This window comes from Pyrus communis, chromosome 10 (genome assembly GCF_963583255.1).
Source record: "Pyrus communis chromosome 10, drPyrComm1.1, whole genome shotgun sequence".
In the NCBI taxonomy this organism is placed as follows: Eukaryota; Viridiplantae; Streptophyta; class Magnoliopsida; order Rosales; family Rosaceae; genus Pyrus; species Pyrus communis.
In genome coordinates, this window is record NC_084812.1 from 4,048,060 (window position 1) to 4,159,210 (window position 111,151).

At 38.4% G+C, this 111,151-nt stretch overlaps 15 protein-coding genes, 3 long non-coding RNA genes, 2 other non-coding genes and 1 pseudogene across 29 annotated transcripts; 7 read left to right on the forward strand and 14 right to left on the reverse strand.

Annotated features, from left to right (window-relative positions):
- Window positions 1-282: 282 nt before the first annotated feature.
- Window positions 283-4,736, reverse strand: LOC137747339 (uncharacterized). Of its 7 annotated transcripts, XR_011069943.1 has the most exons (12): window positions 4,561-4,736; window positions 3,896-4,379; window positions 3,563-3,593; window positions 3,272-3,449; window positions 2,745-3,168; window positions 2,229-2,355; window positions 2,022-2,144; window positions 1,677-1,913; window positions 1,468-1,599; window positions 1,322-1,381; window positions 1,044-1,229; window positions 283-946 (listed from the first exon to the last, which is right to left on the reverse strand). It is a non-coding gene; the product is annotated as an uncharacterized lncRNA (long non-coding RNA). The 7 variants fall into 7 exon arrangements; XR_011069947.1 differs by having other exon boundaries at window positions 1,468-1,913; window positions 2,745-3,138; window positions 3,360-3,449; XR_011069945.1 differs by having other exon boundaries at window positions 1,468-1,913; window positions 2,745-3,138.
- A 92-nt stretch (window positions 4,737-4,828) lies between these two features.
- On the reverse strand, window positions 4,829-10,856 carry LOC137746980 (putative disease resistance protein RGA3). The gene is made up of 4 exons (XM_068486983.1): window positions 9,528-10,856; window positions 5,871-7,609; window positions 5,450-5,660; window positions 4,829-5,167 (listed from the first exon to the last, which is right to left on the reverse strand). Exons 1-4 carry the CDS (start codon window positions 10,662-10,664, stop codon window positions 4,829-4,831), a joined length of 3,426 nt encoding a protein of 1,141 aa, XP_068343084.1. The 5' UTR covers window positions 10,665-10,856.
- Window positions 10,857-23,266: 12,410 nt separating this feature from the next.
- Window positions 23,267-24,497, reverse strand: LOC137746609 (uncharacterized). The gene is made up of 3 exons (XR_011069882.1): window positions 24,283-24,497; window positions 23,801-24,014; window positions 23,267-23,714 (listed from the first exon to the last, which is right to left on the reverse strand). It is a non-coding gene; the product is annotated as an uncharacterized lncRNA (long non-coding RNA).
- A 5,840-nt stretch (window positions 24,498-30,337) lies between these two features.
- LOC137748137 (probable LRR receptor-like serine/threonine-protein kinase At4g29180) lies at window positions 30,338-34,729 on the reverse strand. The gene is made up of 12 exons (XM_068488225.1): window positions 34,563-34,729; window positions 33,357-34,388; window positions 32,959-33,094; window positions 32,800-32,871; window positions 32,627-32,698; window positions 32,473-32,553; window positions 32,237-32,382; window positions 31,884-32,101; window positions 31,666-31,792; window positions 31,509-31,574; window positions 31,228-31,417; window positions 30,338-31,058 (listed from the first exon to the last, which is right to left on the reverse strand). Exons 1-12 carry the CDS (start codon window positions 34,639-34,641, stop codon window positions 30,599-30,601), a joined length of 2,679 nt encoding a protein of 892 aa, XP_068344326.1. The 5' UTR covers window positions 34,642-34,729; the 3' UTR covers window positions 30,338-30,598.
- Window positions 34,730-37,894: 3,165 nt separating this feature from the next.
- On the reverse strand, window positions 37,895-41,150 carry LOC137748199 (uncharacterized). Of its 3 annotated transcripts, none has more exons than XM_068488309.1 (7): window positions 40,250-41,150; window positions 40,000-40,071; window positions 39,459-39,601; window positions 39,280-39,352; window positions 38,771-38,890; window positions 38,565-38,684; window positions 37,895-38,211 (listed from the first exon to the last, which is right to left on the reverse strand). In XM_068488309.1, the coding sequence occupies exons 3-7, from the start codon at window positions 39,548-39,550 to the stop codon at window positions 38,044-38,046; spliced, it is 573 nt and encodes a 190-aa protein (XP_068344410.1). In that variant the 5' UTR covers window positions 39,551-39,601; window positions 40,000-40,071; window positions 40,250-41,150; the 3' UTR covers window positions 37,895-38,043. The 3 variants fall into 3 exon arrangements, with proteins under 3 accessions (XP_068344410.1, XP_068344409.1, XP_068344411.1); XM_068488308.1 differs by having other exon boundaries at window positions 39,459-39,646; window positions 40,250-41,149; XM_068488310.1 differs by lacking the exon at window positions 37,895-38,211 and having other exon boundaries at window positions 38,406-38,684; window positions 39,459-39,646; window positions 40,250-41,142.
- Window positions 41,151-42,835: 1,685 nt separating this feature from the next.
- On the forward strand, window positions 42,836-49,756 carry LOC137747601 (putative disease resistance protein RGA3). The gene is made up of 7 exons (XM_068487737.1): window positions 42,836-44,012; window positions 44,377-47,335; window positions 47,445-47,642; window positions 47,746-47,808; window positions 47,957-48,105; window positions 48,227-48,572; window positions 48,898-49,756. The coding sequence occupies exons 1-3, from the start codon at window positions 42,873-42,875 to the stop codon at window positions 47,498-47,500; spliced, it is 4,155 nt and encodes a 1,384-aa protein (XP_068343838.1). The 5' UTR covers window positions 42,836-42,872; the 3' UTR covers window positions 47,501-47,642; window positions 47,746-47,808; window positions 47,957-48,105; window positions 48,227-48,572; window positions 48,898-49,756.
- Window positions 49,757-53,135: 3,379 nt separating this feature from the next.
- LOC137748840 (uncharacterized) lies at window positions 53,136-53,945 on the forward strand. The gene is made up of 2 exons (XR_011070122.1): window positions 53,136-53,417; window positions 53,673-53,945. It is a non-coding gene; the product is annotated as an uncharacterized lncRNA (long non-coding RNA).
- Window positions 53,946-55,231: 1,286 nt separating this feature from the next.
- Window positions 55,232-58,093, reverse strand: LOC137747121 (vacuolar protein sorting-associated protein 32 homolog 2-like). The gene is made up of 7 exons (XM_068487135.1): window positions 57,920-58,093; window positions 57,644-57,754; window positions 57,229-57,328; window positions 56,649-56,734; window positions 56,406-56,497; window positions 55,882-55,996; window positions 55,232-55,733 (listed from the first exon to the last, which is right to left on the reverse strand). The coding sequence occupies exons 2-7, from the start codon at window positions 57,713-57,715 to the stop codon at window positions 55,542-55,544; spliced, it is 657 nt and encodes a 218-aa protein (XP_068343236.1). The 5' UTR covers window positions 57,716-57,754; window positions 57,920-58,093; the 3' UTR covers window positions 55,232-55,541.
- Window positions 58,094-59,298: 1,205 nt separating this feature from the next.
- LOC137747147 (IAA-amino acid hydrolase ILR1-like 4) lies at window positions 59,299-62,344 on the forward strand. The gene is made up of 5 exons (XM_068487176.1): window positions 59,299-59,756; window positions 60,121-60,246; window positions 60,902-61,216; window positions 61,511-61,639; window positions 61,776-62,344. The coding sequence occupies exons 1-5, from the start codon at window positions 59,397-59,399 to the stop codon at window positions 62,181-62,183; spliced, it is 1,338 nt and encodes a 445-aa protein (XP_068343277.1). The 5' UTR covers window positions 59,299-59,396; the 3' UTR covers window positions 62,184-62,344.
- Window positions 62,345-63,181: 837 nt separating this feature from the next.
- LOC137748603 (uncharacterized) lies at window positions 63,182-66,496 on the forward strand. Its single transcript, XM_068488770.1, has 9 exons — window positions 63,182-63,519; window positions 63,614-63,675; window positions 63,770-63,853; window positions 64,422-64,476; window positions 64,734-64,869; window positions 65,273-65,323; window positions 65,405-65,482; window positions 65,585-65,655; window positions 66,308-66,496. The coding sequence occupies exons 1-8, from the start codon at window positions 63,414-63,416 to the stop codon at window positions 65,613-65,615; spliced, it is 603 nt and encodes a 200-aa protein (XP_068344871.1). The 5' UTR covers window positions 63,182-63,413; the 3' UTR covers window positions 65,616-65,655; window positions 66,308-66,496.
- Window positions 66,497-68,948: 2,452 nt separating this feature from the next.
- On the forward strand, window positions 68,949-72,342 carry LOC137746981 (pre-mRNA-splicing factor ATP-dependent RNA helicase DEAH1-like). The gene has a single exon (XM_068486984.1). It carries the CDS (start codon window positions 68,949-68,951, stop codon window positions 72,105-72,107), a length of 3,159 nt encoding a protein of 1,052 aa, XP_068343085.1. The 3' UTR covers window positions 72,108-72,342.
- A 92-nt stretch (window positions 72,343-72,434) lies between these two features.
- LOC137746814 (large ribosomal subunit protein eL31) lies at window positions 72,435-74,266 on the reverse strand. Its single transcript, XM_068486825.1, has 3 exons — window positions 74,174-74,266; window positions 73,820-73,930; window positions 72,435-72,914 (listed from the first exon to the last, which is right to left on the reverse strand). Exons 2-3 carry the CDS (start codon window positions 73,900-73,902, stop codon window positions 72,635-72,637), a joined length of 363 nt encoding a protein of 120 aa, XP_068342926.1. The 5' UTR covers window positions 73,903-73,930; window positions 74,174-74,266; the 3' UTR covers window positions 72,435-72,634.
- Window positions 74,267-75,388: 1,122 nt separating this feature from the next.
- LOC137746984 (zinc protease PQQL-like) lies at window positions 75,389-76,567 on the reverse strand. The gene is made up of 6 exons (XM_068486985.1): window positions 76,505-76,567; window positions 76,327-76,410; window positions 76,127-76,243; window positions 75,928-76,038; window positions 75,690-75,770; window positions 75,389-75,466 (listed from the first exon to the last, which is right to left on the reverse strand). Exons 1-6 carry the CDS (start codon window positions 76,565-76,567, stop codon window positions 75,389-75,391), a joined length of 534 nt encoding a protein of 177 aa, XP_068343086.1.
- A 6,794-nt stretch (window positions 76,568-83,361) lies between these two features.
- Window positions 83,362-86,678, reverse strand: LOC137747055 (histone acetyltransferase type B catalytic subunit-like). The gene is made up of 10 exons (XM_068487058.1): window positions 86,549-86,678; window positions 86,342-86,383; window positions 85,661-85,770; window positions 85,457-85,525; window positions 85,264-85,302; window positions 85,107-85,183; window positions 84,892-84,991; window positions 84,705-84,786; window positions 84,418-84,578; window positions 83,362-84,314 (listed from the first exon to the last, which is right to left on the reverse strand). The coding sequence occupies exons 1-10, from the start codon at window positions 86,628-86,630 to the stop codon at window positions 83,652-83,654; spliced, it is 1,425 nt and encodes a 474-aa protein (XP_068343159.1). The 5' UTR covers window positions 86,631-86,678; the 3' UTR covers window positions 83,362-83,651.
- A 1,669-nt stretch (window positions 86,679-88,347) lies between these two features.
- On the reverse strand, window positions 88,348-90,364 carry LOC137747056 (large ribosomal subunit protein eL28z-like). 2 transcript variants are annotated; one of them, XM_068487059.1, is made up of 4 exons: window positions 90,228-90,364; window positions 89,924-90,089; window positions 89,644-89,807; window positions 88,348-88,743 (listed from the first exon to the last, which is right to left on the reverse strand). In XM_068487059.1, exons 2-4 carry the CDS (start codon window positions 90,069-90,071, stop codon window positions 88,603-88,605), a joined length of 453 nt encoding a protein of 150 aa, XP_068343160.1. In that variant the 5' UTR covers window positions 90,072-90,089; window positions 90,228-90,364; the 3' UTR covers window positions 88,348-88,602. The 2 variants fall into 2 exon arrangements, with proteins under 2 accessions (XP_068343160.1, XP_068343161.1); XM_068487060.1 differs by having other exon boundaries at window positions 89,924-90,086; window positions 90,228-90,355.
- Window positions 89,386-89,477, reverse strand: LOC137749107 (small nucleolar RNA R24). Its single transcript, XR_011070177.1, has one exon. It is a non-coding gene; the product is annotated as a small nucleolar RNA R24 (small nucleolar RNA).
- Window positions 90,365-90,432: 68 nt separating the features above from the next.
- Window positions 90,433-90,504, forward strand: TRNAP-UGG (transfer RNA proline (anticodon UGG)). Its single transcript has one exon. It is a non-coding gene; the product is annotated as a tRNA-Pro (tRNA).
- Window positions 90,505-90,612: 108 nt separating this feature from the next.
- On the forward strand, window positions 90,613-93,413 carry LOC137748474 (deoxyhypusine synthase-like). The gene is made up of 7 exons (XM_068488631.1): window positions 90,613-90,676; window positions 91,175-91,478; window positions 91,552-91,938; window positions 92,038-92,124; window positions 92,367-92,472; window positions 92,553-92,788; window positions 92,998-93,413. The coding sequence occupies exons 2-7, from the start codon at window positions 91,284-91,286 to the stop codon at window positions 93,076-93,078; spliced, it is 1,092 nt and encodes a 363-aa protein (XP_068344732.1). The 5' UTR covers window positions 90,613-90,676; window positions 91,175-91,283; the 3' UTR covers window positions 93,079-93,413.
- Window positions 93,414-93,479: 66 nt separating this feature from the next.
- Window positions 93,480-94,964, reverse strand: LOC137748572 (probable caffeoyl-CoA O-methyltransferase At4g26220). Its single transcript, XM_068488741.1, has 5 exons — window positions 94,733-94,964; window positions 94,568-94,647; window positions 94,244-94,388; window positions 94,036-94,170; window positions 93,480-93,942 (listed from the first exon to the last, which is right to left on the reverse strand). Exons 1-5 carry the CDS (start codon window positions 94,802-94,804, stop codon window positions 93,652-93,654), a joined length of 723 nt encoding a protein of 240 aa, XP_068344842.1. The 5' UTR covers window positions 94,805-94,964; the 3' UTR covers window positions 93,480-93,651.
- A 9,638-nt stretch (window positions 94,965-104,602) lies between these two features.
- Window positions 104,603-106,674, reverse strand: LOC137747324 (probable caffeoyl-CoA O-methyltransferase At4g26220; annotated as a pseudogene).
- Window positions 106,675-109,329: 2,655 nt separating this feature from the next.
- Window positions 109,330-110,235, reverse strand: LOC137746988 (uncharacterized). Its single transcript, XM_068486991.1, has one exon. It carries the CDS (start codon window positions 110,233-110,235, stop codon window positions 109,330-109,332), a length of 906 nt encoding a protein of 301 aa, XP_068343092.1.
- Window positions 110,236-111,151: the final 916 nt, after the last annotated feature.

Sequence of the window (111,151 nt, forward strand, 5' to 3'; positions counted from 1 at the left end):
CCTCCATGTTTCAGACGAAAGAATTTCTAGGTTCTTGTGTCTGAAACCCCAGAGCTACGTTTAATAGAGGAGGGGTGGGACCATAATTTGGTGTATCGTAGGCCTCACAATCAGGAAGATATAGGGATCAGGTGGTCCGGTTGCTTTAAACTAGAATTTTATCCTCAATTTGACAAATTAACAATGGCTAATTGGCTATGCCTCTCCCTCCGTATGTTGTTAATAGTGTCGATATTGTCCCATTACATGGATTGAAGAAAACCCCACATCAGGAATAATATGTATTAACAAAATATGATTCTTTATTTGAGAATTTATTTGAGAATCATAGCCGTTGGATGAGTTTACGATAGATAAATACCACAAAGTATAGATGGTCAAAAGTTCAAACATTATTGACGGATGGCGAATGTGAATGATAATTCAAGAGTAGTGAGAAAGATGATTGGTATTAAGCCTTTGGTCACTATTATCTTGAAAGTTGATGACCAAAATGACAACTGCCTCCCCTTCTTTTGGCTGCAACAGCAGAAATAGGATGCTTACATGGAACCTGCATTTGTGGAATATGAACATCTGGAAATTACTCCAGGTGAACTCTGGTATGGTGAACTCGTAACACGAGCTTCTTCATTTGAGCATGGAGCTCTTTCTCGATGCCTAGATGTACACCTCCATTTCCAAACACTCTGTTAACGCACAGCACAGAACTCTCTGCTGCAAGGTGGAAGTTGTGCATGCAATTGCTGTCTCTAATGGTTTCCAGAACGAATTCACGTCAAACTCTCCTCAAATCCTTCGATCTCAAATCCCCATTCTGGAACTCAGGAATCAGGATTCACCAACTCCACTATGTAGAGAAGATCATCATTTTCTATGATTGCAGGTTGGCCAGTAAAACTCTAAACATCAATTTTTTTCATTCAACCTTTGATAATTATAGTACCTGCAGACCAAATAAAGTAATCATAGATCACTCACTGCTCATAGATTTGTTTGTTTTTCTTAAATCAAAATTCTAAGAACACGAAATCTGAACATACTCAAGATCAAGATACCCCGCTGTACTCTTGGCTGATGTCACCACGAGTCTCACTGTCACTGGGAAAAGCCATGGACAGACCGAAATCTGCTATTTTTGCGTCCAAGTTTTCACTTAAGAGACTGTTGGCAGTATTTACATCTCTACGCACAATACGTGGATTGCACCTTTATGCAAGTAAACAGTCCTGTGAGCCAAATTTCACAATATACATAAGTTGAATTAGGCATATGAACTTGTGCAGATACATTAGCGTATGAAATAACACGAAGCACTAACCTAACGCAATATCTAGTGTTATCCGAAGTCTCATTTCCCAAGTCATATGTGAGCTTCTATCTGCATTTGCAGCCATTGACGTGACACTCCAATATTTTGAAACCCTCTGATGGAGGACAATGCTTATAAAATGTAGAACTACATACCTGAGAGAGATTCTTTTAGGTTTCCCTTAGGCATGTACTCGTATATAATATAAGTACCAAGTAGTCGGTTTCATCACAGTATCCAATAAATGAGGCCAAGTTTCTATGATGGATTCTCATCAGGAGCTCAACCTGCAGCGACAAGGAACCCATCAATCTCTAACCAACGAGACAAGGCACTTGCAATTCCAAGGAATTAAAATCCTAACTGTCAAAACTCTGTTTGGAACTCCCTAGCTCCTTCAGTTGACGATGGAGAAAGTATTTTAACCGCAACTTGAGTGCCATCTTCCAAGTAGCCATGGTATACAATCCCAAATCCTCCTTTCCCAATTTCAGTTTGAAAGTTTTCGGTGATTTCTAAAACCTCGTCACAAGTACACTGGGATTTCATTGATGCTACAGGTGTGCTACAGGTGTTTTGTTATGTTTTTCTCCATCTGCAGCTTAAGTACAAAAAGTTATGAGTTCAGACTAACTGGATAGGAATACCACTACACCATAGTAGCAGCGCCGTTTCTAACTAAATAAGTATCAAGGGTATAAAATGGTACCTGGTTTTCTTATTCTTCTCAGCTTCCAGACCAGTAAGAGCACTATAACTTGAAGGAGGGCCATTGTTAAAAGTAATGATCCAAGTATTGGAGCAACAATGTTCTTCTTGCACTTGCTTGAATCTGAGCTAAAAAGAACTTATCAGCAGATAGAAAATATAAATCTAAAGGATGCAATACCATTCGCTTTCGTTAAAGAATGCTAACCTATTCAGCACTCTCCATGAACGAAACTTGCACAGAGCAGTAGGACGAGGAAACCAGTTGAGATCTTCATCTCACTGTCTCATTGCAGCCCGTGAACTACCTGGTATTTAAAATGTGTGACAATGTCCTGACAAAAAAAACAGAAAAACGTATGACAGTGTGGATTTGTAACCTCATGCTGCACAACTTGCAGAGTACATACATGATCCTTATTACATGGGGATGCTTAGTCTACATCAATCAATGGATCATGCAATGTTCATACTAAGAGAGCAATTTGGTCAAGCCAACGTATTTTTTAGTCAAAGCATGTAAAACATTGTTCCTATTAGGGTTATGTGGTGTGATACAAGTCAGGGAGACAACCTGAAGTATTAAACAAAAGTGATTAAGTCGATGACAATATAGATGCATACTTGTATTTAGCCTACACTGATTCACTGCACAACAGATCCCAACCCCATTTTTAACCCACCAAGTTTTGAACATGGGATGAATGAGAGAGTTTGTAGCTACCTAGCATGCTGCTGTCATGGAAACTGCATTTGTGGAATCTGAACATCTGGAAATCACTCTAGGTGAACTCTGGTATGGTGAGATCATAACAAGAGTTTCTTCATTTGAGCCTGGAGTTCTTTCTCGATGCTTAGACACCTCCATTCCATACATTTTGTTAGTTGGCACAGCACAAAACCAACCATGGTGGCTCTAAGTTGGGAGGTGGAAGTTGTGCATGCCATTGGTGTCTTTATTGATTTCCCAACCGAATTCACATCGAACTCTCCTTGAATCCTTCGATCCAAATTAGTTGTTAAATCACCATTCTGGAACTCAGGATTCACCCACTCCACGATGTGGACAAGATCATCACTTTCTATGATTGCAGCCTTGCAGGTTGGCCAGTAAAACTCTACAATTCAACCTTTGATAATTATAGTACCTGCAGACAATAAAAAGTAATCATAAATAAACCACTCACTGTTCATACATTTGTATTTATAACATGATAAAAAATCTAATAGAACACGGAAATTTGAACATACTCGTGATCAAGATAACCTGCTCTGCCCATGACCGATGTCACTACACAAGTCCCATTATCACTGGAAAAAACCACGGATAGACCAAAACCTGCTATTTTCGAGTCCAAGTTTTCGTTGTACTATGCTTGCTCTCCTCTCTTAATGCAATTCTCCTATTGGATTCCCTTCTTAAGTGTAGCTGAAATACAAATCCAATTTATCTGTGATTACCGTATTCTAGATAACTCGACATGATTTTATTCAAGGATGAAAGATTGAAGAAAGAAGGTGCACAATGACTAAACAGATTACCTTACACAAAATTGGTCTCATAAAAATGTATCTGCACCATAACACCATGTGGAACATGTCTTAGAACATATTCGAATGCACATTGGACGTTATAACATATACAGAATGACCACGGATTCGTAAACAGTTGCAAATGTACTTCTATTCACTCATATTTAAGGACTAAAAAGCTTAATTTCCACAAAAGTCTAAAGTGCTGTTCCAAAAAGATTGTGAAAGCAAAGAAATTAATGTTCTTCCACGAGGCTAGAAAGTGTGATTTTGCAAACTAAATGCAACTAAGACAAGAGAACAGAACCAATCACGAATTACTGTTTCGGGAAAGAAACCTACACTTGACTGTCAGAAATTGGGCCAGTCGAGCAGATTGCTTCTTTTAATTTAGAACACAACAGTAAAATTTGGACTGGCTTTCCTACTGTCGACAGATACTTCAGGTTCCCACAACAGTGCGTAGATAGATCGTTGACACATGAAAGGTTCCGTCATCACTCTGGTAAGACCCTTCTGAATCATCCAGTGCCATTGTTGATGGTAATGATCCAAGTATTGGACCAACAATATTCTTCTTGAGCTATTTTTTGCATCTAAGTTTCCGTTGTTCTGCACTTGCTCTCCTTTCATAAAATCCAATTTATCTGTGATTAATGTATTCTAGATAACTTGACATGGTTTTATTTAAGGATGAAAGCTTTGAACAAAGAAGTTACATATTGACTAAACAGATTACCTTCCATAAAATTGGTCTAATAAAACTGTGTAAGTTGAGAGGACGTGCACACAGTGAGAAGAAACACAACCTTGTACAAAAGTATATCTGCACCATAACAAGTAACAACCATGCGCAACATGCCTTAGAACATATTTGAACATTATAACATATACAGAATAACCGCACACTCGTAAACAGTTGCAAAAAAAATTAATGTTCTTCCACGAGCCTAAAAGACAAGAGAAGAGAACAAATCATGAATTGCTGTTTCGGGAAAGAAACCTACACTTGACTCTGGGAAATGCCAGAAATTTTACGCAACAGTAAAATTTGGATTGGCTTCCCCAGTGCCGATAGATACTTGAGATTCCCACAACGGTGAATAGATAGATGGTCGATTCATGACAGGTTCCGTCATCACTCTGGTAAGAGCCTTTTGATTCATCAAGTGACCATCATATAATTCTGCAGAAAACAAGAGTGAATGAAGAATTTTGAACAAAATATACATGCATAATTGATTGGAGATAAAAATAAGGGCTCCAAAAATAAAATTACCTCCGAAATGGAATGTGAGAAATCTTATACCATTCTGGGCCGCTGTCCTCGGCGCATCTTTCTTTGAGATGGGGACACATGAAGATCTCTAGCTTATGTAATTTGGTTAGGCGTTGCATAGCTTCGACCGTAGGCAGATGCATCAGGTTCTCACATTGCCCAATTTCCAACTGTGTAAGAGATGTGAGGTTGCCCAACCACTCTGGAAGAGCCTCCAGACCATCGAATTTCCAAATTTCCAACATAGTTAGAGAAGCAGAGTGTTGAATTTGCTGAGGCAGAGACTTGAGCTTAGGCCACCCCTTCAATTCTAATACTTTCAGTTTCGATGGGACCTGAAAATCCGGGAAAGAATCGAGCTCTTGGCAGAAGGCACCGAGAGACAACACTTCCAAACGAGACAGAGAGTGCAGCCCCTTGGGCAAATACATCAGGTTCTTACATGCACAAATTCTCAACACAGCAAGAGATGTGAGGTTGCCCAACCACTCTGGAAGAGCCTCCAGACCATCGAAACCATCAATGCACAAATATGTTAGAGAAGCAGAGTGTTGAATTTGCTGAGGCAGAGACTTGAGCTTAGGCCACCCGTACAATTCTAATTTATTCGATGGGACCTGAAAATCCGGAAAAGAATCGAGCTCCTCGCAGAAGGCACCGATTTCCAACTTTTCCAAACGAGATAGAGAGTGCAGCCCCTTGGGCAAATATTGTAATTTCCCACATTTATATAATTCCAAACGAGATAGAGATTGTAAGCTGGACACGTTGTGATCCGCCAGAGATATCAAATTGTCGCAGCACCAGACACTTAATTCAGTGAGGGACGTGAGGTTGTCTAAACTGGGAATAGCCTCTAGATTAGGACACTCCCGGACACGCAAATGGGTAAGAGATGTGCAGTATGCAAGCCCACTCGGTAGCCTTATTAATCCACCACATTCCCAAATCACCAACTCAGTGAGGGACGTGAGGTTGTCTAAACTGGGAATAGCCTCTAGATTAGGGCAACTGCTGACACGCAAATGGGTAAGAGATGTGCAGGATGCAAGCCCACTCGGTATACTTGTTAATCGACCGCATCTGCTAATATCCAGCTCAGTGAGGGACGTGAGGTTGTCTAAACTGGGTATAGCCTCTAGATTAGGACAATCCCATATTTGCATATACTCAAGAGAGACGGGGGTTTGTAGCCCATGACCCGACAAAGTCCTCAAATTTCGACAATCCATGATACACAGTGTGCGAAGACTAGTACAAGAATGGAGCCCACTCAGTATACTTGTGAATCCATCACAGTCTTCAATTCTCAATTCACGGAGGGATGTGCAACCGTTTAAAGACAAGTCCCCCTCGAGAGTAGTGCATCTCTCAATAACCAAATCACGGAGTGAGGGCAGACTCTGAATTGAAGTGCATCTGAGCTTTGGGCAACCAACTATTTTCAACTTCTGAAGAGACTGGGATGGTGAAATTTGGAAGGATTCTAAATTGCCGCAATCCTCAATTTTCACCGTCTCAAGTGAGGGGCAATATTCTAACCCACAACACAAGCTCAACAATTTCTCACAGCTCCTAATTCTCAAATGACGGAGATTGGTTACTCGACAATTTCTCATCATCCAAGATGCAAATTTAGTACCCTTGAATTTCTCAATCGTCAAGGTTTCTAAGTTGGGGTGCGGTTGGAGTCCTTCAAGAATATCCTCGTCAAGAAAGTCAAGAAAATTGCCATATCTTTCTTCCCCCCATTTTAATATCAATTTTCGTATGTTTGCCTTTTCCACTAATTTTGATTTCATTGCTTCTTCCTTGTCCCTCACAAATTCCAATGATCCAATAACTAGTTCCCCTTTCAGTTCATTTAACCCACCTAGCTCATCAAGTCTATGACGTCTTGCTCTATCCAATTTAAAACAAGGTAGCGTTTGCAGATGAGTCAATCTTGTCATCCCAAATGGAACTTCCACATCCTCGTCGAAATAAACATGTCTCAAGTTGATCAAATTTTCCAATTCCCTAGGAAACGTTTTAATGTCTATATATGACATTCTTAACGTCTCAAGATTATAGAGCTTGCCAATAGATTTGGGGAGTTCTTTTATTCTTGTACAGGAAATGTTAAGATACCTCAAGCGTTTCAACTTTCCAATTGAGATGGGCAACTCCTCAATTTCAGCATAGAATAAATTCAACGTCCGTAAATCTCTGAACCTTTGAAAGGTGTTACTAGGGACCTTGCAATCAACAAACAACGACCGCAATCTCTCAACACTCCCTTTTGGAATTCTTTCAATTGTAGTGGAAGAAATATGCGCAACATGCTGAATCTCAATTTCATCATCATCCATCTGATCCAAGTCTCGCATCAAGCTTTCAGATTTGAATGCTTTTTCTGCAAGATCATGCACCAGATCGTGCATCTTGCAAATGGTAGTGCCGTACTCTTCTCTAGCATCTTGAAATAAAGAGTTTTGCAATAGAATATTAAAATATTCATTACCTATATCCTCCATACTTATGTTGGGAGAAGAATGGAGATATCCTTGAGCCATCCAGAGCTGGACCAACTCATCTTTTTCAATTTCAGAATCTTTCACAAACATTGAGCAATATGCAAAACATTGCTTCAATGATGACGGTGTTAAATTATCAAAACTCAACTTCAAGACCGACATGATTTTCTGATCTTCATTTGGTAATTCCCATATTTTACTTTCTAGAATTGACGACCATTCACGCCTACTATTTTTAGAACGCATTAGGCTTCCTAAAACCTGTTGATACATAAGTTAGTTAGTTTCTATATATTTTATAATATAAAAAGGTGATTAGCAAAATAACAATCCCAAATTATAGCTTCATTGAATTTTGAATAGAGTGATGAGAAAAACAAAGATGCATTAAACTCAACTTCGTTTTGTATCGATCAAAATTACAAGATTGCTCTCCAATATTTTTGCTTGTTAGAAGAGAAATACCAAGGAGACTTGCGAGCCAAGTAAGAATTAGTCTTGGAATTAAACTCAAAGATACTTGGTTAGATCATTTAAATATAAGTGTTAATTTAGTACTTATGATAACCGAGTAATTGGACAATTTGTAACAATGCACTAGGAAGGTAGTATTTTGAAGGAGCGTTTTGATCCACATTTTTTTATAGCAAACTATAAAGAAACATTAAATTTACACAGCCGCGCGGTGAGCATAGAGCAAACTATTCTTTCGCCTTTTACTAAAGAAACACTAAATTTGATCCAACGGTTATACGACTTCGGATTTGGGTGATCTTTTATAAAGATGATATTTGAGAAAAAACATAAAAATAGACGGTTAAATCGTTGAAATATACAAACATATATATACATATATATATATATTATAAACAAATTGATCCTTTAAAAGCTCATTATTATGTTTTTCATGCAATTTTCTTTTTAAAATGTTCGGACAAAATTAAATATACCAAGTTAAGGTTTTTTATAATGGCGATTCTTTTGATTATTCAATTGTACTTATATTAGCAAACTAAAATATTTTAAGTTCAACTCATATGAATGAGGATAACGTTTTGAATTTGTATGAGTTCGAAATCATACTCAAACATGACCTAGCGCAATTCCCGTTAACAGTAGAATAGTAAAAATCAGTCATACATTACCCTAATTCTGCAAACTAATCCTTTATGGAGAAAGCCACCAATCTATGTCTTCGACTGGCGACCCATTTTTGTGTGTAATTAATGTCTCATATTACAAACTTATTTCTGAACTACTCTTTAATCGTTTAATACCTATTTTAGGTAAACGTATTTGACAAAACCAAGATGTTTTTTTTCCCATTCGATTGATTAATTCAATATGGGATATCAGAGTAATGCTAGAGAGACCAACTACTTCAATCATATTCATAGACCACATGATGTGTTAGTTGATGGTTGGACTCATTATTCAAATCATTAAAGAAATATTCCAACTATCAATCGCTACATCATGTGGTCTACAAAATATGGTTTCCCTACTCCCTAGCATAAAATTGCAAAGAGAAACTTGATATGAAAAACAATTTGGGTCATAATCGTTATCAATTAGCATCATCTTTCTCTATGATTAAAACAATTAGGCTTTAATGACACTTGGATTAAATCTTATTGGGTTTGAGAGTCCTGTTTTCCTAGACTTCAATGACTAAGAAAATGATTGTCACTCACCATTAGATCTTTAATCCAATAGTACAGGAAAAATACAACAAAAAATTTAAATGAGCACCAACCATTAGATTAAGATCGAATGGTGGGTTACCATCATTTTCTTGGTAATTGTATTATAGGAGAACAATTCTGTTGGGTTTGATAGGGTTTCTTCTGTTTGTGTAGTTAATTTGCTATTCAATCGTATTGACCTCAAACCTCTGTGGCTAAAAGAAATAGAGGATTCAAAGCCGAGTCTATGTTTTCTCCTTTAAGAAAATTTAGAGTAATACTGTTGATGTAATCAAATTTACTCCCTTATTTGTATAGTTTATACTTTAACATTAGTTTATACGACTTTATGCATAACATTTGTTTATATATAACATTTTTTTATATAGCATTCTTTTATTCGTCGTCTTAATCCATTTTTTTTATATATTTATGTTACTAAAATAAAAAAACCAAATAAAAGATAGCAAGGGGGAATATGACAATAGACATACCTTTGCCACCAATGGTACACCAGCACACTTTTCAGCTATCGCCCTTCCAATGCCCTCTTGATCTGAATCTAGAGAACGAGCATTACCGTTTGGTAATGCTTCACCCTTTAATATGGACCAGCAATCCTCCTTTGACAGGAGCTCCAAATCACACTTCGGCATTGTCCCCATGATTGATGCAACCTTTTCACTGCGGGTAGTAACAATGGTAATGCTTCCGGGAGCAGAATTGAGCATCGACAAACAATCCGTAAAACTGCTCCATAAATCCTCAGCTTCATTCCAAACATCATCGAGTATCAGCATATATCTCTTCCCTTTCAACCTTTCTTTGAGGTTATTCAGCAATGCTTCCTGACTTGTAAATCCTGTCCTGTTCGAGTTAAGGGATTCTAACATCCGATTTAGAATCGAATTAACGTCAAAAGGGTTGGATACACACACCCACATTTTTTCCTGGAAATGTCCACCAATGGCATCATCGTTGAATATTGATTTTGCCAAAGTCGTCTTTCCGAGTCCTCCCATTCCCACAATGGCCTTAACTGAGAGGTACTCTTCCTGATTCTTGGACTCGATCAAGGTTGCAATGATATTCGACACAGTCTTCTCCCTTCCAATGATCTTCTCATCCTGACGGAAGCTTGAGACGGTTTCTCTGTTCCTCATAATTGGTGGAGGGTTTTGATCTACTCTCCTTGCAACCAAGTGAATCCGAGATGCATCACCCTTGAGAACCGCCAGTGACGCGTTGATGTTCTTAATCTTGTGTGCCATCTTTTGACGAAATAAAATGGGATTGGAGAGCGAAAAGAAGTTAAGTACCTTCTTCTTCATGTGGTTTTGAATTTCTGCTTTACGACGGAGAACTTCGTAGTTGAAGTCCGCCAAGACGTCATCGGCATCATGAGCTACGTCTTTCAGTTTCTTGACCCAGTTTCTGACTGCCACGCCCCGATCATGTGGTTGGTGGGCAACATCGCCTAAGTACTCTTCAATTTCCTCTAACGATACAGCAAGCTCAGTTGCTTCTTTTTTGAATCCTCGGAAAAGACCGATTTCTTGAGCAGCAAGTGAAGCGACCGACTTCAGTATTCCCTCCACCGGATAAGTGATGAGACCTTCGAGCACATCCATACTCGCGCGACAAAGGGAGATTAGAGAGTAGAAAGCAGAGAACTGGGAGAAAGCCAAGGAAGGACACAAGAAGAGCGAATAAGATGAATGAAAGGCTTAACAATAATTCAAGAAAATGCGGTATAAGAAGAAAGGACCCCTTATATTGACGCCACTTTACACCTGTGAGCGTCAACATAATGTTCAGGAGCAATATTAACCCTTCTTATCAGCAAAGATTCTTTCTAAACAACTTTAGTCAATAGTGGAGGCCGACTTTAATAAAGTAATGATGATTGAATTGAAAAGATAAAAAAGAATATCATATTATTTAATAGTATGATCTAGTGGTTTATTTATTTATTTGTAAATGAAAGATATTAGATTTGATTTTTATTAAAGAAAAAGTTGAACAACATTATTGTTAAACTCTCACATTTTCTCTTAATAGAGGTAATATTGTTTGTAGAAAAAAAAAAAAGATAAAAATATAAACCCATTTTATTAGCAAATGTGCTCTAAAAATTAATTATCTGGAATTATTCATATAAAAGATAAAAAGATAGAAGATGTGGATAAGAAGATGAGAGAAACATATCGAGATGACAGGACCCCTATAATTGATGCCACTTTACACCTGTGAAGTTGGCCTGGTGTGTCTGAACACTTTTCACGCGGCGACTCATTTATTGGATTAAATTATTTTGATTAGTCAACATTTATTGGTCTTCCATGGATTTTTGTCAGGACTTGGTGCTGATGACTATTCAACCCTACCCGGTCCTGTCACTTCATCTTCAACATGATTTCGCATAGGCAGTGGTATTTACATATTTAACTTTATTTTTCATTCTCAATTTTACTGAATGAATTGAAAAAAAATAATTATACAAAATTAACAAAAATGTATCAGAAATAAAAACAGTTGTGTAAAAAGATTTTCACATAAAATGTGTTTTCTTTTACACAATCGAGCTAGAAACTTATCTCTTGTACATCGAATTGACTAGTAATTTACACTCATATTTCTACATATTTCATTGACTATGGTAAACCTAAACCTAACAAGAAAATGTGGTAGCTATTACAATCGAATGCTAGGAATTCGTCTCCAACACTACACATAAGCGTTTAAATCGGTCTTGATTTTAGCAGTTTATAAATACATCAAATCCAACGAAATCAAACCAAACTAATTATAGTTTGATTTAGTTCAACCTAAAATTGCATTTTTTTCATTATAAAAGTCATACCAAACTTCTTAGATTGATTTTTATACATCGATATATGTACATAGCTAAAAGTTAAATCAAAACTTTTTGGATTGGGGTGTAGTATAAATTTGTATCGAACTCGTTATTCATGAAATTCAAACTTAAGACCTATTATTTATAAGTAAAAAAAAATACCGTTAAATCATAATATTAAATGATAACCTCTTGTTTGGTTTAGTTTGAACAATATTTTCATACAACAATATATTTACATTAAATTGAGATAAAATGGACAAGAATGCTCTCTGGATCCCTATTTAGGAACTTCCACACCTATCTCTGAGAGCTTATTTAAAGATTTTAAAGAAATATCCGGATCTTTGAAAGAATTTTTTTTTTTATGAAAAGTTCTTATAGTGTAATTTTCAGATTAATATAAAAACAAAAATATTGAAAATTTATTATTCATGTATGGAAAAACTAAAAAAGTTATCTCTACTCTTAACTTTTCAACAATTAAAAAACAAATACGTGAAAAACCAAAATGAAAATTTCACGTGGGTGGGATCAACAAACAAGGTAAAGGACAAAAAACCAGCTGGTGTGGGCCACTTTTCTGCACAAAATCAACAGAGGCGCACTATACAATTTTCACATTTGAGATTTTTTTTTTGAAGTATTTAGCGAGATTTTATATATTGAAATACCTTTCGACAAAAAAAAAAATATTAGAATATTTTAAAGACTTTAATTTCGACTCTTAAAAAACTTTTTGCCTTCATATTTAGAGATTGCCCTGTTATAAATACTTTGTTTAGGTTCTCTATTGGAGAGAGTCTAACATGACAAAAAAGTGAAAACAAAGCAAGACCACATAAATATAAATTCCTTTTATCTGTAATTTTTTCGACAACTTTAGATGATAGTGTAGACCCAACTATAACAAAGTAAATTAAAGATATTTATAAAAAAAATAATAATAATAACAACTTCATTAGTATATTCAAAAGTGTATGTTCGATAAGGAGATTCAAATTAAATACGTATTCGCTCTTCAGTGCTAATGAAAGTTATCAGATAAAAAAACCTCCAAGTAATTGTAGACGATTAGAATTCATGGAACGACTATACAAATTCTGCATATGTCATTTGGTATACAAGTTGATCACTACGTCTATTTTCAGTAATATCTTGTTTACAATTTGTTTGGATTTGCAGATCCTCCATCTTCTAAGATAGAGGAAAATTTTCCAACACTGCCTTCCTTGTAATTGCTGTAATGAGATGAGTTGTTGTTTTCATGGGGCAGGTGCTAATGAATCCTATAGCTATTGGACCCCATCCCACTGGTGTTTGGCATCGGTGGCACCATTGTGTTTGGCAATCAATGCAAAAAAGTACAATAATTTAAGTATCAAACAAAATGTAAATTTCGTTTTAGAATCAGCTATGATGAATGAAATAATTACATAAAAGTAAATAAAAAAATAGCTTGACCTAATATAGATATTTCATATCCAAAATGTCCTTACGATTAAAACTAAGTTGTAGCAATGAGCTTTTCATTAAACCCCTCCAAAATTTATTGATTGAATAATATATAAGCTCACAACTCTAACACTTAGACTTAATACAAAATTACTGAAAATAATACCCTAAAAAGAGAGATTTCGACTTAAAAAGTTCAGACATCACAGCAAAGCATTGGGTTGAATTTGTGACATTGTTCTTTTTGAAACGCCAGTTCTACAAATAAATATCATCATGAATTAATGATAACAACTAAAATTCTCCTTTAAAGCAACATGGGCAAGTTCATGAGCAGCATGGTACTTGGTTACATGAGAGTATTTCCTTTTTAAACTGTGACATATCACGATTGTCCGTACTTAAGAATTTCTTACGTACCAAACAATTTATGTTTGAGTATGAGAATTTTTAGATGTTCTTAGGTATTAGATTTTGTTATCACACATTCAACTGTATCACAATATTAGATTTTCGTGATTGCACGTTCAACTATACCACATAACTCAACTGAACCAAAGAAGTATAGTAGACTTTTGGGAATTTCTTTATTATTTATTTTAAACAAAGATCTAACTGTACCAACTTGACACACCCCGACCGAGATCGGAGCGTGCTGGCCGTCACACAAAGGTGACGTAGCCATGTGCACGTGCGGAAGCTAATAAAATAATATAAAAATACGAATAATTCAGAACTAGCATACAAGGTACTAATATAAGTGCTAGTAAGTGATATACAAAATCAGAGCAGGTCTAAAGCAGTCCAAACAAAAGACGATAACAATAGTACGCCCGAAGGCGGCCCTACAAAAGGGAGTGTCTGTCAGAACGCCGAAGAGCCCTCAAAGGAAACCACCGCAACGGCTAAGCAACTAGAACCTGGAGGGGCGCAAAACAAAAGCGTGAGTGGGCAAAAACAAAGCTCTTTGAAAACCATTTAGCAAAATACAATCTAACCCCTCGCCGTAAAACCTGTATACTTCCCAGAAAATAAACATATGTACGTATGTATAAACATGCACAACATGCTCAAGGGTATGCCAATCATGCTCAAGATATGCCATGCCAAAGCCTCAATATGAATGTAAGTGCCCGGGGATAAATCATATCAACATCATAACATCTGGCAGCCGGAGTCACCTAACGTGACCTGTACGGCTGCATCTAGAGCTCAAATCTCAACTCGAAAACTGAACCTGCCCACGAGTTGGAACCACTCAAGGTGGTCTGTACGACAGGCCTGGGTGTAACATATATGTATACGCTCTAGTGCTACGATCACGTGAAGACTGTGCGACTAATCGCGGGTCACCTACGAGTCGGAACCACCTAATGTGGCCTGTACGACGGGCCTATGCACCTAACTTGGATCCAAGCTGAGCGTGTGGTGCGGGAGGTGAACATCACGTGAAGGACTGTGCCCTACTCTGGGCGGGAGCACTAACACCGGGGGTGCAGGTTATGAGCTCTCTAGGCACCTCAACCACTACTGAAACATAAACGTGAATGTCACTTACCTGGCACTTACCTTTGCGTCCACAGCACCCAATATGCATATGTATATGTATGCCACTAATAATGCATGCAATGATGCGTAAACGATAATAATATAGTGCATGGCATAATGTAAATAACCCTTTTTAATCAATTTCTGGGAATATAATTGTATATAGGTATATACGGAAAACAAAAGCGCACTCACTGATACGTGGAAGGGTCGTAGCCCCCTTGCCTCGCGTGACCACGCTCGTCCTCGGGGTACGTGTCACCTAAATGCGAAACAACTATAAAAACGTTAACTTTAAAGCACATAACCCGTTTCTCGTAATAACTTCTCATACATTGCTCAAAATGGACAAATGAATATACCAACGTGCTCTACACAACCTCAGGATCACAACCATATTTTTAAAATAATTTTTGGACCCCGCACGCGCCCCCACGCGCCAAGACAGGCACGGACCCACGCGCCCCCACGCGCGGCCACGTGCCAGGCACACTGACGGTGTCAACAGACGCCGTCAGGAATATTCCGTCAAACTGACGGAATATTCCGTTAAACTTAACCCCTGCCGTCAGGAATATTCCGTTAAACTTAACGGAATATTCCTGCTTCTTCTCCGGCCAGTCCCCGACGCCGGGGCCGTCGCCGTCGCCAGCACCGTCGCCGGAAAACCTGCAAATCGCTATAACTCTCTCGTTTTTCCACCTTTTTCCACGTTTCTTGCACCAAATTAAAGCCCTAAACTAGTAGAACACAACTATACACATTTTAAGGTCTAAAACTCACTAGATTATACCTGTGCAAGCTTCCCAAAACCGGCCAACTCCACAACCAAGGATCCTGACGTCCAAAATCGTCCAACGAGCTACTCCGACGCTCCTGGGAACCTCACAAACACAACTACGAGCTCAGAAAACCCAAAAACTTAATGTACAACTTTTGCATGAACAGTACTCGAATCGGCCATCGTCGAAACGACGTGAAAACGAAGGATTTCTCACCTGAAAATGGTATGGCTGAGCTCGCCTCGACCTCACGAGTCGAATGGTGTAGTTGGTTCCTTCGATCTGTGATGGTTTGAGTGTTTTTGATGTTTGTCCGTACGTCGAAGGAAGAAGAAGAAGAAGAAGAAAGGGAGAGAGAGAGAGTCACGGGACAGAGACAGAGAGAGGGTGAAGAGAGACAGTGTCTGTGCAGGTGTGTGTGTGTGGCCCAACACATGCCACCACACACAAAACAACCCCACAACGTGACGAAAAACACACTAGGGGCAAAATTGTAATTTCATACGTACGTTTCGATATTTCCGGGACAGGATGTCACAAACTACTCCAGACGTGACATCTTTGAAATTGTGGTACCTGAATTGGAATTCAAGATAAAGGGGAAGTATCTATGAAATCCTAATCTGGCCTTGTTTCCACCTTTGGATTTCTGTTTTCCTGACATGTGAGTGATAAGCTTTGTGATCCGACGATGGAAGATTTGTCAACAACATGATAGGGTTTTAAGTCATTGATTTGGACTTGGATAATTGTTATGATTAGTTTGAATGCATGAAGTAGGGTTTGTTGGAAGTATTATTAGAGATGGAATAATGACATGAAACTAATAATAATTTCTGATGTAATTTGTTAATTTTCTGCCACCGATTTTTTGGAAGGTAGCAGCGTTTGCCTTTTTATTACTTGTTGAATCTACCCGCTTCTGCTGATTGAATTCACGAAAAATAAATTTAATTACAGAGAAACTATGCACCAAATCATAAAACTTAAATGGATAAAAAAGCTTAACAACGCACTAAACAAAGAATTTCAAACAATAGTGTAGGAGCCAGCAAAGTTAAAGCCTAAATAGCTGCCGAGCAAATGGAGCTGTCATGGAACCTGCATTTGTGGAATATGAACATATGGAAATCACTCCAGGTGAACTATGGTATTGTGAAATCGTAACACGAGTTTCTTCATTTTAGCCTGGAGTTCTTTCTCGATGCCTAGACACCTCCATTTCCAAACATTGTGTTGATTGGCACAGCACAAAAACCATGCTGGCTTTATGTTGGGAGGTGAAAGTTGTGCATGCCATTGCTGTCTCTAATGCTTTCCAGACCGAATTCACATCGAACTCTCCTCGAATCCTTCGATCCAAAATAGTTGTTAAATCCCCATTCTGGAACTCAGGACTCACCCACTCCATATGTGGTCAAGATCATCACTTTCTATGATTGCAAGTTGGCCAGTAATTAGCTCTAATAGAACTACCCCATAACTATAAACATCAATTTTTTATTCAACCTTCCATTATGAAACCTGGCGGCTCCGCTGTCTGTTGCAGCTGCTCTTATGGTTTTCGATGTGTGGATGACAGTACCCCCACTGTCCGGTGAATCTGTAGGTGGCATGGACCTAAGTGCCTCGTCCCCTACTGTGATGAGCTGACCAGCGGATCCCTTCTCGGTGTAGTCTAGTTGTGTTCCACTCGCCTTACGTGCACCGTGGTGGTGCTGTTGTTTTGGCTAGATTGGTCTTCGCCTTTGTGCGATGTGTGATGTAGTCTCATCTGACTTGATGTGATTTCGCTCTAACGCGATGACTTTATATGACCTCGTTATTCAGCGATGACTATTGTGGCTGCTTGTATTTCTTTATTGCGGCTATCGTTTATTGTGACATATCTGTATTGGTAGCACTTATGCGCTTGGCTATTGTATGTTTACTCTTATTTATCTGTTTGTGCAAATTCATTCCAGATCAATTTATTGGTTACTGGAGCAATGTACCCAATGACACCCTTGTAATTGTTTGTGTTGATTAATGAAATACTACACTATCGTTTCTTGTCAAAAAAAGAAAAGAAAAAAAAAGTAATCATAAATCGCTCATAGCTTTGTTTTGTTTTTTTTTTATATGACCAAAATTCTAAGAACATGAAATCCAAACATATTCGGGATCAATATACCCCACTGTACCCATAACCGATGCCACAACATGAATCTTATTATCATTGGGAAAAACCATGGACAGACTGAAATTTGCTATTTTTGCATCCAAGTTTTCGCTTAAGAGAATGTTGGCAGTGTTTACATCTCTGCGCACAATACGTGGATTGCATTATTTATGCAAGTAATGCAGCCCTGTGAGCCAAATTTCACAATATACATGGGTTGAATTAGGCACATGAACTTACGCAAATATATTGGCGATCAAAATAACACGAAGCACCAACCTAACGCAATATCTAATGCTATCCGATGTCTCAGTTCCCAAGTCATATGTGAGCTTTCTATCTGCATCTACAGCCATTAACATGACACTTCAATATTTTGAAACCCTTTGCTGGATGACAATGCTTCTAAAATATAGAACTACATACAGGAGAGAGATTCTTTTAAGTTTCCGTTAGGCATGTACCCGTATTTAAGTGCCAAGTTGTTGGTATCATCACAATATCCAAGAAGTGAGGTTAAGTTTCTATGATGAATTCTCGGCAAAAGCTCAACCTGCAGCAACAAGGAGCTCATCAATCTCTAAAACCATCTCCAATTTAAGGGCTAAAATCTCATAAGATAGCCTCATATTTTCAACTAGTCATCTATACGTTTGAGAGTAGTCAGTTTTTTTTACTCCAACGTGTAAAAGATCTATAATTCCCACCCTCAACTTTATAATTTGTTAAACTTTGTATTTCGTTGTTCTTCTTTTTTTTTTGGCTAATAATTTTGGAATTAGTTGTTGTATAATCAATCTTGTTTTAGCTTTACAAAAATTTTGATGTAAAAAGATTCAAATTCTGAAGAAGAAAAAAGAAGAAATTTTGATAGCGAAATATGTGAAAATTGAATTTTTTATGGATTAGCAAACAAATGGATGGAACTTTAAAGAGTTTTGAAGTAATTTTGGTGTTGGACCTGAATGAGATTAATTAATCATATTATTTTGACCGTTTTTGAGCTGTTGAATTATTTTATTACCGTTAAAATTGATTAAATTGAATTTGAATCGTTGGATTTAAAAATAGAAGTAGCTGGGCTCACCACATTGGATCAAAACCCAAGAGAAGTGTCAGCTGGATTTTGAAAAGAGATCTTCTCCGGATCTCTCCCACCAAAGCCTAAGAATCCAGAGATCTAGGACATTGAAATTTAATCCAACAGTTACAAATAGAATGCTCTTTTAAAAGCTATAATAATTGCAACCGTTGTATCAAATTTCAATAGTTCAGATCTTCGAATTCCTATGATTTGTGGGTGAGATTCGGAGTAGATCTCTGTCCCTAAATTTTAATGGCGCGCCAATCTAGGTCTGGGACCATTGCTTTCCATGTGCTCGCCTGCAAGGAATTCCTCCACCCTATGCTGCTGACTCGCGTGAGGCCCGCGTGGGCTTGTTTCACGTGCTGGCGCATAAAATCTGGGGGCCTTGGCCCACTTGAAAACTTATCCCCCCGGGGGGGACCCGCAAACCCAAAATCCCCTTTTTCCCACCCTCAAACTACATTCCTCAGAGCTGTTTTGGGCCGAAATTTTTGATTTTTTTTTTGGTTCCCCTTTGAAACAACCTAACCAACAAGACAAGGCATTTAACTTGCATTCCGAGGAATTAAACTTTAACTGTCAAACCTCTGTAGATGACAATGGAGAAAGTATTTTAACCGCAACTTGAGTGCCATCTTTCAAGTAGCCATTGTACACAATCCCAAATCCTCCTTTCCCTATGCCAATTTGAAAGTTTTCGGTGATTTCTAAAACCTCGTCATAAGTAAACTGGGACTTCTTTGATGCTAAAGGTATTTTGTTACGTTTTTCTCCATCTGCAGCTTAAGTAGACAAAAAGACATGAGTTCAGACTAACTGGATAGGAATGTCATTACACCATAATAGCAGCATCCGTTCTAACTGAATAAGTATCAATGGTATAAAATGGTACCTGGTTTTCTTAGTCTTATAAGCTTCCATGCCAGTATGAGCACTATAACTAGAAGGAGGGCCACTGCTGATAGTAATGATCCAAATATTGGAACAATGTTCTTCTTGCACTTGCATGAATCTGAGCTAAAAAAAAACTTACAAGCAGATAAAAAATATAAATTTGAAGGATGCAATACCATTTGCTTTCGTTAAAGAAAATGCTAACCTATTCGGCACTCTCCATGAACGACTCTTGCACAGAGCGGTAAGACGAGGAAACTAGTTGAGATCTTCATCTCTATTTGTCTCATTGCAGCCCAAGGACTACCTGGTATTTAAAACCTGCGACAATGTAGCTTTGTAACCTAATGCTGCACAACTAGCACGGCACATACATAATCCTTATTTCACGGAGATGCTTTAGTCTGCATCAATCATTCGATCATGCAATGTTCAAACTAAGAGCTATTTGGTCAAGCCATCGTACGTATTTTCTAGAGTAAGCATTTCAAACATTGTTCCTGTTAGGGCTAGTGTGGTACAACCGTACAAGTCAGGGACACAACCCAAAGTACTTTTTATTTTATTTTAAATTTGGCCGCAAAGTCCATCCCACTCTAGGATTGCTATCATGGAAGTGACTTTGAGGAGAATTTATTGATAAACAAGAAAAATACAATATGTCAAGGGGGATATGGGGCCAAACTTAGACCATTAAAGAATTCATAACAACAATTCAAAACCTCTTTCAGCAAAACCTATAACAAGGAAGGTTAGAAAGGTGAGAAATAAGTAGCTGCAGCACAAGGAGGGCATGAATCCCACTAATGGACACCGGGGTGATCAACACCATGATTGGCCAAACAATCAGCAACTTGATTACCCTCACTAAAAATATGAGAAATCTGAACCTGCATGGAGGATAGTAAAACTCGACAGTTATGCTAACTGACCAAAAGTCTCCAAGGGATAATGTCAAAGAAGGTGAAGATGATGAAAGAAGATATGAACAACTAGTGAGGAGTCACATTCAATCCATAAGGAATGCCAACCTTTATACCAAGCTAAAGATACAACATGAATAACAACGCGTAATTCGGCATCCAAAGAAGAGGCCAAGCTTATTGAACCCGTAAAACAACCAAGAGAATGACCCGTAAAATCCCAAAAGATACCACCAAATGTAGCCACACCAGGGGAACCTCTTGCAGCACCATCAATATTTATTTTGATCCAAGATTGAGAAGGCGAGCGCCACAACAACTCAATAATTTTTGGAGCCTTAGTAGGACGTCCACAAACACCAATAGAATGAAGAATGCAAAGCTCTTTCACAAAATTCTTCATATAGCAGGAATTGAGAGAATCAATTTCAAGGAGTTGAAATTTAATCGCCCTTACAACATAATTGATGGAAACAACCTCCTCATGAAAACGAACAGCGTTGCAAGCATGCCAACTAGAATAAAAACTCAAAGTATTTGATCAAAATGACTAAGTCGAGGAAAATATCAATATAAACTAGTATTCGTCATACACTAATTCACTGCACAAGAGATCCCACATCCATTTTTAACCCACCAAGTTTTGAACATGGGATGATTGAGAGTCGCCAGATGCATTAGCCATGTGTTTTATTCTTAGATTTTTTTTAAGGGTAATGTTAGGAAGATCAAATTTCTAAACCAAATTTTGTTAACCAAATGATGTGGATGTTGATAATTAGATTGTTATTTAAATGTTGATTAATGTGTTTATTTTTTATTGGTGACATATCATTTGATTTACAAATTTAGTTTAAAATTTTGACCTCCCTAGTTTTTTTAAATTTTTTTTTTTTTTTTTTTAAGTTTTGATGATCGGAAACTACAAATCTATTCTATAAAGCTTATAACTTTATATATATTTTCCTACTTGCATATATAATTAAATATTGAATTAACTAACATTACTGTGTCAGGCTGCATAAAATATATTAGACAACTAGAGGGACACATTGAAGCCGCTAGCCCCATGTGTCCCTTCGTTTGCTCTGTGGACACCATTTTATTCCTTCGTTGGTGTTTTGTTGGGAAGAAGTTTAAGATTATTAAGAAACTTCAGTACAATAATAGAATTTAAAAAAAAAAAAAAAAAACAATACTTAGGTTTTTATGAGTGAGTATTTTGTTTATTCACTTTTTAATTTGGTCTAATAAAAAAATATTACGTGTTCTTTGTCTTTTAAAGTAGAATTTGGTTGCTACTTGAAATACTACTACAACCTTGATCAAATATGAATTCACGATCTGCGGACAAGCCACTATATATTGAGAACCATCAGACTTACATCAAAAGGGAAGTAACATCTTTATATGTTCTTGGTATATATGCTAACTATTGCATTTGATCATTTTGAGAACTCGCATCCTGATTTCATTGTTGGAGGACACTACGAAAGTCAGTCTAATTTGTTGATTGGCTCTGATTGCGTGATGATTATGATTAAATTGATTACAATATATAATAATTTTATATCATATAATTCTATCATTGACTTTGTTTTATTTATATTATATTTTATATTTTATATTTATATCATTGACTTTGTTTTATTTCTGTTAATATTTGAGTCTTACATAGAATTCACCGATAATTATCACTTTTAAACAAATCTCATTCGTCGAATTATTATCTATTTTTTTTATCCTTTTGCGATAAAACTGAGGTCCTATCTCTTTTACATTCATCATATTTTCTAAAGACATCTTCCAAACCCTCTAATCTCAAATTACCCTTCCCAGTTCCCTTTTAGTGGAGCGCCCTTCTTTTTCTCACTCCCTTCAAAGTGCTTCCTTTCTTTCAACTTTCATTCCCTTCATAATCTTATAAAAAGTTGCTAGACACACTTTTCCACCCTTTAGCCAAGTACATTTTGTTAATTCTTTCCTCCCCTCTTTCTCGTGAGAAATTTTTATTACGATCGGAATAATGGTACACCACATATTTTTATGTAAGTGATGGAAAATTTTAATATTTAAATTATTAACTTTTGAGTAAATTGTAGCAATGATCCTTTAACTAAAAATCCATTACCATTGATCCCTCAACTTATCAAAATGTGTAGCTATAGTCATTTTTCATCAATTTCATCAAACTTTTGTTAAAATAAGTTATGTTAGAATGACCATTTATATAATTAGAGTCTCTCAACTGATCAAAGTGTGTAATTACACTTAAGGGACCATTGCCCTAATTGAGTTAAAGTTAAGGGACCATACACACACATTCTACTATTTGTATAGTAACACATTACGTATCATCCCGTCTTCCGATCACATTGAAAAATCTCTCATTTATCGTCTCTTTTTCTGTAACGCAGAAGCCTTCCTCTTTCAGCTGCCAACATGGCCACCACCACTGAAAAATGACGACGAAGGCGATGACAAAGACACGGAGAGGCGAACATTTTCAATAGTCAATTGGTGTTTTAGGGAAAAGAATCAAAAGCTAAAACTCGTATGCTTTTATTTCTTACATTAATAAGTTTGGTTGATGCGAAATTTGGTGGAAAATATTATACCTTCGTCCTATACAAGGAATCAAATGACGTTTTGGAGATGTGTGGTTAAACTTCGACAAAGAAAAACATACCATCTCACCGGAAGTTGGAGATTCGAGATATGAGTTCGGAATTGCATTGCAGGCAGAGAGCATTCTTGCAGAAGATATAAGTTTGGGCCGTTTCTGTACTCAATTGGAGGATTTATTGTCAATCAGCGTTGAGAGCGGGTTTTCGTTTCTCCGCAGGCATCGACTGCTGGTTGTTTTGATGGTGATCCGAACTCATTTGCAAAGACTGTTAATATACTAAACTAGCTGATTTCGAATGATCCTCTCTTCATTTCGTATGAATTTCACTTGGTATTTTGTATGTGCCTAAAGCAGCAGTGATCAAAACCAAATCTAAATGAGTATGATTGTAAATATACCGGCAATATGAAAACTCAGAGTTCGCTGGTAACCTGAGGAGGAAAAACGAGCCGAAGCGCAGAAAATTATCCTAGTTGTTAAGATAATGGTCTAAAAGACAAGCTCATGAGGCTTCATGCCAGCCCTGAGAGAGAATCTCGCCGCCAAGTACGTCTTTAAGTCTGGGACAGCCTCAATGGACTTTATCAATGAAGCATCCACGCTCTTCTGATCGTCTTTCTTTCCTTGTGGGAGCACATTCTTCTCCTACAATTTGTTGGTCGGGAAAATATTAATTAATACAGAGACAACAAAAGATTTCCACTCATTCACATACTTCACATTAACCTGTAGAAGAAGCGATCAAGATAGTAGAAAAGAGATGGATTGATACAATTAAAAGGGAAACATAAAAGGATCGGAGAATCTGTACAAGAAAAATATCACGCAAAATCGGAAGACGATCATCACATTGCTACATTTAACTTTAAACTTCATGCAGACAGTACCAACAATGAAAAGCAATAATTCTAACCTCTTTCTCAGCCTCAAAAAATTCTCCCTCTCCCTTCTTCTTCTTCTTTTCAACTTCCCTAGCAAAATATTTGTCATCAAAATTTTCGACATTCAACCTAGAAATGTCAACCTTGGTAGAAGTGGCAATCACATAAGACTGATTTACACGTCTCAAAGGAACACCATTAATTTTAAGAAGCAGGCAATGGCATCATACCAGTGCTCAAGTTAGAATGGCACTCAACAAGTTTTTTTCAAGAAGCAGGCAAGTGCCCTAAACTAGAAACCCATTACCCCCACCTACTGTGGGATTGAAAAAAGAGAGCAAATACACAGATAAATGTAAACAAAATAAGAACAAATATTTTAATCAGAAGCAAGAAAGAATCATTCGAAAAACCTATGAAAGCTGAAGGCGTAAAAGGTAATTCTATAAGAAATGACTCTTGAATTTCTCATTTCTTAATGAATAAGGAATTACAACCAGTTTATATATACATGTGAAAAATAGCTTAGTAACTAATTACACCTGATTAATAGACTGATCTAGGAATTAGTTACATGGACAGCTATAACAGATTTGTAATCAAAATACAACAAAATATATATGTGCTATATGTGCCTCTTTACACCCCCTCAAGTTGAACGGAGGAGGGCCGAGGCAAAGCTTGGAATGAAGATATTGAAACCGAGCTTTAGAAAGAGATTTGGTGTGGATATCAGCAATTTGGTACTGAGTATTGAGATATTGCACTTGAAGCAGCTTGGCAAGAACAAGTTCACGAATGTAATGATAATCAATTTCCACATGTTTTGTACGAGCATGAAATACTGGATTTGAGGCCAGAGAAATAGCAGAAACATTGTCACACCAAAGAGTAGGAATGGTAGTGAGGTGAAGAGCAACATCTCGGAAAATCTTACATATCCAGGTGAGTTCAGCTGTTGTGTGGGCAAGGGATCGATATTCAGCCTTTGTAGAAGAGCGAGCAATAGTAGGTTGCTTTTTGGCACTCCAACTAATCAAGTTGCTGCCCAAATATATACAATATCCACTGGTGGACCTGCGATCAAACACACAACCTGCCCAATCGGCATCAGAGTAAGCAGTAAGATGCAAGGGACTCTTCTTAAACCACATTCCTTGATCAAAGGTTCCTTTTAAGAACCGTAAGATTCTTTTAACTGCTTGAAAGTGGGAATCCCGTGGATAGTGGAGGAATTGACAGACTTGATTCACGGCAAAGGAAAGATCATGTCTTGTCCAAGTTAGATACTGTAATGCCCCGACGATAGACCTGTAGTCTTTAGGATCAGCCAAAAGATCTCCAACATGATCAAGCTTCTGAGGTACGAGAGGAGTAGAACAGGGCTTATAACCTGCCATGTTTGTCTTGACTAAGAGATCTAAAGCATATTTTCTTTGAGACAGGAAAATACCCTCATCGGATCTGTGAACTTCTAGGCCAAGAAAATAGTGTAATGGACCCAAATCCTTAACAGGAAATAAGGAATGAAGTTGCTGAATAAACTGTTGACACAGAGAGGTATTGGGACCAGTCACCAAGATATCATCCACATAAACAAGAACTAGGACATGGAAAGGTTGAAGTTTCACAAACAAAGAGCAATCAGAGTTGGAGTTTGTGAAACCAAGAGATACCAAAGCTTGAAACAGCTGGTCATACCATGCCCGAAGGGCTTGCTTCAAGCCATAGAGGGATTTTTGAAGTTTACAAACATAGGAGGGTTGGAAGGGATCAATGAAACGTGGGGGTTGTTGCATAAACACATTTTCTTGAAGATTGCCATGGAGAAAAGCATTACTGATATCAAGTTGGTGTAAAAACCAATCATATTGCACTACCAGTGTAAGAAGAATATGAATAGTAACAGGTTTAGCAACCAGACTGAAAGTTTCCTTGAAATCAATACCCTCTTGCTGATGGAAGCCCTTAGCAACAAGACGAGCTTTGTACCGATTAATAGAACCATCAGGTTTCCGTTTGATCCGGAAAACCCATTTGCAGCCTACCAAGTTTTGATCGGGAGAGGAAGAGACAAGAGTCCAAGTGCCTGTGGATTTGAGAGCTTGAAATTCTTCAAGCATGGCTTTATGCCAGTGATCAAACTTGGAGGCTTGCAAATAAGTAGTAGGCACAAAGGAACTGGAATCAATAGGGTGTTTTGTGGCTGCTAGCACTCGAGGCTTGAAAATGCCTGCTTTAGATCTGGTAAGCATGGGATGAGTGTTTACTGGAACTGAAACTGTTGGAGATGGAGCAGGAGAGTGCTTAGGAGATGAAGAAGAATTGGGAGGTGGCTGTGGAGATAGAGATGGAGAGACAGAAGATGGGGATGAAGTGTTTGGAGGTCCTGAAGAGAACATTGAAGAAGATGGTGTGGCAGGGATACTTGACTGAGGAAATGGCAGGGAGAACTTAGGTGACGGAGATGAGGGGACAGAAGAAGAACACTTTGAAGAACTATGGTGAAGAAAAGAAAGATCATGAAATGGAAAATGATCTTCATTAAAGAGAACATGCCGTGAAATATAGACTCGGTTAGAAGACACATTTAAACACCAATAACCTTTGTGTTGCAGGCTATAACTAAGAAACACACAAGATTTGCTTTTACCATCCAATTTGGATTGCAGATATGGCTTGAGCCAAGGGTAGCAGCAGCAACCAAAGACTTTTAACTTGGAATAATCAGGAGGCTTGTTGAAAAGAAGTTCTCATGGAGACTGAGAAGATCCAGAAATAGACATGCGATTTATAAGATACATTGCAGTAGAAAAGGCTTCTACCCAAAACTTGTGAGGAACTTTGGAAGCAACAAGAAGTGTCCGTGCAGTCTCAGTAAGATGTCGATGCTTACGTTCCACACACCCATTTTGCTCAGGTGTGTGTGGACAACTATACTGATGAGAAATACCATGTTGAAGCAAGAAAGAGGTGAAAGCAGAACCAGTGAACTCACCCCTGAGTCTGTTCGAAAAATCTTGATTTTATTGCCAAGTAAGTTTTCAACATATGCTTTGAAATTTACAAAAGTAGAGAAGACTTCGGACTTGTGTTGTAAAGGAAACATCCAACTGTATTTACTATACTCATCCACAAAGAGTACATAGTACTTATAGCCACTAACAGATGAAACTGGACAGGGACCCCAGACATCATCATGAATTAAGTCCAACCTATCTGAGACAGTAGTAGTACTAGAAGAAAATGGGAGCTTGTGATTTTTACCAATTGCATAGTCTGCACAAAAAAACTGAACAGAAGGTGAAGTATGAGGAACAAGCTTATTTGTATGTAAAATCCTTTTGAAAATAGCTGTGGAAGGATGATCGAGGCGTTTATGCCATTGTTGTAACGAAGCTTGAGTGCTAACAAGGGCAGAATATGAAGCTCGGAAAGGCTGACCTTGCAGAGGATAGAAACCATCCCTAACTGGGCTGCGAAAAAGCATATTCCCAGTGGAACGGTCCTTGATGACAGAACCATCAGAATCAAGAGTTAAAGAGCAATAATTGTCTCTTAGAAATTGATATGCATAGAGCAAATTGAACTTCATCAGTGGCACATGAAGAACATTAGGTAACCTAAAAACAACATGTGGTGTTTGAAGAATAGAAGAACCTGTATGGTGAATTGGCATACCTTGGCCATCACCAGCATAAACCTTGTCTTCACCAGAATACGGAATAGGAGAAGATATTGCGGAGATATCATTGGTGACATGCGCAGTAGCACCGGAGTCCAGAAGCCAGGTAGGCTGAGAAGAAGAAGCAGTAGTGGCACACATAGTAGCAAGCTTGGCAGGTGGAATCTTTCCAGCAAAAGCATGGTTCATTCGAGCATAGCAATCAAGAGCCTCATGATCAAAGGAATTGCATATTTGACAGGGAGATCGATGGCCAGAAGGATGATTAAATCCACCAGAATTGCGATTGAAAGTACCAGGATTATGATGAAAAGAACCATTTCCAGGGCCAGAGTTGGTATAATTTCCATGATAGTTGCCACGGCCTCGATTGTGTTTCTGAAAATTGCTTCGACCATGATTATTGCGCTGGAAATTGTTGCGATTGTTGTAGGTAGAATGTTGAAGAACATATGCCTGTGAGGGAGGAGGCGTAGGCAAGAGACCTTGCTGGAGAGGGGAAGCTTGAGCAGCAAATGCTTGAAATGGTTCAGTGAGAGACGATGACGGAGCTTTCTTCTTTCGATGCATGAAAAGCTCTTTGTTCATGAGTAATCCATGAAGTTCATCTAAGGAGGTAGATGAAATTCGAAGCATTATAGAATCAATGAAAGATTCGTAACCATCAGAGAGGCCATTTAAGGTAACAACAATGAGATCGGGTTCCGACACCGGTGCACCGGCAGCCATAAGAGCATCAGAGATGCCTTTGATACGCTACAGATAATCAGAAATTGACAAATCTCCTTTCTGAATCGCATGAAGACGCGATTGGAGCTGGTGAATGTGCGCCGCCGAGACTCCGCCAAAACGTTGTTCCAGAATCTGCCATAATTCTCGAGACAAGGTGACGCCGATGGTGAATGGAATAAGATCTTCAGAGAGAGTGGAATTCAACCAGATGAGGATATTTTGATCCTTTTCAAACCAGATCTCGAAATCAGGGTTAGGAACTGCAGTACTTGTGCTGGATTGATTGAGAAGAAAAGGCGGTGGACATGTCTCCGATCCATCGATGATACCTGTAAGTTTGTAATGCCGGAAGATTGGAGCAAAAAGAGCCTTCCAGACGAGATAATTGTCCCTCTTAAGCTTTGTAGGAACCATACAACTGATGTTTTGGATGGAAATTGAAGAAATCGAAGAATTAGGGTTTATCGGAGTGGGATTTGATGAAAGAGGAGAGGGATTCTGAGCAAAAACTTCTGGATTTGCAGGCGAAGAAGTAGAAGATGCCATTGTCGATCAAGGTTTTGCAAAGAGAAACTAGATTTGGGAGGAGAAATCAAAGATTGCAGAGGAAGCTAGGATCGGTGCGTGAGCAGAGAGGCGAGTGATACCGTATAAGAAATGACTCTTGGATTTCTCATTTCTTAATGAATAAGGAATTACAACCAGTTTATATATACATGTGAAAAATAGCTTAGTAACTAATTACACCTGATTAATAGACTGATCTAGGAATTAGTTACATGGACAGCTGTAACAGACTTGTAATCAAAATACAACAAACTATATATGTGCTATATGTGCCTCTTTAAATTCATCTATCTATGCGGTTACAGAAGCGAGTGTTACTCCTTCATGTCATCGTTTCACAGAGTTTCGGAAGAAAACAGATTAGCAACACATCACTTCGAGCACTCTCACTAACCCTATTTGAATATCCCCACTCAAAGAAAACCCCAGCCTGCAAAATATCCCATTCAACCGGAGGAAAGCAATCCCCCAAGCACAATTCATACGAAACGGTGATGTATTTGCAAATAACTTGAAACAAAAGAAACCTCCTTTTTTGCACCAAATTCTAATTGTGTCGCCACAAAACAACGTTATCGTCATTGGGTGGAATTCATGACCAAGGAACCTCCCAGTAACATAAAACTTTTTAACATTCATTCGAAATGTCCTGTATTATTGAAAAACATTTGAAATCGGTTGTAAAAGTAAAACGATTGAGGTCTTGTTTGTCATGCTGTACATAGCATCGGATAAAACCAATAATATGGAATCAATTGTTGAGCACTTATGTATCAAGTAGGCATTTGACTAATTATTCTATTCTGGTTTCACTTATTTTATACGCTATACACGTGCTAATTTGTACACTCCAAAAGATATGTATAGTGGTTGAAAAAATGTATTTTAAAGTCACTTAGTACTAATCTAGTGATATTCATTTTCACTTATAACTGCATGATCTTATATTCAAATCTCGTTGATGACAAATTTAATACCAATTTATTCTCCCACTCTACTTAGTTTAAAGTCTCAAACCATGCATGATAACCTCCAAGAAAAGTAGATAAGATACAACATCTAGGAACATAATTTGGATTGATTTACTTCATTGAACAAAAAAATGAAGTGAAAACTTGTATACCAAATAAAAAACTCAAAATGAATTACAAACCATTTAGAAATGCTTCTTTAAAAAACACTTATGCTCATAAGTGTTTTTAATAAAGTGCTTCTATTTTTTATTTTAAAAGCACTCCCAAACACATATAATATATACAGAAAGAAATCCAAAGTAATATACAAAAGGATCAAAGAAAGAAAAGAACTTTATGGATATTGTAGTATGTATATCTTCTTCGTCAACTAGCCGGAAAAGTCACCAGTTACCTAGCAAACGGTCCGGTCATAGAATCAACATTTGTGGAATCTGTATACACGGAGAGAACTTCAGGTGAACTATGATTATACGGCCCAAACGCAGCGCGAAGTTCTTCTGTTGATCTTGGAGTTCTTTCTCGATGCCTAGACAACTCCATTTCCAAGCAATATTTGAGCTCAGACAATACAACATCCATTGCGACTCTGTGTTGGGAGGTAGAGGTTGTGCACGCCATTGCTATCTCTAAGGCTTTCCAGACCGAATGCTCATCGAACTCTCCTTGCATCCTTTGATCTACAATACATTTAAGTTCCCCTTTTTCGAGCTCAGAACTCACCCACGTTGCTATGTGGATTACTTCATCACTTTTTATCACTGCAGGTTGGCCGGTGATTAGCTCTAATAGAACTACCCCAAAACTATACACATCACTCTTTTCATTCAGCCTTTGGCAATTGTAGTATCTGTAAACAAAAACTAATATTCATTAATCACAACGTCGTGGTTTGTATGCAGCTTATTGTTGGTTTAGTGCCCCTTCAATTTTATTTTTGATTAAGAGTTTGTTCCTTGTTTTTGCATCGTATTTTCGCATGATTATAATGGTAATAGAATGAGAAAATCTAAACATACTCTGGATCAAGATATCCGGCTGTTCCCATGACTGTGCTGACCACTTGAGTCTCAATGTCACTAGCAAAAACCTTGGAAAGACCAAAATCCGCTATTTTAGCTTCCAAGTTTTCGCTTAAGAGAATGTTGGCTGTCTTCACGTCTCTGTGGACAATAGGCGGCTTGCATCCGTGATGCAAGTACTCGAGACCTGCGAACCAAATTTTGCATTCCGTTAGTAGAACAATAATTTGTGTAAACATCATCACATCTATTTCACTGAAATAACAGGAAGCACGAACCTTGTGCAGCATCGATTGCTATATGAAGTCTCATTTCCCATGTCATCTGCGAACTCCTTTCTGCATCTGCAACCAATAATGTGTGTTGTGTTCACTAGATTTAAGATGGACCAACATAAACTGGCGAAATTTCTCTATCTTGATAACAAGATTATACCTGAGAGAGAGTTTTTTAGGTTGCCATTAGCCATGTACTCGTATATAAGTGCCAAGTTGTTCGCATCATCGCAGTATCCAATAAACGAGGCCAAGTTTCTATGATGGATTCTCATCAGGAGCTCAGCCTGCAGTCAAGAACAAACTCATCACAACGTGCATCAAACGAGACTAGGCTTGGCATTTACCTTGCATTCCAAGAAATTCTAAATGACAAACCTCTGTTTGGAACTCCCTAGGTCCTTGAGTTGATGATGCAGAAAGCATTTTTACCGCAACTTGGGTTCCGTCTTTCATGCAACCATGGTACACAGTCCCAAATCCTCCTTTCCCGATTGAGGTTTGTAAGTTTTTGGTGATATCTAAAACCTCCTCATGAGTAAACTGGCACTTCTTTGATGCTATAGCTGTTTTGTTAAAGGGTTCTGCTTCTGTACCTTTAAGTACACAAAAAATTATCTGTACGCATTGTATAAATTTTCATTCGATCTAGACAACCTGTTTCGAGAGTTCTTCTTTGTTCAAAGTAATACTGTTACAATTTGGGGAGCTACTGAGATCTGTAAAGGTACCTGATTCTCTTTTTCTTCTCAATTTCCATGCTAGCATCAGCACTATAACGACTGCTAGTGCTGATACTAACGACGCAACTATTGGAGCAACAATTTTCTTCTTCTTTTTGCATGAACCCGAGCCACAAAGATTTTCGGTATCCACGCTGAAATGAACACAAAAATTCTTCTTATTTCCGTTATTTTTTAAACCAAAGGCATGTTTCCAAACCAGATACACAAGAAGCGATTTTTACCTCAGTACAAGTAATCCAGCTTCTGATCTCTCGCGAAGAGCGTTTGGAACCGAACCAGACAATTGATTGCCTTTCAAATTCCTGCAGATCAATTCTTAATAATATGGAATTCTAGTATCAAATGAGTCTATGATCATGTAGAGATTGCACTTACAAGAGAGTGAGCGACTTTAGTTCTTCCAAGAACTGAGGCACTGGCCCGGTTAGGTTATTGTTCGACAAATCTCTGGGAAGAAAAGCATTATAGTTAGTAGGTTCTGCAAGATAGTAAGGTGGATAAATTCGGCAAGATGAGTCTTCAAGGAAGCAACAGTGAAGAACAATTACAAGGACTCCAGTGATGAGAGATTGGCAATGGAAGCAGCTATTATCCCATTCAAATTGCTTGAACTCAAGTTTCTAATCACAATAAAAGACAAATCGGCTTAGAATTAGATTGAAAAGACAAAGAAATTGTAAGAAGACTAGTTCCTTAGAAGGACTCACAGGGAAATAATCCGAGGAATCAAAACGCTGTAGTTGCATTCTAGTCCTTCCCAAGAGAAATTCCTAGGTCCACAAGGATCACCAGCCCAGATTTTTTTTATTTGATATGTAGTTTTGACGTTCGTTATGGCATCATCTGCAGTCATTAACAAAACTAGATCAAACAGGACAGATAAAGCTAAAAATTGGTCAAATTTAAGAGAGAACAACCAGCGGTCACCAACATTGTTTCCAACTTAATCATACGCACAGTTCGCTACTATATGTTGTATTTTATATTGTCAGGATTCCAAGGTGGGATTTTTATATTTTTCAACAAGCATTTCTTTTCCAGAGGAAATAAGCATATATCAATACTTGTAAGAATGTTCTTGTTGATTTAACAAAGGAAGACATACCATCTTCACCATAAGTAGGTGATTCAACCAGCTGCATAACTTGGAAAACTTCAACAGCATTCAGAATCGGCGGAAGGGAAGAGTCCTCTGTCTTGTGTAAAGAAATTTCGTGATCCTTTCCCACCAGAGCTCTTGAATTAGATATCACGTCTGCCTGTAAGTAACGGGGAGTGAATGGTCCGAACAATGGAGATCCATTCCATGATATTTTGAATTTTCTTGACTGATTCTTCTCAAGTTTCTCCACTTCAGCAAAGTACATAAAAACATAAAACCGAGCATTCATGTCAGTTGTGTTCCAGTACAAATTTAAGGGTTCACTTGCATTCTGAGGTGTAGCTGCAGTCCGGATTACTTCCAATGGCACTCTATAACCGTTCTCATAGGTAGTAATCGACGAAGAAGTACTAATTGGATCCCAAGAAGGTGAAATGTGACGTGACCAAATGCGATCATAAACATCATCTCCATATCGACCTGTTCCATTGCCTTGTCCAATGTCCAGTCTTTCAATGAGTACTAATGATGCAGAAGTCCCAAATTCAGTACCATAAGTTGAGCTATTAAGCGGTCTAAATTCCAACGCTGAAATGAAAGGAGTTCCCAACCCTTTATTTATTAGACAAATGTCCACGGTATTTGATTCTGCAAAACCTATAATCTCCTTAGTAACAATATCTGAAGCATTTTCAAACCTCACTGTCGACCAAAAGTTGACGCCGAGATAGAGATCAAATTCGGGCAGCTTGTTTTCTCCATCGTAGTTTCCATACAAGAAGGTAGCTCTAATCAAATTCAAACTGCCATTTCCTGCTTCGGGTTTCAACACGTAGCAATTTTTGTTTCCTTGAGGAAAACTCCTGAGGTCTGAGAGAGGGAAAGGGAGGTTGGGATTGTTTGGATACATAAATTCAGAAGAGATGTTCTGGTTTATCCCTGTGTCTATGTAATCTCCATCCGGTGAGTATGTTATGTTCGTATCCGTGTCTTCGTAGAGCTTCGAGGGAGAACCACAATCAATGCTTATGAAGTCTACTCCAAAACAAATAAATGAAATAAGTCTTAGAACTCAAGCAACAAATCGAAAGGAACAGATTCTTTTTCTACAAGTACATTTAGATCTAAACAAGAAGTTACAAGCAGATGCATAAAGAAAATGATCAGACAAGACAACATATCATTTGGCTTCGAAAAAAAAACGCTAACCTATCCGGCGCTGCGCACGAACTGAACTTGCACAGAGCATCAAAAGGAGGAGGACGAAGAACCCAGTTGACATTTTCATCTCTCTCTCTCTCTCTCTTGGAGCCAAATAATATGATACTGAAAATGTATGAAACTGTGGAATATTAAAACTAATGCTGCAAAACCTGCTACAAATCCCAAGAGAACTACAACTTGGTGTTTTAGGTCAGCATTTTTCCGGGTCAAAGCATTTCGGATATATTTGATTTCACATGTGAAATACTACTGTGCTTGTCATAGCCTCGGCCAATCAATTAGTCAGACTAATTTTTTATTTTTTATTTTCGAATTTTACTGATACGTGCATAATATTTAATTGATAACGTCATCAATATTTGATTGAAATGTTGTTATTTTTTTATTTATTATTATTTTAGCAATTGAGATTTGTAAAATTCTCATTTCAGGCAAATTCCCTTCATTTTATAACTTTAACTGTGATTATGACATAACACAATTACATTGACTAGAATAAATATGCTGCCACATGTGCTCCCGAGGTCGAGTTTTGGACCTGCAATATAGATTAATTTAGGATTGTGTTCTTTACAAATTTATTTTTATTTCTTACACAAATTTTTTAATTTTCGATCATTAAATCGCATGAATTAAAGAAGATCGATGGTAAAAATTAATAAAAATGTGCGAGAAGTAAAAAATGATTGTGAATAACACACTTTTAATTTAAACCAGTGTGCGACTGACATAAATAGACAAACAAAAGAAAACTTAAGATGTAGCAATTAGTGATTAATTTAAGAACAATACCTGGGTACTCAGATATGAGTAGGAACTTCTACTCAAAATTTCTCAAAATTGTTCGTTATCAATTTATAGAACTTTATGTTTATAATCAGAACCGTTCATATTATAAATCATCCTATAAAGATCATCTCTGCAAAAAATCAATTAAAACTTAGGTTGTTTAGTCATCAAAGTGTTTAAAAACAAATGAACGGTATTTGTAAAAGCATTACGATCCGTCTATGTATTTGCTACAATAGATTGACTAAACGACCTTAGTTTTAGTTTGTTTTTTGCATAAATGATCTTTACAATGTAATTCATAGTATGAATGGTTCTGATTATAAATACAAAGTTCTTTGATTAAAATACTAAGAATTTTAAATAGGAGTTCTTACTTATTTTTAAGTGAGCAATTATTGTTATTAATTTAATAGATAAATAGCACATGAAAGCCAAAACCTTCATGCCGACAAGCAGAAAGATGGTAAGAAACGCAACTACAAATCCAAAGTCTAAAAGGCAGAAAAGGTGGAACCTAAAAGGCTGCATCTTTATAATTTCCCACAGCTTTGCTTATAATATTCTAAACGCAAATTGTGTTTATGGTAAGGTCAAATTAGTCGGTATAAGGTTAAAAAATATAGAAGAAAGAATGAAGATTATAATCATATGGACACACTGGTATCCATGCCATAAAGTATAGGTGTTCTAAAATAAATCAAATCTCATCAAAATTTTCACTTTTTTAATTAAGTTGAAAATCGTTAAGTTTCTTAATCATGATTGAAAGACTTCATAGCTATTAGTTACGTTTTTATATCAAAAATATTATCTAGAAACATCCAATATAATGACATCTCTAATGAACTTGTGATGTCTATTGAATGGGTAACGAATATTTTGAATACGTGACAAATATATATTAAAAAGAGCAATACACTTTTAAACACTTGCCGGGTGGCGCCCCTTGGATTATGCCTTGGTTTATCTTGTCCGGCCGGCCGCACTCAGAAACAGATGCCATTGTTCTCTTTGTTTTGTTCTCTCTCTCTTTCAGTCAATGTTAACCTATTTTTAGGGACCAATACATAAATAAATAAATGAATCAAATTACATAGAGATCTATTGAAGCTGGCAATTGATATATTGCATTCCGTCACATACAACCAGAAATCCTACGGAGAATACTTCGGGTACTCACTGGGGAGTAACAAATATACTGATTTTATTACGTAGAACAATTAAATAACGACACATGTTCATTTAATGTATAACCAATCAGCCTTTATTCTTCTAGCCAAACATGTGTTATTCTGCTATCCAAACACATGTCTTCTTCCTCAGTGAAACACTACCCAGCCGTCCATCACAATCCACCATCTTTTCCCACCATCACCAACCAGAGTCGCCCAATCCGCCATACTTTAAACACACTGATCCATCTCCTTCCTTCCTTCCTCCCTTGATTTGGTGCTGCCATGGCAAATCTACCATGGCTGCCGTGACGCCGTCAGACCCACCCCCGTCCCCTCTCCACCCACTCGCCTCCCTCATTACCAACATGTTTCCTCTCAATCCCTCTCTTCTCCGGTGAGCCATTACCAATCTCTCTTTTCCGTCGACCCCAAAGCCAACCCCACCCTCTCATGCTCGTCGACGGCGACGATGGGTTAGAAGATGAACAGTCACGGAAGAGAGTGAGTGTTTCGGGACGTTTGGTTACAAGAATAACTGGTATATTTAATTTGTTTTAAAATAACATGTGTCATGATACTATTGGTCCAACTAAAAGCGTCAGTAAGTTGGATACCCACATTTGAGTACGCAAGCATTGTCCAAATCCTACCGTAGTATCGTGTCTGCACACGTGTCACTCTTATTGTCCAAATACTACCACAGCCATCTATATATATATATATATATATATATATATTTATATTTCTGCCACTTCGCATTCATTATTTTTTTTTTTGAGAAATGGGCCTTCGTTACTACCACCAGACCTCTTTCTCAAATGGAAGGAGATGATCAACACATGGCATAATGTAGAACCAAAACCAACCAAAACATGCTTCCAGCATCCTTTCTACAAAACACAACACGCACACGCATCACACATCACCAAGAGCAAATTGGATCGAGGGGCAAAATCATCAATTCCAAAACTCGTGCGTTAGATTAGGGGTAAAACCAGAACGACACTGTTAATGAACGGCATTGAGAGCGATAGAAAACCACCAATGCAAGTGAGAAACTGAAACAAAAAGCAAGCAAAATAAATCCCAAAAGAGAATAGCACGATGACCGACACATGTCACACACAATTCCCAGCTTGTCCCTGCACGAACCACCAAAAACAATCAGAAGGCATGAAAAAGCCGAAGGGCAATTCGGCCACTGGAAAACCCCCCCACCCAGCGCGGGCAAAGTAGGAATTTTACTATAGAAAAGGAAGAAACCAGCGCCAAAAGCCAAACAAACCAGGGGCAGATCCGTTCGGACACTATTGCTGAACAGTGCCGGGTTCAACTTGCTTTTAGTATATATAACTAGCAATGGTGCCCGCGCGTTGCTGCGGGATTGAAAATTATATATACAACATATTTACAATCCTATTTACACATAATATCCTAATAATCGTTTAATTGAAATGAATAATTAGTGACTTACTGAATAAGGTCCGAGTACTTTTCACTTAGCCAAGAGTAATGGCCTGCATGAGGAAAGCTGAAGATGGTGACATCAAATTTCTTCCATTGGAGACAGGATGGATGTCCATCTCATGCACATCAACTTCATGCAACACCAAGAACTGCATCCTCGTTTGCACTTCTAAATATGACCATCTGCTCCAATGTTTTGCCTACAAAGAACTTAGAATATCAAATCGATTAATCGTGGACCACATTAAACAAATTCAAACAACCCCAAAATTTAATTTGTAGCCCAAAAAACCAGAGGATCAGTAATCGTGACATTTGTTGAGTACATATATGAAAAATGTACTTGAAGATTGAAACTTTCATCAAATAAATCACAAAAAAAACAGAAAATTAGAGAAACCCAAAATTATAAATTGCATAAAATTAGATCATCCATTTCAGTCATGCGTAAATACACCATCACACATAACAAAGTTGCATATATGACGGTGATACACAATGTAAATGTTCAGATTCAAACCACACACAAAGCAATTGTAGCTCCCAAGTATACCTGTATCACATTCTGATGTTTGCTTGTTGACTTTGCCCCTGGATTCATGACTAATGTGATCTCCTTCAGTGGTGCATGAGCTTTTTTCTCCAAAGTTGCTTCCTTAAACATCCCTCTTTCCTAAAAAAAAACCCAAAACATATCATATTAAGCATCAATGCTATTAATACTTATTAAAGAAATTGGTCACAACAGGTTTCACATACATCAGTTCTAAACCTAAAAGGCTTCAGATTTGTAGGCCTTGGTTTCCTATACTTCTCCCCATGAGCATTGCTGGCAACAGATGTGGAGTTTTCTTTCTGAATCTTATCTGCTTGATTGACCTGCATCATTGTTCAAGCGTTAACAGGCATAAAAAACCGTAAGGGAGAAATGAACAAACATAAACACTATAAAGATACGTTATTCTCATATACATTGTAGCCTTCTTCCAGGCCTGGAATTATACAACTATTTTTTCCACTAATAGCTCTTATTTACATCTTTACTGGATTTGCATCACTTCTTTTATATTAATAAAATTAGAGGATTGCACATGCTTCTTTTTGGACGCCAAAACATTTTTTTTTCAATTATTCTAGTTCCTTGTGGTTGAATGGGATCCTAAGCTTCAGACTTCGAAAACGGAGAGTTTTGAAAAACCTCAGAGTCAACACCAATGAGCTTAAACAGAACAGGTGAGAGCTAATGAGATAGAGCTAAGCTACTTCACCACTTCCATAAGTCCACGTCTCCACCCAAGCCTAGACATCCCAACATTGCCCAGATAGGTGTCCCATCTTGACCTGCAAGATTTACACAGGATTGCAAAATTGGAAGAGGTTTAAGCATGAACAGATTGTAAAACGCAAAACATTGTAGCAGCAAATTGGGTTGCAAGCGAGCACTAACCATGATGAATAAAAAGTGGGTACACAAAATTGGCAAGAGATAAACTTGTTTCCTGAAATGCAGGTATGAGTGACGGCGATCAATCTGTCCATTTTTTACACAATTAAACTTGAACCTGTGCATAACCATGGTTTGGAATCCTACTGAAATCAAGAATAGGCCATTGTATGTTGCAGTTCCTCAAACTCCTGAAAGAAACAACAAAAACACAAAGACATTCAATCTTGACATGATTTGTCGTGTTAAATATTAAGAGCTACTTCTCGATTGCCATTCCAAACAACCAGCACCATCACCTAATGTGATATAACATCAGATAGAAACGGGAGATGTTCCCTGCAGTGGTTGGAAATATGCGTTTCCCAACAAAAAATATGATTCCCTCTATTGTTGCTATGATTAATCACAAATCTTTTGGATTTACACCTCCGTAGTTGGAGCTTTAAATCTGATGCATGAATAAATAGAGATTGTAGTCCTTAGATCAAACAATTTTACCTTTAAACCTACTAAAAGACTTAGAATCAGAAGCAGCACTTACAACTTGAACAGTTTAGACATGTTGCTATACGAATTTGGAATTGTAGTCCCACCAAAGTTGTTGTCAACTTGACTGCAAAACAAATAAGATTATAGGGCTAAGAAATTTGATACGGGATTGCATCCCTCAAATTATGTTGCAGTAAAAGGAAAGTCTAGAGAATTGTTCCCAACAGTATGAAAATTTAAGAAAGGAAAGGATGAAAACATAATTAAGGCACAAATTTATGTTCCGAAGTAAGAAAACATACAATATTAATAAGCTTGGCAACTCCAAGAACTCTGGCGGAAGATACCCAGATAAGTTGTTTTCAAGAAGACTGCAAAAAGGTATTGGTCTGTAATGTGATTTGTTTTCTTTTCAGTGGACATCTGATTAAAGTTGAGTTTTTCTTCTTTTTTTATTTCACGTTAGAAGATAGGGGTTGATCTATGACATCTACCAACTGTCAACATATGCATGCTCTAACCCAAGAATAGAATAAGAACATACAGTGTTGTGAGCTGCAGAGCCACCATACTGCTGCGGAAGGGCATCTCCCATGCTCTGGTACAGATCTATTCGAGCTGCAGCAACAGTGCTATCAGGATCACACAACAATAATTATTTGAATATTAGAAAGAAATCAAACAAACAAAAGAGGAGAAATATTTGACGACCAAACAATCATCAATTTCTTCAACCATTAAATAAACCTTCTTCGACTGTTTAAGTTCACAATCCAAAAAGCAAACCCTTCATAGAGTTTAGGCAACAAAAATCAAGAGGAAACCAAATAAAAAATATTGGAGATTTTTAAGAACTAAAAACTCTGCAATCAAACAAAATATATTCCACAAAAAGAGTTTAGAGAGAAAAAAAGGAAGAGAGTGAAGAGGCTTACTATCCTTCAAGGCAACCAGAACTTTCAGATAAAATCACACCAAAAAAACCCACAAATTTAACGAAAATTTGAGCATAACCCAGAAATTTAAATTAAAAAAATCTACGAATGGATTTTCAACTTTCTCCTTGTGGGAGTCCATTGACTTTCAGCCTCCACTTTCTTCTCCTCAGACTCTGCAAATGCAAACATACAAAGATAAAAATCATTAGACTCAAACGTAGGCATAGTCATATTGGCTAGAGCGGATACGCATCCCTTTTCACCCGAGTTCAAACACCCTACTTGCAACCACAGATTAGATAGGATTTCAAAATACCAATCTTGGGTCCATTTGATTCCTAAAAAATATGAATTCATAAGCTAAAAAATATCAAAACTTTCCAAAAACTTCTTCAAAAATCATTTTTCAAAAACATAGTACCAACTGACCATCGTCTTCCTCGATGAAACATTGAGAGGGAAAAAGCGACATAGCTTTGAAGCTCAGTTGCTGAAGACTATGTTCTTCCTCCCCAACTCCACCATAACTGCTAGAAGAGAAATTTAAAAAAAAAAATATATCAAATTTAAAAACGAAATCCAAAAATAGAGCAAACAGGTTGGGTCACTCTCGAGTTTGGGTGCGAGCTTATCCCTAACCTTCTCACCAGAAAAGAAGAATATGTAAAAATTAATCAGAGTTTTCATAAAATATACTACCTGATTACTTGCTATTGGAAACAAATAATAAATATACAGGGAATTTTAAAATAATTCAACTGCATGCAATTTAATCGAAATTTGTAAAGAAAAAAAAAAAGAACTCAAAATATTACTAAAATTAAGAAGAAAAATTATTAATCACACAACCAAATTTAATAAAAATAAATTGATGAAATTAAAATCCAAATCCCAGAAATGAAGAAAAATGGAACCTTAACATGGAAATTGAAGCTTTACATCGGCAGGTACCTCACGAGTGAAAGAGACAGAGTTGAAGATGCGTGAGAGAAGAGACAGAGGAGTGTCTTGCGATCCATAGCTTTGTGTAAAGCTTGAAGACCTTGTAGAAATACGCGCGGTAATCGTGCCTGAACAAATTTAAAAATTTGAAATTAAGAAATAGTTGTTTGGAAATTAGGGTTTAGGATGAGAAATGGGGAGAATTTGAAGAACCTCTGTTGCAGTGGTAAAAGGGGAGCTCTCTGATTTTAAAGAATCACTGGGGAGCTCTCTGATTTTAAAGAATCACTGGGAAGCTCTCCCCTTCTACAGAATTAAATTTTCGCCCTCAAATATGGTGTAATTTGAGACCAGTAGAATCGCTTTAACTGAGATTTAAAAGAGAAAGAGAGCGAAAGAAGCAGATTTTCGTGACTGAGATCGCAAGGTCGGAGAGCGAGATAAGGCGGCGTTCGGGAGCGAGGGAGACAGAAGCAGAGAATTGTGAGAGAAAGAAATCCGGAAACGGAAGGAAAAAGTCAAGAAGAAAGGTGGAAGTAGTCGACGAACTACGATGATCGACGTGTGGAAAACATGTACTGAAAAGGCAGAGCAAAACCCAAAAAAAAAGAGACCAGAGACGGCGGAATGAGAGATGGGCATCCAGCAAGGACAAAACAGACTTCTTACTGTAGCCAAGTGTGAACAGTACGGACGGAGACCAAAGCAGAAACCAAGGGCAGTTCCGCCCTTTTATTGTTGGTGAACAATGCTCGCTCTCATAGGATGAATAGTGGTTTTCTGCTGGGCTTTAGTATATAGATAATGTGTTCGAGCTTTGTCTTAATTCCAGCCACATAGAAAAGTTTCGTGGGGTCTTTAATTCCAGAATTGGATCCCTTTCCTTTAATTCCAGCCATATGGAAAGGTCTCGTGGGGTCTCGTCATATCATCAAATATTTTCAAGAACTAATAATTATTAAGCCTATGATTCAACTTCTAACTATTAGCTATCTTTCCATTCTCTGCTATCCTCTCATCTCTGTGTAGCTATCTCGCGACTGCTATGGAAGGTGGAAAGGTGTTAGAGGTTCTCTATACTTATCCGTTGGAGGGAATACTACGGAAGGTGGGTACACTTGCTGCTCAAGAAATCAGTCTTTTCCGAGGATTCAAAAAGGAACTAACTGAGCTTCGTCAATCGATAATGGCAATTCAAGAGTACTTAGGTGATGTTGCCTACCAACCACAGGATCGGGGCATGGCAGTTAGACAGTGGGTCAAGAAACTGAAAGACGTAGCTCGTGATGCGGATGACGTCTTGGAGGAAATCAACTACGAAGTTCTCCGGCGTAAAGAAGAGCTTCGAAACCATTTGAAGAATAGGGTACTCAACTTCCTTTCACTCTCCAATCCCATTTTGTTTCGTCAAGAAATGGCACACAAGATTAAGAACATCAATGCGTCGCTGGCGGTTCTCAAGATTGAAGCATCTCTGATTCACTTAGTTGCAAGGAGAGTCGATGCAACCACCCCAGGTATGGGGAACAGGGAAACTGTCTCAAGCTTTGGTGATGATGAAAAGATCATTGGAAGGGAGGAGATTGTGTCAGGTATAATTGCAACCTTGATCGAGTCCAAGAATCAGGAAAAGAACCTTTCGGTTATGGCGATTGTGGGAATGGCGGGACTTGGAAAGACGACTTTGGCAAAATCAATATTCAATGAAGATGCTATTGGTAGACATTTTGATGAAAAACTGTGGGTGTGTGTGTCTAACACCTTTGACGTTAATTTGATTCTAGATAGGATGCTCGAGTCGCTTAACTCGGACAAGACTGGATTTAAAAGTCAGGAAGCATTGCTTAATACTCTCAGAAAAGCATTGATTGGGAAGAGATATATGTTGATACTCGATGACGTTTGGAATGAAGATGAGACTTTATGGAGCAGCTTGATGAGTTGTTTGTTAAAAGTTAATTCTGCTCCCGGAAGCATTGTCATTGTTACTACCCGCAGTGCCGAAACTGCATCGATCACAGAGACGCTGCCGCGATGTTGTTTGGGGCTTCTATCAGTAGAGGATTGTTGGTCCATTTTAAAAGGTGAAGCTTTTCCAGATGGTAGTTCCACCCTAGATTCAGCTCGTGAAACCATTGGAAGGGCGATCGCTGAAAAGTGTGCTGGTGTACCATTGGTGGCAAAGGTATGCATTAATATATTATCAAAAATTTGCAGCATGTTCTCTTGTCATATTTATTTGTTATATTTTAGTTCTATTTATCGCTTTAGTGAATTAGTGAAAAAAGCTATATTTTTAATTTGGGAAAAATTCTAAGTATATTTCTCAATTAAGAGTTTTGAGAAGAGTTCTAACAACAAAAATTGTAAATAAAGTTAAGATTAATTTAGCCATTTTTCTAAGATTATTAGTGAAACTTTAATCAACTGTAAATTTTTTTTCTGTTATTTATTTTGCTAATTTAGTTGTTATATATATATATATATATATATATATATATATTTTTTTTTTTTTTTAAATACGGAAACTGTAACTTATGTACCACCAGGTTTTAGGGAGCATGATGCGTTCTCGAAATAGCACACATGAATGGCTCTCAATTCAACACAATAAAATATGGGAATTACCAAAAGCAGAGGATAGAATCATGTCAGTATTGAAGTTGAGTTTTGATAATTTGAAATCGCCATCTTTGAAGCAGTGTTTTGCATATTGCTCAATGTTTATGAAAGATTGTGAAATTGAAAGGGATAACTTGATCGAGCTTTGGATGGCGCAAGGATTTCTCCATACTTCTCCCACAAAAAATATGGAGGATATTGGGAATGAATATTTTAATATTCTACTGCAAAACTCGTTATTTCAAGATGCTATAAAAGATGAGTATGGAATGGTTACCAAATGCAAGATGCACGATTTAGTGCATGATTTTGCAGAAGAAGTATTTAAATCTGAAAGCTTGACCTCGGACCTCAATGAGATGGATGATACACTTGAGATTCAGCATGTTGCAAGGATTTCTTCCACTACACTTGAAAGAATTCCACAAGGGAGTGTTAGAAGATTGCGGTCATTGTTTGTTGATGGCAAGGTCCCTAATAGCATCTTACAAAGGTTTACAGGTTTGCGGATGTTGAATTTATACAGGGCTAAAATTGAGGAGTTGCCTAGTTCAATTGGTGATCTAAGACACATGAGGTATCTGAACATTTCTGGGACTAGAATAAAAGAACTCCCAAAGTCTACTGGCAAGCTCTATAACCTTCAGACGTTAAGAATGTGTGAAACAAACTTTCTTAAAACGTTTCCAACAGAACTGGAAAATTTGATCAACTTGAGACATGTGTATTTCGATAAGGTTAGGAAAGTTCCATTTGGGATGAGAAGATTGACTGATCTGCAAACATTATCTTCCTTTACGTTGGATAAGGCGAGCAGTCATGGAATTGATGAGCTGGGTGGGTTAAACCAATTGAAGGGAAAACTTATTCTTAGATCATTGGGATGTGTGAGGGACAAGAAGGAAGCACAGAAAGCAAATTTAGAGGGAAAGGCAAACATACAAAGGTTGGAACTTTGTTGGGGGTTTTCCAGGGCAAGAAACGCGAATCTGCATGACCGGGATATACTAGAAGGGCTCCAACCGCCACCGAAGTTAGAAAGCTTAAAGATTTTGAACTTCAAGGGTACTAAATTTGCATCATGGATGACGGGTGATTTGTTGCCATTCAATTTAACAGAGGTTGAGCTGTATAATTGCACAGATTGTGAAGAAGTCCCAACACTCGGCCACTTACCAAATCTCAGAAGTGTTGTTTTTGATGGTATGGATAAGATTAAATGTGTGGGAGTCGAGTTTTATGGTTACAACTATGTTAAGAATGATGGGGTGGCTACAACCAGCAGAAGAAGGAATCAGACGTCCAGGGTGGCTGTGTTTCCAGCATTGAAAAGCTTAAGAATTGAGAATTGCCCAACTCTAAGTGAATGGAAGGAACCGGTTGTTCAGGTAGTGTTTCCCTGCCTTGAGGAGTTGACTCTTAGGAGTTGTATGGAATTGAGAAATGCTCCCACTCAGTTTCCGTCTCTCCGGGAGTTGGAGATATTGGCTGTTGATAACACCTTGCCAATAGAAAATATATGCAGTCAAGTAACCACTCTCGCTTCTGTCGAAATATATGGTATTAAGGAGCTTACTTGTCTGCCGGCAGGAGTGGTGGAAAAGAACCACAATCTGAGGTCACTGGTAATCGAATATTGTGAAAAGATGAGGTATTTATCTGATGCACCACACACGCTCCCTCTCCTTGAGAAGCTTATTATACGGCGCTGTCCTAGTCTTTTAGAGTTGACTCCAATTACACGCGGCATACCATGTCTCCGTGAACTGAAAATTGAGTACTGTGAGAAACTGTCAAGCTTGTCTTTTGGGTTAGAAAATTGCAACGCCCTTGAGACGTTGGAGATTGCAAATTGCCCCAGTCTAACATTCATTCCAATTTCACCATCCCATTCTCTTCAGGAGTTGAACATATTTGGTTGCCCAAAGTTAAGATGCATTTCAATTCACAGTCTGCCTTCCCTCTGCAAATTAGTTATTGAAAGGTGTACTGCACTCATGGAGGAGGTTGAAGAGGAGGACGAGGACGAGTTGTCGTTAAATGGTTGCGCATGCCTCCGTGTTTTGGAAATTAAAGCATGCAATGGATTCACAAGTATACTGAGTGGACTTCATTCCTGTACTAGTCTCCGCAAACTGTTTATCGAGGATTGTCCCAATTTGAGGACTTTGTCGGGTCATGGGATACAAACCCCAGTCTCTCTTGAAGATCTGAGTATCAAGAATTGCCCTAATCTAGAGGCTGTTCCTAGTTTAGGCAACCTCAAATCCCTTCGTCAGTTGCATATTGAGAAATGTGGTGGATTAACAAGTATACCAAGTGGGATCGCATCCTGCACTTCTCTTGCCACTTTGTCTGTCATAGGTTGCCACGATTTGATATCTCTGGCAGATCAAGATGTGTCCACCTTGCAATCCCTTTGCTCTTTAAAATTGTCAGATTGTGGGAAATTACAATATTTTCCCAAGGGGCTGCAGTCTCTATCTCGTTTGGAAGAGATGTCGATCGGTGCATACTGGGAGGAGCTAGTTTCTTTCCCGGATTTTCAAGTTCCATCACAACTTGAAAGATTAGAGTTGCTGGGATGGCCAAAGCTCAAGTCTTTACCTCAACAAATTCAAGACCTAACTTCTCTAACATGTTTGTCCATTTATGGTTTCGATGGAGTGGAGACTCTTCCAGAGTGGTTGGGCAAACTTACATCTCTTACACAGTTGCAAATTCGTGAATGTAAGAATCTGATGTATTTGCCTACCGTCGAAGCTATGAAACGTTTAACCAAATTACATGACCTAGAGATTGATTTGTGTCCGCGTTTGATGGAAAGATGCGACAAGAACAGCGGCCCGGAATGGCCAAAGATTTCCCACATTACAAATAGCAGTGGTAATTTTTTTTCTCCAATTCAGCTATTCATGTATAATTTGTTCAATTCTCTTCGTCACTTTTTGTTTTCTGCTGTATTAAGTATTAATTGAACATATTTCTTGACTAGTTTACTCGCATGACGTATCGGATAATCACTCGGAAGATTCCAATTCGACCCATTAGACGCCCCAACAATCTCGCACGGTTGGATATTCATGCTTTTAATCTTTAAAGAGGAATATATGCATTGGCGAGTAGTGCCTGTCCCGATGGTGTGCAAGATTTACTCTTATGCTAATCGTTTCAAGTTCACATTTAAGCAACAGTAAGGTTTTCATACCACCACCTCCTCTTCTCTTTTGATGTATGTAGCTCCAATGTTGTTTCACTGATGGAATCTATTATATAATTTCTTATGTGGTTTTCAGAAAGACATTTACTCAATTGGAACAACAAGTGATGCGTAATATTTAAGACCAAACGTTGTCCAGGTACTTCAATCCTTATCATTTGAGATATTTACTTTTTTTTTTTTTTTCTTCTTGAAATCTTGTGTTGATTATGCTTTTACTTCTGAAATATTTGTATGGAATACGGATAGTAGATTTTAAAGGAGTGGATTTTTTTTTTTTTTTCCAGAGTGGCTGGATAACCTTGCATCTCTGACATCGCTGCATATGACGAGGTTGGTAGAATGTGATGTATGATGTATCTGCCTACCGTCGAAGCTTATGCAACACCTAACCAAATTGAGAGAGCTAGAGATTGAACTCTCCCCCTCTCTAAAGGTAATTATTTTCTCGTATCAATTATTCAGTATTTGTTTGTTTCGATGCTATCTTTCTTTTCTTCAGTTTTGAACAAAAATCTCCGCTGATCAAGATTACTTCAAATCCTACTTGCTTCAAGGTGCACCATTGAGGACTGTGATAATGTGCTCGTGGTTGAAGCTATGCAGCGTCTCACCAAATTACATGAGCAAGTGATTCGTAATTGTCCCTGTCTCAAGGAAAGATGAGCCAACTGGCCCAAAACTGCCCAAGATTTCTCAAACCCAAACTATTGAAGGCAATTGTTTTCTCAAATCAAATTATTCATGTTTGTTCAATTCCCGTCCCTCAAATTTATTTTTTTCTTCATATTACTGACCAAACGTCGTTTTTCATGCTTCAGTTGACATAATTTGTTGGTTATCAGAAGGGTCTCAATCAATCGGAACATCAAGTGACGTGTAATAGGTGCAAACTCGGTCCAGGTACTTCAGTTCGCTTTCCCCTGCATCATTATTTACTCATTGCTATTGGAGATCATGCAGATACAAGATGATAGTAATCGATGAGAGATACCCAAATAATCATATTATTCATATCATACATTTTTTTTGCAGAATCATAAGGTCACTTACTAATTTACTAATACGGAGAATACATACGATTATTCCTAGAAATCATTTTGGTATTTGTGTATGGGATGTGTTCAGAGGTTTATTACCTTCGATCCTTAACATATGGGATAAATTTCCCAAGAAATGTTGTGTTAATTTTGTTTCTACTTTATGTTTTGTTTGTTTTCATCTGCAGCTTTCTAGGTCCTTATCTGTCACAGAATGGCTCTCGCCGCACGCTACTGAAACTTTGGTGTCGGTATGGCCTTGGATGCGGAGGAAATTATTCATTGTCTCACTTGTTAGGAGGAAGATTTGAGTAGGAGGGACATGATCAGTTGGAGGAAGCTAAACCTTCTGCCCCTGAGCTGTAAAATGTGGCTCATGAACTTGTCCATGCTGCTCTAAAGGAGAATTCAGGTTGCCATCGTTATATTCATCATGATATTTATGTATTGAACCGGCGTTTCAAAAAGAACGTCACAAATCCAACCCACCACTTTGCTGTGATCAAGGACGGATCCACATAGGGACCTGGGAGGTCCCAGGACCCGTCAGCGATCCTAAATCACTGCTATAAATTTTTCGAAGACCCCTCGTACTCGAGCATGAGGTTTGTGCAGGTTGTAGGTTGCAAATTGCAGTGGCTGTCTTCTTCTCGGAGAAGCTGACTGCGCACGGAGAAGAAAGAAAATAGGGACCCTTCCTGCCTCTCTCCTCCTTGCTTCTGCCATGGTCTCATCCGTCGGTGCCACCCACTTCTCCTCCAACCTTTCTCTGTCGTCTAGTGGGGGCAGTACATAAGCCCAAATTTCTCAAAATTATTTCAACCATCTTAGTAATTTTTCTTATGGGTGAAATTTCCTTCGTAAGGTTTGTAAGATGGATATGATCTGTCATGGGTTGGTGAAATTTGGGGGTGGAGTTGCCATGGCTTTGGGAGAATGGGGAGGGAGGCGGTTGGTGAAACCTCGTAATGGACGCCTAAATTATGATTTTATAATTTGTAATATTGTTTTGCATTTGATTTTTGAATGAAATGTATTATATTTAAATTTTCAAAGTTATTTTTGTCTATAAATTTTTTGATCTTTATAATTGGGATCTCCTGAGTTTAAAATCCTGGATCCGTCACTGGCTGTGATGTATGGGATTTGTAGGCCAAATTCTATTGTTACCACGTTAAATCAGCATCTTAAGATTTTAGGGTATTTTCAATAATTTCCTAGAAAGTCTTAATTGTTAAGAGTTGCCATCTTTTATATTGCTCGCATTGTTTGTTCCAATTTTTGCTATAAACCATTTCATATTAATATATTTGATTTGTATATGTAAATATTCTGACGTTTTGTTGTTATAAAAGGTAATACCTTTTGGTAGAGTTTAAGGGTGAACTTTGGATCACTTGTTCGACGGACTCTGCGTAGTCCTTTTTTTTTGCAGGTTTTCTTTAAATGTAAATTCCATCGAACTTCAGTCACATTATTCGTAAATAATATCCATACTCGGAATGTGACGCTGCTTCTCGCTGTCTGCAAAGTTCTTTCTACTCACAGACGAGACGCAGTTTTTCTTAGAACACTTTTGTGGAAGGTAGTCTCTTTGGTCTGCATGCAATGTCCTCCACCCGCTCTTCCTTGAATACATCATTTTCTTTTTCTTTTTCTTTTTTTTTTTGTCAAACCTTGAATACATCATTTGAGTCATTTGAAATGTGTGAAGTATACGATTTAATAACAGATCAATTTTGAATTTTTATTAGTATTTGAAGGTCCACCTTAAGGGCTAGCTGTGAAAACAGCTCATTTGCGATTGAAAGGTCACGAGTTCGAGTCGTAAAAACAATATCTTTACAAAATAAGAGTAGACATTCTTCCGATCCTCACAAAACAGTGAGCTTGTTGACTTGGGGGTCGCCCAGCCCCTCATTTGAAGCTCGCGCCATCTGGTTTCCTGGTTTCTGTTTTTCCCTTGATATTTGTATTACAAATTTCAGATGTAGATTGGAATACTTCTTTTGGATGTAGATAATCAAGCACTCTCTCCATTTGAGGAATGGAGATGACTCAGATCAAATGAGTATCGTACAAACAAGCAAGCCAAATTTCCACTAATCATTACTAGGAGGGAACTGTTTTCGCATTCTAAGGCCTTTTTATTATTATGATAAATGTTGTCACGTTTTTTAAGAGAGAGGATCCTTGTCGGATTCTTTTTGTAAGGATCTCGGGAATCCTCCAATCAAATTCGTTCATCGTACATCGTACGGTCAGTTTTCGTCAGATACTGTTTATATTCAATTTTAAATAAAGAAATTTACAACGATTTCTAATCGCACGATGTACGATGAACGGATGTGATTTGAGAATTCTAGGAATCCTCACAAAGATAATCGGGTGAGAATCCTCCCTCGTTTTTCAAAATTACGTCTTATTGATACTTGATTTTGTGCAGTGTTTCATCCATATGTTCTTCCCAATAAATAAAATATTTAAAAAATAATAATTATTATTATTAAGAAGAGGAAGAGAGTTTGAAACTATTACAATAATTTAAAAAATGAAGATTTGCGAACCCCAAACGAATGGGTAGAAACTCAACATGTTATCCACTAAAATATTGGATCACATGCATCCTAACAAGTAAACTTGTCATTTTGCAATAAAAAATTACAATTACAATTAAAATACCAATTAAGGATGATCTGTTATTTGTTGTTACAAACTTACAATTTATATAAATATGCTCTTAAAATTACAATAAAATATATTTATATAAAACAGAAGGGTTAATTGCATAAAACTATCTCATGTTTAGCAAGAATGGAACCTGCTTATATACCCCATTTTTTATAATTCCCACTCACATACCATGTGTCACTTTTAGTTGCAATGTTAACCTCTATTACATTGATGTCACATTAAACGCATGACGTGATCATACTTGAGAACGGATCCATTATGAATCTTATTTTCTGGAGCTTAAAGATCAGTAAATTCAGACCACACAAATTGAGTCTGACGTTCACTACTCATTCCGCTGGCTTATTTCACGCAAATCAATGACTTCAATTTTTCTTTGACATAAATTAAATGCCAGATTTTTTGTTCCTTTGGCTCAAGACACTAAGGTTCGAAGATGATTTAAACTTGTCATACTTCAAAGCACATAATGCACAAGTTCTTTTCATAACTCGACGCATGAATCTCAATAACACAATATAATCATCATGCACTCCTCCGTGTGCACCATTGATACGGGTGATGCTTTAATGTGCATAAATCCATTTCATAATCAAAATAATGTAGCGTGATTAGCAATTGAATACTTTGAATGAGTATAGTTGCATAAACTATACAATGCACAGATGGATCAAACTACTTGTAACATGTCATTTAATCAATGTATATGACAAATTAAAAGAACAACATTCCGACCTTTCGTTGTCAATACAAAATCATAAAATCAAACTGTACAACGTTCAAATCTGTTTATTCTCTTCTCTCCAACGCATGCTCTGAAATCCAACACAAACTGAATAGTTGTTGCCTTGCCTAGTTGGATATGTGTCAATTATCTTGTTTTATGATGTGTCTAAAAAACAATAAAAAACACACCAACGGCTCAATCATTTTCTAGAATATTTATTTATCCAGAAAAAATATTTAAAAAATAATAAATAATAAAAGAAAAACGCTAGAAAAATCACACTTTATAATCACGAGAACCACTTGTATTGGTGTGCTATTTTTCTTAAGGAGTTGATTCGCATGTAATCTACAAAAAAAGTACCACCCGACAACAATATTTCGGTGTATTTCATACACAAAAGTTTTTAATTGTTGAAGCCTTGTCTATTTATATGTGGTCAAAGGTATAAACTTTATCATTATATCATTCGATCTTTGATCTAACGACACGAAATCTCTTAGTACAAGATAAACCCGAAACACACTAAAATGTAACAAATAACAATACAGGGGCGGAGAAATTTTTAGTTATGACGGGAACACAAATAGTACACCAAGTGTTTTAATAGGAGTGATGATAAATTTTATTTTTTTAAGTTATTAAATTTTTAACACATATATCTCAATATTTATATAATGACACATGATGTACTATTTCGTGTATCGATCACATTGAAAAATCTCTTGAAGGGTGGAGTCACCGTACCAGTTAAGGATTGAGTTGCATGTGGGAGGTACACAGAAAGAAGGAATCCCAACTCATTGGTGGAGGCCCACAGCACCACAGCTCGACAATACCTGTAGTTTGAACGTGCATGAAATCTCGTCCGTCCACGTGGAGACCCTCGAGAGCGTGGGATTAGGGGTGCGAGGTTGGCTGCAATTATAAGCCAGAGTGGCCGTTTCCTTTGAGGAAAGATTCTCCTTAGTCCGACTGTCGTTTTAGGCTTTTAGGGTTGTCGTATGAGATTCTTCTGTATATAAATCGAACGCTGAGAAATTGATAGCCACCCTCATTTGGCTGAAGGCTTGAATTGGAGAAGAGAAATCCCATCGGGGCCGCTTGGGGGGCAAGAGAGAGAAAGCTGTTTGGGAAGTGAGAAAATTTTACAGCTTTTAGAAAAGAAAATGGAGATGTTGAAGGTTCAATTCTTTGTGGTGGCAGTTTTTGCCCTTGCTATCTCTCTCCTTCTCCCTTCCATCAATGCTCAAAGCCTTGCTCCTGCTCCTGCCCCAACAAGCGATGGTTATTTTCTTCCCCTCTCTCTTTAAGATGCGATAGAGAAATGATTTCCGCACACGGTTCTCTCTTTCTGCAGAAACTAAAGAGGGTTGTAGAAAGAGAAAAAAATGTGCGCGGAAATGATTTTCAATTCCCAATGTGATAGTTCAAATGCTCTAACCTAATGCAGGTGTTGACGCTAACCAACTGGCTTAACCCGCGTCTGCTGTCGTTCTTTTTATGTCATGTGGTTGATGAATGTGGTGTTTTGGTATGCAGGGGTGGCAGTGGATCAAGGAATTGCTTATGGGTTGATGGTATTGGCATTGCTCCTCACCTACATTATTCACTGATGAATCTGGATGACCATTTTTGGAGAAATCAAGATGGATGATTTTATAGAGAGAGAGAGAGATTAATTCTTCAAGAAACATGTGAAGGGAATTGTTGTTGCATCTTCTTCTTGCTAGGCTTTTGCTAGCTAGCTAAGCTATGTTCTTGTTCGTTTGTTGCTAGGCCTTTTCTTCTCTTATCCTCTGTTAACATGATCTCTCTCTCTCTCTCTCTCACTTTTTTTTTTTTAGTCGTTATTGAAATTATTGAGGTGAGCTAAAAGGGCAATTTTAATCACTTCACGACTGAGTAAGGATTCTTACCTGTAACAAGTGGTGCTCTCAAGATTCGAAACTTGAGAGGTCCTTATGTTAAAGTGCAAGTTTATAAGATAGAAATAGAGCGCGAACTGCATAAAATTTAAATTTTTTTCCTGAAGCATTTCGTCGAATACTTGGTGAGCTTGTTGTTAGCCAAAGCAATCTGATGATATTGATAGAATTGGTCGAGTGCTCGACGCAACCTGTTAAGATATGTCTTATCACTAAACATTCCAAAAGCCATCAGAAGACATTCATATATATATTTTTCAATCTTTGAGTGGTCTTGGAACCACCTTGGTGCCAATGTACATTCGCCTCTGCCTGTAACCGAGAATGAATTCCTTTTCTTTTGGTAAGTCTAATACCATCTACTTACCAAGATCAATGTTCATGTCGCCAAAAGGAAAGACGTGGGAACATCCCTTTTCTTTTGGTCAATTTAGAAGGAAAAGTAACTACTTTTGAATTCACGACCACAACGTGTTTACCACACCACTTTAGAGAATATGGACCAAGTTACTTACTGCTTGTGGTGTAGGAAAGCAACGAAAGTCTTGTTTAAAAGCGACATTTTAAAAACACTTTTAAACAAGGCTGAAACTATTTGCACTTGTATTTCTTAGTTTCAATTAAGGTATTCCATGTTTAGAATGTTACACCACAACAAAGAAAGAATATGCTCTACAATCGGGATATATACGCCTACATCATTCATTATGCTATTAAGTAGCGCGTGAATAATGTGATGGGATTTGCCAACAGAAACACAATCTCATCTATCTTTTTTGTCTTGAGAAATATTTTCACACTCCAATGTTACTCCGTTGGACTTTCCCTTCCAAACCACAAGATTGTATAAATCACGGTGAATTAAGACACAAACAAGCAAAGGAGTGCAGGACGATACCTAATAGCCTGTCAAATTTGATTTTTAAATCTTACTTTTACAATGGTATACAATTAAACCCGATGCCCCTTTCTTCACCAAACTAGGAAGAGAAGGTGAAATTCTTGGCCCTTTATTTCCTTCCCATCGTTGACTTGAGTCAACCGCCGGCGAAGAACCCGAAAGACTGACCTAAAAACAGCTCCGGCCAAATCCAATGGAGAAAGCAAGAAAAGAACAAAGTAGCTTTCACATCAGAATATTCATATTATTGACTTGGTAATAATAACACACAATAATAGAACAAGCTATTTGATTAAGGCCTGCCTGATGACAGACGAAGAACAACATTTGAACAAATGTCCCAAAGTAAACTCAAAAGGAAAAAAAAGAAGACAAAAATCTGAGGAAAAGCAGAATACAAGTTTCAAAGGGGACTGTTTCATTTTGTGCCACCTTTATATACATTCTGTTTAATAATGAAGCCACACAGATATCCGGGATGTGTGATCGAAGCAGAAATCTCCATTATAAAATCAGACCAATCCTTCACATAGCCTCGACTCATCCTACAGGATAATGAATACCTGCAAACAGCCTCCACTCTTAAAGTGCCATCTCAGCCTGCAAAGCAGCCAATTCATCTTCTTCTTCAGTGCGCCTTTGGGGCGCAGGGCGAGTTGGTTGCCTTCCTGCTGGGACCTGCACTGGCGCTGCAGGAGCTTGTGTTGCTGGCTGAAGAAGTTGTTCCTCCAACTCTGCACCTTCCAGCTCTTCAAGCTCTGCTTCCAATTCATCCTGCAAATAAAATTGTATAAACTTCTAAGCAGCCGTATGCAAACTGATACTTTTAACCCCCATGAGGACTAACAAAAACACATCCTTTACAAAACCAATCATCGAAGGGATAAAAAATGAAAATGAAAATGAAAACGAGAATGCAAACCTCATCAAAATCAGCAGCTGCACCAATTGGAGTTGACAATGCTTCCTGTATCTGTTTCATGTTCTCTGTTTGCTCATTAATCTCATCCATAGTCTTGTCCACATCATCTATGTTCCTGTACCAAAAGATGCACATTTCAATTATGTCAGGGAACACCCATAATTCAATTATTCAGATGCCAATATGCCATGTGGCATACAGGAAATGAAGAAAAAACATAGAAAGTAAGCAACGAGTAATATTATACACTCAAATTATTAGCATCTCCTAATCAAGCTTTGATCAGAAGTGCAGGACAACAATATTATAACTGATCATTCCAAACAAAACGATTGCAGAAAAGAAACTAGGTTTTCAGTCGAACTATATTTTCATATTCAGCCTCTGAAATAAAATGTAGATAGCTCATTTGACAAAGAATGGAAAATAAGTAGACAAGGAAACTTAACGACTTGAGCACATTATTAGAGCAAAATTCCAGTGGAAGTGCAAATATCCTCTATCAATAATATAGTGCTACTTACGTTGCTTTTTGCATTGCCTTCATTGCAGCAGCTCCAGTTCTCAAGGCATCTACAGTTTCAGTTGTGGCTTTTGCACCTTCTAGCATTATCATCTGCAACACAAATACAGAAAAATCTCATTCATCAAGACACAACAAAAAAAAAAAAAAACAAAATAAAGAAAATATAATATATTAAAACGATCAACAATATTTGAAACACTATAGAAGGCATGACGGAATATAATTCCATTCTCATCATTACCTGATCATGGATACGCAACTGGAAATTTCCAAGCTGCTCTATTTGCTGCTCATATAACCGCTTCCTCTTCAAACATTGTATAGCGGCTGCAAAATAGCAATATAAGTTGTAACTCAACACAGCACCAGAATTTCAAAAGTCATGGCAAAAAATGTTTGTGGTTTTAGATCCAAATTGTACAATGGGATCCCCAGCCCCTCCGAAATTTCCAACTCATGGACAAGATCTCATCAGGTTACAATCAGCATTCATATCTTTGGCCAACTTTAAGGAGTATAAAACGAATTAGTACATACAAATAATAATGAGTCTAGTCTACAGTGCCAACATGTTCAATTGGTGCTGAAACCAGTGGTGAAAAGATAAAGAAATCCCAACGACTGGTAACAACAGATGGATGCCGACATATTCATGTCTACATAATCTAGGTGCAAAATGTGAAAATTTTGGATAAACAGATGTGAACATACGCCGTCTCTTGAAGCAGAAAGTTAACAAGTCCATTGAGAAAATGATCCAAAGACTAGAAAATCACCACTCAAATTCACATAAGAAAAATGGAAACACTTTGCAAACATACCCCTTTTGTTCTTTGCTCTGGTGAATTCCTTGGCCCTATCAACTTCTCCAGCAGCCTTCTTTTGTAGTACTTTCTCCTTTTTCTCAAGCATTTCAAGCGTCTGTCGAACATTTACCAAAATATATTCAAAGAGCAATCTAATCGCATCAACCAACTCAAAGAAAACATAAAGAACTACACAAGAAACAGTTCATTTGGCACCACAACCTCCCAAAACTAAATTCTAAACTATCCACATACCCAAAAAGAATCATCGATACTACAAAAGTTCGAAACACAAAGTAAAGTTATCATATTTTCAAAACCCAAATCAATCAAACAAACAGAATCACAAAGGAACCACACAAATTCAATTACTTAATCAAATACCATCAATGCGAAACAACACATAACGCCGAATGAATCGAAATTTTACCTCATTCAACTTGTCTAAGGTGGTGAGGGCACTGTTTTCCTGTCTGGGTTTCCCAAAAATCCTGGTAAACATGGTTGAAATCTTCGAGGATTATGAAACCCTCTCGATCTTCTACACAATTCACAATCAAAAAACCGTCAACGCAAACAAATCGAGCAAAACCTTAATCCCACCCAAATCACCGAAATTTTTCACCCAAAAGAATCATCGCAACGTTCATCGGAAAATAATCAGAACATACAGACGTGCGGGTATAAATTGGGTATGTAAGCGTACCTCGAAATCACCGGTGGAAATTGGGGGAAGACGACGGATCGGATTGGGGAAGCTAGGGTTTTGATGGAGAAGAAGAAGGGGGAGGAGAGAGAGAGACCCGCGTAAACTGGGTGAGAGGGCTCTGCCGGTTTGCTTAGGCGTGTTGGTGATGCGTTGGAAGAAGGAGAAGGGAAGCTGCTTTTGCCTTTTTCTCTCAGTTTTTCCTCTACGTTGTTGATTGGAGTTATGCTTTTCCACGTGGCGCGATGGATGGATTGTGGGTCCGGTGTGGGTGCGACGGACGGCTGGATGGGGATTTGCCTAGGGGGACGGTGTCGTTTTGCTGTCATTGGTGTGGACGTTTCGGGGTGCACTGGTTAGTTTGGGTTGCAAATTGCAATTGTAAATCTAGGACCTGAACTGAGGGAGATTCTTGTAATTGTCAATGCAGTAGAAGTGGGAAATGTTTCTAAGCTAAATAGAGGATTGGTCTACTAAGGGTTCGTTGAGTTAGTAAAGATCGTCTTTTTCGTTATACTAAGATTTAGTTTCAAGTTTTGTTGTCGGAAATCTAACTTAGTGGGTCATCTGTGAAAGTCAAAAACTAGACTAGATCTCTCAGTAAATCCTTAAAAAGACTTCTGGTATGTCGTGGCCAAAGAATATAGAATAACCTCCCCTCTCCTTAAACTTTTTTTTAACGAAATATAGTGGATCAGTCATATGAGGTGTAAAACTCCTTTGATTCCGAAACTTCTTGCTCATCCTTATCGCATGATAATTGACTTAATTCTTACATCATAAAACATAAAACATAAACATTATTGTCACATCCATGAAAGGCTTGTATATTAGAATGCTTTATAAAACTCAAATGTAATTTTTGTTTTACTCTAAAAATTTGACTTTGTTCCCAACTTGCTACGTGTCTCACTTTACCTTTCACTATTTAAATATGTAAATTTGTGCAATGAACTCACCTTTGCTGACGTGTGTTATGTGACCTAAAAAGTAAAAAATTATCTAAATTTAGACACTGATTATTTGCAAATCTAAATTTATATTTATAGACAAGTATAAGATGAATCAATTATAATCTATAAAAAAATAAAAACTGTAACAAAACACACTTTTTTTTAGGGAGTTTTAACGAAAAACCTACAGTACTGTTCACTTTAACGAGAAACCACATTTTTACACTAAAAAGTCAAATATGGTATTATTCACTTTACTTTTTATTTTATCCTTATCGTTAAAACTCAAAATTTTTAAACTTAGTTTTTCTATTTTTTTAATTATATCAAAAAATCACCCTACAACATTTCTCACATGAAAAATCACCCTACATTTTCACATGATTTTGCGTGATACACCTTTCTATAACTCTGAAAAGCGTTGCTTTCTCGTCCCTCACTCCCTCGCGTTCCACGTGAGGTCACCTTTTTCAACCCCCTCTCCATATCAATCACCACCTCCACAAAGCTCACTGTGCAAATCCATGGCGTCCTGCAAATGGGTCCCTTCGTTTTTCACAGTGTTACTGATTCTCCCGCTTCTCAGTTCTTCAACCAGTTCTCTGAGCCCGGAAGAGTTGGCCCAAATCCCGGTGAAGTTCTTCGACTCCGCCAAAAGGCAGGAGCTTTTCGATTACATGGTGGGAGTCAGAAGGACGATACATGAAAACCCAGAACTAGGTTTCGAGGAATTCGTGACCAGTAAGCTTATCAGAGACGAACTTGATCGGATAGGTGTCCGTTACAAATACCCATTTGCTGGAACTGGCGTTGTCGGCTTTGTTGGGACCGGCGGGCCGCCGTTCGTTGCGATTCGGGCGGATATGGATGCTCTGGCTATGCAGGTTTAGTAAATTTTGGACCTTTGAATTGATTCTGTAGAAAGGGAAGTGCTTTCACTAGAAGTGTTTTAGAAGGAGCTTGGCAGTGCTAGAAATAGCGTTCTGACCCACAAGCCCTTTTAAATTTTATTTTCAGATGCAGTTAGAAGCGCTTTTAGTGGCCAGAAAGCACTTTTAGTTCTTCTCTAAGCAATTTCAAACATGCGCTTATATTACTATTTCGGTTACTGTTGCATTGCTGAGTGGTAGAAATTGGTGATTTTAGACTGGTGTTTTGAATTAAAGATAATGGGGAATTTGATGGAAATTGAATTAAAGATAATGAGGAATTTGATGGAAATTGTTTGTTTTGTTTGGTTTGATGCAGGAGAGCGTGGAGTGGGAGCACAAGAGTAAAGTTGCAGGGAAGATGCATGCTTGTGGACATGATGCTCATGTTGCCATGCTTCTTGGTGCTACAAAGATACTTCAAGAATATCGCCACGAATTACAGGTTTTTTCTTTGGACGACTTCTTAAAAGAATGAATTTATATACTAGTCCTCAAACCAGTATATAAATTTATGTTCAAAATAGTCATTTCAGGTTTTTTCCTCAGCTGGTTGCTTGATTGCGTTGAATCTGTTGTGTTCTATTTACTGGTTAGTTTTACGGGTTGAATTCATTACTTGAACTTAGATTTAGTTGACATAATTTATGTTCAAAATAGTCATTTCAGATAGGATTCATAGGAAAGCTTGGTTCTTGATTCATGTACGGGTTACACAAACATCAGGGAGTAGGAAAAACAAAATCATATAGATATATGCGTCCCCCGTTTGGACAATGATCACAATCCTAATATAGAAGCATCCCAGTTAGCTAATTTAATTTATTAGTCCTTTTGTCTGTCAAAGTTCTTTTCTTTACTTCCCTGCACTATTGTAGAAGATTTGCATTATTCAGTTGATTTCTAAATCATTTGCATGTAGGAAGTTGCTTGTTGACGAACGTTTTTACATAAACAGCTCTATCCTCCTTTTATTTTTAATTCCACAATGTGGGTTCTAATTGTAGATTACTGTGTATGTCAGCTGGATTTCAATGTCATTGGATGTCTCTCTTATATACACAAGAAAGTTTTTTAGTTGTTTCTTGTGTCTCTTATAGGGTACAGTTGTTCTTGTTTTCCAACCAGCTGAGGAAGGAGGTGGAGGAGCAAAGAAGATGATAGATGAAGGGGCTCTGGAGAATGTTGGTGCCATCTTTGGGTTGCATGTCGCTTCTGGTGACCCCATTGGTTCAGTGTCTACCAGGTCTGGCCCTTTTTTAGCTGCCAGTGGTTTTTTTGAGGCGGTAATAAGTGGGAAGGGGGGTCATGCGGCCATTCCACAACACACAATAGACCCGATCTTGGCTGCTTCAAATGTTATCGTTAGTCTGCAGCATCTTGTTTCACGTGAAGCCGACCCATTGGATTCACAGGTTCCCTCTCTCACGTTCTCTCTTTGCTTGTGTCTGGTTGTATAATCCATTTTTGTTCCTGTTATTGCTCTACCGCTTATTTCTCTTTTGATTAAAAGTTCCACCCAGATCAATGTTGCTTTCGAATATAGCAAGCTATTAAATACTTTTTTTTCCCATATGGTGCCACCGTGCCAGTCATTCGCCTTTGTGTTAGTCTTAGCATCTTGTTTTATGCTGTTTTGGACCCCTTTGCAAGGAGTGGCACTTTAGTTAGTCCATATCCATTCAGTTACATGAAAGCATATCTTGCAGGTTGTTACTGTTGGAAAGTTCCAAGGAGGCGGTGCGTTCAATGTCATTCCAGATTCTGTTACAATTGGTGGGACGTTCAGGGCATTTTCGAAGGAAAGCTTTATGCACCTTAAACAAAGAATTGAAGAGGTATGCTTTGCTTCTCCTGGTTTAGATTCCTTCCTTTCCTTTTGGCGTCTTGAGTTCCGAAGTAGAAAATTCCTGTTCTCATTCATTTCTCTTACAATGTGTCGTCATAAATGTAAATTATTTATGCGAGTTGCAGGTCATCACTAGACAAGCCAGTGTACAGAGGTGCAATGCAACTGTCCTATTCAACGAAAAGGAGAAGCCCTTTTACCCTGTGGTCGTTAACGACAAAGATCTGCATCAACACTTCCTGAATGTTGCAGGAGATTTGCTAGGCCCGCGGAATATATTAGAGAAGCCACCATTGATGGGTGCGGAAGACTTTGCATTTTATCAAGAAGTAATTCCAGGATACTTCTTCATGGTCGGTATGAAGAATGAGTCTCAAGGAAAGCTCGAATCAGGCCATTCACCGAACTTCAGAATAAACGAAGATGTGCTTCCATATGGAGCAGCGTTACACGCATCCTTGGCCACAAGGTACCTCCTTGAAAATCAACCCGAATCTACTTTGTCAAAAGGGAACTCTCATGATGAATTGTGAAGGGCTAGGATTGATTGATAGAGCTCAACTCCTGTAAACCACATCAAAGTTTCGAACTTCATGCGAATTTGAGCAGATGCTTCGGCATGTATAGCTGACTTCATATAAATAATTTCAGCTAACCTGCTGATGTTTAAAGCTATAAACCTGTTTTGTTTTCATAGGTTTCGTTTTGTCATTCCTTTTTATACAAGCTATAGTGGGGGAGGGGGGAATCGCACTTAGAACTTCAGGTATGAGCATACATACTCTTAAATTACTCGAGTCACAAGCCCTTTGTCGATTTTGTTCTTCTTTAATAATATCAACTTTAACCTAGTTATTAATGGTTATTCCTAACATTGATCCCATAAAAACTTACTCGGAATGTGCCTTCAAATCTTATGCAGTCATTTTTTTAATGACGTGTTGGACGGATTCAAACTTGGAGCTTGTTCCCAAAGCGAAGTATTACTAGACCAAAAACTAATTGGTTATGCAATTGTGTACGACTAACATTTATCTCGTCAAGACTTAGTTGAAATATATGACCTCCTTTTTTTATCAACAAAAAAATATTAGCAAACTAATAACTAGTTGGTTATGCAGTCGTTCATGACTAATGAAATTTGGGTCACATGCTTTTCCATATTTGGGATTACAAAACTTTCATAATAATATCTTTTGAACTGTATTTCTAAACCAAGACTCATGGTCCCAATGGAAGTATCTGGGAAAAAATGGAAAACAAAATCAATGAAGTTGTTTCCAAAAATTGCAATTAACCAAAAACTCCTCTCTCCCAGTTAATCCAAAGATTCCCATCAGTGCAGCAGATTTTTGAAGGTGATCAAATTAATTGATTTTTTTTTAGTATGTCGATATTTTTACATTAAAAAAAGAAAGAATCCGACAAAATCACATAATAGACAGTCTAATTTGGTATCAAATTTATCATTTAAGAGATTCGATCTAATTGATCCCTTATGTTGAAAGGTCAAAAGATAAATTTGCTTGCATATGTATGACAGTAAGAAGAGCAACTTACGCTGCCAGTTCCACTTCCGGATGAAGGAGGAGGGTTCTACGGCCACAAATAAGAGGAGAAAAACAGACCCTCACGATCCACCGTCCACCATAGGACTCGCAATTTCGGCCGAGAAAAAATCCCGAAATTTTCCTTTCGTTTTCCCCCCTCCTCTTTCTCGAAAGCGAAACAGAAAATTAGAAACCTTCGACTAACTCTGAACGATGAGGAAGCTGAGCAGAAAATTGAGAAATTCACAGGACGACGACTTCTCTCTCCCCACTTGGGACGATCCTGCCCGCAACGATTCTCGCCCCATGGATACTCAAGGTCTCTCTCTACAATTTGCTGCTGAAAAATTACAAATTGGTAAAAGTTTTGATTTTTTAGTCCCATTTTGGTTAATGGGTTGTCGAATTTACAGAGCAAGAGGAGTTGGTTCGTGAATTGGAGAAGAGTCAAGCTCAACAGAGTCGGTTATGGAGGGTAAAAGTTGTCTCCAACTAAACAATTGTAAATCTTTTGACTTTTGGTTTGCTTCAAATGTGAAGTAACTTCTTGCTGATTTTGCTTTTGCTAGGTTTTGTTTGCATCGCTTCTCTTTTGTTTCTCAGCGTTTCTTTTGTACTCAATCTGTCAGCAGGTTCTGTCTCCATGGGAATTGGTATGCAGATTCTCCTTCTCTTATTTAGCAAGTCGAAGCATCTTGCTTTCTCTTTGCTCTCATTGAATTTACCATTTTTCTGGGTTTCAGCACTATATGCTTGAGAATGGCCAATTTCTTTCGATTAGTTCTTTGGGAGCCATTGGGTTTCAATTGGAATTTTGTATTTTGTAACTTTTATTTTCAACAATGAGATCTCATACAAGTTGTGAGTATGTGGAAACTTCAATTACTTAACCTAAGGATAGCGGTTCAAAGATCAAGTCGCAAAATTTCACCGGGTAGAGCTCGTTATTGTTGAGAAGTTGAGAATTGTGAGTTGAGTGCTTTTTTGCTGTTTATGGAACCTGTGACATATGAGGATGTAGTGATTTAGTGTCTTTCATAGAGGATGAATCCTTTTTCATCAGTTGTTGTCTTGTCACTCTATGAGTCTAATATCGATAATGATATTGTTTAGCACCACGGTGTCAGATGAGCAACTACTTGTTATATGTGATTTTGCGGCTATGTTATTCTGAAAAATGTGTTTACTCATGAAATGTCATATTTTGACCTTGATCAACAGCGTTATCATGCTTACTTCATGGAGGAGGTGCCCTCATGGATGGTTATATCTGCAGGTGATTTTCCGCTACTTATCATTAGTAGAGTCACGTGTCAATGCTTCAACAGTCATGAGATGGTTGTAGCATAGTTTAAGTGCTCAACCAATATTTCTTGTTATTGGATCTTTTGTAATTCTGTATTAGAATATGTGTTATACTCTGTAATTATTTACTGTTGGGGGAAATAAGTGTTGCAGGCACTTAATATGCTTAGTTGGCTGTCTTCTACATTATTTTGAGATGAAATAATTAACTAATTAAAAATATAACAGATTGGCTAGCTGTTCTAGCATGTTCATCAGCTATCATAGGATTACTTCATGATTCAAAGCATCACCGCCGATGGATTTGGTACTCACTCTTTACTGGTATTGTACTCGCAGTTTTCTGGTTGTATTACATGTTGAGGTATGTTACTTCTCAAACTCACACATTCTAACATTAGTTATTTTATCACATAACCAGTCTTGTAAAAGAATATTAGAATATTCACAACTTAGAATCTTAAGAACGAATTACGATGAAACTGTCACCGTGAGGTAGTTAAGTGGAACAACAAATCTAATACATTAAAAGATCTCATTTCTCTATATGTATCCTTCATTCAGCCGCTGACACTGTGGCCCTTCATTCAATTGACTTGTGTTGAACATGGATGCAGGGTGCACCACTGCACCTGCATTTTATTTTCCAGTTTGTGTTCAATATGTTGTCATCTTGCCTTGCTCTTAAGTTTCTTTCCCCTTGTGAATTGTGCTGTATGTTTAAGGTACAAACAAACTAGTTTTGAACAAAAATGATACTTGTGCAGTTTGCCAAGGTTCCTCTGGGATATAATCTGGCTTCCATTTGGACCTCTAAGGTATGCTAAAATCCGATTCATGTTCAGAACTTGTCTGTATAACTTTTAAATTTATTCATGAAAGCTTATCTGGTATTGCAGCGGGGCAGGACTGGCTCTGTACATTGATCATCTGCTAACTGAGTCATCAGAAGAGATAAGAAAACTTCGAGGCTATATGTATGCTTACAAAGCTAGCTGAACCTTGTGTTTGTCCATCTTTGACATTGATGCGATGTAAATAGCAAGGGCAGTTGACAAAAAGTTTGATTCTGGTATAAGGGAGAGGGAGAGGGAGCCCATACCAGCTTGATTCTCAGTATTGTATGGAAAAATCCTGGTTGAACTCTAAGGTAATTCTCTTTAATCACAATTTGTAAAACTCGCTTTGAATACATTGTCAGGTCTGAAATCTTGTGGTTTCCGATTGTGTAGCCGCTGATAGTTTGGTTCAAACATCGATCCTATTGTTAGATTATTCTATTAATTTTACTCAATGAAGTTGAATATCAAAATTAAAGTTGAAAGTTCTGACATTATTCACACATCCTTCTGCTACTAACTAAGAAAGCATGGTAATCTTGATCGGTGTCAGTTAATTTTATCTTTCTTCGAATGGATATAAGGGGGCTAAAAAGGGAGAGAAACACTAAGGTTTTAGTTGTATGTTTTCGTGGAAGTCACTTCTTGCTGAAATGGAGGTTACATAGATACCGAATAAGCGGCTAATTGCATGATAAGTAAATGAATTTTATTTTGTTCCAGTAGAAGCATATAAGAAGGTATGATAAAAAATTAGAACTGAAATACGGGGAAGTGGAATGTTATTGGTCACACAACTAAGTGATTGTATCGCTCCAAAAGAACAAAGATTGAGTTAGTCCTCGACTGCCAATGATAGTAGGGAAAGTGAAAATTATTATTTTTGTTTTGTAACGGCGTTAGTTCTGAGTTTTAGCTTTATTAATGTGCTTTTAATGGAGCTTTGGCTGTATGAATTTGCAGGCTTCAAACATTGGGGACCTGCAGGCTTCATGTCAGCACCACGATAGTCATAAAAGACCACAAAAAATTACTGAGTAATTTTGAACAATATTTCCATGTAATTTCTATAAACACAGACGGATAGAGAGACGGTGATGAGAGCATATTTGTAGAATGATGGTTTTTTAAGTGACAAAAGCATTGTCAAAACGGTAGGGGGAGAAGTCACAATTTTTCTGCGACTTTTAGCGGCGATTTCTAAACCCCTGCCTAAAGTACCTTTTGTAGCGGTTACCGACGGAAAATATCGTTACTAAAGATATTCGACACGTAGAAGACCCTAAAATGGTCATTAAATATGGGAAAACCGTCGCTAAACATTATAAAATCGCCGCGAAAGGGGAAAAATGGTCATTTAAAGTCTCAGACTTCTAATTTCTGCTAAATATAGTGTTTTTCAGTATAAAACTTAATTTCCTTCCCGTAAAATAATAAAAACAGTTGGGTAAGCTAAGAATTGAGATTTTTTTTTATTTTTCCTTCAATTTATATCTACAATTAACATAAAAGATGACAACATGTAAATCTTGATAATATCTTCTAAAACAAACTTGAAACCACCATGATTAAATAGCTTTCCTTTTCGAGATTGGTGTTCTTATGAATCTTGATTACCAATTTGTCCCCGTGTTATGTTAATATAGGAACGATCGCAGTTAGTTTGCAATCCAATCCCGATTTACTCGATCTGTTACTGTTCAAACGTACATGTACGGAACATAACCTAGTTTTGTTTACTTTTTTCCTCGAGTGCAAAGACTTTCTTAATCTTTGTTTGGTACTCTACCAATCCTAGTCCTTGTTGGAAACGATAGATACTTGTATAATCAAAGGTCTTGTGTTTTAGTTAATTTAATTCAATTCAGCTCAGTTTCCTAGCTGCTTTAACATTCATGTGATTTGTCTAATGGCATCAAAATCTTCAACGGTGGTGAAATCAATTGAGGAGAAGTTCAAGGAGGACAGAAGAACTTTAGCTATCCAGTACTACCGCCGTCAGCTTCTTGAAACAGTTGAAAGATTTCAGGTTGTGATTGTTGCTGGCGAATTTGGATGTGGAAAAACTACGCGGATACCGCAATACCTACACCAGGCCGGGTACACAAAGACCGGCAAGAAAAAAATTGCGTGTGTAGAGCCACGGCGAGCTGCTGCTATTAACGCTGCTGCAGCGGTTTCTCAAGACATGGGGGTCGAACTTGGACGTGAAGTACGCTACTGCATTAATCACGATGACTGCACAACCAAAGAGAGTGTCTTGAAGTACATCACGGACGGAATGCTGGTGCAAGAATGGCTTGGCCGGCAAGACTTGTTGACGAGCTATGGTGTGGTGATGGTCGACGAGGCGCAGAGAGAACGCTGGCAAGTGATTCCTATGATGTGTTTGCATTAGTGAAGCGTGTTGCTCGAGTGCCATGATGTGTTTGCATTAGTGAAGCGTGTTGCTCGAGCTCGACGTGATCTTAAACTTGTTATTGTGTTGAGTGAAAGTGGAAGTACGAGTGATCCTGAGAAGCTCAGTGATTATTTTGATTAGGCTCCGATAATCACAATTCCACAGAGGCAGTATCGTTGTTCTTAAAAATTAATACACACTAGTTTTGATGTGTTTTCGAGATTATGTCGCTTATTTTCTCTTCTTTTTGACAATATGTTGTTGAATTTACTTTGCTGTGAAGCTTTTGGTTTTGGATGTTAGGATGCTTACATTTTAATATGGTATCGGAGTAGATAATTCACGTGCTAAGCTCAATGACTTACGTCTTAATTGATGCCATACTAGAGGGGCTGTGTTGTCATTTGATTCAAGCTTAAAATAAAGTTGAGTGGTTAGTGCTGTCACTCAACATAATCCAACATAATCTAGTGACAATTAAACTCTGCCGAAATTTCTTTTTAAAGTTGTGTTTTAACATACCCCGCATGTGTGTCAGCAAGGTGTGGTCCAACATGGGACCCCTTTTGTGTCAATACATAAAAGTTGTCATTGATGAAATTTGGTGGCACCGATCTGATTATTCTGTATATATTTCTATTAAAATTTAATAATTTTTTGTTTATCATTTGAAAATAAATTAACAAAACATTTTTGTTTTCCTTAAGTTTTTGGGTTTTTAAATTTTTTATGGAAAACTCTTCCTTTTTTTGTTTGTCAAAGAAAACTCTTCATTCTTGGGTCTGAAGTCTATTTTTGATGCTAGGGAGATTAAATTTGCAAGTTAAATGATGTGTCACTAATATGAATGAACACGTTTATCAACATTTAAGTAATAAACCAATCATCAACTTCCATACCTTTTAATTTTCAAAATTTTATCTCCAAATTTAATGCACGTAGCTTTACCCTTTTTTGAAAACCCTTTGTTTAGGAAAACCTAGTCAACGGTGGAAACCTAGTCCTAGCGTCGCTTGGTTTCCTATTTGGTTAGGGTTTCCTTCTTCCTAATGGATTATTGCCGCCTAAATATTCCAGACTATATAAATACACATACAATATAATCTCGCGAGTGCAGAATTTCCATCACTTTATATTCCCTCGTTTTTTTTCTTTCTGTCAAATCCAAGTCCTTAAGAAAAATTTCATCAGCCTCGATTTTCGATGGCGAGGCGTAGCACTCTGAAGAATTGGGTGTCTGATAAGTTAATGGATTTTCTCGGATATTCTAACATCGTAGTTGTTCGGTTCGTTATTCAACTCGCTAAGCAAGCAACATCGCCGGCTGGTGTGATGGACAAACTCGTCGATTTTGGACTGCCATCCACGAATGAATCGGGCGCTTTTTCGAAAGAAATCTTCGCAAGATTGCGCCGCAAGTCATTATCGAAAAAGAAGAGGGAAGTGGCCAGGCTGGTGAGGAAGCTGCAGAGAACATATGATGAGATCATAGATGTGGACAACGATGATTATGAGTCTATGAAGTTGGATTCGAGGAAGAAACGGTATAGGAAGAGGGTGCGGAGTGAAGTAGAAGAAGATCGCGAGGCAGATATTGCGAGAGTGAACGAAGAGAGACCGGTTAAAAGACGAATATGGATAGTAGAAGGCGACGATGGTTCACCGTTTGAAGAAGAAGAAACGTTGCGTGATCAGCGAGAGAGGGAGGAGTTGGAGAGAAACATAAGGGAGAAGGATGCAGCAGCCCCAACAAGGTTGTTAAAACAGAACGAGGCAAAGGAGGCGTTTCAGAGAACCAATGCTGATATCGAAGCTTTAAGAAGAGTTTCAAGACAAGAGTATCTAAAGAAACGGGAGCAAAAGAAATTGGAGGAAATTATGGAGGATTTAGAAGATGAGAATTGCTTATTCAGAGGTCTGAAGCTGACCGAAGCAGAAGACCGTGACTTGAGTTACAAGAAACAAATATTAGAGATTGCGAAGAAAAAGTCAGTGCTAGAAAAGGATGAGAGTGGCAATGAGTACATGATCCCGGAAGCCTATGATGATCAGGAGTGTGGCATTGATCAGAAAAAGAGATTTTCTGTGGCTTCTCAATGCTACCGGGAACTGAATGGCGGAGATAAAATCAACCCGTTTGCAGAACAGAAAGCTTGGGAGGATCAGCAAATTGAAAAGGCAACATGGAATTTCGGATCCAAAGACAAAAATAGGTCAATGTCTGCTGATGAGTACGAATTTGTTTTTGGAGACCTGATTGATTTTGTCAAGGCATCAGCTAATGAATTTGATGATGATTTGCAAGCACAACAAACTCGGTCATTTGATTCGCAAGTGAAATCAAACTTGGAGAAGCTGCAGGAGGAGAGAAAAACATTACCAGTCTTCTCCTATCGCGATGAGTTGCTCCGAGCAGTTGAAAAATATCAGGTTCTTGTTATCGTTGGTGAAACTGGGTCCGGGAAAACCACACAGATACCCCAATATCTGCATGAGGCAGGATACACGAAGCATGGAAAGATTGGATGCACACAGCCACGGCGAGTTGCCGCTATGAGTGTTGCTGCCAGGGTTTCTCAAGAAATGGGAGTCAAACTCGGCCATGAGGTAGGTTATTCTATTCGTTTTGAAGATTGCACATCTGAAAAAACTGTTATGAAATATATGACTGATGGAATGTTGTTGCGTGAATTTCTCGGCGAACCAGATTTGGCAAGCTATAGTGTGCTGATGGTGGACGAGGCACATGAAAGAACGCTCTCGACAGATATTCTGTTCGGATTAGTTAAAGACATTGCACGATTTAGACCCGATTTTAAACTCCTCATCTCAAGTGCAACTCTTGATGCTAAGAAGTTCAGCGATTACTTTGATTATTGCCCGATTTTATATATTCCAGGAAGGCAGCATCCTGTCGATATATTCTACACAAAGGAACCACAAGCTGATTATTTAGATGCAGCAATTGCTACTGCACTTCAAATCCATGTGACAGAACCATCTGGCGATATAATGATCTTTCTCACTGGTCAGGAAGAAATTGAAGCAGCGGCTGAAGTATTGAAACAGAAGACAGAAGGCCTTGGGACAAAAATTGGTGAGCTGATTATCTGTCCCATATTTGCAAACCTACCTACCGAGTTGCAAGCGAAGGTTTTCGAGCCCACGCCTTCAGGGGCTAGGAAGATTGTCCTGGCCACAAACATAGCTGAAACTTCGGTGACAATAGACGGGATCAAATATGTCATTGACCCTGGACTTTGCAAGATGATGAGTTATAATCCGAGGACTGGGATGGAGTCATTGCAAGTCACTCCCATCTCGAAAGCATCGGCCAGACAAAGGGCAGGTCGATCTGGTCGAACAAGCCCTGGGAAATGCTTCAGGTTATACACATCTTACAGTTACCAGCATGATTTTGAAGATAACACAATACCAGAAATACAACGGACTAACCTTGCGAATGTCGTGCTTACGCTGAAGTGTCTCGGTATCCATGACTTGTTACATTTCGATTTCATAGATGCTCCACCTGCTGAAGGATTGATAAAGGCGCTTGAACTGCTGTTTGCCCTAGCTGCATTGAACAAATTTGGTGAGCTGACTAAGGTCGGTAGGCAGATGGCAGAGTTTCCTCTTGATCCGAAGCTATCTAAGATGATAGTTGCTTCCGGCAAGTACAAGTGCTCGGACGAGGTTATTTCAATCGCTGCTATGCTTTCTGTTGGTAACTCAGTTTTTCTCCGCCCGAAGAACAAACAAGCCTACGCTGACAATGCACGAATGTGGTTTCAAACCGGGAATGTGGGAGATCACATTGCTTTGCTTAATGTGTACAATGAATGGAAGGAGACAAATTACTCAACACAATGGTGTTCCGAAAACTACATACAGGCGAGGAGCATGAAACGAGCAAGAGATATCCGGGTACAACTTGAACGGCTCTTGGGGCGGGTTGAGGTCGAATTAATCTCAAATCCCGATGATCTAACGCCTATAAAGAAGGCCATTGCATCCGGTTTCTTCCCCCACGTTGCAAGCTCTTTGAAGAATGGACGTTATAGAACGATCAAATATCCACAGACCGCCTACATCCACCCGAGCTCAGGGCTAGCACGGGAGTCACCAAGCTGCGTTTTATACCACGAAATGGTGCTTACGACAAGAGAATACATGAGATGTGTAACGGAAATAGAGCCGAAGTGGCTGCTGGAAGTAGCTCCGCATTATTTCCAGGTGAAGCATGTTAAGAACTCGGGTTCGAAGAGCAGCCTCGCAGCGGAGGGCAGGCCGAACAGGACCGACCACTCTCGGGGTTCAAAGACTTTCCCTGTGCCAGCCCATAGGCTTCGAACTTACTAATGTTTTTACCAGACAATATGTATTCTGATGTACTTTGAAATTTTTAAGGTTTGCGTAGTGTTTTCACGAATACAATTTAATTTTCGTCTTGCATGTGTCATTTACAGCTCACCTTGCATTAGGAGAGATTCTTTATGGCGAATGAGGATCATCTCCAGATCCTCTTTGTGAGGATCTTCCTTTAAGGCCATCCCAATGCGGCCGCCCAAGTGTTAACGGGCAGACCACGGCTGCACAGACGTGGTATGTCCGTCGCACAATAGAATTTTGCTCAGTTCGATTTCTTCCGAAAGCAAATTCGAAGAGAGACAGAGAGATCCAAAGGTGTTTTAAGAACCAGAGAAACACATCACTTAAAAACCAAAAAGTACATTACCGGTGCTGAATATTTAACCAAACAAAAATACACCAAACTACCGAAACAAGTCTTAAGTTTGGTAACAAACTCCGAAGGTTTTTCGAAAAAGCATATAAAATTCTCTGTTCTTCCTAATGAGAGTAGCTTACTTAAAACGGAAATGAATAGATCATTCATCCTCTTCAATGACCTTGGTGCCCAATCCACTCAGTCCTTCTGCTGGGATCTCAGCAACGGTAACAAGGGAGTAGAGCTCTTCCTTTGCATCTTCGTCGTCGTTCCTCTTGCGAGCAATGCGAACCCTGATCCTTCTTGGGACGCTCCTGATTCCTCTGCTCCAGATCTGCTTGTTCAGCTTCACGTCCACCCTGACATCATTTGTTCCCATGGCCTTCTTGGCAAACTTCCTGATCTCCTTTATGGCGTTAGGAGCCTTCTTCTTGAATGTGCTGTTACGAAAAGGCATTGCAGAAGAGTTATTTTAATGTTTTTCAATGGTTCAATAACAATGCACAAGCAAAAGAAACGACACATTGGCAAATGATACTTATACAGAACCTACTATCTCCGCAGAGTTTCAATAACATCAACATCTGAGACCGTAAGAGCCCTATACCCACAAATTCCAAGCCCAACCCTCTGGACTAGAACCTCTGCTTCAAGCCCAAGCCGCAGCCAAGTAGCTTACACCATTTCCATACTACAGTCCTAGATGGCCATCTTTGGGCAGTCTCGCTTCCACTCACCACCCTAATCCATCACTAAGAAGCCTTACCATCCTAATGTCCATCTGAAAAATCCAATTTCAATCATAACCCTCCTCTAATCACATTTTACTGTGAAAATCATCGCCTTTTCCCTGCTCCCCATCATAAAAATCTGGTGAACATTGTCCACCGCAAACCCCTCGCAACAACTTACGAACTTGCTAGAAGACCCAGCTCGCCAGTTTTAATAACTAAGTTCTGCATTATATCTTTGTTTTCTGTTTCTACTTCTTCTACGCCGGAAACATACATACATTCCGTTCTAGTTAAATAACTAATCATAAAAGTAAAATAGAAGTTCGATAACACACATGTCCACAACCACAACATAGGAAATACTTCCGAAAATTTTCAAACATACAAACCCATTCGAATACACATTGAAATCAAATGTCGACAACTCGAAAACCATATGAATCCAAATCCCAGTCAAGAATCAGTAAATAGAAAAACACAATATGCAAAACAAGCAGCCGAAATCAAATATTTACAACAAAAACAACTACTAAATGCGAAACTGACGAACCGAAAGCACGAATAATGCAAATATAAGAACAAATCACGAAAAGTTGGGGAAAATACAATACCAGCCATGGAGGCGCTTGTGGAGGTTGATGGTGTACTCTCTAGTCACCACCTCCTCCTTCCTTCCCTTTGTCTTCTCAACCATTTTCACACTCTCCTTCTACCAACTGTACCTGCATATGCAAATCCTCACTTCAGAAAAGAAAGGAAAAAAAACCCCACAATTAAAAAATCCAATCTTGAAAGCAAAAACCCTAGATTTGAGCTATACGCCACCAGAAAATTAAGCATAAATATGATTAGAAAATGTTATATTTTCTTAAGAACAATTCAGATGTACAAGTAAGATTTCATGGGTAGGAGATTTTTTTTTTGGGGGGGGGGGGGGGGGAGGAGAGACAGAGAGAGAGACGAACCTTTGGGGCGGGCTTGGAAGTGATGCAGAAAGAGAGGAGGAGGAAGAGGCGCTGGGGGATCAACTAAAAATGGGGCGTAAAACCCTAGCTTCCACACCCTTATAAAGGTCTATCAGAGTCCCCTTGTTCTACTTATACGACGTGTCGCTTGTTGCCAGTTAGAGATGGTAAACAACTAATCACGTCGTTTTGTTCTGTTTCTTATGAATAATAAAATAGAAATAAGGCTTTTTAGTAAGGAAAACAAAAATAAGTTGTAAAAAATATGTTTAGGATAAGCCATATTTTTGGTTCGGAAATGTGTTAACAACTAATCAATTTGCGATAAGATATTTGATTTAGCAGTATTTATCTTCATTTAGTTGAAAGAGATCTTAAATTCAGGTTATATAATGTGAACACCATATATTGTGTTTGATGCTTGATTGTTGCTAGCACGTAGCAGTGGCATAACCTTGTTGTGCCCATATGACTACATTGCAGTAGTTTTTGTACATATCAATTATCGAACAATGAGAAACAACAAATCATTGTGTTTAACCTAATTCTGAAGACAACTCGTTTTTACTCATCATGGGTTATCATATTGGTGCACGACAACGTTGATGTGATAAACTATAGCATAGTGTAAATCAATAGTTATACGCGTCATTAATAACATAGTGTGACACTATCACCGAAACTGACTTCTCTATTATTTTTCTTTTGTAATGCATATTGAATTTTTGCTTTCTCGTTACGCCCCTAAACCCTAATACCTTTGTCGACCTTTTCACCAAGATCAAATGACGTGACAAGGAACACGTCGAATTTACTCTTTTGGTAACGTTGGATGAGACCGAACCCACAAATTTATAAAGTTGTAATGCATCACTAGAAAGGGATCACAACAGTTGTAAGTTGCATCATAGTAAAGTTTCTTCCAACAAAATTACTGAACACATGTTATGAAACTACAAAGAAAAGTAATACACATCAACGTTACACGCCTCGAACGGAATCAAATAAATTTGTATTAGCTTCCATCTTAGCATCATCGACTTTACACGCCTATATTAATCCTAGTTCGGCAGAAAATTCAGCTATATTCAGCTTCGTATGTACCTCTCGAAGAATCAATGAAACAAAAAAACAAAGAACCGTCCTAAATTTGTAACTGAAATGTTCACGCTTCTTGTGTATCTAGATTCTAGAGCTCTTCTATGTAAGCTTCACCTACGAGTTTAGGGTGCGTCGTGAATATCTCCATAAGCTAGGACCCAAAACCGCGAGACCAGCAAGGCCGACCAAAATCTGCCACAACCAGAATAACCTCATATGTTGTACATTTACTCTAAAGGTTGGAAACTACTTGAGATAATCAGTTTTGAGTACGAACTTTGACTAGAACTCACCTTAGTATGTGTTTGATGACTGGTTTGAGTAGATTCGAAGAACGATTTTAGTGAGTTAAAGCGAGATGTACAGGGCATTGAGACCACTACAGTGTACTGTTTTTTGAGTTAAAGCAACAAACCTCAAAACAAGTGTCAACATCACCGGAGCAGTCTCTTGACTGATAGCTGTGTAAAATCCTGTCCAACCAGTAGTGATTCTCCTGAATGAAGGAAATCGGCAACAGAAATCAAACGGTTTGTGTAAGTACATCCACTTCATTAGTCTCTCGCATCCACGAAACTTTGTGCACTAGGTGATTGTTGGAACAATGGTGCATCACTGACCAAAATGAAACTTTTTGTAACAAGAAAACTTACTTGAAGCCCATTTTCTTGGGCTCTTTGCTCAATTTCAAGGATGGTTGGGACATCCTCATCTGACGGCCCTTCCTCTTGGAGACGTAATATTTCATGCAGAGTAAGATCGACCTGTTGTATGGTATCAAACAGCTAGTTGAACGACCAATCGATTAATAAACCAAAATATAAGAACATGTCGAACAACAAAAGCACCAACCAGCTTTGACGAGATTTCTGGATCACAAGAAAAGTTTATGATTCGATCACCACGAACATTTGCAGTTTTGTAAGGCTTACTACCCCCAATAAATACAGAAACACCGACAGTGTAGATCTATAGCATGGAGGTAAGTAAGAAGAATTGAATCAATGATAAAGATGATAAATAGAAATAAAATAATTCGGAGGCATGCGTACCTGTCCATGTTTGATTCGTAGAACCTGCATAATTTTTGTTTCAAGAAGTTTGCTCAGGAATCCAACAATGTGAATGTCTTCTACCTGCCATATAAATGTTTTTCCCTAGTTATAAATCATCAGGAAAATTCAAGTCACCATCAAAAGCTTTGTAATATACGACAAGAAAGGTACACACCATGGTTCCATTTTTCAGTTCCACAGGGAAGCACAATTGGACAGAACATTGTTCTTCCACCATCGGGCTGCGAACCACTTCTCTGCAAGAACATCCAGTCCAGATTGTTAGAAGGGATTTTATTGGAAGAATAAGTCGTCCTACAGCCGTCCTACCTTGTCCTACCTACACACTAGCCGTCCTACAGCCGTCCTACCTTGTCCTACCTACACACTAGGACGGCTACCTTGTCCCCTACAGCCGTCCTACCTTGTCCTACCTTGTCCTACCTACACACTAGGACGGCTACCTTGTCCTACCTACACACTTGTATCATGTATATATATCCTTGTAATCTTGTAGAGAAATATAATGAGAAAAAGCATTCTCTTCCATATTTTCCACATGGTATCAGAGCTGGAACCTTAACCGGCCTGACTCCATTGTTGTCCCTTCTCTTCTTCTGCACATTCGTTTCGATAATGGCAGAAGATAATCTTTTTGACTCAGAAGCTGAAAGCTTCACAGCTCCTCGCCCTAGTTTTCCAGAAGCTGAAGTCAACCCAAACCAACGTTTGTGTTCTGTGTTGTTAAATGAGTTTAACTATCTTCCATGGTCCAGATCAATATCTCTTGCCCTTGGAGGAAGATCCAAACTTGGATTCGTCAATGGAAGTATTGAAGCACCTGACGTCGCATCGCTGGAGTATGAAGCATGGCTGTGCAAAGACCAGCTGGTCATGTCGTGGCTCCTCAACTCCATGGATCCTAAGCTGTCTGAAATTTTCAGTTTTTCAGAATCCTCTAGTGCTCTTTGGAAGGCAGTCAAGGACATGTATGGAAATCAAAACAATGCTGCTCGAGTGTTCCAGCTTAAGAGGAATCTTGCAAGTCTTCAACAAGGTGATAAATCCTTTGTTCATCATCTCGGTTGCATGAAAAACATGTGGAACGAACTAGAAATGTATCGACCACACACTATCGATGCTGCCGTACTGTTAAAAAGGTCTGAGGAAGACAAAATCTTTCATTTGCTTGCAAGTTTGGGTTCTGAATATGAAGATCTTAGAAGCCATATTCTAATGAATCCCGAACTTCCATCATTTGCAAGTGTTTGCACTACTATCCAGCGAGAAGAAGTACGCAGAAAAGTCATGAATGTTGACGTAAAACCTAGTGTGTCTGAGGCTAGAGCTTTTGTGACAAATCATAAGTCATTTGGAGATAAAGTATACAAGGGAAAAAGGCCAGATCTGAAGTGTCTACATTGTAATAATGTTGGACATCTAATAGATCGATGCTGGATATTGCACCCTGAGTTGAAGCCAAGGTTTGAGAACAAGCCTTTAAGAGATCATAAGGGCTCACACGCCAGACCACATACAAACAAGTACCATGCTGCTGCTGCTACATCCATCGGTGGGTCGATGAACTTTACAGCCAATCCGGCTGACTTGTTGAATGAGTTCTCAACCTACCTTCAAACCAGAAAAGGAAGCACAGGTGAAATGTCGACTGGGGAAAATCAAACTGCTCTTCTTGGACAGTTTGCAGGGTTCTTAGCTGAATCTGGTCATGTACCTCAAGGAGACATTCCAGGTATCATGTGTGCTCTTTCAACTGCTCTAAATGTTAGTCACTCTCATGATTTTTGGATTATAGACTCAGGTGCCACAGATCACATGACAAATCAATATTCTAAGCTATACGATTTTGAAAGCCACACTAAACCATCACTAGTTTCTGTAGCAAATGGTAGAGGTGTGCCAGTTCTAGGTAGAGGGAAAGTTAAACTGATCTCAGAAACTGTTGAGTCCACAACGTTATATGTTCCATCTTTTCCTTTTCAATTATTGTCCGTAGGAAGGATTACAAACTCTCTAAACTGTCGTGCAATTTTTTCCCCCCACAATGTTGTTTTTCAGGATCTAGCCACCAAGAAGCTGATTGGTGAAGGTCATTACCTAAATGGGCTGTACTATTTTTCAGAGGACCTCAATATTCCAAAGGGGTTCCAAGTCAACTCAAACCTAGAACATCGGTTGTGGCATCAACGCCTAGCACATCCCTCAGAATCTGTGTTGTCTACGTTGTTCCCTAGTTTATGCAAATCCTCCCTTGTATGTGAAATTTGTCATTTGTCAAAATCTACTAGACTCCCATTCAATTCTTCCATGTCTAGGACTAGCAAGTTGTTTGAGATGGTGCACTCCGATGTTTGGGGACCTGCACCTCTAGAGTCTTTTGATGGTTATAGGTACTACGTTATCTTTGTTGATGATTTCTCAAGAGCCACTTGGTTGTACCTCCTAAAATTCAAAAGTGAAGTTATGGATGCTTTCAAGGACTTTCATAATCTTGTCATGAACCATTTTTCATCCCAAATCCACATACTAAGGTTTGATAATGGCATTGAATATACATCAAAAAATATGACTAACTATTTGAGCACCCATGGAATTATACATCAAACAAGTTGTGTAGGTACTCCTCAGCAAAATGGAATTGCCGAAAGGAAGAATCGGGACCTACTTGAAAAAACCAGGGCGCTAATGTTGCAAATGAATGTGCCTAAGAGGTTTTGGTCTCAAGGAGTTCTTGCAGCCACCTATCTTATCAACAAACTGCCTAGTTGTGTTCTGGATACAAAATCACCATCTGAGGTTATGCAAAACAAAAAGGGTAATCTTTCTCATCTGAGAATCTTTGGATGTACCTGTTATGTTCATATTCAATCCCATCACCGAGACAAGCTTAATCCCAAAGCTGTCAAGTGTGTTTTCATGGGATACTCCTCCACCCAAAAAGGGTACAAATGCTACAATCCGTGCTCTAGGAAGATGTTTGTCTCAAGAGATGTACGGTTTGATGAAAACCAACCATATTTCAACAAATCATCAGATCAAAATCGTCAGGGGGAGCATTTCCTAGATCTCTTCCCATTGCCAAATCAAGTCGAACCAAGTGACTGTGTCCATTCACTACCTCACAACCGGGACTCTCATGCAACTCTTAATGACAACCTGCTTATTGGAGACGACACTGAAGCCTCAGAAGCACAAGTAGTTCCCCATGACCATAACACAACATCTATACAAGAGAGTGGAGCTGAACCTATTGTGATCCCAGCTCAACCCCGCAGGAATCCGACTCGAGATCGACATCTACCATCAAGGATGCAAGACTATGAAACTTACCATGCCAGGTACCCTATTCACAAGTTTGTAAATTACTCCAAAGTCTCTCACTCTTATGCAGTCTTCCTCAGTAAACTGTCCTATGAAAGTGAACCAAGGAACTTTCAAGAAGCCAATCGTCAAGTTGTGTGGAGGCTAGCCATGGAAGAAGAACTCAAAGCCTTGAATGAAAATAAAACCTGGAGTGTAGTTCAACTTCCCAAAGGCAAGAAGGTGGTAGGCAGTCGATGGGTCTATAAAATCAAGTTTAATTCTGATGGCTCAATTGAACGACACAAGGCAAGATTGGTGGCTCGCGGTTTTACTCAAACTTTTGGAGTGGACTATAAGAAGACATTTGCTCCCGTGGCTAAGATGAGCACAATAAGGGTTTTGTTATCTGTTGCAGTGAACCATGAATGGCCATTGTACCAAATGGATGTAAAAAATGCTTTTTTACATGGAGATCTCGAAGAGGAAGTCTACATGCAACTACCCCTGGGTCATCCACAAGCACAGAATTCAGGTATGGCTTGCAAGCTTCATAAGTCAATCTATGGCTTGAAACAATCTCCTCGTGCCTGGTATGCCAAACTGAGCTCGGTACTTGAAAATTTTGGGTTTAAGAGAAGTCATGCTGATTCCTCCCTGTTTGTTCGAATAGGATCAGTTGGCAAATTAGTTGTACTAATCTATGTTGATGATATCATCATCACAGGTGATAACATTGATGAGATTCACACTCTTAAACATTCTCTTCATCAACAATTTGCCATTAAAGACTTAGGAGTTTTAAAATACTTCATTGGGATTAAACTGGCCACTTCACCCAAGGGACTTTTTTTGAGTCAAAGGAAATATGTGATTGACTTACTTCAAGAAGTGAAGATAATGGATTGCAAACCAACTCGTACTCCTCTTGATAGCAAATTGAAGTTGGACTTGACAGGAGAACCTCTCAGTGATATCAGTTACTACCAACGATTGGTGGGTAAGCTTATATATCTCACCATCACCAGACCGGATATAACTTACGCCGTTAGTCTTGTAAGCCAATTCATGCATGCACCCACTGAAGCTCATTTAAATGTTGTTAAAAGAATTCTCAGATACCTCAAAGGCTTCATTGGTCGGGGAATCGTCATGAAAAACAATGGTCATACTCAAATCATTGCCTACACCGATGCTGACTGGGCAGGGAATGCTATTGATAGAAAATCCACTACTGGCTACTGCACGTTGGTTGGAGGAAACCTCGTGACATGGAAGAGCAAAAAACAAAATGTAATTGCTCGCTCAAGTGCCGAAGCTAAGTATAGAGCCATGGCTTCCACTGCATGTGAACTCATTTGGCTCAAGGGCCTTCTCTCGGACTTGGGGTTCTCAATCAACACACCTATGTCTCTTTTCTGTGACAATCAAGCAGCTATGCATATTGCCTACAATCCGGTGTTCCATGAACGCACTAAACACATTGAAGTTGACTGTCACTACGTTCGGGAACAAGTCCAGTCCAAGGTAATTCAAACCACATTCACTCGAAGCCAAGATCAACTTGCTGATATTTTCACGAAGTCTCTTGCTTCTCCTCAGTTTCAAAGTCTGCTCTCCAAGCTTGGATCAATTAACCTCCTTGATCCAGCTTGAGGGGGAGTATTGGAAGAATAAGCCGTCCTACAGCCGTCCTACAGCCGTCCTACAGTCGTCCTACCTACACACTAGGACGGCTACCTTGTCCCCTACAGCCGTCCTACCTTGTCCTACCTACACACTAGGACGGCTACCTTGTCCTACCTACACACTTGTATCATGTATATATATCCTTGTAATCTTGTAGATAAATATAATGAGAAAAAGCATTATCTTCCATATTTTCCACAGATTTGGACCAAGAAGAAAGTAGGCGACTTGTCAAACATTATTGTGAGAAACTTCAGTGGATTCTTAGATATCAGACAAAGGCAGGAATCGACAATATTCAAACACCGAACATGTTGGGTGATCAATGGAGTTGCTCAATCGAACAATATTTGAGACGCCTTGTACCACAAACAAAAGTACAACATGTTTGCTACATTCAGGTTTGTTCTCTATTCTACCTTATTCTGGTTTTAGGAAAGGTGAATGGTAGTCCTACGAGGTCATCGCGATTAAATTGTAGGAGCGGTTCAGGAGCCTTTGGCATCCCACCCTGCATGGTAAATCACATACCTGTGAGCACATATATATAATCCCGGTGTAAATAGGTGGAAAGGAATTTTTGCTTACCATATACTGCAATATAAGAGGAAGTGCTATAGAGGGATCAATATTCCCGACAATCAAAATGGAGAAAGTTGACGGATCCTCGAAACACTTGTTGAAATATTCAGAGGATGCAGGTTATAGTATCCACAACATTTAGCCAATTCGCCTTGCATCCGAGATTTCTACATAGTGCAGTAATTCATGGCTTTCTGCTCAACATCTGGGGATTGAAGATCACAGACTTGGTACGAACACAGTCAAGATTGCCGACGTTGGGGCAAGCCCGTTCAATGAAAACTTCGAATCGTGTACCTTATGTTTTGATCGTAGAGATGTTTATATGGACTACTGCTGAAGAGGGACGGTTGAGGAACTAAAACGGGATGCCGTTTTCAACCCAGTAAGAATGCAAAAAAACTCAATTCCTTTTCCTATGAAGTTTTTATTCCCTTGTTATGGGTCGCTTGCAAGTTCTAATCTTAACTTCCTGAGTAGATTTGATGTTCTATTTAAAACTTGCTTTTACGATAAGTGATTATGTGAATGAACACTAGTGATTATTTGCCCCCGTCATAACAAGCTAGAAATCCTCGTCCCATGGCCACTGTTGGAACTTGGACGAATTGAGATCTTCTCTAAATTTCTGTGTTCAGAGTCGACGGACTTGAGAATTTAGATCACTCATTTTAAATCTTGCGCCTACATTAGTCTATCTCATTGACCTAACTCATTTTTTAATATTACATGCCATGCATTTTTCTAACACTTTGCCTACTATATCGGGATAATTTGAAGAAAAAAAGAAAAAGATCTAGAAAATATATGAAGCATTCTTACTGGTAATAACCTTCGAAAATATTCAGCTCAGATATTGAACTTATTCTCACATGTAAGAAGCTGTGCAAATAAAAGATGACTGTCATGACTTGTCTTGACATGCTTACTCTCACATCGTGGCACACCGAAACATTGTTGTTGGCATGCGATGACATGCATTTTGCGTGCTTGTCATGGCTTGTCTTGACACAGTAACCTCGCATTGTGGTACACCAGAACATCGTTGTTGGCCACGAAATGACAAGCGTCAAGAATTGTTGGCAGAATGCATCTCATGACACGCCATGCATTCTCTCTTTAAACTCTAATGCTCCGCTTGGTTTCTTGGAATATTTAAGAAAGTGAAACTGACAATTTGGAGAGGAGAGAAAGTGAGGCTTACGTACGTGATTGGCGAGTGGCAGAGTCGGTTTGTCAGAAAGAATTCAAAGGAGAATTTCAAAAGCCAACGACGTCATTAAGGTAAAGCTGAGGAAGGTGAACCACCATGCAATTTTGTGTTTTTCTTTCTGGGTACCACCTGCCAACAATGATGTTTTGGCGTACTACGTCGCGAGAGTTAGCGAGTCAAAGTATTAGAAAAATGCATGTCAAGGGTCCAAATCTTTCTCAATGCCCCGGATCTCCAAGTCCCTGGGCGCCGGACAAAGATATCCGGACAGGATCTCAATTACTTTTGAACAAAGAGAAACAGGAATAAAAAGTTACAAAAGTTCGCATGTTAACGGCGTCAGCTACTAAATTTCACAAAGTAACAAAGTTCTGCAAACATTCAATTAACATAAGCTAGAATTCACGCATAAGCTCAATAATTTACACATACGCCTCCTCTGATATCCCAATAAATCAGTTTTCGCCTAACAAATTGCGTCAATGGGTTACAACCGCATCAGAAAAATCGAAGCACATTATGATGCCTCGGCAGTCAGACAGATCTGCGAAGACACTTTCTCAGCTATTGATTTGATCTCTTTCACCCTCTCATCAACTAACTGCTGGAGTTGCTCTTCCTGATTTGGTTGATTTTCGTCCATCTGAACAGTACTAGTAGCTTCCCCGGCCTGTGACCTGAACATAACAAATGACATCTCTGGTTCATATTCGCTTGGAACTTCAACCACTCGCTTCCCACCAGCCCCAGAATCTTTTCCTATGAGATCTTCCTTCATGCGATTAGATATAATTCCCACAAAATCCTCCATGTACTTATCCACAGGATCAAGGCCAAGATAGACAAAAACATCCCAGCACTGAAGAAACTGTTTCTTGTTAATTTTCAAACTTTTCCGGGCATCCCCAATGACACTAGTGGATGGCATGAGTCGAGGAGCGTGTGTCTTCTTCGACAACTTTCCTTGCTTCAGTTGAGAAACTGCTGCATTAACCGCATCCTTGATTGGATTGAACTTATGAAGGCGCAGTACATCAACACAAGTACGTACATGCTGGAAGTAATCTAATGGTTCTTCAACTGTGAGGTCATAGACGTTTTCAGATACTGCAACATCATTGAGGACCTCAAGAAGGTATCGTCCATAACCCTTGTGTTGGTAAGGAGGCAATACCAATATCTGCCATCAAGAAAAGTCTAGTAAAAAAAAAAAGCACCGACATTGCATAAACAATGAAATTTTATGTGAACTACTGCATAAGTGATATCGGCAAGGAGAAAACCTGACTGAGCCGCAACCGAGAACTATCAGGATAATGGTAAAAACGATACACAGCCGTAAAACCAAGAAATATACTGTAGTTGTCCTCCTTGTCATCTGTTTTGTTCTGGATCAGGACATACAACTCCCATCTTGGATCCACAACATCAATTGGACTGCTACCTAATTGAAAAAACAGAAATTGATGTTACAGTGACAATCTTATACTGCACTCCCCTCCCCTTGCTTTCCATAGCAGAAATAAAATAGCAGTGTTCTGTGATAAGACAATGTAGGTGAAGAAATTACCATCAACAAGAAGAAGAACAAGAGGTATCAAGTGACTGTAAAGGTGTCCAGCAGCTGTCTTGCCAACAACCAAGCGAACAACCTGAACATAGTTACTGTTATTACACAATGCAAAAAAATTTATCATATTTTAGATACTGCAAAAAAAGAAAAAGAAAAAAAAAAAAGCTTGGAACATCGAAATCACCTGCAAATCAGAAGTGGTTTCTCCTAACTGACCATTAGAAACACTTATTTGTCCAATAGAGGTCTTGTGCTGTAACACCTCGCCCGTTGAGACCATGGATCTGTACACGTTTTAAATCAGGAATTCATGAAATTAAGTAAACACACAAAAATCTCAAGGTTATTGCATAAAGTGATTTTGACATTTGATCTCTGAAAGGATGCAAAGCTCATTACCTAATCAAATTTCTCTGCGTTGAAAAAGTTCGAAGGAACTCCTCTTCACTCTCAATGAGGGTCTCAGCAAATATTTTCTGGAGAATACTACTAACTTAGCAGCAGAACTATCATACTAAAACGGAAGTGATGGTTTAAACTGGGAATCAATGCAAACCTGAAGAGCTGATTTCAAATCGGTGATTCCTTTGCCACCCTTGTAACATTTATAATTGCAATCAGAAATATTTTCTTGATAAAGAGAACTTCTTGATAAAGAGAGCTAGGAGCATAAGTAATAAAAGTCTTTGGCAGACAGAACATATCAATGGAGAGAGAAAGAGTGAGAGCAACAGAACAAGAGTACTTACATCAGTTGTGCTCTCAAATGCAATATCAGCATAAGCATGAAACGATATACTGCTAACCCATATAGTAATCTGCATCCAAAGAAAGATTATAAAGAAGTCATTCTAAATCATTCCATTCAAACTATTAAATAGCTTTTAACATTATTTGCACCAGTGCAGCAAGTTCTACAAAAGTAAACTTCAATTTAAATGCATAAAGATTACCTTCAATCCTTTGTAACCATATATCTTCCCATCATCATCAAAAGAGCTATTCAAGTCAACAGGATCAATACAAAAACTGTCTGTAGAACCCACTTCCGCTTTGCTAGAAACTATAATTAAAATAATTTCAAAAAAAGATCAGATTTAAAGCAGAGAAAACCAGTGAAACAAAACAAACAATCGCGGAATTTCTGATAAAGAAGGATGAAAATATCACCAAAGAAAAGTAAAACTTTACTATCACAATCAACAATTAAACTATTCCAGCCCAACCAACTATGTGTAAAACCAATCAACTCCATCTATTCCTACCATCCTCCATCTAAACATTTGAGCATTCTACGAATTGCAATTCATACATGTAAATAACTATTTTCCATTCAGCCAAAAATCATAACTTTTCGGATCCCAACCTGAAGTAATATAACCAAACGTAAAAAATCAAAACCGCCAGTTTTCCATCACCGCAGTTACGCAGTTGCGCAATAAACAAACAGCTGAAATGGATGAACCATGGAGAAAAAAAAAATTGTTTCTTACCAAGTCAACTACTTTACGGAACCACAACAAGATACCAAACACCAAATCATCGATAAATAAGCTAACTAAAAGTTAAAATCGACAAAATCAAACAGAATAATCCAATAAACCCAAGAAAAAAGCGCACAAAACTCATCATACCCAGGTAAATCTTGATGCAATCTTTGGCCTCCACTCCAGAATCTGCTCCCAAATCAACGAAAACAAACAAAATCAATGAGTTCAGGAAACGGAACCAGAAACAGAAGGGAAAAAAACTGAAATTCGAGAAGAACACGAGGAACTATGGAAGTGCATTCTGAAAACAAAGGCAACATAAGTGAGGAAACGAAGGTCAGAAGGACTCACCGACGCTGGAAAAGCCGACGCGACGTCGTTTCTTAGGCTCGGTGGCGGTCGGATCGGCAGAGGCTCCTTGCTTCTGGACCATTTTTCGAATTAGGGTTTCCGGAGCTAGAAATGGGAGGGAGAGAGAGCGGGAAATTTACACTGTTGCAAATTGGGGCATCTCTGATATTTGTAGCGGGATTTGGTAAAGATAACTCTCACGTGCAATGCACGTGTTACTCATTCCAATTTTCCATCTCTCTTGTCAAAATTCCAATTTTTCAAATGGTCAATTTCATTGGACGGACCAACCAGGCACGGTTCGGTTCGGTCAAGTTTTTCTCCAAACTTAGACCTCGTTTGAATGTATTTTTATAATGAGTGAAACGTTTTCAGTAAAAATATTTTTAAAACCAATTATTAGTAAAAATGTAAATAAATTCTGAAAAAACAATTAAAATGCTTCTTGCAGAAACCATTTAAGTGTTTTTGGAACCCAAAAACATTTTCTTTAAAAACGGTTTTAAAAGCACATCTAAACGAATTCTTAAAAACCGAAATGTATCATATAATATATCTAATACATATCAAAAGGATGGGTTATGAGGGACTTTGCAGGTATACCCAAGATGGCGGGAGGGGCGGGAGGCTGTTTTTTCAACAATGCTGCGATGGTGGAAATAGCCGTAGTTTGTGCTGCGTTGATCTTCTGCAGGGAACAAGGCTGCGATGGTGGTAAGGTTTCTACGGATGCTACTTTGGACTGTTATTTATTCCATATTAAGGTCTTAGCGTCTCGACTAGAGAAGATGAAGTTTCTGTTTGTCCCGCGGAGTATGGCTGCTCATGTGGTTGCTTCGCATACCGCCTTGTATGGTGATTATTTCTTATAGGATGCTCTTGACTCAGATTTTTTTTTTAATATTCTTGTTGAAGATGTAAACATTCCTATTAGAATTTAATAAAATTTATCATTTGACCAAAAAAAAAAAAAAATCAAATCAAACCGAGCTGAATGAATCCAAAAACATTAGGTACGGTGAGTCAGTTAGGTTGGGTTGAACTCGTTGATTTTATCTTAACGAGAGCCTTGTTGATGCACAAAATCGACGAGGACTTTGGTACAACAGAAAGTGTCAATTTTGTGACATTCGCTAGGTTGCTCTAGTCATTAGTTTAGATAAGTATGTAAATGAATAGAGAGAGGGAAGCAAATAACACAAGATTTACGTGGTTCACCCAGATTAGCTACGTCTACGGAGTAGATGAGTTCTCATTAGTTGTGAAGGGTTTACACAAATACATAGGTTCAAGCTCTCTTTTTATGAGTTCTAGTGAATAGTTTAGTACAAATGATATTAGGGATTATTGTGGGAGAATGATCCCTTTTTATAGAAGAGAGTTTCTAGTTTTATTCTGACATTGACACGTATCGTGCTGTGATTGGCTTCTGATACCGACATATGTCGTGTTGTGATTGGCCTCCTGATTCGAGGAAAAGTCTTGTAGGTCCTTGACGGTATGATGTTGACCGGTGCATAGTAATTTCGGAATTGGTCAAGTATGGTACAAACAAGCCTAAAAATCAAATTTTCCCAAAACCTAACAACCTTTGTTCAACTTTGAAAGTAAGGAAGGAAACTGACTAATGTAAATATTTTCGAACCAATTTTAAACAATTTTATTCCATGGTAGATCGGGTTGGTTTGATGCATCGACTTCAATTAGTTTGCAAATCAAAATGTTCGGTTAAAGATTTCCCTTCCCAACAATTTAACTTTCTACCGCTATCTTTTGTAGTAAAAAAAAAAAAAAAAAAAAAAAAAAAAAAACACCTGTGATTGAAGTAATTTCTAAAAACTACATCTTAGGGCATCGCATTAGGAAATCAATCTTCAGCAAAATTTGGCGATAGAAACAAAACACAGGATCCTTCCCTTGTTCGGTGAAAGGGCTAAAGTCTTCACATTCATCAAGAGAAAATATAATACGATCTAAAACCGGAAATCATGTCTCTTTGGACCTGGAAGAGGAAGCTAAAGCACCAATGAACACAACGATGACACATTTTCCCCTCACTTCCTACCAGGGGTCTTGACAGCCTGCCTGTTCCTCTTCTTCGCACCAGACTTGGCAACCTTGAGGCTCCTGTGAACGGCACTGAGCCTGGCGAGGGCAGCTTTCTTTAGATCTGGTCTGTAGAAGTTATCCGCAACCTGGAAGAATTCACAATTAAAGAACAATTCAGTTAGTGCTGAAATTCATTGACACTTATCCATACATAAAGAGAAAACCAGAAGAATTCAGATGCTTAAGAAACATGGAAAACAGAGAGAACAGGGAGCATGCCGTGGGGAGCGAAGGAGAAAAAGAGGGGGAGTTTTGTTTTTGGGGGGGGGTTGATTTGGGGGTGGAGAAAGAGTTAGGACATGGGCACTCAACGAGTTGGAAAAGTTACTACTTTACTGAGAGGTTTAACGGGAAGAAACAATAAAAGCGAATCAAATGTAACAGAAAATAAACTATATCACGTTAAAACTACAGTCATCGAAGTTGAATGAAACCCTGAAAACAAGATACAACGATAATTGAAAACTACAGTCATCGAAGTTGAATCCAACCCTGAAAACAAGATAGAAGCGATACAGTTTTGAAAAGGGGAGGTAGGTTCCCTTCAATCTCCATGATCAATTTTCATTCAAAATTAGTTGTTAGTTGTTACTAACAAGTTCGGGTCTTCAAAATCCATGTCAAATCTTCACTCACTCACACTCAACAAAACAGATATAGGCATACATAACCATCTGCGAAAAACTAGACCAGAACTAAAAATGCTTTAGATTATATCTGCTAAATAGGCTGCTCAGACGCCAAGCGTAACAAATGTATTTCACCGAAAATCCCACACAAAGCAGGATCTTCTTACGTGTTAGCTGCTCATCACGGCCAAAAATAAACTCACACATTAACAACACGACCTACACAGATAAAAGCGATCGCAATGGAATTGCGATCACCGTCGATTTAAACCAAGAACTATCGAAATTAAGCACATTAACTATTAAATACATACATTATCTGAACCTAAAGGTTATGCTAATCAAATTGTTAATTACCTGATTGGAAACAGCCTTGGCGACGCGGGGAAACTCCTTCCTGATGACAGACTTGTGAAGCAGACTGGCGGGCTTGTTCTGCTTCTTGGTCTTGGTGGTGGCGAGCACCACAGACTGGTCTTTCCCTCCAGCCTGAATAGTCACCGTCTTCTTGTTCGCCAAACCTAAAATTACCCACCAAAAAAAAAAAAAAAAATTAGAACGACGATTCGGCTTCCTAGGGTTTTACATTATTCTAATTTTATCGGGAAACAAACAGAAAGTAAGAGAGAAAAGTTACCGGAATGCTTGTAGGAGTGGAGGTTGTAGAGGTTGTTGGGCTCCTTGCTGAAGCGGACGCCGGCGTTGCCGCGGCCGAACTCCTTCACCAAGAAGGAGTTGTTCTTCTTCACGATCTCCCAGATCAGTTGTCCCGGAACGGTAGCCATCGCACCTGGATTTTGCTGCTGCAAAAAATCATAGATCAACGGCTCAGATTCAACACCAGACCAAAAATGATGTGATAAAAACCGTGATCGGAGTCACGGAGATAAAGAGAAACGGAATCGGAGCTCGAGAGGTCTCGGCGATGGCGGAGGACTTACACTTGCAGTTGCAGAGAGAGACTGAGTGAGAGAGGAGGCGGCTCCGTGGGTTTACCAGTGTAGCTGCTCAAGATTTCGTTTATATGGTTGTCGTCTACAAAAACCCTAGACGGTTAAAATGCTCAGCGCAGAGAGAGAGAGAGAGAGAGAGAGAGCGAGAAAAAGTTAAAATATGTATATTAAATCATAACACCATAATAAGATCGGCCGTTTGGTCTAGTGGTATGATTCTTGCTTTGGGTGCAAGAGGTCCCGAGTTCGATTCTCGGAACGGCCCTTTTTATTTTTAATTATTTTTGCCCTTTGCTTATTTTAATTTTAACCTTTTAAGTTTATCTAATTACAACTTTGTCACGCAGCTCCCTTCCCCAAGTTGTTTGCTTACCTTTTCACAAACCATCGCGGCAGCCATTTTTCTCTGCTCCCGAATTGCCTCTCCCTCTCCGGTGGTAAGCTTTTTGCTCTTCTTCTTAATTTCCAAAAATATATGAAATTTAGTTGATGGGATGAAGAAGGTGAGAACTTTGGTTGGTTGAACTGAAAATTTTTATGTTGTTTTACTGGTTTAATTCTTACTTAATTGTTATTGTCGTTGTTTTCGATTACGTTCTGCCTTGCTTTCTTAACATTTTTACTCGATAATGAAAGTTTAGCGCCCGTTTGATAACCATTTTCCGCTTTTTAGTTTTCAGTTTTCATTTTTTTGCGCTATAAATAGTGGGAAAGTTCGTTTGAGGAAGGAGGAGTAAAAGAATCTGAGGATTGAATGATTAACTTTGAATTCCGCCTTTTGTGCTAGTTTAAATTTAGGGCCCGTTTGATGACCATTCGATTCTTGATTCGATTGCCTGCAGCATTTTGTAACTTTTCTACTATGACAAACTAATGTGCATATGTTAATCTGTGAACGCGGCGATTTCAAGTAATCCAGCTTAATCTGAATGTAGATTGGACTGTGTTGAGTTCAGATTACCGAGTGAGTGAGCTAAGAGCTGTCCAAATTACAAAGAAAGCGCGGTGGCAGAGAATACGATTTTGAAATCAGTTAGTGAAGCAATGGAAGATGACCGGTTGGCATCCACGCACTCTACAGTGTTCATAGAGTCAGAGGATTTGGAAGGCCAAAGCACAGAAATCGAAGGATATGATTTCAATCAGGGAGTAGACTACCCTCGCCTCGTGAGCTCCATGGTCTCCACCGGCTTCCAAGCCTCCAATCTCGGAGATGCCATTCAAATCGTCAACCAAATGGTAAGTTTCTCTTACCAAACTAACCTAGTTGTCTTTTATTTTTGACCTAATCATTATTTTTGTTGCACTGAAGCTAGATTGGAGTCTAGCAGACGAGGCTATAGATGAAGATTGCAATGAGGAGGAGAGGGATTTGAAATACAGAAAGTCGGTGAAATGCAAGGTGTTTCTAGGTTTTACTTCAAATTTGGTTTCGTCTGGGATTAGAGATACAATTCGGTACTTGGTGGAGCACCATATGGTGGATGTTGTGGTTTCAACTGCTGGTGGTATAGAGGAGGATCTAGTTAAATGCCTTGCGCCCACTTATAGAGGTGATTTCTCTCTACCGGGAGCACTTTTGCGGTCAAAAGGCTTGAATCGTATTGGTAATTTGCTTGTTCCTAATGACAACTACTGCAAATTTGAGGATTGGATCATACCAATTTTCGACCAGATGTTGAAGGACCAAACTGAGCAGGCATGGATTCTTTTCAAGTTAGTTCTTTTGGGGGGTGTGGGGTGGTGATTAGGCTGTGATCAATATGGTTTTTTCTAATTCTTTCTTTTCTTTTGGCAGCACGTATTGTGGACTCCATCTAAATTGATTGCACGCCTGGGGAAGGAAATAAATGATCGACGTTCATACCTTTATTGGGCATACAAGGCAAGAAATCAACCTAACACTTTATCTTTAGCTCTTAAGCTTCTATAGCATGTTTGCCTCACGAATTACTGGTTTAGAGTCTAAATTTGGTTGGATAAGCAATAAGCATGCATGGACACATCGTCTTGTGAAATTGGATTTTGAGGAGTAGAGTGATTAGAAATGGATATGTGTTGCCTCAGTGGTCAGTTTCAGGACTTAAATGGCACTGTTAGTTAATACTATTTGCGGTTCTTTTCCAGAACAATATCCCAGTTTATTGTCCAGGTTTAACGGATGGCTCACTGGGAGACATGTTGTACTTTCATTCTTTCCGCAGCCCAGGCCTGATCATCGACTTAGTGCAAGGTATGTTGCTCGTTACACTGTCACTGCAGCTGATAATCAACTTGGAAAGTCAAATCGCATAATAGCATGCCTTTGAACAGATATTAGGGCCATGAATGATGAAGCTGTCCATGCAAGCCCAAGGAAGACTGGAATGATCATTCTCGGAGGGGGCATGCCCAAACATCACATTTCCAATGCCAATATGTTTCGTAATGGTGCGGATTATGGTGTCTTCATCAATACTGCGCAAGAGTTTGATGGGAGTGATTCTGGAGCGCGTCCTGACGAGGCTGTATCATGGGGAAAAATACGGGATTCTGCCAAAACTGTCAAGGTATTACTGAATTTAACCCATATATTTGCTCTTCTCATTGCGTTTTATCTCTTGTTTTTGGTCGAATTGTTAATTATAACTTCGTATCCACCTAATCCTAACCCTTCTAGCGTTTTCTTTTGTATCCTTTGCATTCTTGAATATGTCACCCTTGTTTCTGTTGTGATGTCATTCTGATTATTCTCCACCTTTTTTATTGGTTGAACCAGGTGCATTGCGATGCAACAATTGCTTTCCCTCTGCTGGTTGCTGAAACATTTGCGAAGAACGCTGTCCAGACTACGACCTGATACAGTTTTTGATTGTGAAGATTGATGCATATTATACGGTTTTTACATGATAAAGCCGTTAACATAGGGTTAGGAAGCATTCTGATAGCGCTTTTCTTCCCCTCATGTTAGATTAAATTGATTTACTTTATTTCCTTTGTCTTGGAGGTTGAGACGCCAAACACTTGGGGAAATTTGCTTGTTAATTTTGATCATTTTGTTCAGTTTCGTGTTTGAACTCCTGTATGAATGACAAGTCCATTTACTCGGGCTTATGTAACTTTGTACCTCGGTTTGCCATTTCATTCGTAACTGCAAAGATGAAGTTACATTTTTAGGTATGACAAATGCGCCAATTTTGAGTGATCTATTTTAAATCCTACGTTTCGATTGGAAGATCGATCAAGATATAATCTTATTATTTATATACAATAAGGTCCAGATATCCATAAGCAGTGACAGTTGCCCTACAAAGACTAGTTTTCGCTACGGCTCCGGTGGGTTCCCTACTGCAACTATACATTATTTCATTAGTCGGGAAATTGCCAAATCCCCGAGCTTTAGACATGTAAGATTACATCTTTCAAGCAAGAATCAGTAAAGACGACGACAAATTGCGATCCCGTCACCCAAAGAAGCATGCGAAATCTGGACACGAGGATCGGCTGCAAGTAACTTGTTAAACTCAATAGTCGCCTGTCTGCCCAGTTTCTTGTGCTCTGGAGTCAACTCATCAGGCATTACAACCGTTCCTCCCCAGAGGGTGTTATCATAAACAACTAAACCACCCACCTTCAGCAGCTTCATTAACCTCTCATGGTAGTTCCAGTAGTTGACCTCGTCGGCATCAACGTAAGCAAAGTCGAAACCGCCTTCGTTTTCATGCTGCAAACAAAACAACGAGAAAGCGAAAAAGGTCACAGCTACGGTTTTTCTTATTTCAGCTGAAGGTTATGGTTTGAAACGCAAAATACTTACATTTTCTAGTAGCTTATCAAGAACCGGTAGTGCCTGGGATTCAATAAAGTCGATTTTGTGCTCAACACAGGCTTTCTTTATGATTGGAAGCCCTATTTGCTCATACGTCTCACGATTCACATCTATGGCTACAATCTGCAGTACAACAAATTATGAGCTCAACGTGACAGGAAGAGCAGATTCAGATATTAGTAGTGAAGTGACAGACCTTGCCATCGTCGGGAATTGCAAGAGCAGTAAGGAGGAGAGAGTATCCGGTGAAAACGCCAACTTCAATCGTTTTCTTTGCATCTATGAGCTTCAACAGCATGGCCATTAACTGACCTGCATCTAGTGCAGTAGCAATCTCAGCCCTGAAAACATACTAGCTAATTAAAAACCCTCCTCGACAGTTTGATCAAGAAATGCTCGACCGTTCTCGCTCACTCAACTAAAGTGTATGCCAAGTTCTAGCTTGGCTACAAGAAGCTTAATGAACTTAAAAAGCAGGCAATCTTACAACAAGTTCTGCTAAGATATTAAGGATCATAACCTCGGGTGGCTGGCGGTGGCAGCTCTAAGCACCTTGAGAGGCTCCGGTTCGTGTGGATACACACTAGTCTCCAAGATATACTGTCACATTGACATTGTTAAAACAAGATTTAACAAATTTAATCAGAAACAGGCAGCGCGAAAGTTGAGCGAACGGCGTTGTAACCTGATATAACTCGTCACTCTGCAGCAGTCCCTTCTTCTCTAGACTCCGGTCCTTTTTGGCGCTGTGCTCCATTGCGCAGGATAATTTGTGTTTTGAATTGGAGGAGGGTCATTCACATTGTTTGCAGCTTTGTATGTATAGCCCGTTCTCCTTGATCGCCAATCCAAATAAAGTCCTTTTCCGAATATACCCCAGAAAACAATATCAAAATAACTGATATCATCCTTGACATATTTCGGCAAAAATCCCGCTAGTCTCCTTGTGCCCACAGACTTTCACAAGAGGACTTTGAAATTTCAAAATACCCTTATCACTTCAAACCCATCTGACAACATCCATCATCATACAAAACAAAAAGCCTAGCCTACCTAGATTTCCTATGTCATCATTATTCAAGGACCATTATTTTTCTGGAGGTGATGTCAAATCCCACATGCTGATCTCCTATCAATCTACATGTCCACTGCCAACAAACCCAAGTTAATTAAACTCTGTTGTTATTGCTTCCCATGGGAGATAATGAGAACATCTCCAACATAGGGCTAACTTCTGACTCTCTAAGATATTAATATTTCAATAAACAATACAGAGTCATATTTTTTTTGTCTCCAACCAAGGGTCAAAGGTCTATAGGGCTTGTTTTAGCCTTGTCACAAAAACCCGTGTCCAACCGAGTGTCAAAATGTCATAGGGCCAAATATAATTTATTATTTAAATTTAAAAACTATAACAACTTAAATTCAAATCCAACAACTTAAATTTAAAAATTACAACGGTAACTAGCCCAAAAAACCAAAAAAATTAAAACTTAAATTTAATGAATGGTTTAGGTATTTATAGGAAAAAATTAGAATTTTTAAGAATTAAAAAAAAAAAAAATTGGCCCAAAAAATAAAAAAATAAAAAAAAATAAATAAATCCAACAGTAACTGGCATCAGCTAGTCGTTGGATTCAAAAATTTGTTTAAGCATTCATGTCGGTTATATCCTACATGAATACTCAGCCCTCTGGCCAGCCCAGGCTGGCTGGATTGGGCCAGCCCTTTGGCCCTTTTAGATTTCGTGATGCCCACGAGTCCTCTGGCCTAGCCCTCGGTTGGAGACGGTTTTCGGGCTATTTTCGGCCATCTAGCCCTCTAGACCCTTCGGTTGGAGATGGCCTGAAAATCCCAAGTTTGAACATCATTTTCCCTGCTATTGTGTTCAATGCCTTCAAAACTTTGTTAAATTTCTACTAATAGTCTAATGTGATCGGCCAAATTCCAATACAATCATGAAAGACTGTTATTAAGTTTATCTTTTGGAATAAATTAGAATGATACAAAATAAAAATTAAAAAAAACCCATAGACTATACGTATCTTCAAGTAAGGATAAAACCTTATACTTCCCTTATTTTAGATGACACTGCTAGTCCAAGTTTGAACATCATTTTCCGTGCTATTGTGTTCAAGGCCTTCAAACTTTGTTAAATTTCTACTAATAGTCTAATGTGATTGGTCAAATGTATCACGTAGTAGACAATATCTATTATTGTGGCCGACAATGATAAAAAATGTTGCAAGCATTGCGTCTACGCAATGAATCTTGTATCTCATAAGAGTGTTTTGTCTCTAACAATAATGCATAACTTCATAAACACAACATGATACATTCTATACCTTTACCGAAAATCTTCTGGATGGTATCTTTCAATACTTTATGTGTATAATCGTATCCTAACATAGTAATTGGTTGTCAATTTAAAGGACATTCAATAGGTTGTTTAGTTGTGATTATAAACTCCTTTAGTGCATGGACTACAGCTTGAATTGCCATCAATAAATACTCAATAGTTTCATAAAGTTCTTCTTCTTCCTCTTCCATTTTTGTAATAAATAAAATCATAGGCAAGTTAACAAACAAAGAGCCATGTATATAATACCAATCTTGAGCAAGTTAACAAACAATTATTGACACAATATTTTATATTATTGACACGGGAATTGGCTGATTTGTTTAATAAGAAATGATAAGAAGATTCCATCGATTCTCTGTTACCTTATGGTTTTCGCACAATGTTTTATAATATTGGCACGACTTGGCGTTAAATTGTGAGGTGGCACAGATTCCATGAATCTCTGTTATGATTCCACGTCGGTTGCACCAGAAATGGTGTAGTGGTACTTAAGTCCTTGGGGTCATCCCACCTATTAGACTAGTCTTTTGGGTTGGGCTTTTCCCTTGGACTTGAGTACCTAACATTGGTATCAGAGCCTAGGTTCCCGACGCTGCAGAGGGGGCGACCTGGAAAGGGCTACCTTAACAGGACGGCCAAAGGGTGCGCTGTGAACACGAAAGTTTCTTTGAAACAAGAAACCAGAATAACGTGTACAAAATAATATTTTTGTGTTTATGATTTTGGGGTTACGATCTCTCTCAAATTTGATCCTCTGATTCTATCTTCGTAGGGTGTAGGTTTGTGGATGAGTTGTTGATCCAAAGGGCCGTCGGGGCTTGATCTAAGGATGAACAGTTGATGAACGGATCTTCAAGGGGCGTTGGGTTTGATCTTGAAGAATGGGTGTATGGATTTCTTCAAGGGGCTTTTGGGCTTGATCTTGAAGGTTGATGGATGAGCAGATCTTCAAGGGCTTTTGGGCTTAGTCTTGAAGAACGATTGTATGTGTGGATTTGTTTGTGCTGTTGATCCAAGGGGCCGTTGGGGCTTGAGCTTAGGATGAACGGATGAACACTTTCTTCAAGGGCCGTCGGGGCTTGATCTTGAATAATGGTTGTGTGGATTTCTTCAAGGGCTTTTGGGCTTGATCTTGAAGGTTGATGGATGAACGGATTTTCAAGGGCTTTTGGGCTTAATCTTGAAGAACGATTGGATGTGTGGATTTGTTGAGGTTGTTGATCCAAAGGGCCGTTGGGGGCTTATGCTTAGGATGAACGGATGAACACTTTCTTCAAGGGCCGTCGGGGCTTGATCTTGAATAATGGTTGTGTGGATTTCTTCAAGGGCTTTTGGGCTTGATCTTGAAGGTTGATGGATGAGCGGATTTTCAAGGGCTTTTGGGCTTAATCTTGAAGAACGATTGGATGTGTGGATTTGTTGAGGTTGTTGATCCAAAGGGCCGTTGGGGGCTTATGCTTAGGATGAACGGATGAACACTTTCTTCAAGGGCCGTCGGGGCTTGATCTTGAAAGAGGATTTAACGAAGAACGAAGAGAGCTTTCTTGATCCTTCGGAATTCTTGGGAATTTGGATGGTTGGAAGCTTTGGAGTTTCAAAGCTTCAAGGATTTGGGGAATTCTCTTCTAATTTTGGAGTAAAGAAATGTATTTGTGAATTCCTTGATGCTTAATACCTTGATGGAGAAGCCTATTTATAGGCTTTGAGAATGAATCACCACCACAAAATATTTTTTTCCTTTCCAAGCACCATTGCCTAATTTTCCCACTTAATGCAATATTGAAATTGAAGTGGTGTAACTTATGGCCTAATTTCCCACTTAATACCATTTTAAACTTGAAGTGGTCTAACTTATGGCCTAATTTCCCACTTAACACCATTTTAAACTTGAAATGTGTATGCTTTGTCATTGCCCAAATGAGAAAAACTTGCTTTGATCCGTAATGGATTGAAGTGTGCTTGCCTTGTCATTGCCCAACATGAGAAGAAAAACTTGTTTTGATCCTCAATGGATTGAAATGTACTTGCCTTGTCATTGCCCAAAATGAGAAGAAAAACTTGTTTAATCCTTCAAGGGTATTTCTTCCTATTTTGTTGAGTCACACGCCATGTGTACAATTTGTACAACACGTGGCGTATGCCATGTATGCCTTGACACGTCAAAACTTTAATGCATTGGTGAACATTTGTTTTACTGAAATTTCGATGTCTACATGCGCCACCGTTAAGAGTGAAAGCCATCAGAGTAAGGCCCGCCGTGGGAGTTGGGTCCCGACACTGCGGAGGGGGCAACCTGGAAAGGGTTACCTTAACGGGATGACCAAAGGGTGCGCCACCGTTAAAAGTGAAAGCCACCAGAGTAAGGGCTGCCGTGGGTGTCGGGTCTTCTGAATAGTGGTGTGATGTTATGATTCCACGTCGACTACACCACAAATGGTGTAGTGGTACTTAAGTCCTTGGGGTCCTTCCACCTATTGGACTAGTCTTTTGGGTTGGGCTCTTCCTTTGGACTTGAGTACCTAACAATCTTACTTTAAGAGAATCTCTCTCAGCATCTATTTGTTTAATAGTTTAACTCTCGAAGTTTCATTAATACCAAAACTAATTCATTTAATTGGATGGATATTTTATTATTTAGGAGGAGAATGTGGTAACGATTGTTTAGGGTTTAGTAGTTTATGTGGTTTGAAAAAAGAGACGTCAGATTGTCAGAATTTATTGGTGCAGGGCATAGGATTCAATTTCCAATAAGTAAAATTTTAAACAAGGAGATTGTTCTGATGATTTTCTCTCACGATGATATGTTTAATGTGCTTTTCTTCAAATCCCAGTGATTCGACCACACTCCCCTCTTCTCACGGGAGCCCAAGGATGCAATGCCAATATAATGCAACCAAGAAAGGAACTTTTGTGTATATATATTGTTTCCAAGCGCACACCATATATTGTTACCAAGTAAAAGAAAAGTCTTTCAATATCAAAGGTTTTCTACTATTTAGTGGAAACGTTTAGACAAATTGCGACAAAATCTTTAGTAAGGTTGTCATATGAAACAACGCACTTATAACGCAAGTGAAACTCTTAACATGAGTATGATGAGCCATGCGGCAGTCCTAACCAATAGCCTCAGCAACAATATTAAGAATGACAGCACACAGCACGCTTGAAACACTTATGCACAGCGAGACTAAAAAAAAAAAAATCACACGTTCCCCCCTATTTTCTTATGCATCGGTTTAAAAGACAGGAATGGTTAAGATAATAGTTTATTCATTTGCTTTTTTTCTTTTTCTTTTTCTTATGAACGAAAATAACAATGGCCATACCATAATAAGAAAGAGGCCAACGATGCTTTAGATGTTTTATTCCAAGCCATGATCTTGTCGTATTCCAAGCCGAGATCTTGTCGTATCATCTTTTTCATTTAAGCTGAACAAAAAATCATTTCCAAATAATCTGAATTTGGCTAAAAAAACACGATTCCTAGCAACTGAAGGCATTGAATAATTATTAAGCCCCCGAGGCGTAATTACCTCGCCAATTTCGGTTTTTAACTTGAACAACTTAGCCAAACAAGGTTTCTCCATATCGACTTTACCACCAATAATCATGTCGATTGGTGTAGTTTTGGCGTCTAAGACCATATCTCCAATTACCATATCAATTGATACGGTTTTGGTCTTGTTCGTCATTGGAACACTCCTCTAACGAATCATTTTCAGAGTCAATTTTTTACTTAGGAACTTGAAATTTTCCTTCTAGGCCTATCAGACTTTCAGTCTCAACCGAAATAACAGATGGCCTAGGTTTTTCTTTGGTCGTCTTGACAAATTTCTTAGGTTGAATTGTGATTATGGCTGGAGCGAAAAATTGCCCCCCGACCTCTTGCCCTTCTTCTTCAAGAATTCTACTCACATTGAAAAATTTTCTATAGCACTTCTCAAGGAGTTTTTCTTGCTTCTCAAAATTTTCCTTTAATAGGCAATAAATCTCGTCCAATGGAACCTGATCGAGATCTTGATATATCATGTGAACTTCGTAGTTTTAGCACTGGGTCCCATCGGGTGTGCCAAAATGTTGACCCTAAAAATTACCAAGCCTACGTGGTGCGTAGGCCGAGTAACTAATGAGCTAATTACGTCATTCAGTTATGTGCAGGGCGTGCCAACTTGACGACCGAGCTCGGCTAGGGAGTAAAATGTGTTGATGTTACGTTGAGCGCGCTACTAACTTCTTAATCTTGCGATTGCAGCCGAGGAAGGAACATGTCTCGGCCTTTAGGTTCTATAGCCTGAAGACAAGGCTGTTATTCCTGCGAAGTTCACGGATCATCGATGCCGGGTTTGGTCTCAGTAATATTAGTTGTAAGGATAGAATTACGCCGAACCGGCACCAAACTATACGAACACAAATTTTGAAATAGATAAATGTCTTGATCGTAAATGTGATTCGGTTGTCAACGTGCCGAACTCTAAAATGTACTTACAAATATCCAATCATAAAACAACTTGGCGTTCAACGTGCTGAGTCTAGTAACCTATAACACCTCACTTCACCGAGAAGGCTGATGAGATGACCTCTACCAACAAGATATCGAAAATCCTTGTTGACCGAAACTTGGATAGGTAATCAGTCAATCTTGAAGTAGTGCTGTTTATCCAAACTAAAGATGTTCTGCGGTCGGTTGATTCTACAGCTATAGTGTTGTTTATCCAAATTGAAGCTATCGCCGGTTGCTTTTACAGTGCTATTTATCCAAACTAAAGATGTGTTGGCGGAAGAAAGGGGAAGAAGGATAAAATCTTAGGTTGTTGAGAAGTTTTACGCATGGCAATTTGTGTGTTGAATTGAAGGAGGCTTTTCACGTTGTTTGCATCTTTGTATTTATAGCCGAGTCTCCTTGGTCGCCAATCCAAATAGAGACCTTTTCCGTATATACCCCAAAAAATAATATCAAAATATCTTTGACATATTTCGGCAAAAATCCCTCTAGTCTCATTGTGCCCGCATACTTTCACAAGAGGAATTTGAAATTTCAAAGTACCCTTATCATTTCAAACTCATATGACAACATCCATCACCATCCAAAACAAAAAGCCTAGCCTACCTAGATTCTCATGTCATCATTATCCAGGACCATTATTTTTCTTTAGGTGATGTCAAATCCCACGTGCTAATCTCCTATCAATCTAGACGTCCACTGCCAACAAACCCAGGTTAATTTGAACTCTATTGTTATTGCTTCCCATAGGAGATACGTTTGAACATCATTTTCCTTGCTATTGTGTTCAATGCCTTCAAAACTTTGTTAAATTTCTACTCATGTGATCGGCCAAATTCCAATACAATCATGAAAGAATATTATTAAGTTTATCTTTTGGAATAAATTAGAATGATACAAAATAAATATTAAAAAAAAACCCGTAGACTATACGGACCCTTAAGTAAGGATAAAATCTTATACTTTTCCTTATTTTAGATGGCACTGCTAATCCAGGTTTGAACATCATTTTCCGTGCTATTGTGTTTAAGGCCTTCAAACTTTGTTAAATTTCTACTAATAGTCTAATGTGATCGGCCAAATGTATCACGTAGTAGACAATATCTATTATTGTAGCCGACAATGATAAAAAATGTTGCAAGCATTGCGTCTACGCAATGAATCTTGTATCTCATAAGAGTGTTTTGTCTCTAACAATAATGCATAACTTCATAAACATAATAGGATACATTCTATACCTTTACCGAAAATCCTCTGGATGGTCTCTTTCAATACTTTATGTATATAATCGTATCCTAACATAGTAATTGGTCATCGATTTAAAGGACATTTAATAGGTTGTTTAGTTGTGATTATAAACTCCTTTAGTGCATGGACTATAGCTTGAATTGCCATCAATAAATACTCGATAGTTTCATAAAGTTCTTCTTCTTCTTCTTCTTCCTTTTGTTCCACTTCCATTTTTGTAATAAATAAAATCATAGGCAAGTTAACAAACAAAGAACCATATATATATATATATAATACCAATCATGAGCAAGTTAACAAACAATTATTGACACAATGTTTTATAATATTGACAAGGGAATTGGCTGATTTGTTTAACAAGAAATGCTAAGGAGACTTTATCGATTCTCTGTCACCTTATGGTTTTCGCACAATGTTTTATAAGATTGGCACGACTTTAGGTCAAACTGTGAGGTGACACAGATTTAATGAAGAATCTCACTTTAAAAGAATCTCTCTCAGCATCTATTTGTTTAAGAGTTTAACTCTCTAAGTTTCATTAATACCAAAATTAATTCATTTAATTGGATCGATATTTTATTATTTTGAAGGAGAATGTGGTGACAATTGTTTAGGGTTTAGTAGTTTATGTGGTTTGAAAAAAGAGACGTCAAATTGTCAGAATTTATTGGCGCAGGGTAGAGGATTCAATTTTCAATAAGTAAAATTTTAAACAAGGAGATTGTTCTGATGATTTTCTCTCATGATGATATGTTTAATGTGCTTCTCTCACGATTTCAGTAGCCTTTTTCGGATTCACGAGCTTCAAGAGAAGGGCCATGAACTGACCTGAATCAGGTAAACTGGTAAAGTGCTCATGAAAGCCCAGCACGGTAAAACTGTTAAACCCTATAATGATATGGGTGAAGCATAAGAAGGTTCCACAGAAGACGTGCTAACATTTATTGAAGAAACTACCACGAGACATGCTAACAAGTTGGCTTTCTAACTAAAATAGTTTATGGGATTAACATAATTTTTCATTTGATCATTGAGATTTAAAATCTCCATTAAATTAAAGAAACTACCAACTGAAGTGAAATGGTTGATTCGACAAAAATATTCTTAATTTAACAGAGATTTTTTCACGAAATGACCAAAATGATTGACAGTCAAATCGGAGAGATCATTTTGGCTAAAAACTCTTCTGCAGTTTTATTGCACCTGCATTTTGGTGTAATAGTTGGAAATTAATGTCAAGACTTACACGGGGTGGTTTGAAGTAGCAATCCCTCAGTTCCTTGAGAGGATTTGGCTCTCTTGGGTACACACTAGTTTTCAATATATACTGTAAAATTATTTTAAACTCCAAGTTTAATTGTTAATTTTATGATTAGTAGACAAGTAATTTCGAATAAAGAAAAATACATATGGAGTTACCTCTTTTAACTTCTGGCTCTGCAATACAGACGGATTACCGGGCGTAATCGCCTGCTTTCGGGTTTAATTTTTTCATAGCTCTCCTTCTGAAAATTCCTCCTGCAGAAAGAAGTATTTTTGATCTTGTAACATTTTTGTTTTACCTTTTTGTCAACTTTTGTACGTGGGTTTTGGCTCACAAGCTGTGTTTTAACATTTCCTTATCATTATTTACTGTTTTTATTATTGTTAACGATAGATTTTGTTCGATTACTACCAATAGAGTTCGAACCCACACCATTATATAAGAGCTCAACTCATTTTCACTATTATGATAAAGAGTCACTTGCCTTATCATTATTTACTTTGTTGTTGTTGAAAATTTGATATAAAAATTGATATTTAAATTTCTTTGATGAATGGAAATTTATTATAGTGTGTTGGATTAAATACATAGCCCAATAAAAAGCTCATTGAATTATTACAAATTAGCCCAACATAATATTACCAACATATTATTTATTTAACTTTTTTATTAGGAATTTGATTTCAGGTCAGATTCAAGGGAACGCCGGATCCTTTCCACCTAATCCATTAAGTTCATGATCCGGGTCATTGAAATTTGATCTAACGGCTACAAATAAGGAGTCCCTTTAAGTTCATTTCTTAATTACCATCTATAACCACCATAAAATTATGACACATAGACACATAATAATTAAGGGGTCAATTTTAACTGGAGCAATAGTTCAAGAGGTCAAACGGCAGTGTACCCTTATAAATATAAAAACACTCATCAGGTTTATTAATTCGATTTTGCAATTCCATTCGCTGCATATAGTCTATCAAATAGAAAAAGCTTTAGAATTTCATCATTGCATTTTGTGAGGGAGTTTCCTGCATAATCTGGATATGAAGATTTGGAAAAATAACTAAAATTTAGATTTCGTATAGAATTATAGTAATTCATTTAGATTTTTGATAATTCTAACCAAAAAATTGATATAAAAATACCAGTATACCCTACTGACTAAAAACTTCTCCGTTTTTTTATTATTTTTTTAGTACATTGATATATTTGTTCTTAACCGTGAAAAAATGCAAGTGAATAATCTTGTTCATTAACAACACTTAGACAAAGCAGAGATCACTCAACAATACATTATTTCATTGAAACTCTTTTGAGTTCTGAAAACATAAATATCAAATCTCCATTAGTCAAGGGAGATTGCCAAATCCCCGAGCTTTTGACATGTAAGGCTACATCCTTCAAGCAAGAATCAGTAAAGTCGACGACAAATTGTGATCCCATCACCCAAAGAAGCATGCGAAATCTGGACACGAGGATCGGCTGCAAGTAACTTGTTAAGCTCAATTGTCGCCTGTTTGCCTGGTTTCATGATCTCTGGAATCAACTCATCAGGCATTACAACCGTTCCTCCCCAGAGGGTGTTATCATAGACAACTATACCACCCACCTTCAACAGCTTCATTAACCTCTCATGGTAGTTCCAGTAGTTGACCTTGTCAGCATCAATGAAAGCAAAGTCGAAACTTCCTTCGTTTTCATGCTGCAAACAAAACCACGAGAAAGCAAAAAAAATGTCACAACTATGGTTTTTCTTATTTCGGCTCAAGATTATGGTTTGAAACGTAAAAATAAAATACTTACATTTTCTAGTAGCTTATCAAGTACTGGTAGGGCCTGGGATTCAATGAAGTCGATTTTGTGCTCAACACCAGCTTTCTTTATGATTGGAAGCCCTATTTGCTCATACATCTCACGATTCACATCTATGGCTACAATCTGCAGTACAACAAATTATGAGCTCAACGTGACAGGAAGAGCAGATTCAGATATTAGTAGTGACAGACCTTGCCATCGTCGGGAATTGTAAGAGCAGTGAGGAGGAGAGAGTATCCGGTGAAAACGCCAACTTCAATTGTTTTCTTTGCATCTACTAGCTTCAACAGCATGGCCATTAACTGACCTGCATCTGGCGCAGTAGCCATCCCAGCCCTGAAAACAAACTAGCTAATTAAAAACCCTCCTCGACTGTTTGAGCAAGAAATGCTCGGCAGTTTTCGCTCGCTCAGTTGAAGTGTATGCCAAATTCTAGCTTGGCTTGGTAGCTTAATGAACTTAAAAAGCAGGCAATCTTATTACAAGTTCTGCTAAGATATGAAAGATCATAACCTCGGGTGGTCCGCGGTGGCAGCTCTTAGCTCCCTGAGAAGCTTGGGTTCGTGTGGATACACACTAGTCTCCAAGATATACTGTCACATTGACATTGTTAAAAAACAACATTTAACAAATTTAATCAGAAACAGGCAAAGCGAAGGTTGAGGGAACGGCGTTGTAACCTGATATAACTCGTCACTCTGCAGCAGTCCCTTCGTCTCTAGATTCCTTTCCTTTTTGGCGCTGTGCTCCATTTGCAAAGAGAAAGCAACTAGTCCAAGCAATTCTACAAATCCAACAGTTACGGACAGATTAATCGAAACTCGATGGACATGTTGTACAATGGCAGAAAGGGCACCACTGCAAAACTGAACTTCAATGGCACTAAAAATCCCCAGTTTTGAACTTTTGAGTAACAAATTACCACCTTTTGATCCTTTTAAATAATCAATGAAGGCTCAACAGTCTATAAAATTTCTCTAAAATAATTTCTACGAAAATAAAATAAAATCAGACAACATAACATAACCCATCAACCCAATTCCACAAATTGATAAAACCAATAGTGGGGAAAGGGCCCGTTGACTCGCACCGACTTTGATCAAGCTAGATAACCCACATCCGCATTTCTCAGCTACTCATCAATCTCAAGCTTCCCATGATTCCAATTAGAAATCTTAGGCTACAAGTTTTCTGGGTTTTTTCTACAGAGAATTCCAGTGAAGAAAGAAAGAGAATTACCCGATGATCAAAAGTGAAGGCCGAGTCTTCCGTCTTTGGACTTTGAATTTGCAGCAGCGATGGTGAAACGAATCTCTCTAAATAAATATGTTTTTGATGAGTTGGGGATTTCTCCCGTGGCTACCACCGAGGCACTGACATATATATTCGACCAACCACTGTTGAGGAAAGTTGTACTGTCTTTGTCTTTGGCATGAGCTTTTGGAAATGTACATTTCAGCAAGGCTGTGACAAATGAAAGTTGAGATGAACACGCTACTAGTTCTAACATTAATTCTTTGTTAAATGACGAATTTTGTATCAGTAAATTTGATATTGGTATGAATAAAGCGTTGATGCATATTTTTTAATTAAAATATTATCTAGCAACAACGTATCAACAACATATCAATAATTTATCTTTTAAAAGAAAAACGTAAAGATGAACTGCGGAATTTGAAACAATAGACATAAAATAAGGATCACGCACTTGTTCTACATCGAGTTTCAATCCAAAACAATTTAGCTAACATTTCAAATGGCTTTGAGTACCATTTTTCTTCTTCTTATAAAGGTGAAACTGCATTGATTTTTTTAATAAAAAATGGATTAGTTGGTGACTTTGCCACGACAACCACCATCATCGTGTGAAATGTACATTTGTCAAAACTACCTTCCTTCTCTGGCTGCAGAAAAAACATGCATGAAGCAGTACCAATCTTCAAGTACAAGAAACTGAAAAGTTAGAGTCAAAAACAAAGTTTTCCGCACATGTCTTTTCTCCTGCACACTCTTGTTATACAGAAGGAGAAAATGGGTGTGCGATTATAACTTTCCGAAGTCTTAGATTACTGAGTTTTTCGGCTTACGTCTTCTAAGAGTTTATCAAGAATTGGCATAGCTGGGGATCAATGAAGTCGATTTTGCTTTCGACGCCAGCTTTTTTGATACTTGGCAACCCCATTTCGTATGCTTTTCGGTCGATGTCTATGGCCGTAATCTGCAAGGCATAATGTTTGCGGTAGGTAAACATATATCAGCTGAATTGGGGAGAGGTATGCACCAAGTACCAACCCTGTCATCATCAGGAATTGTGAGAGCCGTGAGGAGAAGAGAGTAGCTGGTAAAAACTCCGATTTCAATTGCCGTCTTTGGATTCACGAGCTTCAAGAGAAGGGCCATGAACTGACCGGAATCCGGTGAAGTGCTCATGAAAGCCCTGCACAGTAAAACTGTTAAATCCTAGATTGATCCGAGTGAAGCATAAAATGGTTCCACACAAGACAGCTACAACAACAACAACCAAGCCTTTCCCACTAAGTGGAGTGGGCTGTATGAATTCTAGAGCACCATTGCTCTCGGTTTTGCGCCAATATTTTTTAATTTCACAGCTTTACTGCGCCTACATTTTGGTGTAATAGTTGGAAACTAATCTGAAGACTTACATGGGGTGGTTTGAAGCAGCAATCCTCAGTTCCTTGAGAGTATTTAGTTCTCTTGGGTACACACTAGTTTTCAATATATACTGCCACATGATTTAAACTCTTAAGTTTAATTGTTAATTTTATGATTAGTAGACAAGTAATTTCGAATTAAGAAAACTACATACGGAGTTACCTCTTGTAACTTCTGGCTCTGCAATACAGTCGGATTAGCGGCCATAATCGCCTGCTTTCGGGTTTTCTCCACTGCTCTCCTGAAAATCCTCCTACAGAAAGAAGCAATTTTGAACTTGTAACATTTTTTGTTTTTCCCTTTTATAAACTTTTGTGCGTGGGTTTTGGCTCACAAGCTTTGTGTTTACTTTGTTAGGTAAAGCAGTTCTCACCCAGCTTCTTCGGTTGGGACGTCACACACTTTACTGTCATCCTAGGAACATGCCATTGGAAACCGAACTGCTAGGGAAATGCGCTCGCCTCTTTGCACCCGAATTGTATTCCTGCCCCAAATTAGAGTAGTTTAGAATTCCATAACGGTTTGTCAGAAAAATAATCAAACAGCTTACAACTCATAGATATCATCAGTATATTAGATCCAACTCAAACAACTTTCAACTCGTAGATATCATCAATATATTAGATCCAACTCTCGTTGGCCATTTACAACGAAAATTAACTAAGTCGGGGGAAAAAGCTATACGTATTTATTACAGAACTCTCTTAACAAATGTAATCTCATCATATTTGCAATGGCTGGAAAATGTAAGACTCAATTTTGATGCGAAGAAACGATACAGCTATCAAGGCTTTATTTGACAATCATAAAAAATTCAAGCATATCAAAGAATAACAAAACCTGATGTGATCACATATCCTATATATGTATGTATGTGGTAAGAAGTATGTTTACTGTCGATTCTTCCGAGAGCCCTAAACTTGGCGATTATGTCATCAGCGTCTGGAAGCTTCGGGTGGACATGAGGAGCTTTCTCCTTTGATGAACTCTCTGTAGAACCTGAGGACTTAGATTTTTCAACCTTTTGAGAAATTTCGGATGATTGCTCCCTTGCAAATGGCTTTGAAGTCATGCGAGGAGGACCTCCTGGATTCCAGAACTGGTTTAGGCGCTGCTCGTTCTACTGGTGTTTGCCGCTCTTGTCTTCCTGGGCCCTCTAAACTCTTGGTCTGGGACGAGGGATTTAATAGTCTCCGTGGCATATGAAGTCCTTGAAGAGGAGTTTCCAAATGACTTAGAAGTCTTTACATCTTCCGGTGAAGACCTCTTGGATTCTCGAATTGGTTTAGGAGTTGCTTGTTCTGCCGGTCTATGCCACTCCTGACTTCCTGGGCGCTCTGAGCTTCTGGTCTGGGACAAGGGCTTTGGTAGACTTTCAATGGCATATGAACTCCTTGACGAGGGGTTTCCATGTGACTATGAAGTCTCCACAAGTGAGGATCTCTTGGACTCTGGCATTGGCTTAGGAACAACTTGTTCTACTGGTTTATGCCACTCTTGACTTCCTGGGCGTTCTGAGCTCTTGGTCTGGGACAACGGCTTTGGTAAAGTTTCATTGGAATTAGAACTCCTCAAAGAGGAGTTTTTGTTTGAATTTGAAGTCTCCACAGGCGAGACCCTCTTGGATTCTCGTACTGGTCCAGGAGCCGCTTGTTCTGCTGGTCTATTCCACTCCTGATTTGATCTCTTGGTCTGGGACGAGGGCTTTAGTTGAATTTCAGTGGCATAGGAACTCTTTGAAGAGGGTTTTCCATAGTCTGAATTCCCTGACACGTCAGACACAACTGTTGTCTTTGAACTAGAACTTCTAACAGAATTTGAAGATGGCTGTGTTCTTCTAGACAGTCTAGCAATTGGACGAGCATTTCTAGTCGAAATCTTTGTGAGATCTTCCTCCGGCTCACTATCTTCTGAATCAAAGAATGAAAATGTTGATTTGGAGCTTGCCTTTACTTCCGGTCCCAATTTTTTATTGAACGAGTCTTGGCTATTTCTAACAGTTCTATGTGACACTTCATCCTCTGAAGAATCATCATCAGAAGCCACATATGAGACGGGGGTTCGTGTGCTCTGTTCCTTCATCAGTCTTTTGCTCCCTTGCTCCCTTTCAGAGACAACAGAAGTCCTGACTGACGGAAAGAAGAAAGGTTGCTCAACCTTGGTATCTTGTTTGACAGACAAAGAGTTTCCAGATAGTTTCTTTGTATACGGTGGATGCCTTAAACCCTTATTTCGTAGCCCACCTGTCAACATCCCTAAGCTCAGCTCATTGTCAGTGTCTTCTACACAACTACATCCCTCTGAAATCTCACTATCTTTCATGGTTTGATGCGAATTTGATGCTTGAACATCGTCCCTGGCATTTGAATCTAATCCAGATTTCCTTAGCGTTACAGATGGCTAACCATGTTGAGAATCAATGTTAATTGTAGGTGAAGTAGGTGGATGTTGTAGGTGAAGTAAGTGTGTGAGGTTGGTGAAGTAAGTGTGTGAGGTTGGTGAAGTAAGTGGAGGTTGTAGGTGAAGTAGGTGGATGTTGTAGGTGAAGTAAGTGTGTGGTGTAGCTTTCATTTGGTTTGCTATAAATACCCAAGTCCTCAAGCATTGTATATCATCCAAGGAAAAACAAAGCCTAGAGCTAAATAAGAAAAGCTTTGCTAATTAGTTTGTTTTGTGAGATTTCTTTAAGAGTGTGCTCTATTTTCTTCTTCTTGGGATCATTAGAGTTATCTTGGATACTCTTCTTATTCAACAATTGGTATCAGAGCCAAGTCGGTCAGGGATCGTTCTTGGTAGAGCATTGGTTGTAAAGTCTCTTGAAATTCCGAGTATGCTCTGTGGTTACAGTTTTGACTGATCTTCCACATCAGAAAAGGTTTCTTGAGATTATTGCTGGGGTTATCACAAACCTTGAGAGGGAGTTTCTTTGTGTCGAGAGTAGTGTATTACTCTGCACGGTAGTCACTCAGCTTGTTCGGTGTAGTCAAAGTCTTGCCGATACGATGGGTGATCTTCAAGTTGTTGGAGGAATCAAGAAGCTCAACAACCAAAACTATAACACGTGGGCAACGTGTATAGAGTCTTACCTTCAAGGTCAAGACTTGTGGGAGGTTGTCGGTGGTAGTGAAGTTACACAACCGGCAGCGGAAGATGCTAACGGCGTCTTGCGGAAGTGGAAAATTAAAGCAGGCAAATCAATGTTTGGCTTAAAAACCACAATAGAAGAAGAAATGTTGGA

What these genes read in the sequence shown, in the direction of transcription:
- LOC137746980 (XM_068486983.1), bottom strand. Translation starts at nt 10,664, where the DNA reads ATGGATGTGCTCGAAGGTCTCATCACTTATCCGGTGGAGGGAATACTG. An exon ending in GTGTACCATTGGTGGCAAAG is followed by an intron (nt 7,610 to 9,527) that starts GTATGTCTATTG and finishes ATGTATCAACAG; the next exon opens with GTTTTAGGAAGCCTAATGCG. An exon ending in ATTCTTTTCCGGATTTTCAG is followed by an intron (nt 5,168 to 5,449) that starts GTCCCATCGAAT and finishes CCGGATTTTCAG; the next exon opens with GTCCCATCGAAACTGAAAGT.
- LOC137748137 (XM_068488225.1), bottom strand. Translation starts at nt 34,641, where the DNA reads ATGAAAATGTCAACTGGGTTCTTCGTCCTCCTCCTTTTGATGCTCTGT. An exon ending in CTCTCATCACTGGAGTCCTT is followed by an intron (nt 32,699 to 32,799) that starts GTAATTGTTCTT and finishes TTTTCTTCCCAG; the next exon opens with AGATTTGTCGAACAATAACC. An exon ending in AGCAATCGATGCTGCACAAG is followed by an intron (nt 31,418 to 31,508) that starts GTTCGTGCTTCC and finishes TTTGGTTCGCAG; the next exon opens with GTCTCGAGTACTTGCATCAC.
- LOC137748199 (XM_068488309.1), bottom strand. Translation starts at nt 39,550, where the DNA reads ATGGACAGATTGATCGCCGTCACTCATACCTGCATTTCAGGAAACAAG. An exon ending in CCCACTTTTTATTCATCATG is followed by an intron (nt 39,353 to 39,458) that starts GTTAGTGCTCGC and finishes TAAATCTTGCAG; the next exon opens with GTCAAGATGGGACACCTATC. An exon ending in CTTTTAGGTTTAGAACTGAT is followed by an intron (nt 38,685 to 38,770) that starts GTATGTGAAACC and finishes GTTTTTTTTTAG; the next exon opens with GAAAGAGGGATGTTTAAGGA.
- LOC137747601 (XM_068487737.1), top strand. Translation starts at nt 42,873, where the DNA reads ATGGAAGGTGGAAAGGTGTTAGAGGTTCTCTATACTTATCCGTTGGAG. An exon ending in GTGTACCATTGGTGGCAAAG is followed by an intron (nt 44,013 to 44,376) that starts GTATGCATTAAT and finishes ATGTACCACCAG; the next exon opens with GTTTTAGGGAGCATGATGCG. An exon ending in CCACATTACAAATAGCAGTG is followed by an intron (nt 47,336 to 47,444) that starts GTAATTTTTTTT and finishes TTTCTTGACTAG; the next exon opens with TTTACTCGCATGACGTATCG.
- LOC137747121 (XM_068487135.1), bottom strand. Translation starts at nt 57,715, where the DNA reads ATGTTTACCAGGATTTTTGGGAAACCCAGACAGGAAAACAGTGCCCTC. An exon ending in AGTTGCGTATCCATGATCAG is followed by an intron (nt 56,498 to 56,648) that starts GTAATGATGAGA and finishes TTTGTGTTGCAG; the next exon opens with ATGATAATGCTAGAAGGTGC. An exon ending in CAGCTGCTGATTTTGATGAG is followed by an intron (nt 55,734 to 55,881) that starts GTTTGCATTCTC and finishes TTTTATTTGCAG; the next exon opens with GATGAATTGGAAGCAGAGCT.
- LOC137747147 (XM_068487176.1), top strand. Translation starts at nt 59,397, where the DNA reads ATGGCGTCCTGCAAATGGGTCCCTTCGTTTTTCACAGTGTTACTGATT. An exon ending in TGGATGCTCTGGCTATGCAG is followed by an intron (nt 59,757 to 60,120) that starts GTTTAGTAAATT and finishes GGTTTGATGCAG; the next exon opens with GAGAGCGTGGAGTGGGAGCA. An exon ending in CCGACCCATTGGATTCACAG is followed by an intron (nt 61,217 to 61,510) that starts GTTCCCTCTCTC and finishes CATATCTTGCAG; the next exon opens with GTTGTTACTGTTGGAAAGTT.
- LOC137748603 (XM_068488770.1), top strand. Translation starts at nt 63,414, where the DNA reads ATGAGGAAGCTGAGCAGAAAATTGAGAAATTCACAGGACGACGACTTC. An exon ending in TCGCCCCATGGATACTCAAG is followed by an intron (nt 63,520 to 63,613) that starts GTCTCTCTCTAC and finishes TCGAATTTACAG; the next exon opens with AGCAAGAGGAGTTGGTTCGT. An exon ending in TGGTTGTATTACATGTTGAG is followed by an intron (nt 64,870 to 65,272) that starts GTATGTTACTTC and finishes ATACTTGTGCAG; the next exon opens with TTTGCCAAGGTTCCTCTGGG.
- LOC137746981 (XM_068486984.1), top strand. Translation starts at nt 68,949, where the DNA reads ATGGCGAGGCGTAGCACTCTGAAGAATTGGGTGTCTGATAAGTTAATG.
- LOC137746814 (XM_068486825.1), bottom strand. Translation starts at nt 73,902, where the DNA reads ATGGTTGAGAAGACAAAGGGAAGGAAGGAGGAGGTGGTGACTAGAGAG. An exon ending in CACAAGCGCCTCCATGGCTG is followed by an intron (nt 72,915 to 73,819) that starts GTATTGTATTTT and finishes TTTTCGTAACAG; the next exon opens with CACATTCAAGAAGAAGGCTC.
- LOC137746984 (XM_068486985.1), bottom strand. Translation starts at nt 76,567, where the DNA reads ATGGTGGAAGAACAATGTTCTGTCCAATTGTGCTTCCCTGTGGAACTG. An exon ending in AACTGAAAAATGGAACCATG is followed by an intron (nt 76,411 to 76,504) that starts GTGTGTACCTTT and finishes TTTATATGGCAG; the next exon opens with GTAGAAGACATTCACATTGT. An exon ending in CAGAAATCTCGTCAAAGCTG is followed by an intron (nt 76,039 to 76,126) that starts GTTGGTGCTTTT and finishes ACCATACAACAG; the next exon opens with GTCGATCTTACTCTGCATGA.
- LOC137747055 (XM_068487058.1), bottom strand. Translation starts at nt 86,630, where the DNA reads ATGGTCCAGAAGCAAGGAGCCTCTGCCGATCCGACCGCCACCGAGCCT. An exon ending in ATGGTTACAAAGGATTGAAG is followed by an intron (nt 85,526 to 85,660) that starts GTAATCTTTATG and finishes CTTTGGATGCAG; the next exon opens with ATTACTATATGGGTTAGCAG. An exon ending in TGTTCTTCTTCTTGTTGATG is followed by an intron (nt 84,579 to 84,704) that starts GTAATTTCTTCA and finishes TTTTTCAATTAG; the next exon opens with GTAGCAGTCCAATTGATGTT.
- LOC137747056 (XM_068487059.1), bottom strand. Translation starts at nt 90,071, where the DNA reads ATGGCTACCGTTCCGGGACAACTGATCTGGGAGATCGTGAAGAAGAAC. An exon ending in CCACTCCTACAAGCATTCCG is followed by an intron (nt 89,808 to 89,923) that starts GTAACTTTTCTC and finishes GGGTAATTTTAG; the next exon opens with GTTTGGCGAACAAGAAGACG. An exon ending in CCAAGGCTGTTTCCAATCAG is followed by an intron (nt 88,744 to 89,643) that starts GTAATTAACAAT and finishes GAATTCTTCCAG; the next exon opens with GTTGCGGATAACTTCTACAG.
- LOC137748474 (XM_068488631.1), top strand. Translation starts at nt 91,284, where the DNA reads ATGGAAGATGACCGGTTGGCATCCACGCACTCTACAGTGTTCATAGAG. An exon ending in TTCAAATCGTCAACCAAATG is followed by an intron (nt 91,479 to 91,551) that starts GTAAGTTTCTCT and finishes GTTGCACTGAAG; the next exon opens with CTAGATTGGAGTCTAGCAGA. An exon ending in TGAAGGACCAAACTGAGCAG is followed by an intron (nt 91,939 to 92,037) that starts GCATGGATTCTT and finishes TTCTTTTGGCAG; the next exon opens with CACGTATTGTGGACTCCATC.
- LOC137748572 (XM_068488741.1), bottom strand. Translation starts at nt 94,804, where the DNA reads ATGGAGCACAGCGCCAAAAAGGACCGGAGTCTAGAGAAGAAGGGACTG. An exon ending in AGAGTGACGAGTTATATCAG is followed by an intron (nt 94,648 to 94,732) that starts GTTACAACGCCG and finishes TCAATGTGACAG; the next exon opens with TATATCTTGGAGACTAGTGT. An exon ending in GCCACCGCCAGCCACCCGAG is followed by an intron (nt 94,389 to 94,567) that starts GTTATGATCCTT and finishes GTATGTTTTCAG; the next exon opens with GGCTGAGATTGCTACTGCAC.
- LOC137746988 (XM_068486991.1), bottom strand. Translation starts at nt 110,235, where the DNA reads ATGAAAGATAGTGAGATTTCAGAGGGATGTAGTTGTGTAGAAGACACT.